Source organism: Varanus komodoensis, unplaced genomic scaffold (genome assembly GCF_004798865.1).
Source record: "Varanus komodoensis strain SLA01 unplaced genomic scaffold, ASM479886v1 scaffold7_1, whole genome shotgun sequence".
Classification (NCBI taxonomy): Eukaryota; Metazoa; Chordata; class Lepidosauria; order Squamata; family Varanidae; genus Varanus; species Varanus komodoensis.
In genome coordinates, this window is record NW_025336479.1 from 10,650,625 (window position 1) to 10,794,803 (window position 144,179).

A 144,179-nucleotide genomic window follows, 5' to 3' on the forward strand; every position below is an offset into this window, starting at 1 on the left:
CAATTAGGCTTTTTCAGGAGTGATTATTTCACCACATCTTTTAGTGTAGTGGCTAGATGTTAAAAAGCATAGGCAACAAACTAAAGCCCTGCAAAGTACCACAGATCAAAGACCAAGGGGCTGTGCAGTCAACCCTTAGCATCAAATTCTGGGAATTCTCAGTTATATTGGACTGAAACCACTGTGAAACAGTGTCTCCAAGTTTCCTATCCTCCAGATATTCTACAAGGATACAATGGTATTGTATACTGCTGAGAGATCCAACAGAACCAGCAGGGACACATTCTCCTGTCTGGATCCTTGTGTAGGCCATCTGTCAAGGCTATTTCTGTCACAAAACTGAGTGTGAATCCATCATTAAATAAAAGAATTAGAATGCAGTGTATATTGTAGGCATATACAATACTCAAATTCAAGATGCATTAATATTGTGACTGTATGAGACTGTTTCTTCCTAAATCATACACTGATCTTTGGTTACTATAAATTTTGTGGCTGCAGTTTTTTCTTCTTTCTCAGATGGTAAAAACTGAGAAACGTGTTTGGATAGCATAGGCTGTAGCTAGTGGTAGCACTCTTTCTCAGGCCCACTTTCTCTAATACTAGGTATATTTGCAATTTTGTTTGTATAAAACTAAGACATGGCTGCAGTCTTATGTGCATATACCTGCAGGTAAGGTATGTGCACAAACCTCTACAGACTTGCATGGATTTTACTTCCTAATAAGCATGCATAACTTTGGTTTGTATATTTTACAGACATACTGAATACTACAATTTTATATTCTAGCTGTGATATAAATGAAGTGTTTACATTGTTAAAGCTGTACAATCAGTGTATGTTAAGAATAAGTGCTAGGTGTGGCATTGAAGTAGAATGAAGCAAGCAAGCAAGCAAAGGAAGGAAGGAAGGAAGAAAATTATTGCATATATTCCAATTCTCACTGTCCAGTTTTTCCATGGCTTCAGTATTTCTGGAAATGTTACATATCTAATAGTTATTGCCACTGTTAAGGTCAGAATAGTGTAATATAAAGCTATGGTTGCATGGTCACATTACTCCTCCAAACTTACATGGAATTCCCCATTATCCTCCTCTACTGTCCATGATTAGGCATTCTCTTAACTAGATTAGCAATACTTAGGTGCAATCCTAATGAGGGTAGAGAAAATTGAGGTGAGGGAATTCCTGAAAGAAGAAGAGAGGGACAAGTAGCAGATGTTCCTGTGGCTTTCTCATGATTCCTAAACTCAGAATTCATAATCCAACCCGAAGTATATATTTTCTTCCAGAATTGTTCATGATTAACCCATTGTTAAACCATAATGCAGGGCTCACATGTAGCTCCCATGATTCAACAACAGCACATTATCAACTCATATTCTGGGTTGTTGTTATGTGCAAACCAGTTTCCTTAATCTGCAAGTGGTATTAACATTAGGAGCAATGATTGTTGCAAGCCATAGGTTTCACATAATACTGCGGCTTCTCACTTAGACCATGAGCAGTGCAGCAAGCATTTCTGCACATCAGCGCATTGCATAATATCAGTGGTGGTGGTTTAACAAAGTATAACTTTTTGTTAATTAAGTGAGATTTTCATTGTGGTTTATGTTCTGATTTAGCTATGCTTTAGTGGATACTCATGTAAGGTCTCATTAATGATACAGCTGAAAAATAGTTTGATCTGGATCTATCTAGAAAACCCTTATAACTAACATAGGTTTTGACATCTGTTTGATATCTTCTTTCTAGGCTATGGAAACTGGAACTCAGGCGCAAATAGAGGCAAGTACCATGGATCTTAATGGAGTATTAATACACATTTAACTAAACCATGTAATACTGAAATAATCAGATTTTCTACAGGTTCAGTGTATTTTCTTTTCATAACATCTGCTGCATGAGTCTTTTTCCATTGTTTAGATTTATGTTGCAATACCTGCCTCTGTCTGAGAGTAAAACCACTACAAATGTTTATGTATGACAGATCTTTGATAATCTGCATATTGAATATAGACAGCAGTTTATCACTTTCCTTTTCCTACATGCTATCTATAAGATAATAGTAACAAGTAATATTAACAGTCCAGTCCTATGCATATTTACTCAGAAGTGTCCTAATTACTTAACTGGGAGTTACAAGAAGGTGTACATTAGATTGAAACCAAATTCTGCTTGCTTTCCTAGCTGTTTTCTAAATATGAAAGAGGAGCAAAGCCTCTTAGATTGTAACAATTGTTTCACGAGAATTTATTCTTAGGATGTGATCCTGTGCACAGTTGGAAGTAAGCCCAACTGTGGGACTTACTTTCCAGTGAACATGCATAGGATTGCAGTGCTTTTTAATTATGAAATAGTTCAGATCATATGTTCATCTACATCTTTAGGAGACAGTACAAAAACAATGGAGTACATAAATAATGTAGAAGGCATGGTGAACCAGGTCTGAATTTGTTTGGAATATCTTCCAGATTAAACTGGACTTAAGTAATTTTGCTGAGTGTTCTGTAGTGAGATGACTTGAATGTGACCAGACCTGCTCACTTGATTAAATTTTATTTTACTGGCTGTGATGAATTTGCCTTTCCTTCCTTGTAAGTTTTAGTTCTTAATGAGTGTCCTTCGTTTTAGGCCTGGGTTAAGCTGAAACATGGTATCATACATCCTATTTTTTCTTGATTTATGTTCTTGTGCCAAGTGTGAAAGGGACTTGGGTGGCTATCAGTCCATTCAGTTGTGCATTGTATATGTTGGCAACTGTAGAATGTGGAAAGTATTGACTGCCCCCCGTGGAAATGTTGCCCACATCCTGAAAAGAAATGAATCAGTTCTCTAAGATCCAGTTAATTTACAGATGTATATCCCCATGCACATGATAAATTATTTAACATGCTTATTTATTATGTTTCTATATGTCCCAGTAATCAAAGTTTATGGGGTAGCTCATATAACAGAGCTTAAGACCATAGAATGAAATAATAAGGCAACCTAAGAACTTCAAGCATTTAAAACTGTGATCTAAAGTAAATATTAAATATTAAAAATGTAATAAAAGTGCTAAAATCTAAAGAAAACACAGATTGTTGTTGTTGTTCTTTTAATGAGGGTCTAAAAATCCTGGGAAAATTAGCACTTCTTTTCCTGATACCAGAAAGACCACAGCATAGGCACTAGGATAGCTTCTCTGTGGAGGGCATTTCATGGCTGAGAAAAGGCCCTCTGTTCAGTAGCTACTTATCTCAGTTTACAGGCATATCTGCAGAAGTGCCTCTCAAAATGATGTTTGCGTACAGAGAGGGGTGTGTGACTATATCTATCTATGAGACAATCCCTCATACCTGTTCCCAAGAAGTTTAGCGTTTTCAAGGTAAATAGCACCTTGATTTGGGCAAGAAATGGACCAGAAGCCACTGCAGATCACAAAGCCCTGATATAATATGATATCTCACTGCCCTAGTTGAAGCTGAAGCTTCTGGACTGTTTTCAAAAGCCGCTTAATGTGCAATGCATTGTACTGTATATACCGGCATATACCAACACTCAAACTCAATATAGTGATGCAAAAGTCATCAAGGGGGTGTCTTATATGCCAGGTGAAAGATTTTCATCCTATTAAATTAATCATCAGGATATTAAAAGATCAGGATAAGTATTAAAATAATAGTATTTACAAGATCATTTTTATTAATAATCATAAAATTCTTACTGGTATGTACCAATACCAAAGTAACCAAGTATACTGGATAATTTGCTTAGTCTTCCAAATTGAGGAGGTCTTCAATGGCATTTTCAGTTTAATTTTGTAGGTTATCAGTCTGGCTCCAGGAAACTATGTTCTTCATGTCTTTCATCGTCATCACTGTTCCAAAGGAGGTCATCTTCACTTCTGTCCATTATGTTAGATATTCTGCACTTAAATGATGTAATAACACTTTCCGCTTTAACTTTGTCCCACATGGTTATTGCAAAATTGCACAAAAGGTAGAGTGGTGGAGTGCTCATCAATCCTCCTTTAGTGAATGATTTCTCAGCAGACATCATCCTGTTATTCCAATCTTTATGCTTATCGTTTTAAAAAGGTTTATTTAAGAACACATCTAATGGCTGCAAGACTGAAGTCAATCCTCCTGGTATAACAGCCATTTTAGTTTTATTTTCTGCCAGTTCAGTTTTTGTAGCATCCATGTGTGACTACAAAACATATCCCATACTAGTAAACTAGTATTTTTCTGAAACATTCTTCCTGGTTGCTTGTTCCACATGTTATTAATTCACAGTTTGACTCCGTTCTCATTCATCAATCCGTCCTTTTTCATGAAAATGAATGAAAACTCCAGCAGGAAAATTGTGGGGTCTAGTCTTTGACCTGAACATAACCATCAGTTTTAACTTCCTGCCATCAGCCCTGAAAGACAATACCACTGTAAACCTATGTTTTTCATGTCCTGTAATTTCTCTTAGCATGATTTTGGAACCTAAGATTTCCATAGACGTCACTGCTTATCATGTCAAAGTTCATTGGAGTTTTGACCTTGTTCCAGTGTTTAAAATGCTAGTTTCATATTGTTGCCTTAAATAAATGTATAAAATTAATAACTTTATGATCAAGATCTGGTAGACGTTTCTGAGAAATTCTTGGTTTTTGCCTAGTTACAAGATTTTTTCTATTCCTGAACCGGCCACACTATCCAGAGGTTGACTTAAAATCCTTTTCTTTGCCTAGATTCAGTCTTGATCACTTTAGAGCATACAATCTGGTCATGCTTCTTGTTCTGATGTAACCTTGTTGCCTTTGTTCAAGCATCCATTCTGCAACTTGATACTCCAGTTTTGGCCAACATGTGACTCCACTTTTCATAGTACATTTATTCTTGAAAATTTTCCTTACTTTGTCTTCATTCTTTCTCCAGTCTCAGAACTATCTTCTCAGTAACATCAAACCTTCTAGCTACATTATAGTTATTAGACTGTTTTGCAATTTCAATAATCTTTAGGTTAAAACAAGCATCATATTTTCTTCCTTTGTGGAGATCCATAGTATAGGGTGAAAAAGAAAGTGTACAAAACTTTATCTAGACACAGATCGCATAGAGATGAGCCAAGGCATATAGAGGACAAACATGAGCTTGAGTGAAATTTGAGAGGTAAGGAGAATATTAGTAAGAATATGGTAATGTGATGTTGCAAGAGTCTAGGCTCTTCCAGCAGACAAATACCTGTACAGTGGTACCTCGGTTCACAAACGCCTCAGTTCACGACCAAATTGGGTCAGAAATAGAAATTTCAGAAAAATTATGCATCAGGTCGCGAACTCCGCATTGGGTGACAATCATGATCACACCCATCTTCCCTGCTTGGGTGCGATCATAGTTGTGCTGTGGGGGGAGATGGCCGCGATTGTGCCCGTCTTACCTGCCCAAGTGCGACCGCGATCGCGCCCATCTATGGACGCGCAATTATGACTGTGCTCGGGGGGGAGATGGCTGCGGTTGTGCTCATAGTGGGGGGGAGGTGGGTGGTTTTGGTGGGTGGGGGGGGGGGATGGCCGCAATCTTTGTTGTTCTTTGTTACTTTGTTGTTTTTTGTCACTTTGTTTCAATTTTTTATGATAAAAAATGGTTACAGAATGGATTAACCTTATTTACATTGAACGTTATGGGAAAATTTGACTTGGCTTACAATCAGTTTGGGTTGTGGAATGGATTAAGTTCGTGAGCCAAGGTACCACTGTATATACTTACATATAAGATCATCCCTCAAACCAGAAATACCAAAGGAAAAATTGGGGGTTATTTTATATACCTGAGATATGACAAATACCAGGAAAACATGTCAAAATATTGACCTTATCTTTTCTTACAGCACACAGGTATATATGGTAATAATCCAAACAACGATTACCACAGCACAGATAACTAGAATTAGGTTATCTCTGTCTAGATAGAGTTGCAGTTGATTTGGCAGCCTCAACTGATAAAAATGTTTCGTAGCACTAAGGCCACCTGTGCTCCCAAGAGCAATGGAGCACCATGGAGTGGTTTGCCATCAAATTTCAGTGTCATTTTTAAAAATCTGTGATGCCCTGCTGAGAGCAGCTCATGGGGAGCTGGCAGTCTCCCTCAATTGCTCACACTACCTTTAGGGGGAATATAACCCCTTTTGGAACAGATTGAACATCAGTTAGCTAAGTAGGTGAAACACTGACGGTAATTCTGTCTTGTGTGGATTGAATATCATTTTCTTGTTCCTTATGCAGTCCACTAGCACACCCAGGTCACCCATTACCACATTCAGAACAGCTACTCTCTCACCTTGAGTTGATGAAAAGGAGAGATCAACTTGCACATTGGTGACTCTTCAGTCAACTCTCCCACTGGTTTTATGTATATGTTGAATACAGCAGGAAATTAGAATGCTGTGGAACCCTGTTGCATATCTTCTAGGGACAGAAAAATATCTTTGCAATGCCAACTTCTAGAATTGACCATCCAAGTAGGAATGGAACCAGCAAATTGCAGTACCAAATCCACCTCAGATATGAAGGCTTCCATAGCTTATGGCAGGGGTGTCCAAACTTTTTGCAAGGAGGGCCAGATTTGGTGAGGTGAAAATGTGTGGGGGCCGACCATTCAGCCTGACATTCTTTGAACCATTAACATTAAATGCAAATGAACTATTTTATGAAAGACTAAACAAATAACTACACTAATGTGAAGGGTGATACTGAGATCTCGACTGCATTATATAGGCCAGGTCTGGCTCAAAAACAGTGGTTTTGATGCGCAAGATGTCACGCAGGTGAAAGTCACTTAGTTTTGTCCTCATGCGGTTCTTGTTCATAACCAAGAATGTCTTCTCGCACAAGTATGTCGAACCAAACAAGTTCAGCATTTTCTTAGCAAATGTTCGCATCTCTTGGAACCTGTCTTTATCCAGCTGGTAGTAAAAGTTGACAAGAGGGAGCTGTTGGTGCCAACTGCGACACTCGGCGTCACACTGCAGCTCAATGAGCTCCAGCTGCAGGTGGTCTGGAGCGTCATCAGGGTCCACAGAGAAAGGAGATGAAAAAAGCATGATCTCCTTTTCAATAGCTGCAAAATCCCGAAAGTGCTGTTGAAACTCCTCAGCCAGAGATGAGATGTCTGCTTCATACCTCCTTATTTGCGCACTCATATTATTCTGTGGAAAACTGGTCATTTTTTCCTGCGATGGGAAATGTGTGGTATTGGGCTGCGTTTGTGACAGGTGCCTTTGGAAAAGTAGCAGCTTGGTCCCAAAGGCTTTGATATGTGAGTACAGTTGGCTTACCACTGCATTTTGCCCCTGAAGGCTTGTGTTCAGCATGTTCAGATGTCGTGTTATGTTAACTAAAAATCCAAAATCAGCCAGCCAAACAGGATTAGATAGCTCTGGCATCGGTTGTTCCTTTTTTGCCAAGAATTGTCCGATTTCCTCCTTAAGAGAGTAGAAGCGCTGCAGTGCAGACCCCCAACTGAGCCATCTTACCTTGTTGTGATACACAACATCTCCGTATTCAGCCTGGATGTCGAATAGAAACTGTTGAAACTGGTGGTGGCACAGGACTTTGGAGCGAATATAATTAATAGCCTTCATCACTGGTTTCATAACATGATCATATTTCAGATGTTTGGCACAGAGAACTTGTTGGTGAATAATACAGTGGAGTTTTGTAGCTTTGCCTCCTTCTTCGCTGACTTTGTTACAGACTAGGGTTGATAATCCACTTCGCTCACCAGCCATGGCAGGTGCACCATCCATAATAATCCCAGTGACTTTATTCCACAGTAGTTTCATGTCATCTATGGCAGAACAAACAGAAACAAATCTGTTCCTCTTGTTTGGTCCTTAAGGCTCTGGAGGTCAAGTAGCTCTTCACTCACGTTCATGTCATTGTCCACTCCTCTCAAAAAAATCAATAACTGAGCGGTGTCAGATGCATCCGTGCTTTCGTCACAGGCTAACGAAAAAAGGTCAAACTCCACTCCTTTTGCCTGTAACTGTCTCTTAATATCAGATGAAATGTCTTCAGTTCTCCGTACCACAGTGTTACAAGCCGGGCAAACATTGGCAAACTCTTGCTGCTTCTCAGGACAAATTTTGTCCACCATTTTCATCACGCAGTCTTTAATAAATTCACCCTCAGTAAAAGGTTTGCAGTGCTTGGCAATCAGCGTTGCCACCTCGTAGCTCGCCTTTGTGGCATTTTCATTTGACTCACGGGCTCTTGTGAAAAAGCGCTGCTGTGCCGTTAAAGCAGCTTCCAGTTCCTTCAATTTTTCGCCGCGTTCGTTCCCAGTTAGCTTGTTGTAGTTAGCATGTTTCATCTGGTAGTGCCTCTTGATACTGAATTCCTTGAAAACAGCCACAATCTCTTGGCAAATTAGGCAGACACAGTTATTTCGTATTTCAGTGAAAAAATACTCCAATTTCCACTTGTCCTGGAAGCAGCGGCCCTTGCTGTCAACTTTCTTTTTTTTAGTTACAGTTGCCATTTTAGAAATGGGCACACAAGCCTTGTGTCGCAAGGGTCATGCACTGAGAGTGCTGACTCAGGTCTACTGCCATCTTCTGGTGAAATATAACCACCAGCCTTGAAGGAGCAGGAGGCAGCAGGGGACAGCTGCGGGAACCGCTGTGCAGTGAAGGGAAAAACGCCGGCCAGCGGGGATGAGTGACAGGCTGAGCCGGTGCAGAGAAGAGGCTGCAGGCTGCTTGAAATCTGAAAACGGGCCACAATTGGCCCCCGGGCTGGACTTTGGACATGCCTGGCTTATGGTATCAAAAGCTATTTTGATACCATTTTGACACCAAGAGAATTTACAGTGCTGCCCTTCCCCATCCCTTTCTCAGGAAAAGCTCATTCCACAAAGTGTCCTAGACAGTTTCCATTGTTAAAGAGTTTCCAGTCAAAGAGAAAGACTTGAAATCCAATTGAAATGAAGCTAGATAATCATTTGCATTCAAGTATGTCTGTACTTGGCTGGCAGTCACCCACTTAAGCACTTTGCCTTGTTAACATCTTGTGGGGCTTCTTCAGGATAGCTTTAATTACCACCTCTTTTGAAGGAAGTATCTTCTCCTTTAAAATTAACCCATACTGCCTTGTAGTATGAGTGACATCCATTCCCTGTTATTTATTTATGCATTTGTTACATTTAGATCCTGCTTTGTCTTCAACAGTCCAAGGCTACATTCGCGATCCTCTTTGCTTTTTATCCTCACAACAGCCCTGTAATGTAGGTTGGCCCAAAGTCATTCAGGGAGCTTCATGGCCAAGTATGGATTTGAACCTGGATCTTCATGGTCCCAGTACAAGTCTCTAACCACTACCAGTGGGCACATTTGAAAATCTGAGAACCAGATTTGGGCGCTACCATAAAATGTCTGTCCTGAGGATGTGGCTAGTCACACAATGACTGCTGGCATGACAAGTGGCTCACTAACTAAAAATGAGGTAAAGAAGTGTTTAGTGAGGGTAGAGATGGTAAGTAGTTTGATGGAACAGGGAAATAGCAAGGAAAAGAGGTAACAAGGAAAGAAAGGACAAGGCTAGAAAAGGAAAAACTATCCTAACTTCCTCAAATGTTTTTATTTAAAATGCATATATTTGAAGGTGGCAGGGAGTAGAAAGTTTTTTGGTCACTGTTGAAGATCCTGGTGAGGACCACACTACATTGAGCATCCCTGCAATATATATACTGTCTTTATATATTGCCTTTATATTGAATAAGTAATAGTGGCAGGGTGGATTTGATTTAAATCACAATTTAAAACACTAGTCACTAAGACTAGATTTAAATCATGGTTTTGCACGCATGCCTGCCTTACCCATATAGAGGAACTTCAATAAAATGTTCCCAAACTGGATTTCTTTTACAGCCTGCTGCCATTACAGGTTTTCTTCTCCAGAGAAAGAATAATATGATAAACCTTAGACTATACACAAAAAGAGTCAAAGGCTTGTGGAATATTCCGCTCAAAAACTTTCATTTTTGCTGCTTGCCTCCCCCTTCTCCCACTAGCTTCTTGTGCAGATCTATTCCACTCCCAACAATCTTCTTTTATTCATTGATTTTTTGAAACTTAGAACTTGAGAGGTAAGAGGTTGATTCTGTGTACATAGTTTTGCAAAGGAACAATGGGATTAAAGACTTTTTCTAAACACTGTATGTTTGTTTTATGATTTTTGCTGTAAAGAGGCATGTGATCTCTGCAGACACAAATTCACAGTTTTGAAAACTGAAAACTGAAAACCAAGCATCTTTGATAATATCTTCCAGGCAGAAAAATTGCCCAATAATCTTAAACCTCTAGAAGAGCATGACATTGCATGAATATACAACCTCATGCTACATAATTAAAAACACATCCATATTTCATGATGAATAACCTTTGGACAATAATCTATCTTAAATAGAAAACTATTTTAGATGGATTTTCCTCAAAAAACAATTTATTTTAAAAAATCCAATTTAAATCCAATTTAAATTTTTAAAAATTATTTTTTAAATCATTGGTTTTTATCCATTCTGCATAGTAGGCAAGGGTGATCTATTGTGCCCACAAACCTTATCTGAATCCTCCATCTCTGCACAACTTTACTGATGGAACTGCATTAAGGGTAGAGTCCTAGATTTGTTGCATATGTCCAGCATTATGTCAGAAATTTCTTGCAAACTTTCTCAGCATGCTGCCATTGTTTCCATCATTTCTGGCCCAGATTGCAGCAGGTTGCAAATTAATCAGAAAACGTGTGCTGAGTGACTGAAAAAAAAGTAGCAGTGGTGGAAAAGAACTTTTTGATACTCTCAGTGCTCTAGAATAATGAACTCTTAACTTATTCTTCACAATGAGTTTTCTTCATTCCCTCAGGTTGGGTGCATCCAAAGCACTGCCCAGGTGTAGTTGACATCACTGCTGAGGTCAGTTCTGCACTCTACAGAGTGACCAGGGCTTTGCCTGGAGTACCAGCTGTACTAGCAGGATATCTACCCAGAACCATTTGGAATCTGTCAACTTCTGTGGGTAGACCATTTTGGTTGGTCTCGTGCTCCTGCAAAGAGGAAATGCTAAGAGTTTAAACCTGGCCATGAAGGCTGCTACCTTGCCTTTCTCTAAGCAATCTTTAAAGACCTAAAGTGCACTGTTTCTGTTTTAGCCTCCTATGGTCTTGTCCCTACATTTGCCTATACTGCATCATGGCTACTACAGTAGGCAGTAGTACTGCTGCCATTGCTGTGTTGGCTAAAAAGGAGGATTGGCTTTAGCAGGAAATGTGCTATGCATTGCTGTCACATAGATAAGGACACTGATTTCTTAAGTTTACATTAGCAGGAGATACGGACAAAGCTTGTCCCAAACATTTTGCTGTTAGGCACAGCTACTGCATCCCAGTGAGAATATCCCTGGTGCTGAGAACTTTGTGTTAGATGCTCATGATTAACAATCTACACTTATTGGAAAACTCACTGACTGCTTTTCCTTTCAGGTTACGAGGACTATAGTTATGGATATGGATACGGTCAGGATAACTCTGGCAATTATGGGTATGGTATGGCCACTTCAAACTCTTGGGAAATGCCTAATTCAGATACAGACATGAACTTTAACGCATCCACTGGCACCAGTGCTGATGATGTAATGTCAAAATTTAACCACCGCTTAGATATGGTATCTCATCTAGAAACTGACACGATGCAAGGAGGACATTATGGCTCAGGTGGAGACAGGTGAGTGTAGAGATGAAGGTGAAAAGGTTCAGTAATAGTTATAGACCAGGCTAGTTTCTGTTTCTGAAAGGTGTGTCAATCAAATATTATTATGCTGCTTCCTAAGAGCTACTCCCTTTGTTCTCTGGCTAATAGACTTGCACTTTGTCTCTTTTCTATATTCTTGATTGCAGAAAACTGTTGAAGGGCAAGGAGAATTGGATAAGTTGCAATTTTTTTCTGCTTGAGGTTTGAAAATGAGATGTTTGCATATGATGTTGAACAAAGAAAACTTGTTCATGCTTCAATTGTTCTAAAATAAGAGTGGGTTTTTGAAGCTTTTGTATAGCTTGCGAGTGACCTATTCAGAGACATTTCCAAGTTCCTTTAAAATTAATGGGATGTAAGTTTAGGTGAACACCATGGCTTACATTTTTGAGGATTCACCCCAGCAACTTAAACAGGAAAAAGGAATAAATAAGGAATAGCATAGAAACTTAGTTCACAGTTCATCCCCCAAAGTAATTGGCAAATAGCTAAAGGCACAATCATATGCATGTTTGGACAGAAGAAAGGCCTACAATTCCCAGTGTTCCCAGTCATGGGTCTGCTTTGTACCAAGCATGCATAGGAGTGCACCTAAAGCCATTTTTCATATGGAAAGAAAAACAATTTGGATTGTTGAAGTAAGTTGAGCTGAATATATGCTATAGTAAGGATGTTTTTAAAAGACTTGAAGAAAGAACTGCATCACATTTTAATCTGTAGTTTAAGGGTTTTCTTTCAAAGCAATATTGATTTAGGTGCTTCATATTTTACATTTTAGAGTGGTTTATAGTTTTATAGGTTGTCAGTAAATTGTTCTGTAGGTACATTTCTAGAGGTTGAGTGAAGATTAGTTGAGTTGCATGTGCAGTTTCTATTTGGAGACATTTATATTAAGAAATGTCAAGCAATCACTTATATACAAACTTGTTTTGCTTAATTTCTCACAGTCCAGTGGAATAGTGATAAGTGAGATATAACATTCTATGTTGTGTTGATATTGGTCATATACTATTAAATGTAGGTTACAGTGTGCCAGGGCATTAAAAGAATAATAATCCTATTCAGTAGTTTACTATATCATGACATTGATTTAACTTGTGTCACTAACATAAAACTAATAGATAGAGGTAACTAGAGAAATCCCTATGAATTTACATCTGTTTTTGTAATGTATTCACCCTTTGCACTTATGGTATTTTGTAGTATATACACTCAAGAAACAATATTTCTTGCCTTTAGAAAGCAAATTGTTGTAGGTAGTTGTGCCACGGTTGAGAGAACAGAGACTTTTTGTTTTTAGATTTCAGCTTTCCTGTTCCAGAACAGTTTTTAAACTTAAATTGTAGTAGATACTGATCCAGGTCATTAAACATTGTAAAGGGGCAACCCTGTGCACACTTTGAAGTTAGAGAAATTCATTTCTGATTAAACATGCATCTGCTAAGTTTTAGTATTGTCATACTGGAGGAATATTAACCCAGCACTTAATTTTACTTGAATTCAATGTAACGAGCCCAGATGAGCATGGGAGATAACATATAGCAGGATTCTGAAATAGATCTCTGTTTTAGAAAACAGTATAGAAAGGACAGATAACAGCAGTGAGAGTTGTAGTATGCTGTAAATTGGTGTAAGGATTGTGGGTCTGGTAGATGGGATAATTAAGCTTGCCCTGATGCCTTTTAGAATGACACTTTCTGCTCTTGAGTTAGCTTTTGAAGTCTCCTCCTCAGCCATTGTTTCCTTTCCATGTCCTTGCTTTCAGATCCTTAACACAAAGCATGATCATTGATTTACACACTTGTGTCCAGTGCTGGTTTATTAAGTATAGCATAGCTTTGTTTTGGTTTGCCACAGCAACCAAAGCATCGTGCTATCCAGAATATTCCTATAATGTTGTCATCTCTGTCACAGAGTCTGTCTTGATTAATATGCAGACTCTTGAACATGAGAATGACTGGTTTTGCACAATCTCTATGGCTAAGCCATGATGAGCAGCAGCACCTGTAGGTGCCATACTAATTATTCAAGCCACATCTTGTCATGTTGTTCAGACTGGGAGACCATGGTTTGTAGGATGATTAAGCAGAATCCATGGCCTTTGTTAAGAGTTCTGCAAGGATTGTTTAATCCTCCCATAACCTATAGTCTCTATGTTCTGACAACACGACAAGCTGCAGTTTTGGCTTACATGTTCAAAACGGCCATTGGGAAACACTGTAACCCACCATTGCTTAAGCCGCAGTGGGTCATTTGATTGTGGGAACCAACCCAGTGTGTATAGCTTATGCCTAAAAGTCCTCTGCTGCATTTGAACACTTAGGAGATTGTGCTCATACAAAGCTGTCTTTTATAGAAGAAATATATTCAAGTTAACTTGTTTGTCTCAGCCATTCATAGTTGGCATGGAAGATGGGATTGTTAGGTCTTTTCATACTTTTTTTCTGCATAGAGATCATTACAGGCAAAAATGTCATGTGTAAAGAATCTCTTCCTACATATCCAGTAATCACTGCTAGTTTTCCTCTTAACAGATTTTTTTCTATCTTGGAATAATTGCTGTTACTGTCTACCATAGATGAATACCTAAAAAGACTGGGAAGTGAAGCAATAAAAAGCAAAGTTTAAAAAAAAAGTTTTAGCCCTCAAATTGAAGGCATGCTAGTCAATCTAATCAGAATGCTCTGCTCTTTCTGTGATTGACTGAGGCTAAACAGAATTACATATAGCCCTTATATGGATGGTATACCCTGTGGTATATTGCATAAAGTAAAATCTCTCATGCTGGGTTAAACTCAGCTGAGCTTTGCTTAAACTCAACTGTATCTAAAACAGTTCTGAGGTGGGATTTTTAAAAAAATGTTACCCTTTTCTACTGCCATTTCTTGGCAAACTCTTTCATGTGGTGCTCTATATGCTACTGACTGGATTCCTTGCTTGCTGTGCAATTCTTTCAGGTATGATACATATGAGTCCTACGACTCAAGGTCTTCACTGAACGACCGTGATCTGTACAGATCCGGCTATGATTACAGTGAGGCTGAACATGACACCGACAATGCCTATGAAGGCCACTATGACAACTCCTATGGGAGCCGCAGGGACCAGTACCACAACAGAGCACGTGACAACTTTGGCCACCGGGGTCAAAACTGGGCCAGAGACGGGCGAAATAACAGACCCATGGCATCTGCATATTCTGGGCGCATGGGCGGACAATGGAATGACCCGCCAATGCCAATGGGAGGACGGGGCCATGGCCCCAATAGGCCCCCATCCCTTTTCTCCCATAAACTATTTCCTGATTACAACATGTTCCAGGGAATGCGAGGTTTCTCTGGCAACATGCGCTTTGGAGGCGGCGGCATGAAACAACGAATGAGGAGAAACTGGAAAATGTGGGACGCAGATTTTAAAGTAAGTACCTATGTAATCTTCTCCCAGCTGCTTTCTGTCCCTTTTAAAGGGCACTATCCAACAAAAGACCCTGCCTGGAACCAAATGGAAAGGAGTCTTTGTAATTTAAATTGCTTTATTATAGGAAACATTTTCCGTCCTCTTTGGCATTTCCTTGGTACAGTATTTTTTAAGCTCCTCTAGGAATGTCTCATTGTATCCTGTAAGTTGCCTTGCGATCAACTACTGAAACATAGTCAAGGTTAGGAAGTATGATCTGGGATTGACTGGGAAGTTTTATATGAAAGAAATAATGTCTTAGAACAGCATGTCTGTAGCTATTGTTTAATCGAATATACAGAATTTAAAATGTGATAAAATGTAGATTTTTGGTTGGTGATGAGAAAATTTTTGGATTGCACATGCGGTTGAAAATAACTTTCTCTTTCAATCCATAGAAAAAAAGAATAAAGAATGAACCAACTGCTAATAAGAGGAAACAGACTAACAGTTCTGATGAGCCTGACAGTAAGACAGCAAAAACTGATGGCTCTGACAATTCAGACTCTGATAATGGTAAGAGCCTGCTGTTGAAGTCTACCTAGCCCAGCAGACAGCCTGTCTTCCTTCCACTGCACCTGTATTTGTCAATGTTAAACCATAATTTTTCACTAAATGTTTTAGTGATTTTGTAGTATGCATAGTCATTTAATATGCTGCTCTTTTCAGAAGAAGGTCCTGAAGGAGAAGCTGCTGAGAAGGGTTCTAAAAACGTGAGTCTCAATTCAGTCTTACTACACAGATGTATATTTCCGTTGAGAGAAATGGGTTGGAAACAGTGTTCTGCTGTGCTAACCCTGTCTAGAGAGAAACCACACTTTGCTTACTTTTTCCTTGGGTCAAAGAGTGAAAAGAAGAGGTTAGTGTGATTAGGCCTGAAGGAATAGTTAAGGGATACAGCTGCCTCAAGAGGTGGACACAGGCACATGCTGTATCCCACATCACAATAATTACAAATTATTGATAATTTGTTATTGCTGGGCAACATAGAGTCTATGGACACAATGTGCCCCCTGTGAACACACTACTCCTCCCACTTTTTATTTTAAATATATATATATTTTAAAAACTGGCACCTGGGAGTGCTTTAGCGAAATGAGAGTGAGCAGGTCACTTGTCCCTTATGAGCAGCGTGCTCTGTCATGGCAGACTTTTTATGGCCACGAACCAACTGCTAATAAGTTGGTTAAATTTCCAGAGGTGGCCATAGGACCAAAGGGTTGACAGGACCTGATTTACTGGCTTTCAAAAATGCTGTTTGAGACAACTGCCTCACTATGTTTCATGGTAGGTTTAGCTTGTGTGAGAAGTATGTTATATTCCCAGTTTATTGAATTAATTCAAAGTGTGAATCCACTATGTAATATATCCATTTACAAAGGTTTATTATTATGTACAGTATTGCATAGCTGACAGTAATTCTTGAGAAACTAATAAATTAAAGAATAATGAAGGAAAGGCCTTTGTTTGCTGTGGTTGAACAGCACATTTGAATGTTCTGTATATATTAAAGGAAGCACCTAAAATAATGGCAAGTATCTTTTAATTGATCCAACTAGTGAAAGGATGTCGATGTTGGTAGAGAAGGTGGCTTGTAACCGTAGAACTCTTAAACCTAATGGCTGACTTCAGCAATCAGAGACTTAGAATACAGTGAAGAGTTGCTGTGTTACCATCCAATTAGAACACATGTTGAAGAGGAGTGCTGACTGAAGAGCAACATTACTTACAATGTTGGTGCATGTGTGTTGCCCAACCATGGGCTAAAGGTTTGAGCAATCCCAAGAAACCAATATGCTAAATCCAGGTTTGCTTACAAGGGGACTTTATTGATGCTAAAGGCAAATTGTTACCTAGTTTTTTTAAAGGGCTTAGCAGCAAGTCACTTACAACGTTCAGTGTGTACTAGGTTGTAAGAAAGCTTCAGTCGCCTGGAATGGACAGTCCCCTTGAGGATATTAGTGTCCGAACAATACATAGAGGAAAACGGCCCACTTACAGAACTGTGAGAAAGGGGATGGCTGTTAAACAGGTGTTGTGACCTAAGTGATGTGAATTTATTTGTTTACCTCACTAGCAAGCTGAAATGTATACCACATGCAGCTCTGCATCATTGTACACTATGACATACGACGTTTCCCATCTTTGTTAGCATGCCACAAGACATAGCAGCGCAGGTTTCCCATCCTGGCCAGTTCTGATATTTCTACCTCATGTGCCAAAATGATAGGATGTAGTAACATAAGTGAATTTGTTATGCATACAACAAAGCATAAACTTAGTAGGTCCAATAAGGTGCATTCTCTCACAGCAGAGGACAGCTGCTGTCTGTCGTTTTACCATGTCTTCTCAGGGCCTTTGGAAAACAATGCCTAGTAAGCTAAGAAAGGTAACTGTAGGGCAGCGCTAGAGTCATGCTAAGCAAGACCTGTACAGTGGTACCTTGGCTCGTGAACTTAATCCATTCCATGACTCTGGTTGTGACCCAAATTTCCCCATAAGATTCAGTGCAAATAAGGTTAATCCATTCTGTAACGATTTTTTAAAGGAAATTTTATTAAAATTTTAAACTAATACTAAAAACATCAGTCATCACATACATCGGACTTACTGGGTCAGCCCCCTGCTACATATTTTTTAACATTCTATAATCATATTCAAATCAGTTTATAATAACTTAAAAACATCTCTAAATCTACGCCAAGTCCCGTTTCTCCAGCCAATCATAGAAAAAATCCCAAGTTTGATAGAAGTCAGTGTCTTCTTTCTACTTCAGTAATAAAGTCAATCTATCCATTTCTGCGCAGTCCAGAATCTTTCTTAGAATCAGTTCATTGGTGGGTAGCTCCACACTTTTCCAGTATTCAGCAAATGCAATCCTCGCCACTGCGATTAAATGTAACATCAAATACATTTCCTGTCTGTTAATATCTTCCAGTATGATGCCTAACAAGAATACTTCAGGTTTAAAAGCAAAAGGTTTTTGTAGTATTTCCTCCAGCCATTTATGTATTTTAATCCAATACTTTTTCACATTATCACAGGTCCATCACATATGATAAAAAGTACCCACTTTATGTTTACATATCCAACATCTATTTGACATATTTGGAAACATCTTTGCTAATTGACTTGGCGACAAATACCATCTATAGAACATTTTATATAAATTTTCTTTATACGAAGTTGCTAATGTTACCTTAATATTTCTCTCCCATAGCTTTTGCCACTTTATATCCAAAGTTTTGTGCCCATGTTACCATAGTTTCCTTAACCTGTTCCCCTTCCATTTTCCTGTCAATTAAAAAATCATATAATCTTTTAATAACTTTCTCATCTGTTTTAAGCATCACTTGATCAAATGCTGTTAAGCCTTTGTAAAACCCCCATACTTTACAATCTTTAGTATATCTCGATTGCATCTGCACCTTATACCACCAGGAGATATTAAATCCCTGTTCTTGTATTACTTGACCTAGTTTCAGGCCTCCATCCTTATCCATATCATCATATCTTATGATCCCTTCAAAGTTCAATGCATTTGGATATACAAAAGCTTCCATAGGTGAAAGCCATCGTGGTAGTTTATTATACACTTTTGACTTTAGCTTTTCCCACACTGACGTTAATGATCTTCTAATAAAATGACTCAGAAAAGACCCATGTGACTTAGCCTTCTCGTACCACATATGAGCATGCCGACCCATTTGCAAGTCATGACCTTCAAGATACAAAATTCTCTTATTTCGCAAAGTTATCCATTCTTTTAGCCAAGTTAGAACAGATGCTTGATAATACAACATCCAATCAGGAAGACCAAAACCCCCATTCCTTTTGGCTTCCTGAAGCATTTTTAATTTAATCCCTGTAACTATTTTTTTATCAGAAAAATTTGAAACAAAGTGATGAACAACAAAGTACTGTACAGTACAGTGGAGAACACTAACCTAGGTTGCAGGGAGATTATTGTTTTGAGGGAGAGTCCCCCTCCATAAGGACATTGGGAAGATCTCTTTCAGGAGTTTCTGCTTTTCTTTTGTCTCTTAGCTGCAGGATCAATTTTGGTGAAAAATCTGTCTATAGTCACTTGTTTTTTCCTGCACTGCATAACCCTCTGGAAATGAGAGACCATGTTATCATTCATCAGATTCAACACTCTGTATATTACAGTTACGTTGGGGTGGTGCTTCTCAAGGAAATCCTGGCATGGGCGCACTCCTGCAGGAAAGACGGGCACAATCTTGGCCATCTCTCTCATGTTCACGACCATCTCCCCACCCCCCGCAACCAGTACAATCACAGCCATCTCCCCACTCCCCCGAGTGGGGAGATGGCCATGATTGCAGTTGTGTTCATGCAGGGAAGACGTGTGTGATCACGGGTGCACTCCTGCAGGAAAGACAGCAGCACAGCACAGCTGCAATCACGCATGTGTTCCCTGCATGAATGCGACTGTGATTGTGGCCATCTCTCCACTCGTGGGGTGGGAAGATGGCCACGATCGTGCTGGTTGGGTTGGGGAGATAGCCGAGATTTTGCTCGTCTTTCCTGCAGGAGCGCGCCCATGATCACGCACGTCTTCCCTGCACAAACACAACTGCAATCGTGGCCATCTCCCCACTCGGGGGGGGGGGGGAATGGCTGTGATCTTGGTCGCCACCCAAAACAGAGTTCACTACCCAAGTCAAAATTCTCATGAAATTTTTGTTCGTGACCCAATTTGGTTGTGAACCAAGGCGTTTGTGAGCTGAGGTACCACTGTACTTTCAGAGGCAGAGACCAAGGTCTGGATTTTACAGCACAGACCGAATACAGTGTGATGAGTAGACTTTTTTTTTTTTTTTTTTTGCAAAAGATGCCTTTAAGGTAATGTTGAATGGGGGGTCAGGGATCACAATTCCAGAAAATCATTAGCACTTGCATTGGCACTCACCCTAGCTCTGTGCAGCTTATTAGGACTATCTAAGAGCTCCCTCCCTTTAGCATGAGAGCATAGTGTTTGCTCCTTATAGAACTGAGCAGTTACATTTCAGTCCAAAGTTAAATTGTATCAAATTCAGAATTAGTGCCAATTTTTTATTCTGAATTCTTATACGTTTGGAAGGCTTCTCAGAGCTTGAAATTAACGTTGAAGTTTCAGTATTACAAAGCTTTTTTTTTAGCAATTACAGGTGCCAAATGAAATGCTTAATGAAAATGAAAATGAATCATATAACCATACCCTACTATATTAGCATATTGAATAAAGTGCTATTTTGTGTTAGTGTTATGAAATATTGCAGGGTTTTTTTGTTAATCCCAAAACATCTTAGTAGATAGCAACAATCATGATTACTAGAGGTAAATTTATTTTCACACGTGCTGTGACCTTGCTCATAAGCAAATGCAGTTCTATGCTTCACTGTCCTTAATTATATTTTAGGAAGGAGAAGTGGAAGGTGGTGATGATGAAGAAAGAAAAGGAGACTCTGAGAAAGGCAAGTCTAAATGTGCATGTGTTTGGTTGCTGATAGCAAGAAAGCTGTTTTCACATGGATTGTGTGGAATATTGCACTAGATATCTATTTCTAGAGCCATTTTATCAGTTGCTAATAAATACCAAGTGACTAGTATTCCAGTGTGACATGGTGGTTAGAGTTTCGGACTGAGTGTCTAGGAAATCTGGTTTCTAGTCCCCACCTGGCCATGAAGCTCACTGAGTGTCTCTAGGCTAGTCACTCACTCTGAACACAACTTACTTCACAGGGTGGTTGTTGTGGAGATAAAACGGAGCTATATAAGCTGCCTTGGGTTCCCTACAAGAGGAACAAAGGTGGAATATAAATGGACAACAGCAGCAGGAGCAGGAAGCAGCTGCTTTGGATCTGACCTAACTGCCATTTCCTAAAAAGACCTGTATCATGAATATTCAATTACAGTGGTACCTCTGCTCATGAACACCTCAGTTCACGACCAAATCAGGTTGCTAACAGAAATTTAAAAAAAAATTGTCTCAAGTTGCAAACTCCGCATCGGGTGACGATTGTGCCTGTCTTCCCTGCATGGGCGCGATTTGGTCATGCTGACTGGGGGAGTGGGATAGATGGCCGTGATCTTTGTTGTTCTTTGTCACTTTGCTTCACATTTTGGTGAGTAAAAAAATAAATAATTACAGAATGGATTAACCTTATTTACATTGAACCTTGTGGGGAAATTTGACTTGGCTTACGACCAATTTGGGTCATGACCAGAGTTGTGGAACAGATTAAGTTTGTGGAGTCAAGGTACCACTGTAGTTAAATTTACCATTAACAGAATACTTTTAGAGACAAAGTTAGGAGGTTTGTGAAGTTATTTCCTAGACTATATTTTCTTTCCTTTTCTGAGATGAGATGGAAGTACTTTGAGCTAGTGATTTCCAGTACCAATGCATTTGTGTTCCTCTAGGATACACAGGAACATTGCTTATAGAGAATGAAAGTATTCTGAATTAATAAAACCAAGCCAAAAATCACTAACACTAACCGGAGCAGTCTCGTCTAGGACAATTGACTTCAATAGGATCCATAAGCAAGTCCCATTTTATTACATTTAGGAGCTCTGACAATTCAAGAAGAGATCAGTCAAATTAAGCGGAAATTGCAAGCTGGTAAGAAAACACAGGAGAGGCAAAAAAAAAGATACCGTGATCGGATGGTGGAAAGGTAAGCCTTTTCTCTGGAAGATGGGGGTGTATCAGTCGCTAGACCTCTTTTGGAATGAGGCAGTAGGTTTTTGTTCATTGCTGTTGAGTTACTGACTTGAATCCTGTGCAGTATCAGTGGGGTCACCGGTATGACTAGAATGAGGGGTTTAAAAATAGGAGGGCTGATAGTTCAAAAACTATGGTGTGAGAGTAGCTGATCCATGAAGGGTAAACTAGGACTTCAGATATTATGCACCTAGTATATTTTAGCTTCTCTTCTGCCTTAAAAACCAAATATAAGTCACCTTGAGTACATGAAGGAAAAGTTTTCATCTGCCTAAGAAACAGCAAGACCTCTTTGTTGAAGTTTCCTATTTTATTTGATGTGGCTTTACAGGATTCAGTTTGTATGTTCATTGTGCAAATATCGCACTTTCTATGAGGATGAGATGACCAATCATTTGGAGAGCAAATTTCACAAGGAGCACTTTACATTTGTTGGAACTAAACTGCCCCAGCAGACAGCTGATTTCCTTCAGGTGGGTTTTTTTTCCCCGTTTAAGAAGTAGCCTTGCAGTTTTCTTAAGAGATTAGTTGACAAAGCTAAATGGAATGCTGTTCTATATTTCCCATTCTCTCTGTGTTACTGGATTCAGGAGTATTATTTTGAGAGATGGGTATTGGTAAAAATGGCATCCATATCTCACAGTTATACCCTGCCCTTACTTACACTTTTTAGTACACTGCAGATCCAGACCATTAGGTGAAAATGCCTGACTCCAAAAGTAATTCAGTCATAAGAATATGCTATCATCCTTCGGAGTAGAATGCTCAGGGTGATCTTGAGATGGAGAATGAAATCAAAGAGGCCTCCCTTAAAGGTGATATTGTAATAATGGGTGACTTCAAGTACCCACACACTGACTTGATAAATGTATGTTCCAGTTTTGGCAGAGAGGGTAAATTTCTCAGTGTCTTAAATGACTGTGCCCTGGATCAGTTGTTTCATGGAAGCAGCTGTAGGGAAGGTAATCCTGGATTTAGTCCTATGTGGGTTGCCCAAGTCATAGTACAGGATGCAAATATTGAGCCAATAGGAAGAAGTGACCATGGTGATACCACATTTAATATATAATTAACTGGAAGACTGCTGAAGAGGCCAAACATAATTGAATTTGACTTCAAAGGAGGAAACTTTTCCAAAATGAGATAACTGGAAGAAACTGAAGAAGGGAATCAAGGATGTTAAATTGCTTCAAAGTGCTTGGAGATTACCCTGAAAACACTACAGTAGAGGCAAAAATAACGTGCATACCACAAGTGAGGAAAGGTAGCAAAAAGTCTACCATCTTGGAAATCACCAGCTTGGCTAACATATAGAGTTAAAAAAGCTATTAGGGAGAAGAAAGCTTTCTTCAAAAACTGGAAATCTTGCCCAGATGGGGGGAAAACAGTAGGGACCACAATCTTGTGTAAGGAACAAGTAAGCAGATATAAGAAAAACAAGGAAACGGTTTGAGGAATGTATTGGTAACAACAGCAAGACCAACAGTGTAGAATTCCTTAAAGCCACAAAAGTAGTCCCCCCATTGGATGATAATGGAATTAAAGGCACATGGGGAGGGGGCGATGAGATTGCAGAGAAGCTGAATCAAGTTTTTTCATCAGTCTTTATAGCAGAAGAGGCAAAAGCAGATACTTGTTCCAGAGTTTAAGTATTCTGGGAAGCAGTTGGAGGAATTAAGGTAGATAATAGTGACAAAAGATGAATATCTCCACCTTATTGACAAACTAAAAGTCAGTAAATCACCTTGTGTATATGATCCATTCTACAGCTCTCAAAGAACTCAAACATAAATTGTTGACCTCCTTCTTACCAAAATATTTACTATGTCCCTAAAATCAGCCTTTGTACAGAGGATGGGGGCATAGGGTCCTCCTATGAACCACTAAGTGGTTAAAAAAGAGAAGACAGAGAGTGAAAATAAATGGGCAAATTTTTTCTTCCAGTGGAGAGGTGTAACCAATGGAGTCCCAAAGGGACCAAATACTTTTCAACATATTAATGATCTGGAAATAGGAGTAAGTAGTGAAGTGGTCAAATTTGCTGATGACACCAAACTATTTATTTGCATAGTTTGATTATGTAAACTTCCCAGAGAGTCGTGTTGACTAATGGGTGGTATAGTAATTAATTGAAAGAATAAATAAATATTAGCATGGTTAATACCAAAAGGATCTCTCCAAGCTGGGAGAATGGGCATCAAAATGGCAACTGCAGTTCAATGTAAGCAAGTGTAAAGTAACGAATTATGGGACAAAAGAAATCTCAAAGTATAGGCTGATGGAATTTAAGCTAGCAGTGACTGAGCAAGAGAAGGATCTTGGAGTAGTGGTGGACAGCTTGATGAAAATGTTGGCCAAGTGCAGAGCTGCTATGAAAAAGGCAGACTTCCTGCTAGGCATAATTAGGAACAAAATAGGAAATAGAACTGCCAAGATCTTACTCCCCTTATACAAATCTTTGGTATGACCACCCTGGAATATTGTGTCTAGTTCTGGTCACCTCATATGAGCAAAGATATCATTGAATTGGAAAAAGTACAGAGAAGGGGCTGGAGCACATCCAAAGTACCTCCTTTCCAGTGCCCCAGGATTTTTCTTACCATCCAGAACTTACCCTTTTTTTCTGGACAGTAGGGCACACAGGAGCTGAGAATTTTTATTTTCTAAATGTCATTGGCCTTCTCAGAAATGGCATCGGAATCGGGCCCTTTACTTCACAGTATGCCTGCTTCTCAGTTACTTTGTTCTAAAGATTTAAAACTAATTTAAAAATCAGGAATGCAGGGAGCCTGGTGAACATAAAGTGATGCCAGTGGACTCCAAACTGAGTACCCTACTCCTAGTTTTTTAATTCTTAGAAAGAACTAGAAGGTATGAAAGGTCATGGACATGAAAATATGCTGGGTGGGCCGGAGAAAAAGAGGGGAAGACAGAACTTTGTAGGGTAATCTTAGCATATTCTGTATGTTGCACTTCACTAGAGTTACACCGAAACTTCATAACTTTTTTTGCAATGTAGGAATATGTTGCTAACAAAACAAAAAAGACAGAAGAACGTCGTAAAGCAATTGAAGATATTAATGCAGTTATACAACAAATCTACAAAGACCAAGATCTTACCCAAGGTATGTATTATCTTCCTGATGGTGGAGTGTTGAAGCTGTCTTCAGAGTTCTATTATGAAGTGATAAATGTTCTTGTTTTCTTGGCTAAAAATGTTCGTTGCTCATTCCAAAATAAGTTTCTTCTTTGCGGGAGAGAAAGATTGTGCTACATTGGCAGCGCTGCTAGGTGATAAGAAAATCAATTGCAGTATTTTGTCTACCTAGGACACTCATAGCATTGTATTACTAAATCCTCCCTGGGTATATGTGTGCACAAGCAGTCATGGAATGTATTGTAGAATAGGGATTCATTTTCAGAAAGTATTTCTTTAGTATAGGTGAGATACTTTACTGTTTTGCCACTGAGGGATGGAAACATACTACCTTATATTTCTATATTCTTGCCTTGTGTTAGTGACTTTCCATCACTTTTTACAATTCCATTCCATCAGTATACCTGCAGCCAGATTACTGACTGGTATCTCAAGAAGCTTGGGCAAGGTGGCATTTGCCCAGTCTTAGATGATCAAGCATTCTTTTGTGAGAAATGTAGGTAGCTATCAGGTAGTGCATGTTCTGGGATAGACTGTGATAAATGAAATTTCTTCCCTTTCACTAGACATAGGTATGGAGCATTTTGTTAAAAAGGTGGAGGCTGCTCACTGTGTTGCCTGTGACCTCTTCATCCCTATGCAGTATGGAATAATCCAGAAACATCTGAAGTCACTTGATCACAACCACAACCGCAGAGTGAGTGGATTTGCTGAACTTACTGTTGGCCAAGCCAACATGTTGGCAGGGCTGAATGATAACAAAATGACTAAACTTTTGAATGCACAAGCTAATACACAGCAACACAATTCCATCAGAATAGGCGCAGTATTCTTTTGCATAAAATATTTCATAGAGTGCTTGCATAAGAGGCTATATTACTTCTTTATTTTAGAAGATTTATATCCCATTCCACAGTATTGTTTCTCTCAGAGCACTGCTATAGCTAGTAATGGCATCTCATAATTTTTACAATTCATTGAGTGTTAATGCCACTCTAACCCCTTCTCCCTTTTGATTTTGTAAAATAGTTACTTAATTCCCTTGGTTTGTACTCTAGTTTTTATGATTCCATTTTGTTGAAATTCAGTACACTAAAGGTAAACAAATGTTTACATGTATTGGCCAATATGTGACAGATGTACTTTTGACAGACAGTGCTTGTAGTGAGCACATACCTTACATCTTAGTGGACAGTTGCAGAACTGTGCTCATGGTCACTACTCAGAATATGTCTCTTCTCTTTGCATTTCCCACCATTTTCTAGGCAATGTGTGGTGAGAACTCCATCAAGTATGATTTGGATGTTAACACTAGTGTGTACCAAGGAATAAGTTTCAGGGGTTGATAGGTCAAAATGCCAGCTTATTTCTCTTTCAGCTTCCCTCTCTTGCTTTAGGTTATACCATGGTACAAGTAGAAGTATCAATTGAAGGGCTTTTCTCCATTCTACTGCCTTCCTCTTAGATACACAATGGCCCAAATTGACTCACATTCCTAAGCAAAGATAAAAGTGGATAGTTCATCACCTCAATTTGTGAAATTATTTTTATTGTGGAAACATTCCTGATATCAGCCTTCTTCATTGGTATGTGTAAGAGAACTCATAAAATGTTAATGAATTCAGTACAGACCATGGTTTTTCTGTGTGTTTTATTTTGTAGGCCATGATGGAACAGTCGAAGAAATCATCACTAGTAGTTGCAAGAAGCATTCTTAATAATAAACTTATCAGCAAGAAATTGGAGAGGTATCTGAAGGTAAAGATCTATATCATTCTGCACCTGTGCCAGGAAGGCATAATTCCAGTCTCCCTGAGGGCCACTCTTACCTTTGTACTAACTCCAAAGGCTTGTATCACTGTGCAACCCATACAAATGTATTTGTGTTGCAGTGGTAACATTTTAATGCATTTCACATCGAAGCCCTTTTTCTTTCTCTTCATTTCTATAACTCACTCTGTATTTCTGTTAAACCTGCCTCCTCCTACACTGAATCCTCACTTGCTTGCTTATTCCCTTCTTCCTCACACTGCAGCTGCTCTCTTTCACCATCCACAGGATTTCTGTGCTCAAACATCTTTATCTTCATTGCTCGGTTAGGTTTGCTATATACTTCCATCTCTTCATTACCACATACTTCCTTCCTCTGTAGGTCTCTCTACACCTCATTCCTGTGTCCCCACCTCTTTATCTTCTTTCTAGGTTTGTTTGTGTCCCATTCTCTTCTCTGTACTCCAAAGTCATAGTTTTTGCTGACGTTAGAAATAAGCATTTATACCAGTGAAAGGGCCACAGATGTAGGCAAACATACAGCATGATTGGTCAGCTGCAGCATATTGGAAAAACTAATGTCATACCCACTTATTCAATTAAATCCAGGAAGGGGCAAAGCAATATAGACATAGTGATACAGCTGTTCTCTTCTCCTTCTGGGAGACCTCCAGTCCTTCGACTCTCTCTGCTAACCAGCGAATGGAAATAACAGCAGGGATTCCCCTGAGTGTGTTGCCTGTCCCCGCAATTGGGACCAGGGTGCTAAGTGCTCTGCAAGAACTGCATCTTCCTCAGTGGGGGAAAGTAGAGGGTGGGTGAAACTGCCCCAGCTTAGAGTCCTTCCATGTTGCACTTTGACTGGAAATTGTTTTGTCTACCTGGTTTTCATTGGATGTGGAAAGTCTGTGTACACAGAAGCTGGGGCCCTAGCCATGCAGGAGCAAAACTGCATCAGCCCTCTTTCCTCTTCCATTGAATGGGGTCTGAGTCAGCTCAACTTTGCTTTTTCCCCCACATGGGAAACACAAAGCCAGCACCTTTGCTGGCTGCACTATAGGCGGGAAAAGCCTCAGTGGAGCAAAGCAGCCTCTTCAACTGAATTGCCAGTTGAAGGACTTCCAGCCTGTGCTTTCACCTAATGATCCCAAACAGTTCCCCACTCAGTTTAGAAGCTCCTAGAAAGATGTAAAAAGTACCACAAACTCTTAGTAAAATGATATCCTATCAGGGTGGGAGAGATTTTTTTAAAAAATGTACCACACAATGAAGGCTGTTGATAGGATATATAATTCTCCTTTTACACACAGCCCTGTTTAAAAAAAACTTGGCCAAGCTATCTGGAATGGATGGGATGCCATAGTTCTAAAAAAAGAACCACTCTAGTTTTACTTGTATCTGAGGTTTTATTCTTTCCAGTGGTTTAAAAATAAGGAATGGGGATTGCCCTGTGTGGTATTATTTGTGTTTTCTTCTTCAGGCTGTATAACTTCAAGCAAGCAAGCAACTCATCTTAGTATGTTACACTATTCTTACAGTGGTAATGAACCAATGGACCTGGAACACTGATTTCATATGCCAGTTTAAACTTGCTTGTAAAGTTAAGTGGTTGCATAGTGTGAAGTGATGTTGCTGTCTGAAAAAGAAGTCTAATACTAGGTGCTATATGGTTTTGTCTTGTTTTGCAGGGTGAGAATCCTTTCACAGATGATCCTGAAGAGAAAGAGGAACATGAAGAAAGTGAGGCAGGAACAAGTGGAAACATGGAGGAAGGAGCAGGTGAAGGAAACAAAACTGAAGAAATAATTAAAAGTGAAGACAATGTGGCTGAGGAAAACCCAGTTGAAGAAGATAATGCAGAAAACAAAGGTGATGAAGGGGGAGAAGAACCACCAGGGCAGCTAGAAGAGTGGAACTTGAAAATGTCCCAGGAAGCCCTTGCTACTGAGCAGGAACAAGAACATGAAGATGAAGAAGATGAAGACGACGAAGATGAAGAAAGAAGAGGAACTGTACCTTCAGAGGAAATGGAACTACCTGATGAGTGAACTTTCAAATAAGGTTGACACATTTTGAGACTGCATTCAAACTTTTAAAACCATAACTGTATTTGTGACACTATATGGCACGCAGCTTTTGATTCTCATTGACTACACTTCACCTAGTTACAGCACTTAAAAACCTTTATCTGTAAAGTGTTTTTGGAAATAGCTTTTTTTAACCAAATCTTCATTGTATTAGCTAGGTTTTGTGCAGTACGATTTTTAAGTGGCTTTGTACTAGGAAACTACCTTTCTTTTTTCTTTCTTTTTTGGAGTAAATACTTAAACCCAAACTTTGTTAATCAGCTTGTACTATGCTACAACTGGGGGTGGGTGGGGGTAAATGTCCTCAAATGTTCTTCCCTTTTAATTTTGTATATAGTTGAAAATGTTTTTGTTCCCTAGCTAGCCTTGTCTGGAAATGTCAGCAGCAGAATTTTGGGTTCTAAATTCTGCAGAATTGGAGTAACTTCCATGCAACTGTAGCATTCTTTTATCTTTTTACTTTTCATAAACAAAGGTAATACTTGGGGTCAGCACAATAGTTTTGCAGTGCTTTTATTTAAGAATGATTGCTTCCAGTTGTTGGAGATAAAACACTATATTAGGACTTACCTCTGTGTGTGGTTTTCTGGAAGAAGCAGTAAAATGATTGATGGTCAGAGAACCCGAAAGAGGGATAAATATTATTTGCCCCTTCTTAAAAAGCAACTCAGCATTGCTCCAGTTGGGGTTTCTCCTGATGTTGCTTAAGGGATGTCATTGACCCTGCTTGCCTTAGATTGCTGTTCTGTAAAGAAAAGGCTATAGGAGCTCATATGAAATCTACAGATGAAGGTGTTTCAGAAATTACATTAAATATTCCCTTCAATGCAGCTCTTGGCAGTTGTCTTATTCTAAATCCTGCTTTAATTTACTTTAGGGAATCCAAACAAAGCTCCTCAAACAGTAATGTTGTATTTTAGCTCTACCCTCCCAAAAAGTGCTCACAAAACATTTGTGGTAAATTGCTACCAGTGTTCCTCACTTTCCATTTATTACCCTGTATGTATATATGTACATGCACTATTCTTACAGTGGTAATCAACCAATGGACCTGGAAAAAATTCATGAACATACTTCTGAATATGCATTAGGTGAGACAAGAGAAGCGTGAGTGAAAGAATAACTACAAACCAGGCTTTGAAGGTTTTGCTGCCCTAGCTCCTGTAGCACCTAGTATCTCATGAAAAAATATTGAAAGAACATGGGAAAAGACAGTGTATTGAATCAACAGAAATAGAAACATTGAAGGAGGTTTCAGAATATAGCTTACCCTGAAAATTTTGTAATGGTACAAGTGTTCTTAGTGTTATACAGAAAGTTGTAGATGCAACTGATACTTTTTATGAATGTGAAGGAGGGGACAAAAAATCCTATAGTTAAACCATAGTTATGTATCTTCAAAAGTTTTAGCTGTGGGAAAGAAGAAAAAAAATCTAGAATAGCTGCTAGACATTAGAGAAAGGTACATTGTCAGTAATTGCCACAGTTCGTATAATGACAGGTTGCTAGTACTTGAATTGTCAGTGCTGCCTTATTCCAACCGTCTTATGTCCGTGTCTGAAAAGATACAAGCATATGCTAGTAGTATAAATGTGGATAGCAAAAAAATGCCAACATACCTTACATCAGTTTGTGTAGTGCCTACCAAACTCCTAGCAAGTGGTGTTCTTCATAAAGCCTAAATATGTTCCTCAACAAAATATTTAGTAGCGTACTACGTATCCCCCCTTCATTATTGTACTACATTGTTAGCATGCTTGCTTGGGAATAAGTCACACTGAGCTCAGTAGAACTTACTTCTGAGTAAGCCTGCTTATGATTGCAGCCTCAGCATGAAGCTATACGCTATGAGGTTTCCAAATCCATATTTGTCTCATTACTGTAGAATAGCTGGAGACATTTTGCAAGTAGCAACTGGCACTTGTGAGGGATATTTAATACTTCTCTCAATTGCTGCTTCCCTCCTATAGTTCCTCCCCAGACCTGTTTCCTCCCCCTCCAAATGACAGGCCAGCTGTGGGGAAATCAGCCTTGGGGAAGAATTAGTGAATGAGGGAAAGATTCTTATCTGTAATGCCTTTTGCTCCTACAATTACATTACCACAGTGCAAACAGGTTTGGGTATGTATGCTTATTAGGGTTAAATAGTTCCTCCTAAGACCTTTCTGGAAGCTTAATCCGGTACAAGATCAATTGAAGTGCCACTGAGACCCATGGGAGTTCCTTTCTAGTTAACAGAGGCAAAAGATTGTGGTGACCTTATTTCCACTTAGAATTAACACTCAATTCATGAAGCTTCTGAATAAATAATGTGCAGCCAGGCTCCTAATTTTTGTATAAGAAATGGATTGAGCCCTTCTTCATGTACTAAGAGCTACATTAACCATCCACAATTGTTACTTTGCGGTGTTGAGCAACTGAATTATTGTTATTTGGGCTTTTGAAACGATAACCCAGAATTTTACAAGTACTTAACTGACATCTCTATTTTTGGGCCTTTTATTCTTCCAGCTGTGAACTTCTTTAGTTGCCTTAGAGCCTGATTGCTCTAAAAATAATGGAATTACAATGTATAGTAATTCAAAGCAATAAGCACCATCCTTTGTCACAGTTTCTAGCTTATTCTGTCCTCCAGAATTGCAGTTTCTATATCTGTGGAGTTTAAGTAGATCTCCAGGTCCAGATTCTAAATGTTTCTGTACATAGCTGAAAAAATAGTGTTTGGATTTTTCTGACATGTGTCAAGAAAAGCTTTGAGTAAAAAAATCTCCCTTCTATGCACTTCTTAAACGCATATGACAATTTATATCAACACATACTGAGTCTAAATGACAGCTGTCAATGGAATGAGGGTTATATACAGTAAGAAATAGATTTTTAAAAGTGTGGCTTAAGGCCAAAATCATTGTGCTTAACCTTTCTGCTTTTCTCCAACCTTTTCTGAGTAGCTGATAGCTTTGGAGGAAAGGGGTTAAACGTTCTTCCAGAGCTTCATTTGTCAGTTTCCAAGTAGCTGATAATAAGTAATAAAGGGAGATTTTAATCATCAATCTCCCCCATTTAAGGTTGACTTCTGTTAAATATTTTTGTAGTATTAATTGGGGTGCAGGACATCTGTAGCAGGGCAAGAAAGACAGTAGAGGTCCAGGACAAGAGAAATTTCTGTTGATATTATTTTGTGGCTAGAAGGGATATCCTAGGGAGGTGAAGGCAGAGGGAAATCATGGCACCAGTATTTTTCCTGCAGCTATATCCTTTTATCCAGAATGGACCTTCATGGGACAGAAGATCTGAGGAACAGGTTTTGTACCTACTGTGGAATGATCTTTTATTAAATATGATCCCCTATTTATATACTTCTTACTACACATTATTCTCCTGTTGAACACAGATATTATTGTTCATTGTTAGAAGGAAAATGGAGGAAGGTTGATCTGTCCTTTCAGGAAATCTAGCTTGGGAACTAAATTTCAAGGGTGGGGAGACCATGGGTTAAGAAGTATGCTAAGTATCCCATTTCTCTGTAGGAGATAAGTGTCATTTCCCTGCCAGTAACTTTCACCAATCTTTACTGTCATGATAGCCAAATATTTCTGACTCTGGAAGAGATTCACAGCAGGAAACATTTCAACATAAATGTTTTTGTCAAAAAAAAAAAAAAAACCTACCTGGTGCAATTCTCCTTTCTATGCCACTCTTAAAACACAGGAGCTGTCTTTGAGTCTGGGCCTGCCCCTCCTTTCAGTTTCTCCTCTTCAGTGTTGCCCATAATATATATACAAACCTCTGTTTCATACTCTTCAAATATTGTACAAATTAGCCTCCTGCTTGAATGTCATTAACTGTCTTGCTGTACCAAATGTTCATTTTGTACATCATTTGTTTTAAAAATCGTTATACTCTGTCATGAATTATAGTGTTCTGTCTATATAAAACTAGTCTAAATCAAGATGTGATTACTCAAGAGTGATTCAAAAAATGTCCAGAACATTTATTGTAACTTCAGCTTTTAGCTTTGTGTTTGCTGAATTTCGCAACACTTCGTAACGAGTTTGGAAAGCAGTGTTCACTTTCACTGAACTGCAGTGTTCAGTGTGAGTTCATTGCTTGGTAAAATGCCAGAAAAAAGGCCTATATCTACTGGATAGATGGACTATACAACTTGGCAATGAGTTTGCTTCTGTTTACTGACCTTGCTAGTTTCTGCACCATAAAACCAAGCTCTTCCTCTCTTTCTATGTCCTGTCAGCCGGGGAGACTTAGCTTCTTTCTGAGCAGGAAGCAAATGCATGTTCTAGCTCCTAGCACCACCTCCTCCAAACACCCAATTCTATTTCAAGTGAAATTTGTCCAGTTGTATTTGGAGGAGAACAAGGTTTATATTGGCGCTCTAATTACCACTGTGGCCTCCAATTTATTATCTACTGTTGAAGCAATTAACACAGCAAATCTAACCATCATGGGCTATGCATTATTGTGAGTAAATGTATGCAGTCAGGCTAGGGAGATGTAGATCATGGTCATGGGGCAAGTGTTATGTCAACATTTCTGTGACGAATGTGTCCCCTTATTGTATTTGTCCATATAATAAGTATCAGTTGGTCTGTTTATCTCTACTAAAACATAGTGAACTGACTTGCAAGGTTTTTCAGAGAGAGAAAGTTTTCTAAAGCTGTCACAAACAACAATGCAATTATCCTTGCTGTCATCATACAAAGTACATGTCTCTCATAATGAGCTCACTGATTGACACAAAGTACACTGGAACAAGGAGGATCCCCCACCTCAAACCCCAAAGAGAAATTCACTTTTGAGCAACTATGGTGAACAATTATGTCATCTTGTCACATGGTGGGAAAAATTATTTTCAGCATGGTTATGCTGTGCTATTTCATTATCTGTTGATACCTATATGATGTCAATAGCAATGTCCTAGTTCAAAGGGGAGGTATGGGTAACTGAGGCTTGAGTGCATCTGCAGAAGCAGAAGATTGAAGTGATTTATAAGATTCCCCAGATGACTGTAGAAGAGCTACAGCACTGGGTAAGATGAAGGGGGTGAAAGGAAGGAAAGCTAAATTAACTAATCAACTTAATGAAGATACAAAAAGGTGGAGGGGGCGGGTTTAGAACAATTAAAACATTTGAAAAAGTTCTTAACATTGGTAAAAGTGTAAATATTAAACAGGAAAGAGGCTTCAAGAAGAAGGCAGAGAAGATTTAAAAGATAAAGTAGTAAAATATATTAAAAACCTTCCTTCAGACTTTAGAAACACGTTGGAGGCTCTGGAAAGAATTTATGGAGTAGGTCCTAAACAAATACATAAGGGCCATCAGAATTTCATTATATGCAGTGAAATTAAGAACCTGCCATGCACTGAGTACTGTAGAAGATTTGTAGTATGAGAGATAAGATGGAAGTTTTCCAGGAGTTGCCAAATGATACTATTGGAAGACTGGATACAACATCTCACACACACACACACACACACACACACACACACACAGAGAGAGAGAGAGAGATGGAGAGAGAGAGAGAGAATTGGAAGATTATTAGAAGAAAGAATGCTTAGTGGATAGGTGGATGGATGGAAGTTTCTAAATCCTCAGACTAAAGATTATACTCCCCCCCCCAAAAAAAATAACCTGCTCATATCGTATATTTGTTTTATAATCACTCGCACCACTATTGTCTAGGATAGATTTTGTTCTCAGTTTAGTATCTGAACATGCTCAAATAAAAGTACAAAAGAGTCATGGCAATATAATAAATCCAGAATCTGGAGGCTAAGCATTAATTTGCTCATGAATCCACAAACTATTAGAAGAATCTAAAATGCTATTCAGTAAATGACACTGATAAAGCAAAGCCAACAGTATTATGGGACACTCTTAAAACATATTGGAGAGGGAATTTATAATAAAGGAAGAGAAAAAGGGGAATTTGCAGGAAAAATTATAATCAAGAATAAGGATAATACCAGAGAAACACAAGAAATCAGTCTCTGAAAATATTTACTGACATGACATTAACAAAAAATGAGAGGACTAAAATACCAAGCAAAGCCTAGGCAGCAAAGATTCAGTTAAAACAAAATTATTATGAATATGGAAATTAAAATTCCATGTTATCGATGTATGTATTAAAAAAGCTACTAAAAGTGGTGATTGTTATGTGACTCATAAATTTTTAAGAGTCACTACCATTTGGAGATAAAACATCTGAATTTTGGAGGTTAGTGAGAATATTACCTATTCCAAAATCAAGAAATGATGATATTCTTCAGGTTTCAGCCATCTTAAAAAATCAAGAGCCATTTAAAAAAATATATTTTAACCAAAAGATTTAATAACTTTGTTACAAAATATATTAATACAGATTAATATGGGTTTGTGCCAAGGAGACATATATCAGATACAATATGCAGTGTGAAATAATCTTTATAATGCTAAACTGAAGAAACAAAAATGTTCATACTTTGTTGCATTTAAAGCATTTGCTCATCTGGAATGGAAGTACAGTTCTGAACATACAGTACAACTATTTTCCCTATGAAAAATGATGAATCTAAGATATTTGTCACATAACATTATATGAAGGTGTATGATCAGTAATCAAGATTAATAGACTTGATTCTGAAAAATTTGAACTTCATATAAGGAAGGGCAATCATTTCTCCACATTAATATTTGCTCTAAGTATAGAGATACTTGCTACTTTTACAGAAAATACTAATATTATTGGAATGAAGATATGGAATGTGCAACATAGTCATTTGTATGTTTATCATCCAATTGAGAATATAAAAGTATTAAATATTAGAAAATTTCAACTGCCCTATAGGGTTAAAATTATTAGAATTTAATATGTATAAATATTACATAAGATGAAGAAAAAATGTAAAAGAAGCTAACTTAGATCCTTGTTATTTCAGTTTTAAATCTAGGAATCTGGTTAACAAGAAATATTCTTATATGAAACAAGAATCCTATTTGTAATTCTAGAAATGAAAAAGATATTGTATAATTTTAATTAATTTATCAGATAAGCATTCTATAGTACAAATTCATATATTACCAAAATGTTGTCCCTTGTTTCAAATTAATCCTTTGTGCCCTGCTGCTAATATAATAAATTTCTGGCACCCCTGAATGCTCCCTGCATGCAAAATTTACTGTACTGAATTCAGATTGTGTAAATTTTCCCTTGCTCAGAAAAAGGAGTTTAGTTGGGCATTTAGAACTAGAAGGAATAGCAACAAGGGAAGGAGGTAACTGAGTGATAAAAGAAAAGAGGCATGTTGCACATTTTACAGCTGCCCCATGTCATGACAGAAACAGACTGTGCCGATTCAGAGTGCACTGGAATACATTTGCAGCATGCATGCTGTTCTGTGCTGTCAAGTCACCTCTGACTTATGACGACCTTGTGAATGAAAGCCTTCCAAAATGTCCTGTTTAGCTGTTCTAAATTCAAGGCTGTGGCTTCCATTATGGAGTCGATCTGTCCCCCATTTGGTCTTCCTTTTCTTCCTCTCTCTTCTCCCTTCTCCTTTTCCTAGCACAATTGTCTTCTCCAGAGAGTTTGACTTTTCATGATGTGCCTAAAGCATGACAGCCTAATTTTTTGTCATTTGCCTTTCTAGTTCTGGTGTGATTGGTCCAGAGTATTCACCAAGTTCTCCTCCATGTTTTAAACACTTCAATTTTCTGTCTGCTTTCACTTTCCAGTTTTCACACCCATACATCATGATCTGGAATACAATAGCATGAATGATCTTGACCTTGTTCCCCAGTGGCACTTGATAATATCTTCTAGTTCCTTCATAGCTACCCTCCCAAGTCTCTGTCTTCTACTAATTTTTTGGCTACAGTCTTCATTGGGATTGATGACTATGCCAAGGTATTTAAAATCTTTGACAGTTTTGATCTCTCTATTTGTTAACACTAAAGTTCTGTAATTGTAATTGTTTTTAGTCATAATTGTTTCTTTAATGTTCAACTACAGTCCTGCTTTTGCACTTTCTTCTTTCACTTTCCTCAGCTGTCATTTCAATTCATTTCTGCTTTCTGCCAGGAAGTTGGTAAAATAAGCTTTTCTTAAATTATTGATGTGCCTTCCTCCACATTTCAATCCTTCCTCTGCTTCTAATTCAGCTTGCATTATATGTTGTGTATACAGACTGAACAGACAGGGAGATAAAATACACCTTTGCCTATATGAAATCATACTGTCTCTCCATATTCTGCATTGTCCATGACAGAGGTTATCCATCAGGACAATCAAGCACTGAGGAACACCCATTTCTTTCAGGATCATCCATAGCTTCTTGTGATCTACACAGTGAAAGGCTTCGCTTTAATATATAAAGCATGGACTGATCTTCTGAAAGTCTTTGGCTATTCCAGTACACAATGTACTGGAAGTAGTAACAGTATATCAAGTACCTCTTCCTTTTTGAAATCCAGTTTGAACATCAGACATTTTTTGCTCCAAAATTCTTTGTGAAACACCTTAAGCATCACTTTGCCTGCATTGGAAATTACTGCAATGGGTGTTGCACTCTTTTGCATCTCCCTTCTTGAGGATTAGAATACATATTAAATATTCCCAGTTTGTGGGCCATTGTTTTATTTCCTATATTTGTTGACATATTTTTCTTAGGATTTGAACTGGTTCAAACATCTCTGCAGCTTGGAATGGTTGAATGGGTAACCTATCTACTCCAGTTGCTTTTTTCCTTCCAATTGCTTTGAAAGCAGCTTTCACTTCCTTTTTGAAGGAGTCTGTTACCCTTTCATCTCTTCTCTACAGATTTTCCCGTTGGTCTTCTAGCATTCTTAATCTAGGTTTGAATTTCCCTTTGATTTCTTGGATCTTCTAATTTTCCTCTTCGGTTGTTTGCTTTTATTTCTTTGTGCTAGTCATTGTTTTATATCCATCCATCCATCGAAAAGTTCGATTCAAGATTCTCACTCTATTTCTTTCATCTTTTGCTTCTTGCCTGACCTTAGTAACTGCGTTTCTTCTGACATCCTTTTGTTACAGATTTTTTTTTGGCATTTCTCCACAATTGTTCAGTCTCGTTGTCAGTTACGTTGAGTAATGGCCAGTCTGTTGTTTACATGGACTTTAAATTTCCCTGGAATGTTATTTTGATTGTATTTTGACACTATGTCTCTGTGAGCCTTTTTGGCTTTGATCTGATTTTTGACTTGAAACAATCCAAAGGGAAACAGTAATATATAGGGCTTCAATTTGGTAAACTACTGTGATACCAAAAAACCGAATAACACATAGAAGAGTCGACTATTGTATTTCCGTGGCAGGAAAAAGTGCAGCAGGTCAAACAACTTGCAACAGTGCAGGGGTCGGACCTCACCCCCCCCCCCCACACACACACACACTTTGAACTGTGTTTTTGCGGGCGGAAGACCGCGAGAAAGTACGCGAGATTTTCAAAGCAGACCCTTGTGACTTCCGCAGGCGAAGACTGCATTCGTCCAGCTGCCACATGCGTTTCAAGGTGCAGAAGCTCTGATTTTTACAGCTTAGTGTCGCAACCAGAGCGAGCGCAGCTTGCTCGGCCGTTACTTCTCAATTTATTCCTACTGTCCTTGCCCCTCTCCTCCCTGGAGGACTCTCCCCACCGAAACAGTAACCGCACATCAACCCAGCGGGACAAGCAGCCCCGCTTCTCAGCCCCATCGCAAAGTCGTCACGTAACACCCACAACCGCCGATTTAGAAAGGGGAGGCGGGAAAAGAAGTCGTTTGTGGGAATTGGGCGGGGCTTTGGCACGGCGGCCAATAGCCGCTCGGGGTCGGCTGCAATAGCCAATTCGCGGCGGCTTATGACGCTCGCGCAGTCAGCGCATAGGCTGCTGAGCGTGGTGGCGAGTGGCGGCGAGGGAGGCCATGGATCAGGGCTACGGTGAGTGTCGGTTCTGGAGGCACCGGGCGAAGTGGGAACCCCGGAAAACGCGGGAAAGGCGTCGTGCCAGGCAGAGTTGCTATCTTCGTGCGGCCGCGGTTTACGCGGCCGCGGAGCCTTGGCCCACTGTCTTCATTCTCGCTGAGGCAGTGTTGCCGGTGATTGGATACCGAGCCTGTCCCTCATAGAATTTCGCCTGGTGAATGGAGAGATGGTTGGCAATTGGGGCGGAGTGCTTAATTTCTCGTTTCTGTAGGGAAGGCGGGACTAGGGCCTATTTCCAAAGACGCCACAAAATGGCGCCGGGGTAGTCTGTATCTTCCTTGTGAGCGAGTCCCCTTGCCCCGTCCCATCCCCAGTCCGCTACGGGACGTACCCGTCTTCTTGCACCGGTTGTGCTTTGCAGCCAGCGTCCAGGCTGACTTTATCGTACCTCCCGTACGCTAACTGCGTCCTGTTGACTCTAGTGTAATCCTTGGTTACCGAGAGTTCTTTCCGCATCTGCTGGGTTGGCAACCCTTCGCTCTCCCCTCCACCCCCGCTGTGAGACTCCTGCGTCTCTGACGCTATTGGAACAGGCATTCTTGTAAGGAAACTTTTTCCGGCATACAGATGAGGACGTAAAATATGCATTCATATAAAAAATAGGATTGCAAATAAGTGTGTACGGCTAAAATGGAAAGGAGAACAATTTTAGGTTGCTTGCAAGAAGAAGAAAGGAAGTAGCAGTGACTGATAACATACAAAGGGGGGAACATGGCAACGCTAATTTCTTGTCTTTTTTAAGATGAATGCGTGTTTGGTGTGTTGCTTTTAATTTTTAGGTCTATAGGAAGGGTAATTCTAGCACTATTCCTTGGGTTTTCTTTATGAATGGTAATTCTTTTCTAATTGAAAGCAGTTTCACTTTAGCAGCACCATCTCTTTGTTTTAATGAAGATTCAGTGTATCCAAGGTAGACTTAGGAAAAACCATGCTGGATCAGATCCAAGGTCCATCTTGGCCAGCACCCTGTACACGGTGGCAAATCGGTTACCAACAGGATCCCTCAAGTAGGATGGGTGCAAGACCTCCTCTTGTCCAAGCTTCTTAGCACTTGATGTATGCAGATATGCTACTTCTGGTAAAGGAGATAGCATGTAGCCAGCAAGACTAGTAGTTACACTTAGCTGCCTCGCTTATGAATCTGACCAATCCCATTCTAAAGTCATCCATTACCACTTCTCATGGCAGCAAATTCCATAGTTTATGCAATGTGAAGAAGTACTGCCTTTTATCTCTCCCAAATCTTCCACCAATATTAATGTTCTTTAATTCAGTCCCCAGTTTTGCTCTCAAAAGCATTCTGATTCTGAACTACAGGATTGCACAGAACAGATTGTAACAAGAACAGCAGTGGTGGCATTTTCTATTACACTGCACATGTTTAGTTGTTCCTTGCTGTCATGTGTGTCAGATGTGGTTCTGTTTGACTGCTTTAAGATGCAATTTTATATGTATTTAGACAAAAATTGTACAATTCCAAGCATCCCCCCCAGTATTGGATTTCTTTATATCTAAACATGCATAGGATTGTGCCACCTATCTGATGAATGTCAGCCTAGCTCCCTCTGAGGAAATGGGTTTATACCTGTTCATGTTTAAGGTGATAAAATACTTGGTTTGATGGTGATGGAAAAGGTTTTGGGATGTCATGTTAAAAAGTGGCTATTGTCACTTGTTACTTTCCATTTCTTTGTCACATATTACCTTTGCATGAAGTGTAATTAGTGGGGTTTTGCTACATGGTATTGTAGCATGTAACCGCACAGGGGTCCCAGGGTGCTATATTTTTTATTAATTCACACTTTACTGCTCTTTCTTCCTTACCTTGAATTATTACATTAAATAGGGAAAGGAGGTGCATTTGTGCCTTTCCTTTCTTGAAAGTGCTACCAGCTTTGATAAAAGAGGCTATATAAGTCCACTCCTGAAGAAAACCTTTTAGATCTGGAAAATGTGAGCAACTGCAGGCTGATTACTAACATTTCCTTTGGGGCAAGGTGCCACCTCCAATTATTCTCTCAAGAAACTGATTGTTTAGGCACATACTGATGGGGTTTTAGGCCTGGTTTAGTGTTTTTGCAACTGAGAGTGTTTTCCTTGCCTTGCCTCTGTTTTGCAGAGGTGGACTAGAAACTGCAACCCTGTTGCTTCTCCTGGACCTCTCAGCACCTTTAAATACACTTGACCACTTTGTCCTCCTGAATAGGTGGTCTGAGTTGGGTTTTGGTGAGGTGAGGCAGGTAGTTATTTGGGAGAGGGCATTTTTAGAGTAATGTCCTCCTCAAAAGGATTATTTGAAAATAACTTCTGGTCTTTTGGTGCCACATGAAAACTTTTTTCCCAGACCTATTAATTTTAATTCTTTATAGATAGCAATATTTTTTAGAGACCAAGACTTTCCAATGCTAAAATGTGTTTTATTTTGATAGTTTTATCAGCTGATAGCTTTTATAAGTATTTAAATAGTATGGTTTTATTTTTCAAATGACTCCTAGAACTTTTACTAGTGACCAAGACATATATTTAAGATCTTTCATTTATTTTAATATTTTAATATTTCAGAGATTTTTATCAGTAAAGTATATAACTTGATTTAAACATTAGATTCAAAGTAATTCAAAGCTTCAAAGTGTGTGTCCCCTTCTGTATTTTAAGCCTAAACATATCGTGCTTAGAGATCATTACTAGATACATTTAGTGTAAACTCTCTTCTGATTTGGTCACATACTCAAACAGTGTATGGAGTGGTTGCAAGACTGTGTAGGTTAACTCTACCCCCAGTCCTGGTACACTTAGCAGAATGAAAGGATGGGCTCTATATTCATACAGTTGATTGCACTATGTTTCTTCCTTGAGAATTCAGAACCTGTGTACTTAGAGCCTGGTCTCATTTTCAGGTAGCCTCTTTAGCTAGGTTGGGGCTAGACTCGCCCCACTGCCCTCCCTCCTTCTCCCTCCCGCCTTTTGAGCACTGAGGCAGAAGTCCTCCTTCGGGAGCCCTCCTTGAAAGAGGTTAGGAAGGTGATTACTCGGATGAGGGCCTTCTCTGCAGTGATGATTGTGGAATATGCTCCCCAGAGAGGTAAACCTGTCACCAGTGCTTTTTTCTTTTCAGTAACAGGCAAAACCCTTTTTATTCTGTTATTTCAATGTTTAATTGTGATTTAATTGTGAATTGCTGTGCCAGTTTTATCTGTGTTTGTTGTAAACCGTCCACAGACACTAGTAATGGGATGGTCTATAAAAGCTTTAAATAAATAAATAAATAAATTAAACTCCACAGTGTTGATGAAACACAAGAAAAGGGCTATAGTTTTTGGAGAGAAGTAAATTGCAACTTCTGAATTGCTTAGTTTATTGATATTGTATCCATTTGTTTATGCGACCTATTGTATTAAATAATGAATTTTTAGAAGCTGGACACTTTGCATGAATTAAATAGCAGAATTATCTTTCAAAACCCTAAAACTTGTGCATCCTGTACCCTTGCCAGGTAATTGTATTTTATTTTATTCAATTGTAATTGAATGCAAATGAATACAATACAATAAACTGGATGTTTAAAACTTGTTATTCTTTCAGATAAGTATAGCTTTCCTCACATTCCATTTCCTGGCCCCAACCTGGCCTCTTATGTTCAGGCACTAGAGAGTGAGAACAGGCTGAATGTACATAGGGTTTAAATTCTCAGTCAAGACCCCTGGCACAACCAGCTTCTAATCATAAACACACTTGTTCCCAAACATGACTTTATCTCTGTAATGTTTGAAATAGCCTAAATCATAATTAGGCACTGGTGTGGTTCCTGTATTTTCAGGTGAGGCAACAACACAGGCAAGTTTAGTTCTTTAACACTTTGGAAAACATACTTGTGTAATGGGAAGTTGGTTAACAGTGGGGCATCAGCTTTGCTATGTAATATTTTCCAGATGAATATAAAATGAGATTATTGTAAAACTGCATGAGTTGGGAGATCTAGGAATAAACAATTATTTATGGGCTGATATGCACAATATCCACATATCTGTTGAATATTGTGATATCACTATGGACTTTTAAAAGACTGTTTTAAAATAACACTACATTTGTTATTGCTTAATCTATGGGAAATTCATGACAAATTTATTATTTATTACATTTTTATACTGCCCCATAGCTGAAGCTGTCAGAGAGGTTTACATAGTCAATAAAATAAAAAGTTTAAAGCCGCTAAAACAGATGATACAAACAAATAAAAACAATGGCTCTATAACACCTGATAATCCTCCTCAAGTCCCTGGGTGGCTGAATAAGTACTTAAAAGCCTCAGAAAAGAGGGCCATCTTAACCTGGTGCTGAAAAGATGGCAGATTTGGCACCAGAGGGGCTGCAGTGGGGAGGTTATTCCATAAATAGTGTGATATCAGCAAGGCTGAATAAAACTGATTGTATAAATACGGTATGCCTGCTGAGTGCATGGAGAATCCCATGTAGATATTCTTCATGGTCTATTTAAAATAAGACCAGAGCTTTTTTACTCTTGGTTATAATATTCCAGTAATATCAGTTTGGATCCATGTGAGGCATTACTGAATAATCCTGATGGCTTCAATTTGACTGCAGAATATACTAGCTGATTTTTGTTAAAATTGCTTTTGCGTAGCATTAGAAATGAGTCATACTTTTACCTGTGATTTCAGGTAGCCTGTGAAAATGGTCAGTTCACTCAGGGTTTTTTTATCAATCACATATGTTTTTATTTTAGTAGTGTTAAGTCTCTTAGTGGGCCACCTTCCACTTCCTGATTTACTGTCTTTGATTTTTTACTTCATGCATGGAAAACTGCCATCTCAGCTCTTGGATGTGATGTTTTTTTCATCCACAAAAGTTTGTGCCCTTTAGCAAGGGCGAACAGTTTTGGAAGGTCCAAATTTTTTACTCTCTGTAACTGTCTTGCCAGAGCACTACAGAATGTAAGCAATCTAAATTTGGCCATTGGTTCACTTTGTAGCAATTACAGATGCCATTTCTTTTGTAAACTTTTTTTGGGATAGGGTGTTTAGGAGCCACCTGTGGCCTACCCTTGCTCTACAGAAAATGCACAGGAAAGTTTAAAGACATTGGTGATTCAAGAAGTCAAAGATTCAGGAGTCCAGTTGTACAGACTATTTGAGATTGCAATCATATGCACACAAATCTAGGAATAAGCTTTGCTGAATTCAGTGGGACTTGCTTCCAGGTAAACCAGGTAAATTGCTGGTACAATCACTAATGAAAAATCTGTTGAAAAGTAGAGTATATAAGATCAGACTTTTAAAGGGATACAGTCAGTTCACCTAGGCTATACCAGATGTGTTATATGCTATATCATGCTATATCAGATGTGTTTATAACATTCTAGGAATGAGATAACATTATCTGGAAGATGTAACTAGTCTGCAGAATGGGTCTTTTCCTCTAAACATATTACAAAAGTAAACAAACTGCTTTTTAAATGGATTTCTATGCTGTTGAGATTGTAAATCCCACTTATGATTCTCCTTTATTTTGTGTTACATAGCATTCAAACTAGCTCTATTGTTTGTGAGTAGCAAGGACCTCAGAAGCAGTGTAACTCTGAAAGGCTGAACAAAATATCTTAGAATTCCTGGGCCTGTGGGAAGTTATAACTGTTGGCCTGATAATTCTGTGCTGACTCATCAGTAACAAACTTTTAAGCTCATGCTTTCTGTAGTGTTGGAACCTGTTAGGAGGACAGAGACCATGTAGGAGACAAACTTCTAAATGGCTAAAGAAGTTATAAAACAGCTGTAGCTTAGGTAAAAATCCAATAACTTTTGTATTGAGAGAGAGAGAGATACAGAGCAGGACTAGAGAAATGAATAGAAATAAGCTGCAGAGATTTTACTTGCGTTAATGAGCTATTAAATATTATTTTAACAGGTTATGGCTCTTGGGGTACTGATACCAGCAATACTCAAGGTAAGGTGTGGTCCGACTTGCTGACAAGGTTTAAAAAATAAGTGGGGCTAATACTCTTAAAGAGTGTTGGTACAATACAAGGAAACATAAATCTGGAACATGAATAATGGTATTCCAAAAGTGCATTGAATTGCGGTTAAGTTTAAGTTCTGGAAAAAAATAGAGTACAATAATGGTCTTCGGGACTTTTAGAAATGAGTATGTAGTTATATAGAGCATCCCGTATTAATGAATTTGTATATGTCAAGTATAAATAAAGCATAGTTCTGACTTGTATAAAACTAAACTGGGTATCTTGATAATGGCACTTATATCACTGTAATTCTGATCTTTTATTGGTCTGGTTTCGTGTTGCATGAACTCTGGCTTACCATGAATGAACAAGTTGTGCTGATACATGTTGCTCTTGCTCAGCTCCTCCTGGCAGCAAGAGAGGCTAAACAAATCAGGGAAACTGTCTGTGGTTACTTTAGCATTAATATGAAAAAGAATTTCTGGCTTACTCTTCTCCTAACAAGCCAGAATCATAAGCTAAGAATTTTAACCAGTAATGTAGAAATCTCAAGAATTCTGACTTACTGTGACATGCAGAACAGCCCACTATATTGCTTTGAAAGAACTTATATGACAATCCTCAGGTGGTAACTACAGAAAAGGCAAGTATAAATGATATAACTTGCTTATATTGAAGTACTTGCTTGTGAAAATAAAGAGAAATAACCTTAGTTTTCTTGGCTGTATTAACAATACCATGATAGATATATTTAATGTAAAAAACCTTTTGTCTCCTTGTGTTCTACAAAGGCGCTTATGCCACAGATCCTGCAAGTTGGCAAGGTATGTATTTTGAGGTATTCTTGCCTCATTTGAAATTTTACTTTTCAGTGCAAAAATACAATGTTGAACACTGTACTAGGTTTTGTCAAATTAACCTGAAATTGCAGGGGCTTTCTAAATAAACTAGTAGCTGAATTTATATTGCCCCTTCTAATGCTGAACTAGGTTCCAGAGTGTCAACAATTTTGTAGCCAAATGGAGTCACTGGATAGCAAAAGAGAAAAGTGGAGTAACCCAGAGATTTGCAGAAATATAAACCTAACCTCCAGTAATAAAACCTAGAGGAGTAATCCTTCTTCCAAAAAGTCTACATGTTCAGTAGTTGCAGAAAGTTGAGTTAGTTGGAAAAGAAAACCAGTAGAATGGAAGTGTTTGTGGAAGAGGTAGCATGACCATGGCTACCTAAGAGGTTCAAAATGCCACTGATGAACTGATAGGTGAGCAAGAAAAACTAGTAAAAAAGGACAAGAAAATCAGAATGGGTAAAGAAGAGAATGGAAGGTAGATGGTTGTCTTTCTATCTGTTCCTCTGTTCCTCTTTCTTTTTTTCTCTTTCTCACCATTTTCTCCCTCATTTTTCTTTTCCTCTCTCCAAGGAATTGGAGGAACAGATGAGAAAAGAGGAGGAAGAGTCACATAATTAAAAAGCCCCATAAAGATTTAAAAACCCCCAAAGAGAACTATCTTTGTATAGATAGGTCACTTAAGGTTCATATTAAATAGCTGTTTTTAAATATTGCCAGCAATAGAAGTAAGAACTGCTCACAGAAATCAACTGAAATCCAAGGTTTTCATATTGTTGTAATTGAGTTGAAAAGGGGACAGATAAAGCAACATTCAAGAGGGACATGAAGCAAAATGTTACAAAGTGAGAGAAGGAGAAAGCTGGAGGCAAAAGCAAAGGAAAGGGGGGTATAAAAGCCTGAATGAGTGGCAGATGGAATCGGCAGAGAACTGGGTTAAAGAGCGAAGAGGTGACCTATAGCTTTCCTGGGGAAACCAAAATCATAGTCTATCGAGAAGACATACTTTCATCTTCATAAGAGGACTTTAAGGTTTTACTGCACAAAAGGAAAACTGCTTCTATTAATCTTGAACTAACAGACCTCTCAACCACAGACTTGGGTACAGCATGCGCTCCAGAGGTATGTTTTGGTTGTTAGGTGCCATTGAACCATTCCCAGCTTATGGCAACCCAGTGAATGAATATCCTCCAAAATGGCCTGTCCTTGTTGGCCGTACTGTAGCTTCAATGCTGTGGGCTCCTTTATAGAATCTTTCTACCTTATAGCTCATTCCCCCCCTCCTCCTTCTGCCTTCAACTTTCCCTAGCATTATTAACATTTTTTTGCATGGGCACTCTTGTAGTATACTATAAAATGTGTGACATAGTACTTTTTAAAAAATAATTTATATTGTGCCCATATTTCAAGGAACTGAGGTGGGTTAAATGGGCTTTTATGGAGGAAAAACACAATCATAATTAAAGAACCAAAAATGTTAATCGCTTATTTCAATATTATTAGAGCAGGCACATTATTGAAACAGTAACCCTCAACTAATTTTTATAGAAGTGGACAGTGGGAGCATAAGAAAGATTTATGTCTGACACTGTTTAGCAGCTTTGTATTTCTTTTTTTAATTTGGAGATGTTTTTCATCTGGTGGAAATGTGAAAACTCAAGACCTTGGACAGATTTGTTGATAATGTTACTTGCCCTTTTTCCCAGGATATGAAGGCTATGATTATTATGGTGCTCAAACTGGCAATTCTGCTACAGCCCCTGCTTACAACTATGATGCTTCTGCTGTTGCCGCAACCACTTGGGACACTTCAAAAACTACCAACATGTCAATGAGTACTGATATGGGCACTAGTATGCCAGTTGTCAATTACAATACTGGAGCAGTGGGCACAGAAAACTCCGACTCAATTATAGCAAAAATAAACCAGCGTCTGGATATGCTGTCAAAGGAAAGCAGTGGCGGTGCTGGGGAAAGCATGGAAGATCAGGGAAGGTGATTTCAGTTTCTTTGTCTACAATCCATTTTAGATTTCATTTGAACGTGAATTCTTAAAATGCTCGAACTGATAGGATAGTATGCATTTTTTGTATATACCGAATAGCTCAAAATAGTCATCTTGATTCACTGGAATGTATATTAGTAAAGTTTCAAATGGCTTTTTATTCATGCATAATAAGATACACTGTTATAATGATACTTTAAGACAAGGATCTCATATTTGTGCTTTTCTTTATATATTAAGTAATATAGCCTTTTCATCTGAACCAGCCAGTCTTATCTTTGCTACCTGAATTCTCATAGAAGATGGCATTCAGAATTTAAATATTCCTTTCATTTGGCAGCTTAGGAAGGAAAGCTTTATAACAGATTTCTTAAAGATTTCCTTCTTTTCTTGAAGGGTATATTGCTTCTAATTTCCAATACACTGAATATATGAAACTATCACTGAAAGTATGATCTTAAACAGAATCATGCCATTACTCTGTTTAGCCAAGTGTTATCAATCTGCCATATTGTCCCAGACTCTTGGGCAGGGGTCATTCCCAGCTCTGCTGCTTGAAATCCTTTTAACTGGAGATGCTAAGGGATCTTAAGCATGCAAATATGTACTCCACTTTTCAAAACCTATTGGCTGTTTGAGATAAGCTCTGGGATATAAATAAGCTCTGTCAAGTCTCTTTTCAGGCTACTAATTAAGCTCTCTAACTACTGACTGGATTCTTTGCTTGTGATGCAGCTCTTTCAGATTTGAGTCTTTTGAGTCCTATGATTCACGCGCCTCAGTGCCTGAGCGTGACCTGTACAGAACTAACTATGAATATAACGAAGTTGGATCTGATCGGAATGATTCATTTGGAAGTCACTATGATGCTGCTGGTAACCGCAGAGATCAACCCCGTAACAGAGGAAACAACTATGGCTTTGTTAGAGGGAGAGTCCAGAATCGAGGGCGTCCTAACACTTTCAGTCGCGACCGCTTCATGCCATCAAGTACAGAACGGCTATCTACACGATGGAATGAGATGAATTACATGGGTGGGAGGAATATGGGGGGGCCTGGGCCTAACAGGCTTCCATCACTCTTTTCCCAAGCACTCATGCCCGAGTATAGAGATTATGGCGACTATGGCGACTATGGTGACTACAGAGACTATGGCAACTATGAAGATTATGATTATGGCATGATGGGAATGCAGGGAATGGGAACTGGAAGGTTTCCTGGGAACATGCCTTATGGCTTCAACAGATCACGTGGCAGAGTAAGTTTAGCATGCTAACACTGGGAACTGTTACAGCTATATTAGCAGTTGCTCTTTGTAAATCAGATTATTAAGAGAGAAAAGATGCCCCAATCTTTTTATGTAGGTTATTGTTAAATGAAAAGCAGCATATTTTAGCTTTTGTTATAATAACTGAAAAATTAACTTGACGGGACAGTGTCAAGTGTTTCATTGAGACTGAGACTCACTGCATGAAAGAATGCTTATTTGTAAGGAGAGGAACATGCATGTTATTAGGCTATATCCTTCACTTAAGGAGATAAGTGTCAATCAGGGTTTTGTTAAAGAGTGCATTCATATCAGGAAACTTTGAAACATCCTGTGGTGAAGGATCCTGCTCCTGATAAACTGGTCAAGCATATCTTTTTCCATTTGTGTTTCTAGCCAAAGAGGAGAGCTTTCCGTGGTCGTCTAGGTGGGCGTTCAGATAATGAAGGTGGATTTCGCAAGCGGAAACAGTCCCAGAGTGGAGAAGAACCAGACAGCAAACAAGCAAAGACAGAAAGTGAAAGGGATGACTCTGACAATGGTAAAGGTTTTCTTTTATTCTGAGGAGTTAAGCAGGAATCCTAATAGGCTGTTTTCTCCTTTGCAAGGAACCCAGTATATTTGTTTTTCAATAAACTGACTTCCACTAAAGTGCTGGAGTAAAATGCAGTGCTTTGTAACCCTGTCAGTTACCAAAGAAATTTGTATCCTGAATCCACATGGTAAGATGGAGATGATATTCAAGCAAGTAACCTTCAGTTCTTCTTTGTGGTCTCTGGGCATCATTAGTATGGTCTCTTGCCTGCATCATAGCTTTGACAGGAATCCGTCTCCCACTTGGTGACCAGTATAGATAGGAAGAGTTCCTACCTGTGCCCTCAGTTGTTCTTTGACTGCCTTCTCTGGTGCCTCAAGAAGTTCTTTATGTATTTGTGAGCTTCAGTGCTTTTTCTCCTTCACTGTTTCTCCTCAAAAATTTCATTTTATATACCTGCTTTGCTTTTTTCAATCCGCAGTCTAGTTTTTCTGAACCATTACTCATTTATCCTTTCTTCAATATATATAAACCCCTTCATCTTCCTTCACAATTTTTCTCCAGCCCTGCTATATAACAATCTCTTGATTTCAATGCTGTTTCTTTCTGAAGGTAGTACTATGATAGAACATCACAGTTGTTTTAGTCTGCAACAAAGGAAAGTAGTTTTCCACAGTAGCTGAAAGATGTCTTGTGAATTTCACAGATGATGGCGAAGGAGAGGACAAATCGGGGGATGATGGAGATAAAGGTGTAAGTAACTTTTCCCAACACCTTTGTGTTAATCTATTTTTTATCCAGTGTGCCTTCTGGTTCATTGGTGACTAAATTGAAGTGGCTTTATCTTAGAGTGAAAATAGCTCATATAATAATTTAATTCCTTTCTGTCTTGTCTTTGAGGCTTTACATTAAAAAAAATGGGACCAGTGATCTGGTTCAGAGCTCACAACTACCTACATCTTGTATCCATGTTTACATCATGGATAGTTGTGAATGAGTGGGAGTGAAAGTGGTTCTGCTTCCTGCCCTGCTGCTGAGCTAAGAAACCTAATATCAGAACCCTGGAAATTGTGCATTGTTCAGGGAAAGACAACTGAGATTTGTAACCCAAGAACAATCTATGGGTTACAATTCTAGCTTTCCTTTCCCAAACAACCCAAAATACTTGGTTCCAATGTGGCAATTAGCAGTCCAGGTATGGGATGTACCTGGGATGTTTAGTTCTACCCAATCAAGTAGGATTGATCAGAAGGCAAGAAACAGTTCTGTTTACTCCTTGTACATTCACAGTAACCCAGGGTTAGAAAAATTGTTTTATTTTACTAGGATAAAAATAATTGGGGGAATCTTCAAGAGAAGATTTTGGGTGTATAGACAAAGCAGAGCAAGGGGAATTCTTGTTGGCTTGGCTTGTGTTGCATTAGACAGAACTCTTTTCTTAAACCATGATATTCTTCTAGTATTGTTTCCAATGCATTTAATTCATAAGAACTCCAATATAGTGAAAACTGAAAAGAAATTATCAGTGTTAACACCACAAAAAATAAACTAGTTGCTGTGTTCTTATATTGCAGTCCTGTCTTTAAGGTCTGTATGGTCTGGCAGTTGAAAGCTAATCCATGATGGGGACAAACTAGAAATTACTTGGTTAGTGAATCAAGAGTTCAAGTCTTAGGCATTTATGTGACATTCTATACACATGAAACATACTGTACTGTCCAAGTGGTAATGCATTTATTTAAACTAATGTGGTGGATTGGCATGTAACACTAAGCCACCCCTGTGAACAAGCCATGGGATGCCAGGGTACCTTGTTCACAAAACATAAACCACCCTGCAGGAAGAGGTCCAGACTCACGTGACACAAAGACCCATTGTAATTAGCTGTGCATGATGGATTGTCATATCATGCTCCTTTCTCATTCAGCCAAGTGACAAAATGATAATCAGAAATAGCATTAATGCAGTATTTTCCTAATGGAACCAAATATTGTACACACTGTAAAGTGGGATTGAGAAAGGCGCATATGAATTCTGAAACTTACTGATATCAATATCTTGATTGCCAAAATAACTTATGACCAAGCTTTCCAATTCCTTGAAATTTGGACTGCATATCTTACTTTTGATTTGCAACAACTTTCCAGTGTTGGTTGGGAGGAAATATAGGAAAGGTTTTAAAGAGCTAAAGATGTTTTGGTATTTGCCTTTCGTCAGAGTGCGAAACCTTTTTTGGACTGAGGGCTAAATTCCATTATGAGAAAGTTCTTGAGAGCCACATTCCATCTGTGAGCAGGGTCAAATGCAAAGTGCAGGTGATTATTACTGATTTAAGCTTATTCAGAGGTAAACTGACCCTGAGTAAATTCAGAGGTATACTGATATTTACCTGTCTAATCAGAAGGAATCAGCATTTTTGGGTAGCATGCCTACTCAGAAGTAAACATGAGTAGTATGTCTACTTGTAAGTAAGTGGTACAAAGCTGAGTAGTAAGTAGAACCATGCCCAGAAGTATGCATGTCTGATTCACTTAAGCAATTTCTTTTCCCCAGACCTTCCCCACCCCAACTCCAACTAGGGAAGAGTTCTTATCCCCAATCAGCTAATTAGAAATAGCTAATTAGTAGCTAGTTAAAATTAAGTGCCCTTCCCTGTGAGGAAAGGTGGCAAGGTCTGGGGAAGAAGTTGGTAGTCCTGATGGAGAACCCACATAGGAATTCACCACTCCTGCTTAAATAAACATAATTTTATACATTTAGGCTGTAAGTGAATCAACAGGATCCACTGCAGTCAGATGCCAATATTGTCTGAGTAAAACTTTTGCTGTTTGGAATTTTTGGAACTAATTAGCTAAAATAGTGAATATGTTGGATTGCTGATGTTGTAATACAGCATGTTTTCAGAAATTAGATGTAGTATTAATGGCTTGCTTGCTTTCTTTGCTTTCTTTTTTCAAAGGAGCATGAGGGAGGTAGTGAACCAAAAGGTAGGGTAAAACTCATTTTGTGAGTCTATATTCTCTTTCTTCACTTGGTTTAACCTAAAATTAACTTTAAATCAAAAGTTAATATCAGTTCTTTGGTGTACATTCATGTATCCTCTTCATTAGGATGTAAGTTCTTAATGAGTGACAGAGTATTTGCCTGAGTGGAACAATATGTTAATGACTGTTATCAGAAGGCTACTTAAGTGAAAATAAGATAGTGTGTACCTTGTAAGGGCACAAAAGTTGCCTTTCTCCATCAGACCCTGGTAATTGACTATTTTAATTTGGACTGTTAAGAGCAACTGACAAAAGGCTCTGGAAGCTCACAAAAAGGGTCTGAACATGAAAATAATCCAATATCCATCACTCTGCACTTAAGCTGAATCTCTTGTCATTCTCGTTAATCATTTCCCACTAATCAATCTGTATTTCCTGGGGTTTTTATCTAGTGCCATGCAAAAAGTGGAAAGGGTGCTCAATATCACCTAAGTATTTCATGCATATCTTGGAAGTATTTCTTCTCTGTGTGTTTGTGTTTGTGCTGAAACAATATTTGGTATTCTTTTGAGACTACAGTGTTGGGATTTTTTGGTTTTTGTTTCCATTTGTTGTATTCTTATCCTGTATTTCTTTTTAAGGTACTTAGAGAAATGTACACTTCCGGTCATCCATTAGCAAGACTAACTTGTCCAGGACAATGTAGTGAACTGCATAGCTGTGCAGGGATATGGATCCTAGATTTTCCTCTTCCCATTCTCCCAGCCCAACTTTGCTACATTGCACTATATTAGAACTGTTTGAGGGCTGATTTAATCACTGCAGCTCCTAGACAGAGGCTGTTGAAAAGCACTGTTACTCATAGTTCAGGTAGCGCTTTTTCCTTGTATGAGTTTTAACATTAATTTGTATCATGAGAGATGGCAAGATTATGAATGCATGCTGGTTTAGGAATACTGCAAGTCTCTTCCTTTAAATTACCCTTGGATATATCCTCCATCATATATCCTCCATCACTGACAGAGTGTTTTTTGGTGGGCTTCACATCACAGCTGTAAGTGACCCTGAGTAAAGCAGGTCAAAGAAAGAGAAAAGGTAGGATCAGAAGGTTAAATACTTCCATGTGAAGGCATCCTAAAGCAAATAAATGCACATTGGCTCTTAAAAATTGCATTAAACATGACTTTCTATAGCTACTGGTGATGGCTGTGGTGATGATGATGATGAAGAAACAAAACAAAGAAAAGAGAAGCAGAGGCAAAGGGATCGAATGCGTGACCGTGCTATGGACAGGTAACTAAACAGATTACAAGCAGTTTATGCCTATAAAAATACTTGATATTTAAAAAGATTATTTTAACTTCATTCCTGGTTCATAGATACGATTCCTATTTCTTAGGCTCCATATCATATCTACCTCTACACAACAGGAAAGAAATGGTAGATAATGACCCATGTCTGTAGGATTGTTAAGTTACCTAGGTTGTGCCTTTATTGTACTACTGTCTCCAAACTATAGTTTTGTCTGCAATAGGAGCTTTAGAACTCAAAGAGAATAATTACTCTTTCTTTGGAGAATTTCATTTCGTAATAGTGTTGATGCATTTTTTATATTCAAACAGTAATAACTTGAAAATGACACTGAAACTCAATTCCAAGAATGTGACAGCTATGACATTTACACACATTTAAGTGGCTTCAAGTCTCTTCCCAGAAAATAAGCTACTGAAAATGGGCTGTTAAGGGTTCCCCAGAACATTATCCTCTGGATATATAGGGCTGTACCTGGGACAGCCCCAGCCAGCATAGTCAATGGACATAGATTATGTGAGTTGTAGTACAAAGCATCTGAGAGCGCCACATTGGGGAAGGTGGACTTGCATTAGAGTTGATGTTTTATGTGAATCAGATCAATAATAACCCATTAAATGTACTAGCCATGGTGACTTGTCATGTCATCCATACTCAAAAGTGATTCCTGCCAAGTGTTGTGAGCTAGGGTTCCTCCCTTCTCACATTCAGAGTCATAGATTTTTCTTGCAAAGCATTCTTTATTGACCAAAGCATTTTCCAGATGCACAAACACCTGGAATGAATCTCTTGAGTGTGCACAGAGCAGTTCATTGAACCAATCTAGCATTCTTTTTCAGGAACTCCCCTTATGAGTGTGCCTGGCTCCCATCACTTTGTGAGGGGCCTTTTTAGAATGGGTACACCTCCTCTTATTTGGACCTCCCTGCTCTGCTGACAATGTGTCATGGGGAGAGGAGGTGTGTCTGAGAAACTTCCGTGCTCTGAGTCCCTGCTTACCAACTCTACATCTTTATTATTCCCAGAGACTGCCTGCCCTTTTTGGGAGCCTGGCCTTGAGATAAGTGTCTCTACTTTCTCATCTCAATGCCTGGGAATGGCACACATTCCCCAGTCCTCCCCCATGCCTCTTTTCCTCCTCCTCCTGATTCTGATCCTTCTGGAGACCAGCTAGCAGCTCTTGAAAAAGTGTACCCGAAGAAGCCATCTTTCTCACTCCCAAGTGGCTTATTTTTTGACGGTGAGCTACCCTGACAACCAATGACTTGCTGTAGGCATTGTTTGATATATGATGGGTTGTCTGTTGTCCAAACCCAGAAGAGCAGTTTCATCATCAGTTTTGGGGATTGGCTTGCAAGCAAAAACCACTGCCACTCCTTGTATTCTTGTCCTTACTGCTCTTCAGTGACAGACTCTGTCAATACCAAAGCATACCTTTGGTACAACCTCCACTAGTTCATCATCTTTAAAAAAAAGAAATCTGCCACAACAAATATATTCATAATTCATAAATATTATTTTCCAAAGTGCATTCTTATAGTTTCCCACTATGTACATGCTTTCTTGCATGTTTCAACTGTGGACAGAAGCCTAGAGAAGAAATAGGCAATATGAGGGGGAACCCAAAACCCCCCCTGAATTTATTACAAAAATGTGTATTTATTTTTACATGTTCTGACTGCAGTCACCTTCAAAGTGCTCTCCATTTGATGCAATACACCTATGAGACATTTTTCCATTGCTCAAGCAGGTTTTGAACTTGTCGATGTTGATGCCTTTTAGTGCTTCTACTGTTTTTTGTTTCACCTTTTCCACATTGGCAAAACGTTTCCCCTTGAGGACTTTTCCATCCAGGAAAACAAAAGTTGCACAGGGTGCGATTGGGTGAATAGGGAGGATAGGGCACGAGAGTCGTGCAGTTTCTGGTCAAATACTGCTGAACACTCAGCTGAACAAAATTTCACTGCCACATGTTGTTCGTGTAAATCAGCCATCACAAAATGGGCAAAGGTGTTGAAAGAGTCTCCCAAAAAAACCCCACTGAAGCCGAACACAGCCTCTTGCAACAACCCAGCTGGGTCCACCTATGCAGATGGGTTCCTAGACCACTCGCCTAACAGGAGAAGCCTGAACTACAAGGGGCCTGCCCTCTAGAAGATAATTCCTGGTGGGGGTCCCCCCCCCCATATATAATGAAATTGACAGGGCAAACAGATCAATTTGCAGACAGTTGCTAAGGACGAATTGCTGAGTTATTAATTAAGACACTTAAAAGGGGAGGGAGACAGTATCTATTGCTTAATAGTGCAATCCTCTAGTTAAATGTTGTACTGACAGTTCTTGGTGTGTTCTACCTTCCCAATGCCTCACCAAGTCATCTGCTAGTCTAGAAATACAAGATAATGATTCATTCCACCTTTTCACAGCCTTTTTGTGGGGAGGACTTAACTGATGTGGTTCCATTACTGTTCTCCCCTGCCCCCACAAAGAAAAAAGAGAAAAAATCCAACCCAACCTGGAAAAGGTAACTGAATTGGTTGTTGGCCACATTGCTCAAATCAGCCAATACGCAGTTTCATCAATTTCCATGTAGGTGACCCACTCAATTCACTGTTTCTTTTAACAACTGAAACAAAGAAATGGAGAAGACTTTTTTTTAGCTGGGGCCAAAAGGAGGAGAAACCCAATTAAATATATTTGAGGGCTCTTATAAGAAAAGCAGCAAAGGAAAAGGGGTAGATTTTGGAGCGGGGAATGGGGAGAGAAGAGAGATTCTGCCACGAAGGATAGTGGCATACCAGGTGGAGGACAAAGGGGGAAGAAGGAGATAAAAAAGATTCACACTGAGTAGCTTATTCACAGTGTGGTTTAGTATGTCACTTGAAGCCGCCCAATGCAAATGGTTTGGAGCTTCATGATTGAAAAGATGTATAGATTTTAAGAACAGTATTTTAAATTGCTGGTAGCCAAAGTTTGGTAAATAGACTTAAACCAAAACTGGCTTTACTTAATATTGTTGAGGACATCCTAGTCGGTATTCCCTATAGCAGATGTGTACACACACAGTTTCCCCCCTCCTCCAAAGGGAGAGACATTTCCATGAGCAAAGATGGAAAGGTTTAAATTTTGCCTGCTGGCTGAGATTTAGAGATTATAGGAGACTGCTTTTCCGAACATCAGTAGTCTCCAGTGACATCTGTTTTTCCATTACTTTTTCCTCCTATCTCTATTGGCAGTAGGAAAATGGTGATCTCTCTAGATATTTCTTGGATTGGGAGAAAAGCGATTTTCAAGATTTTCCCCATTTTTATCTGTGCAGAAAGAACAATGGGGATCTTCCATAAATTGTGCAAGAAAATGTAGTGGAGGTTCAGATGTGTTTTGTGATTATGCCTGTTTTTTAAAAATATGATATGGGCAAAGTTCTGTTGTGAGAGTGTAAGAATTGGTGCAACCTGGTGTTGTGCAACCACCATATCCAAATATCGATAGGCTCTGTGATATCTTTTTTTCTAGAGCAGCAGTAAGTGATCTTGAAATTTTTACTAATCTCTGGGTGAAACTACATTAGGACTACAGTTGTGAATGCATCAAACTGTATATTTTATTATAGCAGTCAGTACATTTCTGGTTTGAAATGGCAAGGGCATTGTGTTAATGGAAGATGGTTTCTTAGGCTTTGTAAGAATAGTTGAACCAATGCTATTTATATTTGTAGAAGAGTTGAAATTATAAGCAGTGGATTTGGAATAATGTAATAAAAATCAATCTAAATGTCTTCCTTCAGAATCCAGTTTGCTTGCTCTGTATGTAAATTCCGAAGCTTTGATGATGAAGAAATGGAAAAGCATCTGCAAAGCAAATTTCACAAAGAGGTTTTGCGCTACATTGGGACCAAACTCCCTGACAAGACTGTAGAATTCCTGCAGGTATGTTATCTGTAAATTTTATGAAAATCAGCACAACTACTAGGCAAAGTTAACTTCCTGTACAATAATTGGGATTATTATTGCCTAAAGAGTAACAAGTGGTACGAACAGTATATTCTCCTGTCAGACTTTTATTAGTGACTTGCATAACTGGAGGTTTTCTGTCTGCCATTCCACAGAAATATATTGTAAACAGAAATAAGAAGATTGGGAAGCGCCGACAAGAACTGACTGAGAAAGAGGGCACAAAACCAAAGCCAGACCCTTTCAAGGGTAAGTGGAACATTATCAAAAGGAGAAGGCTATCAGTGATTCCACAGTTACCACCATAAAGAGTACACAGTGCTACAGTATTCTTGAATTTCACAAAAGGTGTAATACTTGGGTAGTCTGTGACACAAGAAAAGCAAGTGATCATAGTTTATTTTTAGGAAGCTCTAAAGAGGCACCATGGAGGAAGGGGGTAAAATGTGTTACTGTTTGAGAAGGACAGCAGAGGTTGGACAGAATGGGGTAAGATATAGGCATCTCTTAACAGCTGCTTTGTATATTTTGCATAGATGTATTGCGCTTTTCATTAATTCAGGGCATTGTACAGAAGTTCATTCCATTTGATTAATAATCTTTATAGGACTGTTTTCTTGGAAGTTTCTAGTTCAAAAATTTCTGAAGAACTCATAGGACTGCATATTGACATTCCATCCATTTTCACAGGTCCAGGAGTGTGGTCTTCTAGTTATTTATTTAAACTAGAACTTTCATAAATCATCTTGAGGCTGTACAAGAAACAGGGTTGGATAGCACTGCAGGTTTCTACTGTTCTAGCAACTTTCCTTTAGCTAAGTTGCTTGTGACTGGACATCTGACTATGTTCCACTTGGTTCTATATATGAAACTTAACTCCCGGCGTTCTTGGCTATTAGTGGAAAATGGAGTTAGAACTGTTTATGTCAACTGTTGTGGACAATATCTAATCCTCATTAGTATTTTTCAGGAATTGGTCAGGAACACTTTTTTAAAAAGATCGAAGCAGCTCACTGTATTGCTTGTGACATGCTAATTCCTGCACAGCAGCATCTTCTTCAGAGACACCTGAGGTCGATTGATCATAACAGGAACCGCAGGGTAAGTAATATTTGTATCTTCTGGGTGGTGAAAATAATTCTAGACAATGACCATCTAACAGTGAAGTCCTTTGCATTTTTACTCAGAAATAAATCACATAAACTTCAGTGGATCTTACTTCTTAGAAATTATATTTAGGACAGCAGCTTTACTAATTCTTAGATTGATACTGCATACTGTATCCCCACATCCAGTCTGGCATTTGTCTCTTTATAGTTAAGTATTCATATATGAAGAAATTGTGAACTTGGTTGTTAAGAAATGCTCTCATCTCTGGGATAGAATAGTTGACTTAATCCAGGAGTTATTTCATTGTATAAAAAGAACAATTAAGTGTGATTTCTGGTTATCAATTATGGAGAAGCTCAACTTGTAGGATTGTTTCTACATCTTCTTATCCACACCAAAAATAAACATGGCAGAAAAGTCAGACATTTTAAAGGTAGGTACCACTCAACAGTTTTCTTTGAGCACTGAACTTTTAATCAGTGCCAGTAGTTTATGGGAATCAGCAGTCTGAGACCTAAACCCATACCATGTTTCATAAATAAGATAACTTATATGAGGTATAAGTAAAGTTCCTATACTTGTTTTCTGATACCTCGTGTTTTCTGAGAGGTTTCCTGCCACCATATAAGATTTTCTGCCTGTGCAAGTGCCAAGAATTTTTCCTCATTTTTCTTTGATAGAAAACACGAGTACTTAACATGGATGCTTTAATAATTGTACTTTCATGTTTCAGAGACACATGTATAACTTGCTTTGTTATTACAACTGAAATGTTGACACATTGAAGAAGAATGAGATCCAGTATAATATATGGGGGGAGTTTCTTCTTTGTTCATAAGCAATAGGGATTGATGCTTCCTCTATGAAATATTTATATGAATAAAATTGACTATATAAACAAGTACTATAGAAAACACTGTATCAGCTTTGTTTTTACTGATAGTGGAATACACTTCGATAGCATACAAAATCTATTGCTTCATGCAAGCATATTTCAGTTTTTATTCTAGATTCATTTTCTGTAAACACTTCTTCATTTTTATGATCATGCATTGGCCCTAGAATTGCCCTTTGTGAATGGAAGAGCTCTTTTAATTAATGAAAATACTGAGATCCAGCAGAGGCTTCTGCAGGAGGAAGGGAGGAAAGGTATTTTTGCCTAATTTTTGCCACCAGCAACTTCCCATTCTTCCAGAGGATTCCTTGGGGTACTTGTAGTTGCACCAGTAATAATCAAAGATTGCCTTCTTCTCCCCCCTCTTTTTCTTGTAGGTGTGTCCTCTGAATAGAGAACTCAAAAGAACTCTGGATCCACCCCCTCCCCCATGTAATTTGAAGACACACAGGCAAAAACTTTACCAAGAAGTCTGTGATGAGATTTTTATAGGTTACTTTTACTCCTAAGTATTCGCATTTTTTTAGGGCCATGAGCGCCAGTTGGCACTGGGATAATGCCTTGAGATAGGAAGAGAGGTAGTCAGGAATGTAGCATTCTGCATCAGATCCATGTTTTATTATGTATTTAATCATCATAATGACCTATATATCTACTTTTTTCAGATGGCAGCTGAACATTTCAAGAAGGCTAGTTTCCATGTAGCTAAAAGTGTCCTTAATAGCAAGCACATAGTGAAAATGCTAGAAAAGTACCTCAAGGTAAGTAAGCAGGGTGTTTGCTGCTGAATCCCATTTTTTCACAGAGCAAGAGAGCAGGAGCTCCAGCTTGTTCCTGAATGAGCATTGCACTAATAGTGTTGAGTGTGCTGCATGTGACCTTCACTTAAGATGGAGGGAAGCAAAGTTATTGCTTCACTTTCTTATGCATAGTCTGAGTCTAGAGTCATGTGTACCTTTGAGCAGTTCATCCAGGTGGTTAAATACTCACGCTTGCAGACTGTATATAAGAAATCTGTAGCTGTTTATATAGTGGGGAAAGCTCTGAATCTGACATATTTGCAGAAGAAATGTGATTGTCCTCAAGACTATTCTCTGGAAACAGTACAATAAAATACTCTGTTGAGTGGAGCATTGTCCTAACCTTAAGCATTGCTTGAAATTTAACTGATTGTTAAATGGATAAAGCATTGTGCTTTTGCTCTCAGCATGGGGTGGACTTTCTCTTGAGTGAAAAGGTAGGCTCTGCTTTGATTTCCCTAGCAAGTTGGCAGTTCTGTTTGTTTGTTTATAATCAACCTGGGAACAACATTTTGGTATCACAGCACTTAATGTTAGTCCCTGTTGTTTTGCCCAAATATTACTTGTGGGAGATGGTTAATATCAGCTGAGCTGACTACAACTTTTAGCGTGCATGAGGTGAGTCAGGGCCGCCAACATACTTGGGTGTTGCTGTGTAGGTCAAGCTAGGATTTTTCCCTGTTGAGAACTGAAAAGTAGGGGTGTAAGAAGCCCATGTCGGGAACAATGCCAGCCTAGATCAGCCTTTTCAGGTCGTATGGACACTTCAGTGTGACCATGAAGAGCTTGCTCATGTAGGATACATGGCCATGGGTAATTGGTGAGTTCTGCTTCTGAGAGGAAAGATTGCAACCATCTGACCAGGTGAAGATGAAAAGAAACAAGTTTGGCTGCTACTGTGCCCTGGGAATCCAGGAGCAACCCAAGATTCAACAGGACCATTTTGGGGCTCACATGCCTAATGGGAGAGCAGATCTTGCATCTACCGTCTCCTCTTATATGTCCCCCTGCTCCTCTGGCAACACTTTGGTCTTCTCCATTGACCATCTGCCAAGTACCTAGTCTCTGCTAGGCAGACACTAGCAAAACTGAGACTCCGCTCTCTGGGTCCAGTGAAAGACTTTGAGCTGAGAATATCAGCCTGTTGTTGGCACTGATGGCCTATATACTGAGGCTGTCTTCCCCTAGCGGCCTCTCATACACGTTGAACAAGAGGGGTGACAGAATGAACCCTGCGGTAGCTCACATGAGAGAGCCCTTGGGGCAGATGAGCAGTTGCCCAGTGCCACCCTCTGGGATCTCTCGGAGGAAAAAATGGATCCACTCAAGCGCAACTCCGTCTACCCCTGCTAGGGTCCGCAGGTGCCTCAGCAACACCTCATGATCAACAGTATCAAAGGCTGCCGACAGGTCTAACAGAATCAGCATGGACACCTGACCTTTGTCCATCATCAGGAGGAGATCTTCGACCCACCCAGCACAGTCTCCGTACCATACCCAGGTGCAAAACCAAGCTGAAAGGGGTGAAGGAAATCTGAGGATTCCAGGTAATGCCAGAGCTGCCCCATCAAAAAATCTTCTCAGCACCTTCCCCAAGAAAGGAAGGCTGAAGGCAGGGTGAGACTGTTGGCATCAAGATATGATTCTTGAACACTGGCCTGAAGCTTCCTCCCAAAAAGGATGCTGGCACCTTGCCCTTCCTGAGGAAGCTTGTGACAGTCTCCACCAGTTGGGGACTTTGAATTCGCCCCCTTTTTTTTACTAGCGATTAATGGACACATCCAAATCGCAGTGTAGAGCCTAGAGCTCTCTGAAACGCCGGAACATCAGTACATAAAGCTGATTGGCTGATTTTCAGCCAGAGAAGATGACACTACTTGTCTTTCATCTGCATGGATCACCTTTCATGGAGGCAGTTAGTCTGGTCTGAATTTGATCCAGCTGGGTCATAAAACAGAAATACTAAGTTTCCGGGTACAGAAATCCTTGACTGAGCTATCCAGCCTGGTGTGTGTGGGTGGGACTCCATGGATATAGGAAGAGGACCTCCTGTGCCTCATGAACATTTCAAAAATCATTACTAGCAGTTCATCAGATGATGGGCTAAATTTCTCCCCGAGGAATTCTTATGTTTGTTGAAGGTCAGTTATGCTTGAGTGATCTGCAGGCAGCCAAGAGTTGGGGAATAGCTTTAAACAGTCATCATACAGAACAGGTAGTTTGAGAGCCAGCAGAGCGGCACTGGTGTGTCTGCTGTTTTCATATGGATGCCTTTAAGAGAGAAGAGAAACCCCAGCCAGAGCTGAAACAGATCACTGTCCCTATCGTGGGCAGTGGTAAGTAAGCCCTTGTCCACAGCCTGAATAAAAATATTTTCTGAAGAAACAATTCCCAGGATAGTTACCATATAGATTTTTTTAAAATAAAGTTGTCTTGTTAATGCAATCACCAAAATGTGTGAGTACCCATCATTGGTTTATAGCAGTCTGTCAACATCTGGATTTTGCCAATACTGCAATAGGGTGGTGAGAGAACTGAATACATCTTAGCTGCTGAGATAACTGGGCATTTCCTGAAGGTGGCAGTTCCTGCCACTAACCTAAGTGCTCAAAGGGAAGTTGTGAAAAATAAACAGTCTTCTTAGGTCACAGGTACTGCATTTGATCAAGATTTATTTCATTTTCCTATTGTAGAATTTCCCCTCCCTGAAGCTACAATGGACATACTGCAACAAAAAATGTGTTCCATTTTCTTCTATGAGGCACAGATTTTGCCAGCTTTCAGATAGTGCCATAGGATTTAGGATGCTGGCAGGTAAAGAAGTGAAGCTATAACCAGTTTACTTAAGTAGTTTGAGGCAATAGAGGAATTGGTACTGCTTGGCTTTGAAGTGAGGGATGCTCAATTTTCAATCACTCAATTGCAACTTCTGCATTCTAGGTCTCAGGCTTTCTAAAAGAGATTCAGGTAATTCTGCAATGCTGATAATGTGCTTCCTCCCTTATCAGGGTGACGACCCATTTACAGATGAAAACATTGACCAAGATGTTGATGAATCTGAAGCCATAGAGGGGGCAGATTGTGAAACAGCTACTGAAAGTGCTACTGTAGAGCAGAAAGAGAATACTGAGGATGAAGTTGAAGCCACTGAAGTCAGTGAAACTTCTAAACCAGAAGGAGATGAGATTGCCTGCTCTACTGCAGGTTTTTCTAAAGATGAACCTGTAGAGGAGGAGGAGCAACAGGCAGAAGAGAGAACAGAGGCAGTAGGAATGACAGAAAAATGCTCTACCCTTCCTCAAGGAAATCCTGAAGAGAATGCAGCAGAAGAACAAGTGGAGGAACAACAGCATGTGGAGGCAGGAGAAGAGAAATCCTCTGAAATGGTAACAGCTGAAAACAATGATACCAAGGAGGAACCAGTTGTGGAAACAAGTCCAGAATTGCCACAGGCATTACCATATGAATGAATGTGTGAAGGTGATTTGTCCTGCTTACTTGTATAATCTCCCTTGTCCAATCATACATGTCTGTGCATTGCTTCAGTGCTGCCAATTTTGTTCTTATTTTAAAGGAAGAGATTTGATCATTCTGTTATGAAAGCAGTGTTGTGCTTTATTGTTGTGTAGAAAATGGAAATCTGCAAGTCTATTAAACTTAGGTTAGAGAGCTCAGCAAGCTCTAAACTGATATGTTATTGTATTTTAGAATGAATAGCACAATTTGAAAACAAAATTGTTGATCTTTCAGCTCCTATCTACTGTTCAGTTTTTAGTACTGAAGAAATACGACTTCATTTGGAAACTAAATTGACCTTCTTGTTCATGAGGGATATAGATAAGTCAAGTGTGTTTTTTTTCCTTACCTGTGACAATGTTTGCTAGTTTAAGTTCTTAGAGAAACGCATTTCCATGAGGACTGTTAAGTTCATTTATCCAGTTTGCAGTATTGCATGAAAAATAGGACCCACAACTATACTATTTTTAAATACCAAGTTGATTGTGTCACACTGGGCTCACTTCTGCTGGGTACTATTTCACATTTTCTGGATAGCAAACTCCAATTTGTATATTATGCTGGTGAAGAGACAAGGCTCAAAGGAGAAAAGTTATGGTATCTCAAGTCCCAATTTCTCCCTTCCCCCACATCACAGTTACAGGAATACCATTCAGAGTATAGATGAGTACTGCCTTTGGAGCAGCAGAGAGGAACAAAAGCCAGCAAAATAAGGATGCATTTGTTAGTGTTATGATTGATGCTCATAGCATAATGTTTTAAAGTGGTATGAACATACTATTTCTTACTTTGAATAGCTACAAAATCATTTATCTTAGCATTTGAATAAATTTCTGAAACTGCAAATGTGTATCTGGTGTTAATGTAATTGGCTCTAGATATGTACTATAGAATAATTTTGTTACAACATTATTCAAGATAGAAGAGCTGTAGACTCTCCAGGTATTAAGAATAGATCCTCTCCTTCACCCCAAATACCCAAGCCGTTACATAATACAAATTTTCTCTGTTAGGCAGGTGCAGTCATAGTAAAGAAAGACATGAATATATAACTGTAGTTTGTATTTCTATAACGAGCGTGTGTGTTTGTGGATGTGTGTTCTTTAAAAGTGCAAACCTATACATGCTTACGAGTGTCTTACAACTCCCAGCAAGTCAAGCTGTCTAAAGATGTTGAGAGTTAACTGGATCTGCAAATGAAAGGGGAGTCTTTGATTGTATATAAACATGATTATTCCCAGAATTTCCTGCTCTATCTTGTTTTGCAGGTATGTTGTTGTTAGTTCCAAAGTCACATCTGACCCATTGTGACCCCATGGATAACATTCCTCCAGGCCTTAAAAAAAACCTCTGTGTGCCATGGAAGTTGAATTCTGTTGTGCATATACAATTTTAAGCAGATGGATAATATTTGTGCTTCTTCTAGTTTTGGGGGTGGGGAGCAAAGAAGGATGAAAGCTATGGCCAACTCCTAGGAATTTTATATAAGGCACAGTCTTACAGTATTTCAACATTGTCTGGGATGGCATAGGATTATTCAGAGTCCCAGCTCAGTTCTGTCATCTTGGAGCTGAGATTCCACAAATTGATTCCCTGCCCTGTCCCCTTTGCAGCAAGTATGAAAAGAACCATGTTGGCTCCTCTGCTGAAGTCATAACTGGGCCTCAAAGGGGTCATATCCAGGGGTCACATAGGGGAGAAGGCTGTAGCCAAGGGCTTGGCATTGATTCTTACTGGCATCCAAGTCACCTCCTTTTCTGGCACTTTGTATAGATGGTCAAAAACATGTCTATATCAAATGTCTGATAACAACAGAGATGGCTGCCACTTTATCCCATTCTGGGCATAGGCTGCAGGTAAGCCTCCATCTTCAGAGACAACCTCCATCAAGGGTGTGGGGCATAGAACTGTGCCACTGGTCATTCTTTGGTTTCCATAGCTTCAGTGTTCTATTTGCAGTCCAAAGGATAGCCAACTCCCCCCCCCCCCACTTAAAGCCAAACTAGTGAGAAACAGAATTGTATTACCAATGTTGCAGTATTTTATAGTTCGGCTGCATTTGCGTGGACTCATATTTACAACCCTTCCCACAAATTACTGACTATACCTCACAGTTGCTACAACTTGTTGCTTTGGGGTGTGAATTTGAAGCATTTTTCCTTTTATAGCAGTACCTTCAGAATGGGCAGAGCAGTCTTTATAATTTACTCAGGTCTTGTGAAAAAAGGCACATAGCACAGCCATAAGGTCATACCACAAATACTCACAAACCTGATGAAAGCTATGGTACACAGACTGCTCAAGTTTGATTATGTTAGCTAAGGTATTTCTGGGAAAAATGGATCTGACATGCACTGCCTTCTAAATTACTTGCAACAGTTTGTTCTAAGTTGTATGTAGGGTGATGGTGCTGTGGAATATCTTATTAGGATTTTTCTTTGCATGTCATACAGGTTGTATTTTGACACTTGGTGTCATGTGCTCAGATTCAATCCCTGGCATCTCTGTTTAAAATACACCAGTAGTAGATGAATGCAGTCTTTGCCTTGGGAAAGAACTCAGCTGAGACTCAGGAAAGCTGCTGCACTTAAATTAGAATATAATGAGGTAGACAAATGCTCCAAGATGATAAATCATCATATATAAAAACATGTATAGTTGCTGCATGTGAAGTCCATTGTTAAGGTATTTTTATACATAGAGACGCAAATATTGGCTTCATTTTTGAGTACAAAAAGACTACAATAAATGCAGAAACTGTCTTCCATTGTAGAAGGCTATGGGGAAAAATCAGCCCCTAATCTGAAGTGGAAATAAATTAATGGGGATAGTATTTTAAATTGTGGGCTGTGGGACAGTGTTGCTGTCAGCTCAAACAAGGGTGTCTCAGTCTTGCTTCTCAGCCTCGATTACATATGCATCATGTGGGGATCAATTCATGCAACTTCCCATTGTTGCCTCTTAGGTTTGCTTAATATAGTGTTTGCAGAAATAAAAAGGGCAAGTCATTGTCAAAACAACTTGTGCTCTAAAGAGTCTGACCGGCCCCTGCCTATATACTATTGGAAAGCCTAAAGCAATTGCAGTGTAGCGGTCTGTCATGTTGGACTTGTTTCATTATGTTCCCTCCCGACTATCATTGCTTCCATTATGTACAATAGGAAATTGAAAGTTCTTTCAGTGTTTTACATCTTTTGAGCAGCCCTAATTGTACCCTAGATATTAATTTTAATTGCTTATTTACAGGATGTCCATACTGGTTGAAAATAAAAAATCCCCTCCCCCCCAGTTCCCTAAGAATGGGATGTTTCTTTGACCTTTTTTGTGATTCTCCACAATGACAGGCAAGCTTGTCTCATTGTACACCCTGTCTTTCCTTAAATCCTTAGGTCTGCTTTTAATTTTGATCAGCATAAATTTATTAAGCATAGTAAAATCATGTTTGCCCTAGAGTTGTATGCTAGGAAAAGAAGAGCAGGGTAACAGATCAGTCACCCTATCTTCATGTCTCTCTGTTCACAGCATAACCTTAAGCATGATCTCTGTCATCATTGTTAGACTCCTGTGACACATAGGCTCCACACAAGATGGCCCACACAGCCCCAGGTCTGGTTCTGCCATGATCTGCAAACTGTTTAATCACAGGGCAGCAAGCATATATGGTGAGCTACAATTTCTCAAGAAGTCACTCCATGTATGTGTTTATACTGAAAACTCTGCTACTGAAAATCACACACCACAAAAAGCAAAGTACCTGTTACCTTGATAGCACTGGTCATGTGAAATGTTCTTCCAATAAAAGAAATAAAAGGAGGCATAAGTGTGATAGTGGAAGGGATATCTGGGCTAGAGATGCCATTGGGGAAATGCCAATGTGCAATAGTTCATTTGCAAACAGGAACTACAGTTCATATGCAAAATGCAAATGCTTTCTCTCTACCTGTTGATGTCTTTCAGATGATTTTATGCTGTAATTCTGTAGTTGGGGTGGAATATGATACATGAATCATATACATGACCTTGAGGAAAAATACTGCTTTCCTAAAGAGCTAAATACTGGGGCTCAAATTTGGATGCTATGCCTTCATGTTTCATCTTACATGTATTGGGACTCACTTAAGGTTATTCAAGGAAGATAGTTTCCCGTGTTCAGTTTTGGGCTTTTTTTCATATCTCTGGGTTGAACCCTGCTACTAAAAGCAGGTGTTGGGTTCAGCCCTAATAAACTCTGCTGCAAATTAAATTCCCTAAAATGGTATTAATTGCATTATCCTCCCTCCAACAATAAAATATATGGACAAAAGTACTCTCACAATAGGGATGCAGGTGGCACAGAGGGTTAAACTGTTGAGCTTCTGGACTGTTCATTGGAAGGTTAGCAGTTCGAATCTGCACAGTGAGTGTCTACTGCTTTGTCTCAGCTCTTGCCTCTCCCAGCTCTTCTCTTCAGAATAGATAAATAGGTACCACTTCAGTGGGAAAGGTAACAGCGTTCTGTGCATGTCGGCATCTAGTCATGCTGGCCACATGACCACAGAAGTCTCTCTAGACAGTACTGGTTCTTTGGCTTACAAACTGAGATGAGCACTAGCCTCAGAGTCAGACACAACTAGCACATACGTGCGGGGGAACCTTAACCTTTATCTTACTGTCACAATAAGCATTATTATTAGAATCATAGAATAGTAAAATTGGAAGGGGCCATCAGGTTCAACCCCCTGTTTAGTGCAGGACTCCAAATTAAACCATTCCTCTCAGATGACCATCCAGCTGCATCTTAAAAGCCTCTACTGTGGGTGAGTCCATGACCTCCCTAGGAAATTCGTTCTATTGTACTGCTCTTAACAGGAAATTTTTCCTCATCTAGCTGGAATTTGACTTCCTGTAGTTTGAGTCCATTATTCTGTATCCTGCACTTTGGGATGATTGAGAAGAGATTCTGGCCTTCCTCTTTGTGACAGCCTTTCAAGTACTTGTAGAGTGCTATCATATCGCCCCTCAGTCTTCTCTTCTTGAGGCTAAACCTGCTCAGTTCTTTTGATCTCTGTTCACAGGGCTTTGTTTCCAGTCCCTCAATCTTCCTTGTTGCCCTCCTCTGAACCCTTTCCAGCTTGTCTGCATCTTTCTTAAACTGTGGTGACCAGAACTGAACACACTACTCCAGATGAGACTTAACCAGTGTTGAGTGAAATTATTACTATTTATTTCATTTCTCTTTAATACATAGGACTTGTTCCAATATGGATGGGTTGACCACCAAACATCTCCCTAGGTGCCTACTATACTCCTTAGCCCCACTGATTTTCATTTTTAATATTTAACCATTAAATTCTTTCTTGTAATTAGAGGCTGGCATTGTTCCTTTAGCATCATCTTTATTTCCAAGAATGCTTTTGAGCTCTGCATGAGCTGCAAAAGCATTCTTAGAAAATAAGGACAGGTAGTTGCTTCCCAGACCTATGTTTTAAAAAATGCTGAGCCACCCAGAAAGAAGAAAAAGGTAAGTTGAGGTGGCAGGAAGAGAACTCCAAATAGATAATGTTTTTTGTTTTGGTACCTTCTAAGGAGACTATGGAATGTCCAGGGCACAGGAGAACAAGTTTGGATCAGAAAATGTATTTATAATCTTTCCTTTTTCTGGCAAGGAACCCAAGGTGACTCATAATTCTCCTCCCCTTTCCCATTTTTATCATCACAGCAACCCTGTGAGGTAGTTTAGGTTGAGCTTGTCTGCATCTTTGAGCCAAAATCAACTAGTTGCATGGCTGAGTGGAAACTAGGACACTCCTGAGACCCAATCCAAAACTGTAACCAGTACTTCCCATTGACTCCTGATTGTGGGTGCAAAGCAGTGGTTTCATGTGCAAGAGATCAAACCCTGTTTCTACTTTATATTTCTTTTCTTTTAGCCTCAGCACTTGGACCATTGGGAAATATTTTTTTTGTAACTGGACACACCTACTTAGGCAGCCATTTTGTGAAACACTCATGACAGCACATTGAAGATTCTAAATGCTGGCCTAAACAGCGTGGAAATGCCTGCCATAGGGTGTGCTGTGAAGTTTGTTCTGCTTATGGTAATAAGAACAGTGGTGATATGCTTAGAATGGACCAAAAAAATCAATGGCACATGAAATACTTCCAGAAACTGAGTAGACATGATGGATAGTAGTATTGGGATTCTGTTGTTCCAGTAGGGTGCACACCCTTCTGCTACATTCGCATGAATATACGCATTCCCCTGTGCTTGGAGATGAACATACAAATAGAAAATGTGATACTACTTTTTAAAAACTTGTAGTAACTACATACCGTATTTTTCGCTCTATAAGATGCACCTGACCATAAGATGCACCTAGTTTTTAGAGGAGGAAAACAAGGAAAAAAATACTCTGAATCAAATGGTTTACTAAACTATTTAATAAACTATAACAGAATACAGTAATACCGTATTTCAACCTTGTAAAGTGAACAGCAGTCGACAGTGGCATTAAGAACCATCATCACTGTCATTAACAAAAGAAAGACTTTAAAGTTTGAGTACTCTTCTAGTTTTCATTGAACCCATAGAACTCATCATCACTAGAGTCAGAATTTATGAAGCTCTGTTGCTCACAATCACTGACATCACTTTCTTAGTAGTGGAATTATTGAAGGAATCCAGTTATACAAGAGCTGCTGCAGACAATTCAATAACAAATCTAAAAAAACCAGTAATGTCCACGCTGCCCTACTAGTAAATAATAGAAAAAAACTTCTGACAAAAAATGAGATATTGTACGGTAAATCAAACACACAGCGGACTAAGCAGCCTTTGAAGAATAAACTTTGTACACGAAGGTAATGCTGTTCAAATATCCACTGATCCTAAAAAAATGTGTCTGATCAACTAACAGATAACTGATCCATGGAAAGCTTCCTGATAATCACAGGCACATTCCCCATCACTTCCCCATGGGCTTCATTAAAAGACGGTTGCCATTTGAAAACACACACTGACCTGTGATTAACAGCTCTCACCTGCACCGGAGGAGGGGGGTGGAGCAGGGTGCGCCCAGCGGGTGCCGGCCAGGTGGTGCCACATGGTGCAGGCCGGCCGGCAGCGTCCTGGGTGTTGGGCACACACACATTCGCCCTATAAGACGCACAGACATTTCCCCTTTTGAGGGGGAAAAAGTGCGTCTTATAGAGCAAAAAATACAGTACATACTTATTCTGCATAAGACAGGACTCTGTAGTTGTCTTTTACAAAGTGGCCCAGATTCCACTTTGTAATTCCAGATTCCAGAGTATAATCCCCCAGACGTGCGCCCCTCTCCCCTCCCCAGGCCTAGTCCATTAAATCAGGCAACAGAAGAAACATCTCTGTTGTCAGTAGTCATCACTAGTAAAATGGTTTATGGTGTTGTCTGCGCAGCGCTGGGGTCATGGGATATGCTTAGATGTTCGGGTTTTCTTAGTAAGGCTTGCTGAGCAAAATAGGTGGAGAGAAGGGCACTGCTGAACTATGAGGTCTGAACTATGAGCCTCATCCTCCCTCTCATCCAACCCCCCTGTCCTTTCACCTTGGTCTGAAAAGTCAAGGATAAAGCAGGCATGGGTTTGTTGGTTTCATTTTTATCCTTCAAAGTGCTTCCGCCTTTGTGGCCCCTCGCCAGTTACGCCATCGCTGCTGCTGGTCGGAAGGGAACAAGTATGTATAGTCAAAGTCCTCTGAGCTAGGAGGTGAACAAAGGCTCCCCCTCCCGTTCCTCCTCTTCTTTCCGGTCTGCGTCCTGTTGGAAGAATACTGATTGAGCTGGGAGAACAAGGGCACAACTTATCACTCGGGCGATTTTGTTCTGCAGAGGGAGGCGGCTGGCGGCGCACTGGATAGACCAGAAGCTGGTCTTCGCCTCCTTCTCCGTGTGACTTCTTCGCAACCTTCTCCAACCTCGCAACCTCCAAATGTGCTGGGACCACAACGTCCATAATCCTTCAGGTTGCTATGATGGCTAGAGCAGCATGGGAGTTCAACGCCACCCGCCCAAAGGGCATCCAGGTTGGGGATCGCTGCTTTGCCACCTTTTAAAGATGCTGCAATTCCACTTGGGGTGTTTCCCCCACCGCTCGAGAGCCTCGCATCTTCTGTGCACCACAGTAACACACTTCCAGAGGTGGTGCTGGAGAAAGTGAAACACCACCGGGCACTCCGGCCTGAGCGGCAATTATTTTTATGATCAAGCACCAACGGCATGCTGGGGCAGACACGGTCAGTGCTGGGCTAACAGGCTGTAAGAGCCATGTGACACACACAAGTAGCCGCACACTTTTCTGGGCAAGCGCATAACTGTGTTGGCACAGTAACTGGGCGCTGATGTCTTTCTAGAGCAAGTGTGAATGCGGTGGGAGTAGGATTTCGATATCAGAGGTAGACGAGGGCGGGATGATGCTTTCTATCAAGTAGCAAGAGGCTTGCCTCCCCTATGAGAAGGGGAGGGGAGAACAGGACGAGGTTCCTCCAGTCTTAAGGGCAGAGACTCCTTTTTCCAACAACGCTACTTGGAGGCAGCAGGAATTCCTTTTTTCAAGCATCCTTCTAGGGCTGCAGCGCCTCAGCATCTTTCCTCCACTCTCGATTGTTAGGCTCTCCCTCTGCATGACACCGGGAAAGAAATTCCACCCGCTCGCTGTCCCAACACTTCTCGCTATAGGGGGCGTGGCCCTGAGATAAGGGAACCTGACTCGAGGCGTGGCTTCTGACGCGATGACGTAACGCGTTGCGCGGTGAGGTCAGTCTAGCGCCGCCGTTGCTGGTCCCGCTGCCCGTCGCTCTGTCTGCTTTGCTCGGCTCGCTGTAGTCTTTCACCCCCCTCTACGGAGTGCGGCGCGTTCCGTGAACCTTGGACATTGTAGGATTTGGTCTGATAGGAGCTTAGTGACAAATCGGCCTGGTCTGACTCTTCGCTTGGCTTCAGGTAAGAGCTGGGCCGGGTCGGGAGCGGTTGCGGGGGTTGGTATTCTCCTTGTTCAGTTACGTTGTCTTGCCGGCGTAACCCGCATTGCGTAATGTGACCGTTGCGTCAGGCGGATTACGCATTTTGCGCGGAGGCCTATTGCGCAAAGGTCTTAGGCGAACCTTTACGATCTATTCTGTCTGTTCGTGGGATTCTTCCTTGTGTTTCTTGCTACTGAAGGGCGCATCTTATTTCTTTTGTATTTGTGCATATTTCGTAGTTGGTGGCTAAGTTCTGCGCCGGCTTCTTGCGTAGGAGATGGCTCGCTATTTTGCACGGTTACGCGGATTGCGGTAGGTTTGTGGAAGGTTTTTGGTGGCTGCGGAGTTTGCGTAAGAGCGGCTTCTCTATTCCCTGTAGGGTACGTGATTGTCGTAAGTATGTCCGTGTCCTCAGCGCGTACCGCTATGAAACCGGCTTACATTGTAGGTGCACTCCTCACTTTCCTCGCGCATTCGGCCTGTTGACTCTTGGGGTATGCGCCTGTGCGGGTGTGAGAGAAAATAGCGGAGTGTCTCTGACTCCGGTGCGCGGGTGGCGCAGTGAGCGAGCCTGGGCGGGGCGGGTGCTGATGGTACTTCCTGCCGCCGCCATTTTGTCATCGAGCAGGAGGGGAAACGGTGGTAGCGGCCACGACTCCGGTAAGGAGGATGGCCGGCCGGCCGGCGGGCAAACAGGCACGAGGTAGCAGCAGTCAAGGAGGGGGTTGACTGACTCTTTCCTTCCTCGAAATAGAGTGCACCAGGCGACTCCGTTTCTTCGCGCCGTGCTCTGTCCTGCCTGCCAAAGGTTGCGGTTCCTCCAGGCCTGGCCGACCGCTGGTCCTGCCCTAGCGCCGCCCCCACTTTAGATATTTCAGCAGCAGCTCTGGTTGTACCTTGCCTCCCAGTGACTCCCTGTGAGTGGAGGCCTTGTTGTCTGGCATCTTGGCTCGAACTGGTACTTTTTAAAAAAAAAATTGGTTTCCGGCATTTCTTGTTTTGCAGTCTGATAAGAATGGGCTAAGGATGCGCGGCAAACGGTATTTTTCTTAGCAAGGCCGCAGTCGGCGGCTACATACCTAAGGGAAAAAAAAAAGCCCTGTGGAACTCACTTGTGATCAGATTCGGAGATCTGCTAGGATCTTAGCTGTTATTTTTAGGCTCCAGTTTGTTTCCTCTGAAGTATCGCTTAGGTGTTCAGCACATGGAACTACACTCTTCCTTTCTTTTCCATTGCCCTCAGGAAAGCCGCGTAGTTCTAACGTTCCATATAGTTCAGTAGAAACTAAGTTTAGGCAGAGATTATAATTCACTTACCTTTTTAGAAGAAGTTCCAGTAGAAACTGATCACCTAATTAAAAATCTTTGATATTCCTGAACTTTTAAAGGACATCATTCTTAGTAGATCTGCAGATGCCTGGTTGAAAAGAAGCTGGCATGTTGGTTTATAGCTTATCTTGTCACTTATTAAAACATTTGCAAAACTTAGGAAATTATTATGGAGGGTCACTTGCTAGAATTTGTATGTATGAGATTTTAATAAACTATGGGGTGGCTCTGACTTGTATAATGTTCATAATCATAACATTTATTATGTTGAGATAAAACCAATCATGCATTTTCATGGTTTCACTTTACCAAAAAGTTTGTCTTGTTGCAATTCTAGTTAGTTAGGTTTATATTAATTTTCCCAAGGTTTTTCATCAGTATTGCTAGTAGGTCTTTTGAACTAAATGTTAGACTGTAGTTCAAATCTTCAGTTTATAAATCATGTAGTTAAGTGACAATAGAATTGAACCTGAAAACAATGTATAGTTTGATAATTTAAATTTGGAGGCATTGTATTAATGCAGATGGATTTCCCTGGCTGTTGATATAGATTGTGTTTGCATGTAACCGTTACCCCATGTGCTCAAGTGAACATTCTGCCTTATGACAACTTCCAAAACATCCCAGGGACACACTATTCCTGTATTATGCAGCATAACATTCAAACCCAGGATTCTGGTTAGATGAGGGAGAAACAACATAGTGTTATCCCATAGTTTGTTGTTGACTTACATCTCCAACACATTTTGCATGTAACAATGAACTACAAATTAAACAACACATGTTTGATTGGAGCTGCACAGGAGCTCTTTCCCACCTTCCTGTTCATTGCCTCTGCTCTTACTTCAGTAAACTGCCCAGATGCTTAGTGTTCCTAGTTTGTCCATTATTATTCAGGAAGAAATTAATTAAAATTTTAAACCCTCATTTATTGTTCCCTTCTCAATGAGCCAGTGGGTATGTATTTCAAGATGAACAACCCCAACCCAGAAATGGGATATTCTTAGGTTGTTAGAGTAAAGTGGAATTGGCAAGTATATGGTTGACAGCTTGCCTGGCATTATTCTTGACTGACTACAGGTTGTTTATTCTCTAGTTAGTTATTACATGTGAATCAGGTCTCTAATTGGCATTTTTATCAGTAACCCAGCATTCTGAGCAGTATTACTGAACAATTCTGGAAATAAAGCAGAAACCGCAAATGGTCAAGTACACTTGCTTGCCCCCAGGCAGTCCAACTTTTAAACTACAAAAGGGTAGCTTACATAACAGTGTCTTGCACCAACCTGATCTGTTGAGATGTTTTCCTTGCAGCATTTTTTAACTTGTGGAGACATCATCATCTATAGGAAGATCAGAACTGGACAAGAATAGCTTGTGCCCTAAATTTCTGGAATGCTCTCTACTCCTAAACTTGTAATGGGACCACCCAGCTGGTGTGTTGTGCTTCTCAGTTCTCCTTTGTACCTTCCCCCACCTCCAACAGAAACTATGGTAGTAAAGGAATGAGTATAAATTAGATATTCAAACTAATTTGCTGCACCCAGTGGCACCTGCTGATCCTTCTGCATACTGCATTAGAGGACCAGCAGTTGCAGATTCCTTAACGATTTGCTAAAAGCAAATCTCCCTGCTTTCATGAAAAATATTGCAGTATGTTTGGATTGGCTAGTAGTTAAATCAGTGCTTGTGACATTAAAATCTGTTACCTAAATCCCATAGAGTCTGAGTATTCAAGAGGGACCACAGTAGAATGTCATCAGGAATAGAGCTGTTCTTACGGTTAGCCTGTACCTTGTTAGCCATGTGGTTTTTGCCTACAAGCTATTCTGCATGATTTTAGCAGAGTAGGAGGTAGTATTTTCTTGGTCATTTATTGTGCTTCATCTGAAAGCTTGTGCATGAGCCAGCTTTGCCTACAAAATGGTAGGAAAGAAATCATGTGCACTATCTTGCATGTTTCTGGTTATGTACACATGTTTAGGATTTACTCTGTTTTGTATTTTTCAGATGTGTATAAAGCCAAATACACTTCTGTCTTTCATACCTGGCAGTGTCTATGTTTTGTCTGTTGTCCTATATAGGATGGTGCAATGTGTAAAGCTGATTTGATACGAAGACTTTCTTCAGATGCATAGTGCAGTTTGAATTTGCAATTTTGACTTTATGCAAACACCCCATTGCAGTTTTCTATACTATCATGCTGACATTTGCTCAATTTAGTATTAACTGTTAGCACAGATTGTCTACATTCAGGCTGGCAGTGGTATAGTGATATAATTTCTGATATCCAGGTGGTGATGTGGTTGTATCTGTTAGGTCAACACTTAGTAGTTAGCATTTTAGTGATTTGTAGGAAGCATAAGTAGAGGGGGAAGCTAAGTACCTATATTGCACCTTTTCACATTGCTGTGACTTCTGATGCTGTAGCCTGTATTCAGGGCAGAGTTTTCTGCTAACTTACTCCCTGCTGTTGGTGTAGTTCTTTTTGGTCTGAAGCATACCCTTGCTTATTATGCGCCTTCTGTTTTGGTAGCACATTTAGTTGGTTCTGTAAGACTCTTCAGAAAACTGGGTATGTTTTTTTGATAGAAGGCATGGCTATATAGAAATGTAATAGTTTGGCATTCTTTGTGGAAACTTAGTGGTGAGGTTAGGAATTTGGATTTTTGTCTTTGAGCTTGTCAGAGTTTTGCTTTATGGTGTTTGTTTCCCTAAGAGGAACCATCTAAACCTTTTGATAATGGATACCTATTCTGAGCTTTCTTTTGAGGTATCCTCTTTTTATTCAACTCCCTACTTTCTGCTTCTTGCCTGGAGGGTTTTTCTTATGTGGTCAAGAAAGGAAACTTCTTTTTTCAACTTACAGTATTACAGATGTTTGGAATTGAATGAGTAAGGCACCTTTCCATCCATGGTTTATGAATAAATTCATTTTGTCCTGATCTGTTATCACTATCAAAAGTGAGACTGTTATTTCTCAGTATAGGCATTGACATTTTTTTCTCTTATATCCTTTCTCGGGGACTAAATTCTCTTTTCTTTTCAAAGCTCACCCTATGACTGTATGGAAAGTTCTAAACTTAAAAATACAGAATAATTCCCAAAACAACTGAGATTATTCTAAACAGACAGTGGGGACAAACATAAGCTATGTAAGGTGAGAGCTGGAAGTTCATGCAAGAATTCAACTGCCGTTTCCTTTTTTCACAAAATGAGTTTGGCTCCTGTGATTAGATTGCACATGTGAGCAGTTCTTTTTCCTTAAGTCAGCTGACTCTGTGGTTCATTATTAGGAGAATGCCATTCTTCAAATTCATCCCTTGCTAATGTATCCAATGTCTGCCAGTTCTTTAGTGCTAGCTTTGTGTGGTCATTACCTCTGTAAAAATCCAAAGCCGCCTGAGGAGGAAAAAAGACCTACCTATATGGCTTAATGAAAGTCTAAATACTTATAATGGGCTGGTTGTCTAACCTTGCAATGAGGAAACAACAAAAGGAAAAGGCATTTACAGGCAGTCCTCAAGTTATGAATGTCTAAGTTACAAACAACTTGTAGTTATGAACAAATTTAAAAAATTACGAGTATCATCATCGGGGGGGGGGCTCCAACACATAACCGTAGGGAGAGGAAGCAAAAGGGGAGAGAGGGAGGTCTCCAAAGCATGCTTTTTTGCCCTACCCATCCAAAGAGGGAGCTCTCTCCAGCATTTCCTTGCTGTAAAGAGGAGACACTGGTGAGTTTGGGTGGGTGAGGGCTAGAGATATTAGTAGTTTTCCACTTTAATGGGGGTCCTTTGCCCCTAACCCCTGCTAATGTGATGGGCCAACTATACATGGCATGACTTAAATACAAATTTAATTTAAAGACAAATGTTCATTTTCTCAGGAATGGAACTTATTCTTAACCCAGGGTCTATCTGTATAAGCCCCCAAAGAAGAGAAAATACACTTGCGTGCTAGGCATGCTTTTTCAGGCACATTTTGCAAAGTACTTAGCTAATCTTATTCTGTATGTGTAAAAAAAAAATCCAATACTACTTCTGTTTTATAAATGCTCAAATCAGATATAGTGTTGAAACAGCAATTCTGTTTTGCCTTGAGGGACTAGATTTTTCTTGATTAGAGCATCTTTCCAACATACTTTCTTACACTCATTAATCAAATGGTCTTTCCTAGTCTCTTATGCAGGATAAGCTCAAGACTAGGACATGGCTTGAATTCTGATGCATTCTTATTCATCAAGAGTTAATACCATAGTGTGAGTCAAAAAAATCATAGTTTTTCCCACAGAGTTCTCATGCTGTTCAAGATACTTCTGTTTCACAGACTGAGAGTAGGTTCTTGCAGGGACCTCTGCACATTAATTTATTACCAAAGCTATCTACATGCAAGTATGAACTGCTACCGAAGCCCAGACTGTGGATTACTGAATAAAGTGTAATGTTGAGATCACAGTTTCCTTTTTGGTCTCTGTAAATATCTGCCTTCACTGTACATGGAGATAACAGACCAGTTTGACACCAAAGGAGTTCGTATTTGTGTTTGTAGAATCTGTATTTAGTCTGCAGAAGTTGTTTATCTGAGACTCTATCAGGGAAACCTTGGTATGGAATTGGAGAAACATTACCTGAACCAGTATAATATATTTCAGAGTATATTTTCAGAGAACGCTCTTAGTTTTGGCAAGATTAATTAAGCACATTAAATCAGTTTCAGAGGAATTTGTTCAATGTTTTGTTGAAATGTAGTTTCATTCTTATTGATTCTTATTGTGCAAAGTATATAACTTGCATTTATGCTGCTTGAATAATAAATATGTAGACACCAGAAAGTAAATGCTTAATGACTTCCTGCAGTATACTGGACAGATCTGCTGTTATATTATTTGTATTCTATCTATTGGCAGTACTCAAGGCATCTTACAATACTGTTTGGGCATAAGGAGAATATTTTCAGGGCATATGTGATTGCATGTGTGTGTTACTGTTTATAACAACCTTGCCCTGCCTGCTAGCTATGGAAAGTGGGAATTGTGGTTCAACACATCTGGAGAACTCCAGATTAGTAAAGGCTGGTCTGTATAAAAGTGATCATTTCTGATTTGCAACAATTGGGATTTTCTGTGGTCTCTTTCCTGAGAATCCTTTATACTTGGTATTTAGGTTCTGATAAACACCTTTTTGTTTTATTGGTGTCTGTCACTGATGGATTTCACTTTCCTGCTTCCAGGATAAATAAGATATCAGTGTTAACATTTTTATTGTCTGCCTTTTTTCAGGTGAAGTAGTGCCAGTGTAAATTTAAAATTACAATGTTTCTCTCACTTATTTGCTATTTTTAGTCTAGTAAAATACTGTTTAAACAAGTATAACACCATCCTGTAATACAATGTTAATTTATACTCCTTTCCTTTTTATGATTGTAACTATGTTGAATTTAAAATTTTGGATGAGTCATTGCTGAGTCACTTCAGGTCACTTATCAGTGGTTAAGGATTCGAAAAGATTTTCTGGATTATAATTCATTGCAATTATAATACAGAAACGCAAACACTACAGCCTACTAGATATAAATTGTGTGAAATAAGAACAGACTCTGAAAAATAATGAGGTCTAATTTTAATATTTGTCACAATGTTTTAAGTTACGGTGCAGGAGTCTGATGCCCTCCATTCACAATGCTTTTTACAGAATTATACAGAAAATACAAGATTGTTGGCTTTGGTGCTGTTTGCAGAGAGCTGAAGAGCATATTTGATGCAGCATGCTATACACAGAACTGAGGCATAAATATAGAGGACTTTGAAAAGCATGACATGTAAAAACAATGCTTATGTTGTTTGCTGGTCTTGGAGTCCAGTTTGTATGTTATCAAGATATCTATTGAATTTTGACCTATTGATGGTCTCCAGCAGCAAGGTAGACCATTGCTTGATCTCATTTGGCTTTCTGCCACTACTTTCAGACTCTTCTCACTGACTCATCTGTACTCCTCCCTCACACACATGCTTTCTCTGCCTTCCTTTGTTCTGTTTTATTCAGATGTAGTCTATTCCTCTGGCCCTGTTAGAGTAAAGCTAATCAAATAGTATGCCTGTTACAGAACTTTATGCATAATGAACAAAGCCTTGTTTGATAGGGAGAACAGGTCCCAGCCTCCCCAAGTCCTGCACAGTGACTTCTTCCAGACAGTAGCTGTGCTGCTGGTTTATCTTTCTGTGTTTGTATTAATTTTTTACTCTTTGATTTCTCATCTATAGAGCATTTCAAAACCCTTTGCAGTTTGGGTGAGTTGAGTATATTAGGCGTTTAGAAGGGTCTGTGACAAAACATACAGGTTTTAAACACAAGGTTAATGCACTGGTTAATGGCCATTGACATCAAAAGGGCACTGAAAGCTTGGTGCCCTTGTCTCGTTTAAAGTAGTATATACTCAGACTGTTCTGGGCATTTGGAGGTTTTTTCCTTCAGCTGAAATGCCATTTGTTCCCCCAAAATACCATGCTAACATTTTTCATTTCATCTTTCTAACCATAACTCTATCCTGCACCAGTGAAGCTGGGAAAGATGAAATATTATAGGGTACAGATAGAATCTGTGACAGAATGTCAGGTGGAAGGAAAAGTGAAAGACCCCCCTTCCCTATTTTAGTCTTAAAAATAGTGTATGGTTTGGACTTTCTCATGGAATCAGTGATTTATGAAGGGTTAAGCTATTTAAATTTTAAAACATTTATACCCATCCATTTCTTCAAGGACTTGCAATTCAAGCTAGTGGTTTGGAATGTTAAAACTGTATGACTGCAAAAAGATTGCCGTCTGAACGAACACTTACTGAATGTGCTTCTGTAGGTGTCTGCAGCCTTGAAATCTGTATATTATCCTGTCAAAATCTTGTTTAACCCTGTGAAAAACCATCTTAAAGGAAATATTTTCTTTTAACAACTAACAAAACTTTGTGTTACTGTAAATGGGGTAGGATGCACCTTTCCTCTTTCCTAGGCACTCAAGAAAGAGTGGAAAATGTGGAGGACACTGAGAACTGTCAGGTCCACACTTTAAAGCTAGATGATCTTGCTGCAAAGGGGATGATATACTCACTACCCTGTTTCACTAGCAACTGTCTTTTTACAGCTTGCTGTTTGAAAAGTGTCATATGAGAAACAGCAACGAAATATCTATTTAATCAGCATTTGTGGCTAGGACCTACTGCAGTTTGAAAGCAGGTACTTATCACAGCACTGAGCATGCAAAACTTCTCATTTTTTATCACTGGCACCTGTACACTTCTGATTCAATGTGTACATTAAAAATCAAACAGTTCAACAGTATATTTCTAGCTGCTTAAAAATAAAAGTGGCAAAGTAGTGACAGTTACCTCAGTGTTTGGTGGGGATGTCAGTGAAGAGAGTACGAAACAGTGGGGAGAGAAATAAGTCATTGTAGTGAAAAAGAAATTGCAAGTGGTGTGGGTAGACTGAGCAAGTTACAATTGCTTCAGAGTGCTGCTTGAGCATTGGTGAAGTGGCTGTTGCTGGCAGTGGCCCAGGCAAGAGCAGCAAGGGGTTTTGCCATTTTTGTTGAGTATCTTTTTCACCACTTCCACAGTGGGACTGATCACCTGGGTTTGGATCCACTGTTGCTTCAACAACCCCTGAAACAAAGGACAGCTTGTCACTATGGCTTGTTACCTCAAAGCAAGTAATTCTGCAATAAATGGTTCAGGTTTGCATAATAAAATAACCCACAACAACTAATCTTTAATGGATTGCTGGAAATGCAGTCAGTGTGCCCCAAGTACCTTCAAAGCTGATCAGGGCTGGGCCTCTATGACATGGTAAAATGGTATAACCTAGGCAAGTCTTCTCCATTCCCCTAGCTTTGTTTTGAAACTTGCTCTAGCTGATTAAAATGAATAACTGAACCAGCTTTTTCCTACCGAGTTAGTGACTAATTTTCCTGTGTCTCCACAATTTTTGAATTTGAGCTTTTCTTTACAAAGAAGCAGGACAGACTTATTACCATGATCACCCTTGCATACTTTAGTTGAAGCCAATTGTGTACCTTTAGCATTCCATGTTCTCAGTGTCATATTTAATCTATTTAGATCTGGAAAATGTTAATTGTTTCCATTGTTCATACTTGATCTGAAATAAATAAAACACACTTTAAAACCACACTTATAATCTCACGCATATGCAGACTTTTACTGAAATAATTGTGAAAAGTTAATGAAATTGCATGCATTTTCTTTAAGAGAAAAAATTATTGAAAACAAATACCCTTATAAATTTTAACAACTCAGAACTGTGCATGATATGTGACATTCATTTACAATTTTATACTACTTCCTAATATATTTGCAGTTGATATCCATTCATTGTTACTCCTAAATTTATGAAAAATAGACAAAAATTAAAGCATTGGAGAAGTTCTGGGAAAATTCAGAAGAATGATTTGCTTCTATACTGGCTGTGGAAGCAGTGAAGCCCTTTCTTCTAGAGCTAATGCAGAATCCAGGCATTCTAGAGACAGAGGAACAGAGCAGTCCCTCTTGAGAGTTGTGGGAAAAAATCCCTTGAAAGCTAGCAACTTTGTAGAAGGGCTTAAGAAGGTTGACTTAACATGAAAGCTGCTTCAATCTTAGAAGCACTGTGCTGGGAGAATACACTCATTTGCAGGACATTAGCAGATATTTACTAACGAATTTTGGCAGACTGTGGGTTGGATCCATTAGCACCTTGCACAAACTAAACCAGCCCCACCAAATTCTTTTATTTACTGCATGCTACTCTAGAATAAGAAAGCTGCTCTAGAGGGTCCTCTGAAGATGAGACTGTGGATGAGAGGAATGAGCCATAGAATTAGAACCCCAAGGGTCTGGAATGGGTTTCCATGGAATGGGTGGTTGAAGCTCCATCAGTGAGGGTGGTTAAGGATAGGCTGAACATGTACATGGTAGGCATGTCATGAGCAGAGCCTGCTGGAGCCAAGGATCAGACTAGATGGCCCAGGAGACCCCTTCTGACTTGCTCTGTTTCTCTGTTTCTAATTTTCACTATGCAAACAGAATTCTGTTTGTCTTTTGATTTAATTCTTATGTAAGTTAGTATATCTGTTTAACAGGCCCTTTATTTGCAACTTCTGCAGATTATTGTTCTTAGTACTGTTATCTTTAATTTTTAAAAGCCTATTTAAAAACAGCTTACACTGTGTTATGAACTAGTGGACTTTTACAAGATGTATTAGCTTAGTCATAAATGTTGGCTATATTTCCCTAAATCAGCAGATGGATAGATAATTGATTCCCCGCCCCCCCCCACGACTTTCCAGTATCATATAATATGTTGGTACTGCTGTACATTAGAAAGGTTCTGTTTTGCACCTCTTTTTAAAGTTGCCGTATGTTTTAGTTAGATTTGAAAGTAGGGAATACATCTTCTCACTGTTTGCTTTAAAAATTTCTACTACTGTGGAATATTTAAATTAATTTTAATACTTTATTAAAATATCTTTTCAGGTATTTCAAAATGGTTCTTGTTTGGGAAAAAGGTGATCTATTAGCTCCCACTTTGATAATCACTTTTTAAAAGATAGTATATGGTTATCTGTAACTACACTTATAATTGTTGTTTTTTACTTTCACACTATAAAGAGATATCATATCTTGGAGCATCTGTGCTTTAACAAGCTGTTTATTAAGGAAGATTACTCAGAGCAGTGTATTCACTCTGTTGAGTGGGTAGCTGAAATAGTTTGATTGGTCAGCTGTTTCAGCTACTCCCTACCCTGTCAGGCTCTGCCCCTATTGTTGAAAATTCCAGGAGCTGAAGATCATGAAACAATTAGGCTTAACTACAGAAGATGGGAAAATCACATCAAGGCTGACAGAGTACACAGTACACAGATACACAGATGCTATAGCTAAAACATAAATCCAGAGCAGGTTTGTAGCTATATTAGTTTCAGTCTGCTGTTCTCAAGGGTGTGGCTAGGCTGTTTGGAGTTGTAAAGCTACTGTGGACCTGTGTGCCCACTTTGGCTGCTGAAGGTCCCCCATAAAAATCTTGGTCAGTTATTTGAACTATTGGTGCCCTGTGAGTGGGATTAAGATGCTCTCACCTACAGGGTGTTAAGATCATTGCTGTGAAAACAGCCTTTGTACTGGGATGATCCAGTCAACTCTGATCTTTGCTTTGAAGGATGGTTAGTGAGCCAATAGTGGCAATGGTGAGATATATGTCCCACTGAAAATATTAGGCAGGTTTGCATGAAATGGTCAGCTTGAACCCATAATAAGCTGTGGTATGTGCCAAATGCCATTTCAGCATGCAACTCATGATGTGGAGTTGTGTTCTGTTGCCCATAGTCTTGCTACTAATTGAAGGCTGCGCATCAAATAATCCATGATGTCCAAGTTTGCATGACACAGTGCAATTCCCAGTAGACCTGATCAGTTGTTGCATATTGAAAATGGTGGCCTCATGACATGCAGTTCGTCATGGGGTAAATATCTTCAATATGGGATGGCATGTCTCGAAAAGGAGTCCCTAGTTAAGGGCTATACAAAACTATTTGCTATTACCAAATTCAGGAAAAATATTTTTTTTAATAACAGATAGTGGGACTAGTGACTACAGAACCCCTAAACAGTAAGAACTAGCTTGTTTGCAAGCTGTTTTTGACCTTTTTAGCAAACTAATATGATCCCTCTTGGTGCCTCTGCACTGACAGCATTTTAAAAACATTTATTTCAACATCCACAGGAGATCACATTGGGACATATAACTGGGCCTTGAAACACTAACAGTTATCTATCCTTGCACTATCATGCTGCTGCCATCTTGGAAACATCTGGGTTACCTTGGATGCTGTAGCAGATGCACCTTTACTATGATCCAGAACCATAAGTGTTAAAACCTTCAGAAACAGTATATTTGTGCATGTGAGGTTCTAGATAGAAGCAGTACAGAATTATAGTAGTTGTCCTGGTTTACACAGCACAAACTCCTATTATATGTAGCTAACCACAGTGGGTTCTCATGTTGTCCAGTCCATGTCTAGCACAGGTGGCTTAAATTTTGCCACCATGCCATTCTGCCAAACCATGCTTGTTTCTGATAATAGCATACTGAAGCTAAGTTACCATGTTGTCCAAACCAAGGAGACCATTTTGTTGGTTGAAAAATGCACTGACTCTCTGGATAAAAAGAGCTAAAAAGACACTGCCACTCCACTTTTTGTGATTTCACTTCCCAAAATCTGCCTAGCAATATATTACATTGAAGCATCTGCTATCTCCCTGGGCAGCCTTCTTCCACACCTTGTGCAATCTTTTGTTGCTTTACTTGTTAGCAAAGTACAGGTTTTTGGCCATAGGAACGAGCTGTGTGTAAGCTGCTCAATTATTTTGTTAGCACTTATCCTGCCAGCTTCAACTGTGTCTTCCAAGCAACCCCTCCTCTCCCCACAGCAATGATTTCTAAACAGTTCACCTGTGTAGAAATCCTATGTTTGAGAAATATAACTTGAATAGTAGTTTGGCACTTCATATTATACAATCCCTGAACATTATGTTGTATGCAAAATCGTTGCACATTTCAGCAATGGCCAGGTACTGATACTAACAGCGTCCACTTGATGGTAAATTCTTCTCACTTTCAAAAGCAAATTCCTCTTAGGGCTTGGAGCCCTAACATGAAGCCTTCTTTTTAATGTTTTTTTCTCTGCAGAGAAACTGGTATTCAAGTAGTTGCTGCAGGTATTTTTAGCAGTTGCAGTTTTCAAAGTTTGCTTTCTAGAGTCATTTGCTCACCTTATGACATGATGGATCCTGCAGAGGATGTGGTCAGCAAATCCTCCTCACAAGATCCTTCTGCAAAAGCATTGTAAAAATTGGCATATAGTGCATCTGGGGTCCCAGCTGAGTTGGAGGGACAAAAATAATGTATGGCAATATGCATACATTTCTGAAGTAAGACCTAACTAGGCATATTCATAGATCTCTGGATAAGCCCCAAAGGGACAAAATTACCTCAGGAGCACTAGGCATGACAATATGTTCTTCCTGTTTTCTGCACAGATGTTACTGCAAGGTTACTCTTGCATTCCTGCAAAGTGCAAAAGTGCATGGGCTGAAGAAAAAGTTTAAGAAATCACAACTTACACCAAGGAAGCAGAAGCATGGTCATTGCACCCAGCCTTGGAAATGGTATACCTCTGCACTGAGTGAAGTGCCTCCTCCTCTGTAGGCTTCCCCAGAGAGGAGGTTAGAAGGAAGAGGCTGAAGACATGGCTGTTCTTGAAGTGCAGCTTCAGTCTGCATGGCAACTGAGACTAGCAGCCAAAGAGCCCAGAGGACTGAGTGAGGATGCAGTGAAGGAGGACCTGCTACTAGTCATTGCTCAACGGGCTGTGCTTTTCCTTAACAAGTATAAAACTGACCTGGTGCAATCTACAAGGGACTCGATCAATACCGCTGAAGCAGCAGGGAAGACTTTTCAAATGAATCAATGAGCAGAAACCTAAAATAAAGGCCAGCAAAGTTTTTCTGCAGGCTGTCTGGTCAACTTGGACAATAACTAATACAGACTCTGTGTTGGACAAATTGGTGCACAAAAGCATGGCAACCTCAGACCCCATATTTGACAGTGTGATGAGGAAGTGAACGCCAGCCATTGATAAGAGACTGTGCTTTGAAGTTTAACAGCAGCTCTTTGAGCAGCATAGCAAGGCCACCAGGAGAGAACATCTACATGCCGTGTTCTTGCATGCTATGGCAACATTTTCTTCCCATCCTTTCCTAGTCTTCTTCCATATGAATATGGCCGTGTCACTGGGCTCTATAGCAGATCATTCGCTCACCTTGTACTGTGTCATAGAACCTGCAGTATAATGCTTGGCACCATGGAAAGAAGTGAAGGAGACAGACCTTGTACCCTAGCGATGTCTGTGGATCAGTTATTGCCAGCCATGTTCTTCAGCTGAGACTTGGATGAAAGAAGAAATTAAGAATGAGAAAGGCTCCATTACTCAGTAATGCCCTTACTTTCTCCGTATTAACCTCCCACTTCTACTTTCCTCTGGCACATCATACCTCACAGCTTCGTTCCTCTGTTTTAATAAAAGCTAATAGAAGTGCATTGCCAAGCATGTTGTGAGGGACAAGGCTGGCAGCACACTGTTGTGCTGAAGGTATTCCATTGATACACAAGGCACAAAAGTGAAGGTTAAGGATGGTTCACTTACATTTCTGCAACCATGGATTTGGTGCTTTCAAGGGAAGGGTAGTTGCTTATTTAACTTTTAGGATCACCAGCTAGCACCAGTACGGTACTTCTGTATATTTACATCTGTTGTGGTATGAATGGGATGCTGTTTCTGTGTGTGAATGGAGAAGAGGAGGTTTGAATTGCAGTCATCCTTGGGTATTCAAAAATGTTGTTATCTTCGGTTTCTTTGTCTTTATTACCTTCTTTGCTCTGTGTTCTTCCTGGTAATTTTAATGGTTAACGCCATGGAGGTTCTGCTTTTGAGGGTAAGTACCTACTTTTTCCATAGGTACCTGCAGCAGAACAAACGCTGAACCAACAAATGCTTGGTTTATGAACCAAGATATATTTGCTGCAGTAGGTAGGCTGGAGACTTGTTTGGTTTTCAGACCTCAAGAGACCTCCCTCTTTTCCCACTTACCTAACTTTCAGTACTAAAGGTGCTTGCTTCCAACCCATTTTCTGTCTCAGTGGACTAAAATAATTAACTCAAGCCAAAGTGATGAATTCCCATACTCTGTTCTTGCCACCTCCTTCGGTTCAGCTCCTCTTTTCTGAGCAGTTGGTTCAATATGAGACATAGATGCTTTCACCTCTATCTATCTTGCATGGGATTTTATTTATTATATTTTAGCCCACCTTTTTATTACAAGAAACTCAAAGCAGCTCACATAATTATCCTCCTCTCAATCTTATCCCCACAAAAACAACCCTGTGAGGTAGGTTGGGATGAATGTCTGACTGGCCCAAAGTGGCCCAGTGAGCTCCATGGCTGAGTGGGGACTAGAACTCCTGAGTCCCAGTCCCACACATTGAGTTATGGCAGAATAGCATTTATTTTTGTGATGATTGACATTGCTCTAGAAGCCCTTACCACTTAAACAGTGAGCAGCATGAGGTCATCAAGCACCATTGTGCGTAACACCTGTGCTGCATTCCCTAATGGCTGCACTGCACCTGGATGCTGCAAGTACAGATGCAAGAGGGCGGAGGAGTGCTACTTTGTTTAGTTTTTCAGGCTGCATGTGGGATGGTTCAGCAGCCTGCTGTGCATGGAAGTATCTGCTTCTGTGGAAGACTATATCATGGCTGCTGCCAGATTTCACAGGGGCCATCACAGATGTTGGCTGTCAGTAGTCACTTTGACACAAAGAAGCTGTGTGCACATTAATTCTGGATGGGGGTGCTTGGAATGATGCCATATTCACAGAACTTTGCACATGTTTGAAATCATAGCATCATTAGTCAGACCTGTAATCCATTGTTTCAGACATTGTAATGTGAAAATTCATATCAGTTTTTTAAAATAAACTGTTTTGGGCTGACTTTGTATATACTTCCTTCCAGCATTGAGTGTCTTCCCTGAGCAGGGTGTCCATAAACTGGGGTCTCCTCAGACAGCAGGATCCTGGATTCCTTGCCTATATGTATTTTAGATTCTCCTAGATGGATTGGGGAGTTCTGCAACTTTAAATGCTTTTATAGCATTTTGGCATCTGTGGACTTTAAAAAACAATGGGCATTTGTGTAGGAGTTTTGGGGTGAGACCATGACAAGCCTGTCTTCTGGAACTCACATTTGACAGACAAGCCAGCTAAGGAGCAGATTGTTTATCTCACCCTGCCCACCCCCATGATAACCAGCCTTGTATCCTCTCTTTTCAGACAAGGCATTTGCACTTCAACCATGGTGTAATTGCACCATTCCAGCCTCTGAGGATGTACCTACAGAAAAGCTTTAACTAACGCATGTGCTCCTAGATGCAGAGGAAGAGCTTGTTCCAGATATGTTTGTTGCTTGCTGCATCTTGCACAATATTTGCAAGTCAAGGGAAGGATGTGATCATTTCAGACAAACCTGAGCTACCTAGACCAGAAGCTGGAAATAATACCATTGCCATCAGTGGACAGGCAAATGAGCTTCAGCAGCTTCCCTTGAATTTAGCATCCAAATGAGCATCTCAGGAGGAAGTTTCAGATATCCATTCAACTATTTCTGAATGGATCTGGACCCATTACACACGTGCTGTCACTTGGGGAAAATAACAACCGCAGAATTATTTTTCCCAACTTGCCTGTGTTGTAGTTGCTAGTATAAATGTAGCTTCTCTCTCAAATACAGCCCTGGAAATGCCTGTTGACACATAAGCACCCAATTTCCTATAATCGCATCCAGACCCACAAGGCAGTAGCCCAATTACATTTATTTCCTATACAGAACCAGCAGCCCACTTAGTTAGCACCCTGCATACAAGCAATGACTAATAGTGCCTTCCAAAGGAAAATGAAAGTTTTTAGCTGTTCATATTTCTCAATAAAACTCATACTTGGAATTGCTAAACATTGTGGTAGTCTTTGGGATGGGCTATTTAGTGGTTAATGGTTTGTTATCAGGTTATTTGCTGGGATGTTAAGCCCCTAAACAACCTACCACTTCAGGTTCACATGTCAGAGCAACCTGTGAATGAGCCAATTGTAAGTTGTTAATGGAAAATGGAACTAGTGAATGTGTTTCAGGTAGTGTGCTCATTCTCTCACAGTCCATGACTTATTTAACTCATTGGCTGTTATTTGCTGTTAGTGATGTTGCTTAATAGTATTTCTGTTTTTGTGAATCAACATGATTTTTCATCAGAATTATTTTTTTTATACATAGGCAGTTGTATTTGTCAGAATTGATTAGCATTTTTTCCTAGCTTCAGCTCTAGTCATTATACAACAAATGTTCCTTTGTAATTACATGCAGTCTCCAGATTACAAACAAATTCAATTCCTGAGAAAATGGAAATTAGTCTTTAAATCAAATTTATATCTAAGTTGGATCACATATAGTTGGCCCTCCACATTCGCTGGGGCTAGGGGCACATAATCCCTTTGAAAGTGGAAAAACTGAATATCTCTAGGCCCCTGCAAACTCACCCCCCCCCCCCAGAAATGTCAGAGAGATTTCCCTCTCTGAATGAGCTGGACAGGAAGGCATGCTTTGGAGGCCTCCCTCCCCCCCCCCTGTGGTGATACTTGGGAGGCCCTCCAGAGAGGCCTGTGCCTTGTTGAGAAATGCAGTATGGGGTAGAGGAGTGAGCAGCTGAATGGATGGCTCACTCAGTGTTTCATTCCTTGTAATCAGCAGCATCTATGTGTGCTGGTGGGGGTGGGTAGCGAGCAAAAAAGAGCCCTGTTGTGTGTTATGGGGATCTGTCATTGGGGTTTTGTACTCGTGTGGAGAATTGTTTTGCCCTCTGACTTTAGAGCTTCATGTAGAATGTCTCAGCTTAGTTTTCTTTAGGAAACCTTTGGGATTCTCAGTTGTCCACTTAATGCTGAACGTTGTATCGAAGGACTGACATTGAGAAGATGATGAAACACATAGCAATAGTCCTAGTATGGAAAACAAGTAGTACAATATTCAGTTTGCTAGTAAGCTTGAAGAATGTTAATACAAACAAGAATTTGCAAGAAACTGAATGCTTGAGTCTACTGTATGTTGGTAATATAATTTCTAGTGATTTTTGTAAGTCAGTGCTCAGTAATTGTAACTTGTACTTTCAAATAGTAGATGGCAAGAATGTCTTAAAACCTACAAATGTTGTAGTACCTTCTGGTAAGATCCTCACAGTTAGCATATTGTTCTATGAAGAATACGATGCAAATTTTAAATACAATTTTATTTTTAAATATTGGATTACATATGTGGGAGAAAATTGAGTAAAGGTTATTGGATTATGATCCTGTAGTGTTCCTTGGCTTTTCCTCTGCTTTGAGTTATTTACCTTTACCTTGGTACTGTCTCAAACTTGATGCATTGGCAAGTGTGGGTGATTAACATTACTTGATATTTTAAAAATAGTATTCTGAAAGTTGATCTTTGGGTTGTATGCATTTAGCTCTTAAAAATTTGTTTGCATAATAACAGTTTTAGGGAAGGCATGGGATAGTTTTGAATAGTTGAAAGTTGTGCGATTTCTGTTCTGATAAGATTTTAAAATGTATATGTCCTATTGAATTGGTTACATAATTTATAACATTGAATATTAAGCTTTTGAATGAATGGAGAAGCTACAGTTAATTAAAATTGTGAAGTAGTAAATCAAACACAGTCAGTTCACAGAATTAATTTTAAGCCATGGTTTGGTGCTGTGGGGGCAAGCTCTCTTTCCCTTGTGCAATCTGCTGAATAAACTGGTTTGCACATCACAGATTCACAGAGCATGCAAGGTATTTAAAAGTCTGGACAACTAAGAATAAATCTATACTTTGTTATTGGTTAATTCTGGGGTGTTGGTAATTAACTTGGGTTTGGGCATTAAAAGTGGAAGATGTGCAATAGAGGTAGCACACTAATCTCTGCTTGCCCACGTCCATTTCTGGGTTCAAATTTGGCTTTTACTGATAGATATTTAGGGTTCCTGCTAGTCATGCTCAGTATTCTAATATGTAAAGAGTTGTATATTATGTGAAGAAAATGCACATTTTTGACAGTTTGAGATTCCCCCCTCTCCCCAGAACCTTGCCTCTCTAGGCTTGTTCTGTAACACATGGGTTCTTTAAGACAATAATTGGGATTATGTGGGAGTGAACAAGAGTACTGTCTCCCACCTGCTTGTCCACTTCTGCTTTGCTTCCCCTTTGGTAAACTCCATCCCAGCCTGTTCCTCACAAATAGGAAAATATACTTAAAACTGTCTCCCTTTGCCTCTAGTTCCTCTTGGTTGTTTTACCTTCTAAGATGGTTCAGCTGTTTGTGGGACAACTTACTGAAGTTCTCCATAGGCAGACATAAAAAGGAACCTAAAATGTATAATGTGTAACTATGTTGGCTTGTAAAATTATGGGGATAGGTATATTAAACTTAAAAGTAAAATTTAGGCAATAATGGTTTAGTTAACTGTATTTGCTTTTAATAATGATACATGTAGAATAATAAGATACAGATCAAGAAAATCTTATTTTTACTTAGGATACTCTTAAATAGTGATAACAAGAAGGGGGTTCTTTTTATTTCTGCATTCCTTTTTCCTGTGGCTTTTGGAGGTTACCAGGCACCTGGGAAAATGGGGACCATCAGGACTTCCTTTTTTGGTAGTCTCCTGTTTCCTCTACTTTTGATCTGTTCAGTATTGCAGAGAGGAATAAATAAGATTTTTAAAAACTTGGTAGTTGCAGCCTATGCTATCGGAATAGAAACATTGGTTGCAGTTGTTGTCAGAAACTTCTGAATCATCTCAAACACAGTATTTTCGACATTGTTTACACTAGCCTTTCCCAGCCTGGTGTCCTCTTGATGTGGGAGATGACAGTTCCCATCACCCCACTGATAAGGCCAGTGGGCATGGGCATGTTGACTGGGGTTGATTAAAGTTGTAGTCCAGCACTTTAGGTGGGCACTAAGTTAATGAAGACATTTTTACACTGTAAGAAACAATGCTAGAAGTGAGGCAGGGTTGAGCAAGATGCTTGTTAGACAGAATTCACAAAGGATGGCTCTACCTATAGGTCTTAGCCGGGACAACTGACTACAGTCTTTATTGTTAGAGTGTTAAAATGCATGATGCTATACACAAAAAATGATTATTCAGTTCATGGTTAATGTATTCATGTCTGCTTGTAAACTTTCCAGCAGCATTAGTCTGGCTACTATTGGAAAAAATGAATCTTGAGTTTCACCTCATAAGATAGCTTTTGTGTTCAAACATGTTTAGAAAACAGTTTTTAAAAATGCAGGACATAAATAAGTTGTAATTGCATATGCTGAAATGGAAATATTTGGAACAGTATTTTTTCCTTTGGCATTCTAGTTTGATTCTCATTTAATATCTTCTTCTCTTACAGATTGATACTTTACTATTGTCAAAAATGGAGATTAGAAAGTAATAACCGGAGGAAAATAGAGAAAGATAAACTCTGCATTAAGGTAATGTGTCATATTTCCTTTTCACATAAGAAGGATATAGGAATATTAGGGTTTCTGGGAAGGAGGTTCTTTTGGAACTTCTGAGCATTATGATTTTATCTGGTTGAGACAAATTCTAGTGTAGGAAATGGGAGTGGACAAAGAATTTACACTGATTCTTTCTGCAGCCAACCCATGCTGTTCTAGAGAGTTCCCCCGGGTTCTTCTCAAGCAGCCTTTTCAGGCTGCAGGGAGAAGAAAGAATCAAGGAGAACCCCTCCCCCCTCCCCACTGCTTCAAACATCCTGTAAGTGGAATTTTGCTCACTGAAACTTAGTTCAAATCATTATTTTACAGTATAAGATTTGGATGCTAAATTTTAATTTTTTTTAATAGTCTTCAGTCTTGTGGCAGAGTCTTCGTACACAGCAGCATAGTTGGGAGATCTATATAGCTGGTGGGTTATTTTGCTGTATAGTTCAGTTTAGTTAAATTAATTGGAATAGAAAGGTAATCTTGTTTGAATGACATCCTCATTTGGTTGGTGTTGGGAACTCAGGCTTAAAATGAAGCTCTTTGGGTCCATGGGTTCATATAATACTGGGAAAAGAGCTCCCCAATTTTATCTGAATTACTGGAAGACTTGTGGTCAGTGGGGTGGGTCTTCTAGAATATTGTGAATTGTAACATTTTCTGGTAAAGCTTCTATGCAAACTAGGGCCGCTTGAATAGGAGGAGTTTCAGTTTGCATTAGAAAATGCTCTAATGTTCTAGGGGTGAGCAAGTGGTGGTCCTCCAGTTATATTGACCTAAAACTCATTATCCCTACCATTGGCTATATTTGATGGGAGTCTTGGACTGGGACTTGGGCTTCAGAGTAAAAGCAGTTGAATCTATGGAGATATGCAGAACTCAGCCTGGTCCAGTTTTATTGGATGAGTTTCAATGGTACAGTTTGAGGATTTTGAGTGGGTACTTGATCAAATTCGTGCAACCACATTTGCACTGGATTCTTATTTTTTATTCATTTATGAATTTGATTTTTATATTGCTCAATAGCCAAGACTTTCTGGGTGGTTAACAGGTTAAAAAAAAATGAGCATACCCATACAAGATGCAATTAACTGAAAACGCTCCTCACCCCTCCTGTCTTATAAAAGACAGCAAGAAAGGAATAATGGGCTGGGCCATGCAGTAGTAAATGCCTCTTTGGTGCCAAACTGTCTTATTCAGCAGCAGTGGTGAAACCACTTCTGAGGAAGAGCTCCCTTAACCCAGAAGATCTGAATAACTTTAGGCCAGTAGCAAATATTCCTTTCCTGGAAAAGGTAGTTGAGAGGGTGGTTGCCAATCAATTCCAGGAACTTTTGGATGAGACTGATTATCTGACTCCATTTCAGTTGTGGTTCAGGCCTGGTTTTTGCACAGAAACAGCCTGTGTTGTCCTGTATAATAACCTTTGCTGGAAGAGAAATAGAGTGCAGTCTTGTTGATACTTGTGGACCTTTCAGTGGCTTTTGATACCATTAACCATGGTATTCTTCTGGGGTGACTGAGTTGGTAGTGAGGGCACTGCATTGCAGTGGTTCTGTTCCTACTTGGAGGGCTGTCTTCAGAAGGTGGTGCTTGGGAAATACTGTTCAGCCCTCTGGATTGTCCAGCATGAAGTTCCTTAGGCATCTCTTCTGTCCCCCATGCTACTTAACAACTATGCTATTTAACAACTACATGAAATTGCCGAGTGGGGTTATTGGAATTTTGGGGTGTGTTGCTACCAGTATGGTGATGACATGCAGCTCTATAGTCTCTTTTTCAACAGCTGGTGAGGCTGTGGATTTGTCTTTAAAAAGTATTTGGCTGCAGCAATGGATTGGATGGGTGCTGATAAACTGAAATATAATACAAATGAGGCTGAGATGCTGTTGGTGGTGCTTTGATCAGATGGAGGGTGTTCAGCCTGTTCTAGATGGGGTTACACTGTCCCAGAGAAGCAGGTTCATAGCTTGGGGTGCTCTCTGAGCCATCTTTATAACTTGAGGCTCAGGTGGCTTCAGTGGTTCAGAGTGCTTTCTACCACTTTTGACTGTGGCCGTTAGTGCCCCTATTGGGACAGGGATAGCCTGGCTCAGTTGTCTGGTAGTTTCTAAATTAGATTAGTTCAGTGTATACTATGTAGAGCTACCCTCGAACATGGTTCAGAAGCTAATAACTGGATCCCACAGGTCCATACACATAAGACTGGTTCTGGCCCACTTGCATTGGTTGCCTGTATTCTTCTGGTCCCAATTCAAGGTGCTGGTTTTAATCTATAAAGCTTTACATTGCTTGGGACCTCAATACCTGTTGGAGCATCTTTCCCAGCCACAGTATATTTGGACACTATGCTCATTCTCTGAGTTCCAACTCTGAGGGAAACATGGAGGATAGCAACAAGGAGGGGCTTTCTCTGTGGTCCCCCCCTCCATCTATGGGATAAACACCCCACTGCAACCTGCCTGGCAGAGATTTGTCATCTTTTCTGTGCCAAGTTAGGTAGCCCTATTCTCCGAGGCCTTAAAAGACTTACTGAGCCACCAGGGGCTTGAGAGGGATTACCCATCACAGGTGCTTTGCAAAGTAATTCTTTCTTATTGTTGGGTTTAACTATTTTAAACTTTTAATGTTTTTTCTGACTTTATGGTATTTTATTGCTTTTTTATTGTCTGTTTTATAGATTGTTGCCCACCGCCCAGAGAGTTTTGGCTATGGAGTGGTATAGAAATTAAATTAATAATAATAATCACCATCGTCATCATCTGGTCACTTTTATTTTACATGTATTTAGTTAACAGCAAAGCTGGAAAAAGTACTCCCTATTAATTTGCCCCAGTACATAAATATTTGATTTGTGATTTAAGCTAAGCATCATTTTGATCAATTTTACACTTAAGAACCCATTAGTTTAAAAATTCATCTCTTCAGCTTTTACTCAGCAACCCACAATTTTTCTAGCATTGTTTGATATCAGAATTCAAACCACTGGGTTGCTTAAGGAGCTAAACAGCCTAGTAGCTAAACCATGGTTTGCTGTTGGGTTGCTCTCCCCCTCTCATTTTTAAACATATGGGTTGTCATTATAAGTGAACAGCCCCATTATATGACAGAATTTATTGATGATTTAAAGAGACTATTGTACATGAATTGAAGTTGATCAGATTTAAAGGGGGAAAGGTACTAAAAACTGTTGTGCACTTATTTTAGCAATGCAAAGTGCCATGCATTAAATACTAATAACCACTCATCTATTTCAGAAGAATTCAGCTTTCTTCCACTAAGGCTGTTGGTGCAGCATCAGTTTTTCCTCTTGTTTCTTACCTGTTTTGCATTTAAACCAATCACACACACCTTTCACATACTTGTTCAGCTGAAAAATGTTCATTACCAATTTGAAACTGCCAAGGTTTGCAGTTGGTATCCATTAATTTTTATTAATGAATTTATGACATGAAAAACTTTCTGAGGAGAAGTACAACACTGGTACATTGCCCATTTTGAAAATTTTTGAACTTGCATTGTTTGCTTTGTACAAAAATAAAAACATAAATTATGCAAATATATTTGCATGGATTTATTTATGAGTTTGATTATCCAATTGCCAAAGAATGTTGGATTATTTTTATTGGTGGGGTGAGGTCGACACAGGGGCATGGTAGGCAAAAGGACCAGGATGATGTTGACCATAGGGAAATCTTTTTGAACAGTGTGCTGAGGAATGCCATATTCTGCTTTGATAATAGAAATCCATTAAAATATTTCATGATAATTTGATAGATTTGTTGTTCAATTTAATATATTGTCAGTCTCTTCTAAAATATTCAGGAAAAACTAGGCAATCTATACCTGAACCAGTTAATGACTTTAGATGGTAACCAAAATGAAGAGCCACATCAAAAGTTTCAATATGATCCCTTCCAAAACAATAGAAGAATACTTTAAAACACTGAGAATCCATTTAACTCAATATAACTTCTGATATGCATCAATTTAGCTTAGTATGAAGAGTACATATTTATAATTGGTTGTACTTGTGTAAAGAGAAAGACAAAGAGAAAAGAAAATATTATTCAGCTACTGGTCCAAACCAATTTTCTTCCACAGAATACTGTGTGGCTGAATAGACTGGGATTGGAGGTCTACAACTCAGCATTCCTAGTGAAGAGTTCGTTATTTTTCATACAATATAGTGCTTAACTTGATTCGTATAACATGTTACTAACTGGACTATCATGGCACATTTTACTAAAATAGTATGATATAATTATGAAATTTAAGTATTCACTTTATTCTAAACAATTTAAAAGTAACTTAAAATTCTTGGGTTGTTGAACCCTAAATATTCAGTAGTGTTGAGTTTTGCATATCATGAAGCAACCTGTGATCAATAACCAGTTAAAGGTTATGTGTCCTATAACCTGGCACGTTGTGTGTTCACTGGTTACTTCATCTACAATTTGCCACTGTTACATGCAGGTGTGCTAGGTAGCTGAGTGCAATGGTAGGAACCAGAAATGTATTAAAAATGGGAGCTAGGATTCTAAAAGTTCCTGCTATGGACTGGATTCATTCTTTGTGTGGATTTCTGCTGCATTACTTGACTTCACCTAAATGAAGTTTATAAAATCTCTTCCTTTACCCTCATTTGTGTGAATATTCAGACAATGCTTAATGTTGAATGAAGATTATTTGTAATCTACTCCATGCAACATTGTTCCTGTAAATCTAGTGCAGAGAAGAAAAACGTGTGTTAACCCATATATAAGAAATTAATATGACATCTTAACTCTTATGGTAATGATTGGATTTTGGTTGAGTAATTAAGTGAATATTACTGAATTGTAATTTTTATCATGCTGGAATTTTTGTTGTTGAAATGTTAAATCTATTGCTGCCTTATGTGTAAAAGCTGTAATTAATTTTAAATATAATAAATAAAAGCTGCTTATGAAATATTTATAGTAACTTTTTTCTTGGTTTTAGTGAAAATTAACAAGAATTTTGGTTCTTTTCCCACTTTTGCTGACTCTTCATGTGTTCTAGAACAATTGATTTCATCTCCATTTCTAAATACGCCTTCTGATTGATGATTAGTTTATTCAGAAATCTGTAAATAAGGTGGTAAGAGATGATAGGGTGGTATATCTGTCTTTCTAACTCTCGCTGCTCATTTTCTTCAGATGCCTTGGGAATAGTTTGAGCAGTTTGCCTCATATTTTTACAATCTATCATGACTGCTGAACTATGGGGTGCCACAGATAGTAATACAGATAGGAAGTCATCAGGAGGTTTGGAGCAGAATGCCACCAGTACACTGATATCCACCACTTTTTCTTGGTGAGGTTTTCCAGGGTGGATTTTATTTAGTAAGTAGTAAATCTACTCTTACTAGTAAGAGTACATTTAAATCATGGTTTTCTACAGAATTTGTATGCATGTATGCCTTACCCATGGGTAGAGGAACTTCAATAAAATGTTCCCAAACTGGATATCTTTTGCAGCCTGCTGCCATTGCAGATTTTCTTCTCCAGGGAAAGAATAATATGATAAACCTTTAACCTATACACAAAAAGAGCCAAGGGCCTGTGGAGTATTATGCTCAAAAGGTGTCACTTTCATTTTTACTGCTTGCCCCTCCCTCCTCTCACTTAGCTTCTTGTGCAGATCTATTCCACTCCCAACAATCTTAAATTCATTGAGGTTTTTTTTTTTTAACTTAGCACTTAAGAGGTAAGGGGTTGATTCTGTGTACAAGGGTTTTTTCCTTTGATCCAGTATGTTTATTTTATAAGATTTTTGCTGTGAAGAGGCATGTGATCTCTGCAGGCAAAAATTCACAGTTTTGAAAATTATAAAACCAAACGTTTCTCATAATATCTTCTAGATAGAAAAATAGCCCAATAATCTTACAGAAACCTCTGGAAGAGCATGGTGTGAATGGATTAATAGAATTCATTTACCAAAACATTGCATGAATATACAGCCTCATGCTAGATAATTAAAAACTAATCCTTATTTCATGAAGAATAACCTTTGGACTATAATGTATCTTGAACAGGAAACTATCTTTAGATAGATTTTTCCTCAGAAAACATTTTATTTTTTAAAAAAATAAAACATTATTAAACACATTAAAAATCCAATTTAAAGCAAAAAAATCAATATAAATTTTAAAATCTGGGTTTTTTAATTTAAAAATGATTTTTATCCACCCTGGGTTGCGCACATTCTGAATTGATGCCTGTATGTGGTTACGGCTTGATTTGAGAGCTAATGAACAGAAACTGAAGCCTGGTAAGACCAGGACCCTGTAGTTCGGCAGTTCATAGGCCTGGAAATTGAGCTGTTTTCCTGTTTTGTATGGGGTTTCACTCTTTAAAGAAGCATCTGTGTAGTTTGGGAGTGTGCCTGATCCCTCTTTGTCACGGACCCTCACTGATCCAGAGCATTCTACTACCAGCTTCAGTTGGTACGCCAGATATGCTTGTTTCTAGAGGTAATCTAGCCATGGTAATCCATGCACTGGTAATCTCAGGATTAGACTACTACAATGCACTCTTATTTGATGCTGTCCTTGGTTCAGAAGCTGCAACTGATGTAGGATCTAGAATGCTTACTGGGACATCCTATATTTTCATAAGATCTGCGCTAAAAGAATTGTATTGGATTCTTATTAACTACCAATCCAGTATTCCAGTATCCATTATTTAACTCTGAAGCACTTAAACTAATTTCAGTGAGTTGGTTTAGGATTTCAGTATTTTACTTTTATAGATTATATTGTATTCATTTCCCTGATTGGATACATTTGTAGACATTCCTGTGCTGTTGCTTAAAAAAACTATAAGTAAAATGCCTTAAATATAGCAGTAAAATGGTCAGTAAACTAAGGGTCTCAAAGGAGACCAAGATTCTGCAAAGCCGTCTCTTTGGCTCAGTTCAGGGTGATGTTTGCTGTTCAGGGTGATGTCTGAAGTACTCTGCCAGAGGTTCATTAGCCAACTTTGTAAAGTGAAACCAATGGATGAGGTCCAGTGTTAAGTGATTTCTAAACAGGCTGCTGCTAACAAAAACTTTAGCAAGTCCTTGTAGATTCTTTTTTGCATACATTGTCATAAATATATGGTAGAGGAAATAGCAGATTGGCGCTAACAGTTCATGAAAAATAACTGAAATTATTCCAAAAAGCTGAGACTAGAACATAAAACCCTGGAACATTCCTGCTACAAGTGCATGGAAGATTCTGTAGTATTACAACTTCACCAACAGTTGTGGGGTAAAGAGGTGTACATGCAGTGTAATCTGAGTTGAGTGTAATGCCATCTCTGGATCACTTTAATCTCATTCTCTCTCAGTCTGGCAGAAATGGGGTGGAAGGAGAAACATGACCACAGTGCTCTCCAGCTTGCGTTTATTAGCGAAACTAAATCAGCCTCCCAGACACAAGCTATTCAAGTCCCTTGTGGTGATGCTTAGCATCATAATGTACAGTTCTGACAGGATTCCCTTCCTTAGCTCCCCTGACTGAATTAGATTTTTTATTTTAGAAAATTTGTAATATTTTAAGAATGTTTGTATATAAATATCCCTCCCTACTTAAAGCATCTTAGGTGTAGTATCAGCCCACACTGTATTTCAATGCAAGCTATCTTTCCAGGAGTGTATCCAGACATAATCTTTCAGACTTTGGGTTATTTCATTCTCCACCAGCCACTTGATGAAGTGCTACTAAGATGGCTTTAAGTTCTGGGATGGTTGTTGCTGAGTTCTGTAACATAGCCAATATATCATCAGCAAAAAGACTTTTAAAAGATGAGATTTGTCTTTGAATATTCACCTTGTGCAAATTAGAATTAGTTGCTTTATATTCCTAATACAATTACAAAAAGTAGGGGTGAAAGTGGACAGTCCTGCCTAGTCATATGTTCTAATGGGGGAAAATGGGAGTTCGTACCATTTGTTCATAGTACTGTCTGTAATACAGAATAAATCTATTCCACAAGATAGAAGAAACTACCCCCGAATTCTAGATTTGCCATGACCTGTTTAAGGAGCCTTCATTCAACCCTCCCAAATACCTCAAAAGCAGTGTAGTGGACCTCTTTTTAGTTGTACAGTGTAAATTAAATTCAGGATTCTTCAGGCATATTTAAGGTTATGTTAGTGTCACTCAAAGCCCTGAATATTTTAGGCTTGGTCTCTGCAGAAAACATTCCTTTATGTGTCTGCATATACAGGATGCTAGGAAGTTGGCTGCTTGGTGTGGGGCCATTTCAAGTTGTGGTGCCTCATTTTTGGAATCAGCTTCCCAGAGATAGGTGCCAGGTCCCTACCTTCAACATGTTTGAGCACCAAGCAAAGACTTTTTAAATTTTCTGAGTATTTTAATTGACAGCTTTGATTCTATTTTTTAATTCTAATTTTAAGTTAGTATTTTAATTTATGAATTTTAAAATTGCAATGGTATCATAAAATATAAAATGTGTTTGATCTGGCCACTGAATGAGTTCAACATGACTGCTGTCCCTGCTGATGAAGTTGACGGTTTTATTTATTGAATTTATTTATAATACCTTAAGGATTTTTAGGTTTTTGTTTCATTGGATTTTAAATTGCTTTAAACCATCCAGAGAGCCATGTGGTTATTGTGATAGTCTATAAAAGTTTAAAATAAACATGTACCCAGCCAGTTGTTAAGATAGTTGGAGGGGGCCTTTCTAGTTATTCCAATATTATAAGAATGTTTCCGTATTATACATCAGTCACAGGTTGTCTTGGAAGCAATGTGCATCACATGGAAAATTTTGCATCATTTGGCTTTCTGAAAACACCCTTGGCTTTCCCTGGCTTGTAATTAAATAAACCATGTTGTTAACTTTATTGCTCATTGTATTGCTTTATAATGTTGTAATGGAATGTTTAAAAATTGGATTTCATTCTTTTAATATTTATATGGAGATACCTTAAAAGATTTAAAATACTAGTGGTACAGAAAGAATGCATATAATAAACTGTAATGAAACACTTCAATATTTACTGATGTACTTTTAAATTATTTTCTTTGTACCTGGAAGTTAATATACAGCCAGTGCAAATAGATTCTCTATGCCTTTTTGACAACTAAAGGAATTAGATTTATCTGCCTACAGTTTTTCTCTCATTCTGTGCCCCATACGTACCTTATTGTATTAGACCAAAGGGCCATCTAGTTCACGATTCTATGACATTTTCTAGCTAGATGCCCAGTGATTTGTAGCAGATTATTCAAAATAGCAGCATCCTCTTCAGAGATTGTATGAAGACATTCAAGCCCAGACAGTATTGCTTAATCATGAGTAATTATACAACAAAGCAGAGTTAACAGAAGAACTAATTACAGCTTGCTTGTAGGTTCTAGGTTTGCATGTCACAGAATGCCCTTCATTTGGAGGTTGCATACTCAAAATGGTGGCACCACACATCCCAGGTAAATATACATTTTTAATATGCAACTTGTGATCACTGATTATTCCATGATGTGCAAACCTGGTTACACAGTTAATTAACAATCCACAGTTAATTAGTGATTTGCTGCCATTATGTGTGAACTGTGTGAGATCTTGTCCCAGTTCAAGTACAGCTACTACCTGAGACACAGTATCTGGGCTTAGAGAAAGAGATGGGGAGTGTCCAGGCCAGCTGTGGGTAACTGGACTTCCAGTGATTCACTTTGATCATGTTAGGCTAGTGACTAAGAGACCAGGTAGATACTGGAGACTGATAACAGCTAATCCTCTTCAGTTGAAAGACTCTACTTTGACAGAGGAGCCTGCTGATCAGCCAGTGACATCATTGTTGGAAGCAGAAAGTGTGCTTTGTAGGAGAAGGTGTTTCAGATGTCTCCTTGGGTCTGCTGTCAGCACAAGAGAAAGACTCAGTCAGCTTGAGGAACAGGTTTCCCTGTCAGGATGGTAGAATAGATAACCATAGAGACCACTGAATTCAGATCTGGAAAGTTTCTCAAAGCCTTTGTTGGAGACAATGGATCGCTGCCTTGGAAAGCCTCTGGCATCCTGTGGGAACTGTTGTACTTGGACCTATGGGTTGTTCCTATTCAAATGCCAGGAGGGAACAATAATGCTTACATATTTTACATTGAATCTGTCTTTGAAGTTCCTTCCATCAAGAATGTCTATCTTAAGTTTAATGACTGAGTGTTGTGGGAAGCTGAAGGGTTTTCTGGTCCATCTTTAATATTGCTATGTTTGATATCAGATCTATGTCCATTTATTCTTTGTATACAAACTAGCCTGTTTGTCCTATGTAGAATGTGGAAGGTCACTGCTGACAAGTAATGGCATATATGACATTGGAAGCTGAGCATTTATATGAATGCTTGATGTCGTTAATGCCAGAATAGAGCTGGGTTAGAGTAGGCAGGCATTCTTGTCTGTCACAGGCTCTGATTCCTTTACTTGCCTCTCTGCTGTGCGGTCTGCTGCTGATGGTTAGCTGTTTTAAATTGGGAGACTGTCAGTAATAAGAACAGGCCCATCCCCCGAAGCATTTGAGAAGGATGTGTAATTGTCATATGGATGATGAATCACTAATACGTTTGAGTGAATATTCGAGTGGTTTTACCTGGTAACTCTAAGCGGCAGCAAGTAGGTCTGCTTTAGGGGGCAGAGCTGTCCTTTAGTATAATGTTTGTGAATACTAGGAACTTAGTGATCTATATTTTCATTTTGTTGGGTGAACACTAAAGTCTGAGGAATACCTGACTTAAGTTGTAAACATCTGTTCAGTCAATTTGAAAGATAAATTTGTATTGTGGAGTTCTTCTGTAGATAGTATGTTCTGTGGCATATTCTGCATAAAAGCACCTAAGTATATGTAATGGTCAGTAGATTTTCAGTGTAAGGTTGTGCTAATATATCTATTATGTAGTTGTACACTTGTTGCTGATTGTCAAGACTGATTGAGAGGGTGAAAGTTGTATAAGTCCCTGTGAAACTTTGTCAAAGCCTTTGTCAGATTTTGTGTCATATGGTCTCATATGACCAGACATCTCAATTGTGATAATAGCAGTGGTCAAACAGTGGTGTACCTAGAGTTTCCTGGATTGTGTGTATTGAGTAACAAGTAGAAGAGGGTTGAAGATCCTAAGGCATGTCCATATAGACTTGACTATGTGAGAAATGCATTCATCAGGATTTATAGTTCCTGCTAAAACCAGATATGTGTAGAACCAAATCTATATGGCGACATCTTGGGAGGCTCGACCAGGCATTTTCTGTGTGCTACCTAATTCCTTATCTTTAAGGAATCATAACATTCTTCATTATCATTATTTCTCTCTGTTATGAACTTACAAGTATTCAGTTTTGTTAGACTGTTCTGTTACAGCTTCATGAAAGAATTTCTCTTTCCACATTCTATTATAAAATGATCAGTTAATCTTGTTTCCAAAAGTAGGATTGAGTGTGACACCTTCAGATATATTATGCATGGTAATATCCAGTGAAATGATAAATGTAGAATAGAGATGGTAGTGCTAGTTAATTTACTGGTCAGCTTCTCCATAGTCAGATAGTACCAGATACTAAATAAAAGTTAGAATGCCCTTTAGTAAGTGGCAGCCTACTTATTTGAATTCATAATAGGTCATTTGATAAATTCTTGTGTAGTAGCTGCTCCTGTTTCCCTTCTGCAATTGGCTATTGCTAACTGCAGTAGTCTCCGAACAGACACTCAAATACAGACCTTTGTATTCAATCATTATTTTAACAATTAATGCTTTTAAACGTTTTAGGGTTTTCCTCTTTCACAGTTGCATTTTCTATTTTTTCCTCCTTTTTTATGATGTGTTTTATATTGTTTTAATAATTAATGTTTTATATGGTAGTTTTATATTTATTGTAGTTTTATACTTTGTAAGCCATCCTGAGCACTTAAAGCAATAGGACAGGGTATAAATGTAATTAATTAATTAAAAAATAAATAGATAAATTCAGAAGAGCGTGAAACATGCAAATATGCAGTTCTTACAATGGCATGACTGTCAGCTAACCAGACTTTCACATCAGAGTAGTTTTTAGTTCTGTGTATAAGTATGTGTCTGTGAAAGATTTTGGTTCTGAATGCAACCAATGCATGCTGTGCTGCTTCACAGGTGGCAGGTAACTGTCACAGTAACCTTGTTATTATGTAACATTGAACCATGGGTTAGTGAGATGTGAGTGAACCTCTATGAAGCTGAAGCATTCAACTCATATATTCCTCCTGTGTTCAGTTCTGTTTGCCTGGCTTTTGGCTTGTTATGTACAAATCAGGAATTATGAGTTAGACTCTAAAAAACTCAACAATGAACCCTGAATTGCTAACCCAAACAAGCCCATGTTGTAAGTCAAGTCCCCTTCCATGGAATTACAACCTACTGTCTTAACCGAAACTGCGTCTCAGGAAAATGAGTTTTGAGGTCACTGCTGTTTTAGGTTGTAAGGGTTAAGTACGTGAAACCAGATTTCACTGTACAAAAAGATGGTGAAGCATGTTATTGTTTGCCAAACCCTGCCATACACTGCAGAAAATATATTTATTGTAATCAGTTGCTTCCCCACCCTTTTTTACTCCTCACATTTAAAATATTTGTCCTTTTTGCCAGTCCCACTTTGAGTGGATGATTGACATAGCTGTCTTCAGACTGGAGGAATAACAAATGTGATTCAGTATTAGCAAGTGTTAAGTGATACGCATTTGGGCAAAAAAATAATTTCAAATGTTACTGATGGGTCTGAATTGGTGCAGATGGACCAGAGAAGGGACCTTCTGGTTGTGGTGGTAGATAACTTGGTGTAAACTTTGACCCAGTGCATGGCTGCTATGAAAAAGGCAAGGTGAATTCCTTGTTGGCAATCTTTTGGGTGGAATTGTCGTAAAGCAGATCTTTTGTGCAAGCATACAGAATAGTGTGTACAGTTCTAGTCACTGCACCTCAACATGAATGTTACAATTCAAAAAGGTACAGGAAAGAGCAACCAAAATGAGAATCTCTCCGGTGAGAAAATGCTTTGACATTTGGGGCTGTTTAGCTTATGAAGGGGCTAGTAATGGGAGACATGTTAGCAGTCTATAAAATACACGTGATATGGAGCAAGTGTAAAAGGAGTAGCTTTTGTCCCTCTCTTATAATACTAGTGCTTGCGGTCATTCAGTATAATTTAGTATTTATTTATTTTATTACTTCTGTATTTATTTATGTGTTGTGAGCCGCCCCGAGGCTTTGTTGCGATGGGGCGGCATAGAAATGTTTTAAATAAATAAATACATGACAGATAAAAAAAAAAAACTTCTTCATATGGCAATAGGTAAAGTAGTGATGACCACAAAGTTGGATGAATTTACAAGTGGATTAGTCATATTCATGGGGGATAATTATATCAATGGCTACTAGTCAGGGTGGCTATATATTCCCTCCAGTAGCAGAGGCAGTATGTCTCTGTCTATTAGTTGTTGGACACTGCTACCCACATGTCTTGCTTTTGTGAGCTCCTCATAGACAACTGGTTGGCTATTGTTGGAACAGAATGATTGGCTCAATAGTCCTTTGGTCTGATTGAGTACAAGACATTGTTAAAGAAGAAGCAGAAATGTATCACCATGACAGCAGTGTTAATGACTAGCTTATTCCTTAATTTTCAGTTATCTGACTACTATCATGAAAGATGTACATAGGACCAACACAGAATCTGCTTTTTCTAAGAAATGAAGTAAGAAAGAAGCCTTACTATGAAGAAATCTTACTTCTTTCCCTAAGAAAGAAATATTACTATGGAGTAAGCCATGGAAGCAGTTTGTATTTGTGCTAAGTAAAGCAGTTCTGTACTTGTACCACTGGAGTCACTGCTTAGACTTTCTGCTAATATATTTTCAAGGGATTTACTTTGTCACTATGTGGACATGAAAGTAGAATTGTGCTAAATTTCTTATTCAGTCAAAGGGCTGATTCAAACTTAACAGACTTGATCAAAGAAATAATGGTTATTAGAGTAAGCACCATAACTGTGCACTGGTATAAAAAGTTATGGCCAAGCTAAGAAACTGATGACATTTCAGACTATAAATCAAGATCTGAACTCTGGATTGGATCCTGATTTTAAGTCCAAGAGTAAGCTGCGATTTCTCAGCTAGGAAACCAAATATGATTTTACAAACTCTGTTAGGGTTTTGTTCTTTGATGAGGGTACTACAATCTCTTTAGTAAGCCAAGATTTATGAACCGGTGATGGTTACATTTAAAGCGTTCCAAAGTCTTGCATGTTTACTAAAATCTTGGGTGAATGTCCCTATCAAGTTCCATAAAACAATTCTGTATTTTAATAATTAATGTAAAAATACTACTAATGTTTCATTACATTACATTTTCTTCTCCCAAAAGCAGTTGAAACTCATTAAGACTACGATCTTAATACCCTTTCTCGAGAAAATGTCTTAGTAGGAATGTAAGGGTCTTCACTGTAAACTGGTTTAACAAACCTAGGTAGTGTTTTAGTCTTCTGTCTGCTTTGTCTTTATTCAAAGGAAATTCATTTTATTTTTTTTAAAATAATTACATTTTTATCCACCTTGGGAAGCCTGTGTCTGTCATTCCCTCAGCAATCCTGTTGAGACTTTAGTTAACTTTTGCAATGAAAAGATGACGCAATTGACCCAGCTGCCAGATTCCCTTTTCCATTGAGCAAACTGCATAGACATAGAGGAAAAACTCATGATTCTGATCAAACACAAACAAGAACTTGTTATTGGTTCTACTGTGTGGTGGTGATAGAGAAGCAAAGAAATGGTTTTACTCTATCATTGCATACTTTCAGTGTTATCCAAGAGGTGTGGGGCCTTTTGAAATCTGGCCCTACTGTCAGCCTCTTCAGAAGCACTCTGTGACACATTTTCAAGACACTTTGAGGGTGGAAAGGAGGAGAGGAAATCAACCAATTGTAACTGACTTCACAATTAATGTAGCAACATTTGTGGAGATGCCCAGAGTACCATCTGATCCAGTGGTGTTGAATGACTTCCTATAGATGAAACTTGAAGGTGTAGGTAGGGTGCTTTGTTGAACTTGGCTGACCGCTTATATGCCAAAATCTTGCCTTTCATGGTTTGTTAAATCTAGCAGGGAGGAGTTGTTAGAAATGCCTTCTTGAAAGAGGAAGAGGTTCCAGTTGCTTCTAGTGAAAAGCCATAATTCTCCCACTCCTGAAGAGCCTAGACTAAATCCAGATGATGTTAACAGTTAATAGTTGGGGTGGGCAACCTTGCGAGTTCCACCGGGCATTTTCACACACTAGATTCAGCCACCACATAATGTTATACAGCACAAAACATTCACATATAGCTTGTTTGCAGGTTTATTTCTACCCTTTTAGCACTCTGTCACTCTAGCTACCTTATTTTTTAATTGCAGTTCCTGCAGTCCATAAAAGCATTCAGGGGATGTGACTGGGCCTATATGTAGGTTGTTCATCATTTCATTCAGATTTTAATTCTTATTGTGGAACAAAAACTGTTTTGTTTGCCTGGTAAAATTACCATTGTTTAGAGAAAGATAGGAGGAATATGAATGTGTTGTTTCCCTTGGATCTTGTGGCAGCTTTCAGTGTCATTCCCAGTTACATGGAGTAGAAAATATTCCAATTCTAAGTTTGTATGTACTAAGTTCATTAGTACAAATGAATGCATGCCTATTAATATTATTTATTATATTCAAGGTATTTTATACTGTTCTGTTAGGACAACTCTCTCAGAATGGTGTACAAAATATAATTTAAAAATATGCCAAGTAACAAGGCTCGCCTGTTATAAAACATCCAGATGACAATAAAATTTGACAGGTGTGTAGTCAAACAGTGAACAAAACAATACATAATAATACATATTCCACATGTACCAAAACAATTTAAAGGTCGACATAAAACCAAATAATATAATCAACAAATAAAATGGCAAGAAAATAGAAAGTTTTGACCTCGCAGCAAAACATATGTAATGTTGGTGCCAGATGTATCTCCCTGGGGAGCAGATTCCGCAGACGGCCTCCATAGCCAAGAAGGCCCTTCCCCTTGTAGACCCCCTCTTCCTTCGGGGTGGTTCACAGAGAAGGACTTCCATAGATGATCTAAGGGTCCAGGTAGGGGTGTATGGGAGAAGACACTCTTTAGATATCTAGGCTGTAAGCCATTTTAGGACTTTATCTGTTATAGCATAAGCACCTTAAAGCAGGATTTGACTTCAGTTGGTAACTAGTGCAGGTGATACAGCACCAGGCTAATATGTTCATTTCTATTTGTCCCTGTCAGCAGACAGACTGCCCTATTCTATACCAACAGAAGTTTCTGGACTATTTTCAAGGGCAGCCCCACTTAGAGCACATTACAGTAGACTAAACATGAGGTTACTAGGGCTTGGCTTATGATTGCTAGTTCTGCATGTCCAGATAGGGATGCATTTGGTAAATCAACCAAAATTGATGAAAGGCACTCCTGGCCACAGAGGCCACCTGAGACTCTAGGAACAACTCTGGACGCCCTGTCCTTATGGGGAGTGCAACCCTGCCCAGGACAGGGCAGATAGCACCCCCCTAGATCAGGGTTCCTCCCACCAATAGCACCTCCATCCTGTCTGGATTAAACTTCAATTTATTAGCCCTCATCCAGTCCATCACTCCACACAGACACTGGTTTGAGATTTCAACAGCCTCATCTGGATCAGATGTAAATGAGAGGTAGAGCTGAGTATCATCAGTGTACTGATGACATTTCAGCCCAAACCTCCATATGATCTCTTCTGGTAGTTTCATGTAGATGTTAAGTAGCATTGGGGATTGGATGCAATCCTGCAGCACTCCATGGTGTAAAAATCATGGGACCAAGGTACTGTCCCCCAGCAACACCTTCCTGAATTGGCCAGCCCAGTAGGAACAGAACCACTGCAAAGCAATGCTTCCAACTCCCAGCTCAGCCAGCCTATCCAGAAGGATGCCATGGTTGATGGTATCAAAAGCCACTGAGAGGTCCAGGAGAACTACCAGGGATGCACTCCCCCTGTCTTTCTCCCAGCAAAGGTTATCCCATATGGGTAACCAAGACATTTTCAGCCCCAAAATCAGGGCTGAAGACTGTCTGAAATATATCCAGATGATCCATTTCCTGCAAGAGTTCCTGGAGCTGCCCAGGCACCACACACTCAAGCACCTTGCCCAAGAAGGGAATGTTGGCCACAAGTCTATAATTGTTAATATCTTCTGGGTCCAGGCTTGCCTTCTTCAGGAGGGTTCTAATCACCACTTCTTTTAATGGAGACATGCCCAGCCCCTTCTTCAGAGAATCATTTACAATTGCCTGGCCCAGGTTCGTGTTGCTTCCTTGGCTTGGACAAGCAGCCATGAGGGGCAAGGGGCAAGAAATTGAAAATCAATATTAGGCAAGTTTGATAATTGTACAGTTTCAGCTTTTCATGAGGTTACCCCTAGCGTGTAAGCATGAGAATATGTTTGTGTTTGAGTTACATATATGTCTCAATGTGCAAAGGAATAAATAATAGACTGAAAATTGAATAAGACCTAAGAAGTTGGGAAGCTAGTGTGGTGTAGTGGTTTAGAGTGAGGGAACCAGGACTCGGGAGATGTGGGTTCTAGTCCCCACTTGGCCAAAGAGCCAACTGGATGACTTTTAGCCAGTCACAGATTCTCAGCCTAACCTACCTCACAGGGTTGTTGTTGTGGGGATAAGATTAAGAGCAGGAAGAAGAGAATGATGCAAGTCACTCTGAGTTCATTGTATGAAAAAGTGGGATATATAGCTACTAAATAAAATAATGCATTCAATCAAATTGTTTGTTGCCTTAACACTCCACTGCAAGTACTCCTAAGGTGAATGTGGGAAGATGTGCTTCCTCTGATTATTGCAAAGACCAGGTAAGAACATTAGATATGAAGCAATACAGTTTTGTTCTGCTTGGTGAAGACCTTTGTATTCATTAAGGTCTTCTTTTTAGCTTTAGGCTTCTTAGTAATTCTGAGATTGGTAATACCTCTGCTTTACACTGGGTTTGAATGTTATGCTAAAACAGAGAGAAATTCTGTTGGGACAGGGCAAACATGGCATCAATAACTAAATAATTGTGAGCTTGAAAGCAGTTGTACAAATATTACTACAGTATTAGTGGTGGTTGGAAGGAAAAGGGAAGAAACATACTGGATTCATTGTAGAAGTGACAAGCACATCAGATGTCATACTTTTTGAAGGAATGTTACACAACAGGAGATGAAGCATATTAATAAATTATACCCAAATTTATTCTCATGGTAACTATCATAAGTATTATGAAAATCTAAAGGAATGTGTTGACTTACTATTTTCCATTCTTAAGAGCATGGTGTGGTCTGCAGTATCCCTGGGTGGTTGATTAACTTGAGGTATTGCAACTAGCCCAGTAGGGTTTGTGCCTGAATAATGATTTGAATCTTTGCCAATCTGTTACACTGCACTAGTTTTTCAAGACAATGCTGAGTTCATTCTAACCTTGCTGTGGTATGACTACTTGTTGCTCCTACCAAATGAATTATTCAGGTGACTTCTCCCCTCTTGGCATCAAGCAGGGATGGTCAGCTTCTCTATTCTTGGACTGCTGTATCCATGTAATGATTAGAAATGTATTTCCTTCCACAACCCAGCCCCTTTCAAATTTTGTCTGTCTTCATATGATGATAAGTCAGCATCCTCATGTTTTCTTTCTTCTGAAATTCTGTGATGAAGGATCATATGGAGGTCAAAACACATTGGACTGAAAGACACTTTTTCCTCTTTCACTCCATTATGCTTTCATTTCTGTTTGTTTTGGGGGCTCCCTTTGTTTTTCTCATAATAAAGTTAGCCTCTCATAAAAGAAACAATGGAACAAAGATGCTTTTTTTGTGGAATCATTACATTAATATGCCCAACAAGAAAAATAACATTAAAAATATAGAATATTTCTTTTTTCTTTTCACAAGGAGTGAAACAACAGGAACAATTACCAAAATTCCATGGCTTTAAGGTCACTTCAACTAGTTCAGTTGTTGCCAGTTCAGAAATGGGGCTAAGCAGACCAAAATGAAAAATTGGAAGCATAACTTTGTTTCATAACATGATTTAAAGATCCAGAAAGAATGCAAAATGATACAGAAAAATGGAGAGCTGTTTATAAAAACTAATCAATACACAGTAAGATTTGAATATAGGGAGCTGTTATATAGCTGCTCACATAGCTTTTAGATTTGTGTTTCCTCTGGGAGGCCTGCCTTGTGTTTTGAGAACTAAAATGAATTGATGACACGCACAGCTTATAATTTCATCTCCTGGTCTTGCTGGGCAGGTGTGATAGAAAGGCTGTGGTGGTTACATCTGCCTTATGGGCCAGAGGTGCTTAATGCTACTTAATCCAACCTGCTTTTGGACCTCAGTTCCCATCAGCCTCAGTTAGCATGATTAGTGATAAGGAATGCCATGTAGGATTGTCCAAAAAATCTGAAGGTTATCAGGTTGCAGAAAGTTGGTTTAATGGCACTCTTTGTTGCTAGCTACATTTCCCTTAGCACATGGTCTTCACACTTGCCTCAGTGCTTACCCACTTAGGTCCAAGTTTTGACTTATTCTTAGATCATTGCTAATAATTAATATGCCTACTGGTTATTAGAAATGGTACTCCCTGATAATTTCTTCAAATGCACATTATTTAACATAACTTGCATCTTAGGTGACAGCCAGATAACTTTGAAATGTGAATTAGAATATTCTCTGTGGAGTTTTCTAGTCTTTAGCACCCTCTGTTGACTATCTTCATGTATTACATTGTTTTGGAAAATAAATGCAATTTCTAATAAAATATAATAAAACATAAAGGTTTTGAGGACTTTCTCAATATTTTCATATATTTTTGATTAAAGAACAATACAAAATTTTTGTTCATTATTGTTGCTTATGAAACTGCTGTCAAGCCTTTTTAAAATGTGATCAAGATGTTATACAAATACTCAGGTAGCAAATACTTTGAACTAAAGAGCATTGATACTTTAAAAGCAGTAACAATAATAAATCCTCAAAAACAATATCATTAAAAAACTGCTGAAATAAAAATCGTGTTGCTTCTGGTCTGAAATCTGATAGTGGTAGGTTCATATGTAACTTCTTAGGGCAGTTATTCCATTCTGTGCACTGTGACCTGGAAAGCCTTACTTCTAGTATCCATCCCACCTCCCCCTCACATGTCAAACAGTGTGGGATGCACAGAAGGACTTCTGAAGTGGAATAAATGGAATAAGCAATATTTTCATCTTGAGGACATGAAAACTGTATCCAACTTGGGTACGGAACCAGGTTATCACTGATTCTATTGCTCTAGTCTGCAACGAGGTTGGCCATTTGGCCTCTCTTCTACCGAACAACAATTGTTAGTGATCCCCTCTTGTGTTAGGAGTGCCACCAACTTTACACAGATGCTGGAGGAACTGGCATTTTACTTTTGCTACTGCTGTCCCATGACAGAATCAGTGATGGTATTTGTTCCATCACAGGAAAAGACACTGAATGGAAAGACTGAATTATCAACTACACTGCTATGAGGGACCTGGCTCCAAAACACTTTGGTTGCAAAGCTGGACCTTGGTTGCATGGGTACAAAGGTGTTTGTCCTTGGTTCTAGGCTCTTGCCACAGACTAGCCAGAAAGGCCAAGATGCATTGCTTATTGACCATACTACTGGAATTAGCCAGCTCATAGGGGGGGGGGGGGGGGGCGTTTGCAGTTTTTATAAGGCACAGAGCACATGTAGAGAAATAGAATGAGGTCACAGGACAGGTTGCTCCCTGTACAGAAGCTAGTTAGAAACTCCACATGTGCTTCACCAGAAGCTAGCTAAAGTGCTATCTGGATACACAAGGCAACAAACACGACAAGGTAGTTCAAGGGAGCAGAAGAACTGTGCCCCAGGAAACATGGGCTGAGCATCAGAATAGAACAAAATGCCAAGAAAGGAGCATGAGAATCAGAATTGAAAACCAGCTGAAATCACAGATACTGTCCATCTTATCCCACAATGTCAGAATTGAAAGAACACACTGGGAGAGGGACTGGGAGACTTGACATCAAAGTTACCTGCTCAAGCAAGTGGAGTCCATAAAAGGAGAAGGTGAGAGAAAGGGCATAAAAGAAATCCCCTAAGGCAAACAGAAGAGGAGGAGGAGGCAGGGGCAGGGAGGCATAGAATGAGAACAGCAGCTAGAGGTGATACAGCAAGTATGTAGGGAGAGCAGATGAGGTGGGGGCAGCAAACAGAGCCAAAGCACAGGTGGATGTGGGAGCAGAAGTGTCAGTGAAAGCTTGGAAGGGAGGTGGGATACTTAGATTATCTCTCACAGCTTCATTAAACAAAACATGCCATGCATACTTAGTGGACTAGTTATGAAAGGCCTTTGCTACAGCATCCTCAGCATTTCTCACAAATACTGCTGGGATAGCATTTTGCTGTGAAGGCTCCTGAAATACTTGCTCTGTGAGGGGTTGAGGACCAAGTTGGGTAACAAGCTACAGAAAGTTGTAGAGTCCCTGAGTGGCTGTGGGGAGTAATGTGACTAGCAAATGAACACCTAACCCTCCTCGGCTTGTTTTCAGCGTATGTAATAGTGATCTGTGACTTAGCCCAATGTCTCTGAATAGCTATCAGAACTTTATCACCTAAACCAGTTTTCTGGCAGAACATTCCATAACTTTGTGAAGATGATGATCATTAAAGCCTGAGGCCACTTTAGCCCTTATCATAGGAGAAAGGTGCTTCATCCCCTTAATCATTTGTATTGTCCACTACTTCAGCTCTCCCAGTTCTAAACAGTCCCTTTGAGATGACATAACCAGAAAGGTATCCACTATTCTGAATGTACTTACATCATACACTTATAAAAAAGGGCATGATGATGGCTTATATTTCATTTTTTCCTTAATCTAATATTGTGTTGGGGCTCCAAATGAAGCTGGTTTGGAATGCTAAAAATGTGCTAGGTGCCCACATACGTGTATATACACACTAGTAACACATTTCCACAATCCTGATGTAGATTACTTTGTCTCATGATTCGTGGTTCAGAAAGAGTGGTTTGTATCTCTGAGGGAGGAAGTGGAAAATAGAAGCCATGGAGAAATCATTGAGGGAGAATTCTGTGACAGGATGGTCAGGGCATACATGGAGAAGGGCACGTGCACATCAATCTGGCTTCAGATCTGTTTTTGTGAGAGGTGGTTTTGGTTGCCCTGGTTGCTGGTTTCTCCCTGCACAGGAGAAGTATTGCCCTATCAGTTCTCTTATCAGCTGCTGATTCCATCAGCCATGGTATTATACGACCAGGAATTGGAATCATTTAATCGTGGCTTTGGTCCTGCCTTTGAGATCAGTCTCATAAGGTAAAGGGTATTGGGAATTTTCTGCTTGGCCTTTCTGTGATGTCCTGCAAAATTCCTCATTTCTGTTACATTTACATAAAACTGCCGGGGGGTGTGGCATCTGAAGATCTATGGTATGTGGGTGACATACACAGCTCTATCCATCCTTTCCTTCTGATTCAAAGGAAGTATTTGATGACTTATTTATTTATTAGATTTATAGCCCACTTTTTTTTAAAGTGTTCCAAGTGGCATTACCTCATTCTTCTGCTGCTTTCAATCTTATCTCCACAACAACAACCCTGTGAGGTAGGCTGGGCTGAGAGTCTGTGACTGGCCCAAAGTCACCCACTTGTCTACGTGATTGAGTGGGGACTAGAACCCAGATCACTCAAGTCCCAGGCCTGTCCTCTTAACCACTGCACCACACTGGCTCTTGGTACTACACCACACAGACTTGAACCAACCTGAGGCAAAAACGGGGTTGTCCTCTTCCCCTTATTCCCTCTCAGTTGGAATCTCCTCCGGTGGTATTCCAGGGAACTTGGAGGATGAACCGAAAAGAGGCAATCACATATACCAGTGATAGCCACTTTAATGGACCCTTGGCTGTCATTAGTTGAGGCATAGGCAACCTTGGAAGAATGGCAAGGGGTTTGGGGTCCAAAACAAGCACCTTGGATGAAGTAATGGCTAGTTATCCATGATGAGTTGTTATGGCACTCACACCCAATGCTGCAGTGTTTATATGTCAGTGAGTGTCATTAAGAGCCAGCAAAAGTAGAAATACTTATCTGTATATCTCTTCTCAAGGGCATGAGCCTTGACAGAGCAAGGATTAATTTGCTGTTTTGGCTTGTTGGTTGGTTAGATCAAGAAGAGGAGGTACTTAAATCTGCTGGGCTCTATTTTAAAAACACCATCGCGTTCTACTTTGCTCTAAGTATTCTACCCTCTCCCTGTCTCAACTTTCAAAACTAGCCTCTTTCAAGCTTTGTGTAGCTTTATCTCTTGGTAGAACAGCTTCACACGGAAGCGGTAGAGCATGGGTCCTCAAACTACGGCCCGCGGTATGGTTCCGGCCCTCCATGGCCATCTATCTGGCCCGCACTGCTGTTCGCCGCCTGCGCAGGCACTTGCTGCGCAGGCGGGGAGGTGGTGGCTTGCTCACCTGGAGATGGTTTTGGACTCACTGGGAGATCTCCAAGTGAGTCACCGCCACGGGCACCCGATGCCACCTTGCGCCTGCCCAACAGCACCTCATCAGCCCGTGCCCCCAGGCACCCCCACCTCACCTGCCTGCGATGCTCACTGCAGCCTTTCAGCTGGCCCCTATTCAAAAAGTTTGATGACCCCTGCGGTAGAGCCACCAGGACCATATAAAACAAGGCCAAGGGCTGCATACCTGCTGCAGATTGTCCACCTCTGCTGTAAAGGCACAAGAGCTCTGTCAGAAAAATAGTTGGATACCCTTTTGAAAGCACAGGCTAACATAATGCTAAGTTGAGCTGCTACTTATAGTATAAATTACTAATACATCAGGTTGACAGAACAGATTCTCTGCCCATATGCGAGCACTGTGCATTACCAAAATTCCTAGGGGATTGAGATCCTCCAGTGTTTATTTGGGGAGAATGGGGAAGTCCTGTTGCACAAGTCAAAGTACACTCACTTAGCATGGGACAGAACCTTTGGTTCCTAGCTGATGAGAACTGATGAGAAAACAAAATATAAATGGTTGTAGCTGAGTTAAAAGTGGGTAGGAGAACTTTGCTGAGAGATCAAAACCATTTGATTCCTCACTTCTCTGAAGTGTTTCCATTCAAGCTGGTCAGTAAGAACCACTTTGTTACTTTTAAAAGATTTAGTATTGGTGCTTACATGTTTTTCGTTCCTTTCCTCATTTTTCCTTGTCATTTCATAACATTTTAGATTTTTAATATTTTTGTCTAAGTGGTTTTAGGAGTCTTTTCAGCTGAGGAGTGTGGTGAAAATAATGTAAATAATTTTTAAACTGCAGAAGATGTAGGAAAAATATTTAGTAATGATTGGAGAAGAGAAAGTCTAGATTAGATTAGGAGTCCACATCTTATTTGTAGCCATAAGTTATTCAGCTGTGTCAATCTCTTTGCCTTCGTATGCTTTCAAAAAGCAAAGAGGTGAAATAAGTTATGTATGACATACATGGAGACATCTTTTACTTTGTGCAAATTAAATCATGCAGTGATGTCCTTTTTGTTATATAAATAAGTGATTAACCATGTCTCAATCATGTTTAATATTGTTACTTTTGCTTTGCAGAGTACCTGGTGGAGAATGCAATGGGATCAATAGCATGTCTGCGGAGAGTGGCCCTGGGACAAGACTGAGAAATTTACCAGTAATGGGGGATGGTCTAGAAGCTACACAAATGTCTACAACACAGGCACAGGCCCAACCCCAACAAGGCAGTACTGTAGCCACTAACCCACCTCCACCAGAGACCTCAAATCCTAGCAAACCCAAGCGCATGACCAACCAGCTACAGTATCTGCTCAAAGTGGTGCTCAAGACATTATGGAAACACCAGTTTTCATGGCCTTTCCAACAGCCTGTGGATGCTGTCAAACTAAACCTCCCTGTAAGTACAGCCTGAAGGGAAGAAAAGTAAAGCAATGTATTCAGTCACTGACAATGTGAGAAAACAAGTGGTGGAATGGTTATGGAGGATAGGAGGGCCTGAGGGTCCAACCAAGGATCGAAAATAATGTACATGCTTTTCAATCTGGGGGTCAACAGGAGCATACAACTTTGTTAGGCTTGTGTGACATTATAACGAAGAAGGTTAACACAGTATAGCGTTCCTTCAGAAGTACTCAGAAGAGTAGGATAACAATGAGAAAGCATACCCAGGTACTGAAGTACTGGACAATATGAAGGGAGAGGGCAGCAGATATATCCATAGTAAAGTGAGATAAGTAAAGAAGGTGGATGGTATACCCTGTTGACTTGGTGAGGGAAAAGAATAAAGAATGGAAATGGAACAGTATATATTCAGAGGACTTGTTTTCACAGGTTTGTTTCTTAATACTGGAAGGTGGAGTGGGGAGGCTATTTAACATGTCCACTCATACTCTTCATTGCCAGTCCCAGTCATCTCTCTCTCATGTCTGTCTAATGTAGATCACACACCTCCTGGATTAGAGCTGTATGATTCTTAGCTCTAATAATACTTGTTCATCATTGGTATTAAATATATGTTTAATAGCTGTAACAGCTCTGTTAAGCTACCAAAAAGGTTTTAAATTCCCTATGGCAACACTTCAACTTATTTATTACTTGATTTACTTCATATCAAAACTAAGCAAGAGGTAGTTATACTTAGCTCATTTTGATGGGTATTAACCTCTCTTCCCCATTTAGGGTTAGGCTAGGGGTCTCACTCTCTCCCCTCTGTTTTTTAGTTCCTGTGCAGAGAGGAGTAAACGCCAAAATATAAGTGGCTGAATCAGGACCCTATATGGTGACTTGTGAGGAAAAAGGATCTGTTAACACTACATATGTAGTAGTTTAGTTTAACCCCTCAAATCATGGAGGGCCCAGTCCAGGGAGCTGAAGGTGGGAACAGTATAGTTTCTTCCAGTATCACCCACCTTGTATAAAATACTAACTGCATGAGTTCTTCCTACTTTGCTGTAATAAAAATATTTTAATTTGTGAATTGTGCTCAGGGATGTCTGGATTAATTTGATTGCTGTCATTTTTGTCTGATCCTAGACAATTGAATAACGCTATTGGAACAATTCATTCAACATGAAAATGGGAAATTGAGTAACATGAGTTATCACTCATTATATTAAGACACTTGGTGGGCTATTTAGCATACCAAGATCTCATGATGCGTTGGGACTGGAGATAATTGCACTTCTGAGTTTGCTGATTTTTATACTAGATGGTTCTGACTCTGGAGTTGTCTTTAAACAGTTTGTGTTGCTTGCTGGTGCAGCATTGTGGGCTCCTTTTTAAGAATTGTAATGCTTCGTTTGCCTACCATTTTTCCTTACCTTGTCCATCTGAATCTACATGCTGTACTGAGCAGCATTGCTGTACAGATGGCTTCTGTACAAGGGCTGTTGAAAATTCCATCCAGCCATGCTGATGCAAGCAGAAATAATATGGTCAGAGGACTGGGCATTTCTGGACCCAAAATAAGTCTGTGTTTTCAAGGGTCAGAAGACACACGCTGATGCTGTGTCTTAGTACACTGATAAGCAGTTTATGGGCTATGAGTTCTGCCCTTGAACAGAATGCTTAAAATGGAGACATTTTTATTAGCTTCATTGTAGAATAATAATGTTTAAGCACACCTACATTTTTAAATAGCCCTAGAAAAGAGTTTTTGGTAGGAGGAACAAGACACCAAGAAAGGAATATGTCTGAGTTCTGATGAGTGGTCAGCAAATGAGGTAGTAGATGGAACCATAGTCCTGTAAGTACATTCTGTAGCATGCATAACATACTGTATCAGACAAGCTGGGAAGCAACCAAAAGTGGAGATAGGTTCCTTTGTTTTGTGAGCAGGCATTCTAATTTATAAATTCTGTGATAACTTTTGGGTAACGTTCTTGGTAAAAAAAAAAAAAAAAAAAGGAATTTCTTGAATCTGCCTCACTTTAAGATTATGATAGAATGGCAGTAGGTCGGCCCAAAAGAGAAGCTGTCCTTAATAGTGCCACAAAACAGCAAGAAGAACATGAGTAGCTTTCTGTTGTTAAAGACTGTCATTAGGAAAGATTATCAACCAACTAATTTAACTCCTGGTTTAGGGGAAAAAACTATTTGGACTGTAGTACAGCCTGAAACTGGAGTATTTCCTAAAGCTGGGGGCAGGGGTGGGAGATGTTGCTATAAAAGGCTTACTCAGTGCAGATTCCACATTTTGTTTGTGTATAGAGCTGTCTGTTTAATCAAATGCTGGTTTCTTATCCACAATGTTCTTGAACTTTATAATCTGAAATTTGTCTTGTTTTTTTCCTTTCTGTAAAATGTTGTGGTAAATCCAAAATGACTGAGGAAGGGACATCCAACCTAAATGGGGATATGAAACTTTGATCAAACCTTCCCGTGCCATATTCCCCCAGTGGAAATCCCTTCCATTGAACTTGGTATTAGCTACAGAGGGGCAGGACGCATCTTTTGTATAAATTGTGGAGGAGAAGTTTACTCTCCAGGCACCTCATATGCAAACTTTTCCCACTGCAGCTGATCTAGACCTTAAAAAGCTGAGCAGTTTCAAAGTTTAGGACATCTGGCAAATTAGGAAAGGCGAGTATAACTTTCTGTAACATAATTCAATTAAAATGTTGGACTAGAGAATGGATGAAGAAAAGAGTTAAATGCAGGGATTATAGAAAATGTGAAGATAGGATTTTAGAAAAGGGAAAACAAGTGAATATGCAGCTGAAAGGGATGGTGAGTAAAATTTATAAGAGAACAGGATCAGTATGATTCACTTAAATCAACATTGGAAACAGGCTTGAGAAAGAACATGAGTAATGAAGATTTGAAAAATATTTGGATAAAGAGGATATTAAAATGTATGTCAGTAAGAATAAAGGAATTAATAACATTGTATGGAAGTGGTACCTAATTCCAGTGAAGTTGAACTGTATAGATAACAAATAGTCCAATTTATGTTGGAGAGGTGGTTGTGAAGTTGGTATATATTTTCATATGTGGTGGGAATACAACTATATAATGACATTTTAGAGAGAAGTTTTTAAAGGGTGTAGCAAAAATGAATATAGACGTATGCCCTGAGATTGCATTACTGTCAATGTTTTAGAAAAAACGAAGGAGCTGGAATAGTAAAGAAATAATACCAATAGTATTTAAATGAGAAAAGGGCATATAAAGAAAAATAATTATATTTGAGAGGGCATATTTATTTAGTATGTCTTTTAAAACGGGAAAGGATTTGAGCTGTTAAAAGAATCATTACGCGCTGGTGACTTCCTGCCTTGGCTTCTGTAACGCGCTTTACGTGGGGCTTCCCTTGAAGACAATCCGGATACTTTAGTTGGTTCAAAATAGAGCTGCTAGGCTGCTGACGGGGACGGGGCGTTATGTTCACATGACTCCAGTTCTCCGTCAGCTTCACTGGCTTCCCATTGAAGTCCGGGCCCAATTCAAGGTGTTGGTGATGACCTATAAAGCCCTAAACGGCTTGGGACCTGGTTACCTGAAGGAGCACTTACATCCATATATGCCTGACCGCCTCTTGAGATCTGCGGGAGAGGCCCTTCTCCGGGAACCCTCCGTGAAAGAAACTAGGAGGGTAGGTACTCGGAGGAGGGCTTTCTCTGTGGTGGCGCCCAATCTATGGAATGTGCTCCCCAGAGAGGTCCGCCTGGCGCCGTCGTTATTTGTTTTTCGGCGCCAGGTGAAGACCTTTTTATTTAAATGTCATTTTAATTGTTAACAATATTTACTTATTTATCTGGCCAGGGCGACTTCTTTTCTTTTCATTTATAACTTTTCTAACTCCTTTTATATCGTTTATATTTTTTATTTATTTTATATAATTAATTTTAATTTTATATTGTTATTTTTGTATTGTATTGTATTGTATTGTGTTGTAAGCCACCCCGAGGCTTCGGCAAGGGGCGGCATAGAAATGTTCTAATAATAATAATAATAATAATAATAATAATAATAATAACAACAACAACAACAACAACAACAACAACAACAACAACAACAGATTTGGAAGGGGATTATGTCCTGAAATGTTTGAATGAGGCCTTTTTTTATCAGTAACAAGTATCCTTGAGCCTGATGGTGAGGGGCACAGTATTGTAAGAATTATTTTAATTGTATGTGTAGTAGCTTTATATGTTTTTATTCTAAATGTAGTGTCATTTTGGTTGCATTTTAGATTAAAAATTAATTTTTAAAATAATTAAAAGAACATCTTGCAAGACAATTTTCGGGGGAAGCAATATTATTTTTCCTGCAGATTAATAAGGCACTGTTATTCTTGTCTTTGTTATTGTAGGATAACTGATTATTTTGTTCCTTGTTTCATTTGAATGCGTTAGGTCTAAGATTATTTTCTAAAAATTGTACCAAAATATGTTGTCCTTTTAGAAACTAGAGTTCAGTCAGATAGATTCTTCAAGATTTGCTCTCTGGAAAGGTTTTATGCAATACACTTAATGATGCCTTCAGATGCCATACTTAATCAATCTTCTTTCCCACAGGATTATTATAAAATTATTAAAACTCCTATGGACATGGGAACAATAAAGAAACGCTTGGAGAATAACTACTACTGGAATGCTCAAGAATGTATCCAGGACTTCAATACAATGTTTACAAATTGTTACATCTACAATAAGGTGTGTTTTCTTTATACATTTGTCCCTTGCTCCTGACATGCAGGTACCTGCTTGACAGCTTTCTCTGACTTGTTTCCACCTTAGGCCACTGCTGGCCGTATCCTGGGCCTGTGCAGCAGAAACCTTCATTTCTACTTTCTGTAATTGGTCTAACTGGGCACCCCTGCCCTCAGTCAGATTGTAAAAAGGAGATAATTCTCTCTTATGAACATAGGAACATGTTCACAAACTCTGGTTGGGGAGGAGTACAATAATTTAACATGTTATGCGTGTGTGTTACTTTAATTGTTGGTAAGTTTCAGAAGAACTGGAGGGGGTTAAAGGGGGATGAGGGAGGGAGGTGATTGGTTGGTGTCTGAGAGTGTGTGGACAGAGCTTGGAGGTGTGTGAAGAGAGGAAAATAGATACTTTCAGTCTATCAGCAGGTAACAGTTGGAGCTGTGGCAGAATCTGAAGAGACAGCCTTCCCATTAGAATCCCAGCTAGTGGTGTGGAAGGCATTTCAGGATTCATAAGGAAAGGGAAGGAAGTAGGATACTTGGAGGACATATTACTGCCTAAGGAGAGGCAAAACCAAACACTGTTGCATACTACAAGGGTGTGAGAGAGAAGCTGGCAAAAACCTAAGTGCAGAAGGGAAAGCTTAAACTGAGATAAATAGAATAAAGTCTGATCAAAGTACATTTAGAGGAAAAAGGAGTGTTTGTGAAGGGAAAGCGTGAGATACCTCAACCAGAAGTTGTTACTATACGCTAAGGAAATAAGTACTCAACAGCTTGAAACAAGTATGCTTATTGCGCAAATAAAGTTTTACTGTTAACTCAGAGTCATAGGCTGCTTGAATATCTGTCATCCTCAGTACCACATAGTCCAACAAAGCAGCGTTGCAGCTTGGGCACAATACTGTGGGAGAAGTTAGTTAATAAGATTGGAATCAAATTCCTGTCAGCAGTGTTACAAACCCCAGAGAAAGAGAGGGAAATATCAAGAAAATCAAAGACACTCTGTATCCAAACAAATTATAGGAGAGTATTCGTGACAGGAAGTTTTCTTCTTCAGCAGTCAAAAACTGCCTGTTAACTTCCCTTCATAGCAAATAGCTTTGATTTTTAAAGGTTGCTTCTGTTACATTGAAGTAAGCACATGTACCCCTAAAGCCCCTTCTTTTCTGCAGTCATTAGTGTAAATCTCATGGCAAAGCAGTAAAATGGAGGGGGAAAACTGAACAAAATTTGCACATGGTTAGCATTATTTCTTCTTCCACCACCTTACAAGAGATTTGCACATAGTTAGCTTTATGCTTTTCACCTCTGGGGAGATGTGTACAAATTGAACTTTTAAAAAACTTTCAGGAGGATATTTGCAACTTCATGAAGTACAATACCTACTGTACTTTAGTTGTTATGCTTTGGTGAATCTACACAAATCTTTCTGAGAGTAAAAGAAAACAATAAAGTTTCATTTGTGCAAATCTCCTCAAAAGTTGGAAAAAATAAATATGACCAAATCTAGGAAGTTGAGGAGGGGAATCTATGAAATAAAATTTATTCAGTTAATTATTGCATATGCACTCATCAGCAGAGGAAGCTGCTATGGTTGTGTTGGAAAAGTCCATGGAATACATTTTGGTAGTGAGCAAGAAGAGACAAGCCACAGCAGCTCTCAGAGTGCCTCATTCCCTGTCAAATGTAACTTGACCAAATAACCAACCCATGCAAACTTATTTCCAGGATAGTTTATTGTGATGTGTGAACTGCCCTGTGATTAGTTGTATGCCGTGTATTTCTCCTTTCTGAGCAATAACTGAAATATTTTTTATTTAAATCTACTGAGCAAATATGATTTGGAAGACATACAATTCAAAGTGACTACAGTGGTACCTCGGCTCACAAATGCCTCAGTTCACGACCAAATTGGATTGCAAACACAAATTTCATAAAAGTTTTGACTCAGGTTGTGAACTCCGCATTGGGTGGTGACTGTGATCACAGCCACCCCCCCCCCCCGAGTGGGGAGATGGCCGTGATCGTGCTGGGGGTGAGGGGAAATGGCCAAGATCGCGCCCATCTTTCCTGCAGGAATGTGCCCATGATTGCCCATCTTTCTGCGATCTCAGCCATCTCCACCCACCCCAGGACGATCGTGCCCGTCTCCCCCCCACACACACAGCATGCTGGGATGATGGGTGCAATCGCGGTCGTGCTGGGGGCACGCAGGGAGATTGCCGCACTTGTGCTCGGGGTAGGGGGGGAGATGACCGCAATCTTCATTGTTGTTTGTCACTTTGCTTCACATTTTTCTGATTAAAAAAAAAAAAGTTACAGAACAGATTAACCTTATTTACATTGAACCTTGTGGGGAAATTTAACTTGGCTCACGACCAATTTGGGTCACAACCAGAGTCCTGGGACGGATTAAGTTTGTGAGCCAAGGTACCACTGTATACTGAACAGTGCATAGGAAAGGATGCAGTAAAAAGCAACTCGAGGTCTTAAGCTTCTAATGGAGGCACAGCTTCCATTTAAAAATGCTTGATGATGTGTTAAAAACTCAGAATGGTTTCCTAAATTCATATGGACAGATGTTTAAAGTCAGCAAATAATGCATCATCCTCATCATATAATGATATGTCATATAATAAGCCTCCAACACATTTGTGAAACTTTTAAGTGCAAATGGCAAGTAACTTATTGTGCTGTGTTGCCAGTCTCACAGGTCCAAAAAAGTTGTGACTTGTGATTCTACATACATGCTGGTATCTCCAAATATTGATAACAAGTTGGTTTTCTGTTTTGTTCAGCCAGGGGATGATATTGTTTTAATGGCAGAAGCATTAGAGAAACTTTTTCTGCAGAAAATCTCTGAAATGACCCAGGAAGAAACTGAAATTGTTATAGTCCAGACAAAAGGAAGAGGACGTGGTAGGAAGGAAGCAGGTACTGATACTTGATTTACTATTTGTGTTTCTGGATGGTTATGACAGCAGCGGTGGCTGCTGCTGTTATATTTATACCCTGCCTTTTTTCCTGCAAGGAACCCACGGTAGCTTAGATCATCCTTCTCTCCGTGTTATCCTGTGAGGTGGGTTAGGCTGAGAGTTAGTGATTCTCACCCAGTGAATGTCATGGCCGAGTGGGGACCAGAACCTGGATTCCTCAAGTCCCAGTCCTACAGCTAACACTGCATTTTCTATCTAATTTTGAACTAGAAAAATGCTTGCTTGCTATCATTACATATGTGTATAGAAAGCATATATTTGAAAAGACTGCTTTGAGGTAGCGTACAGGTTTCTATCACCTGATGGCCTAATTTATCCACAGAGGCAGTTGCATTGTGTAAGCACAGATTTTTCATGGTGCCTGCAAGCTCCTGGCCTGCTGTGGCTTTTCCTTTCATATGAACTCAGGCAGCCGGGGTTGTTTGACGGTTATACAATGTACTCATTGTGTAACCCTTTCCTTTTCTTCATGCCTGTTGAACAGCAAATCCACAACAAATTCAGGAACAAGAAGGAAAACCCAGTCTCCTAACATTTTTTACAGATTTGTTTTAAAAATAAATTTTTGAAGTGGGCAGGGAGTGGAGAGTTTTATGGGCACCATTGGAGTTCCCCCATGAGTGCTTTCCTGAGGTGGAGTAATTTGAAGCAGCACAGGTGAGTGTGAAGAGAATGTTCTGTCTTGGATTTGTTACAAACTTGCTTCAAAACCTAGAGTCCAGATTGAAGCAAAGTTTTCTTTATTGAAAGGGTGCAATGATGGAACCAGGGGATGCATAAAGGAATTTGTAAAATGAAATAGATGTTCAAAAGCTTTCTTACTATGCTACATTAAAACTTTTTAAGACAAATACTCAGGGATTTAGGGGCTTACCTGTGTAGACAGAATCACCAATTCATCAAAGCAAGTAACAAAGGAATAATGGGATCTCAGTCCAGTTTTATAATGCTTATCCAGAGGGCAGGGCTCCATGGCAGAATAAAAGGGGCTGCATTTATTTATTTTATTTATTTATTAAAACATTTTTATGCCGCCCCATTCGCCAAAGCCTCGGGGCGGCTTACAACAATAGATAAAACCAATAAGTTAAAATATACATATAAAATAATCGTAATAATTTAAAACACACATTATAAAATAAGCCGCCCTGGCCAGATAAAATTCAGTAGTATTATCATTTAAAATGTTGCTTAAATAAAAAGGTCTTTGCCTGGCGCCGAAAAACAAATAATGACGGCGCCAGGCGGACCTCTCTGGGGAGCGCATTCCATAACTTAGGCCCCACATCTGAGAAAGCCCTCCTCCGAGTAGCCACCCTCCTAATTTCTCTCACGGAGGGCTCCCGGAGAAGGGCCTCTCCCGCCGATCTCAGGGGGCGACTGGGCATATATGGATGTAAGCGCTCCTTCAGGTAACCAGGACCCAAGCCGTTTAGGGCTTTATAGGTCATTACCAACACCTTGAATTGGGCCCGGACTTCAATGGGGAGCCAGTGAAGCTGACGGAGAACTGGAGTCATGTGAACATAACGTCCAGTCCCCGTCAGCAGCCTGGCAGCTCTATTCTGAACCAATTGAAGTATCCGGACCATCTTCAAGGGTAGCCCCATGTAGAGCATGTTACAGAAGTCAAGACGGGAAGTCACCAGCGCATGAGTCACTGTTGCAAGGCAGTCGTACTCCAGGTAGGGACGCAGCTGATGAATCAGCCGAAGCTGGAGGAAAGCGCTCCTCGCCACTGTTGTTACCTGAGCTTCGAGTGAAAGCTCCAGGTCGAGCAGCACTCCCAAGCTGCGGACCTTGTCCCTAGGAGGGAGTGCAACCCCGTTCAGGACAAGGTTCAATTCACCTTCTCCGAAGCCTGAACCGCCAACCAACAGGACTTCCGTCTTGTCTGGATTGAGCTTCAGTTTATTGGCCCTCATCCAGCCCATTACCTCGGCCAGGCACCGGTTCAGTACAGCCACTGCCTCACCTGGATTGGTGGAAAACGAGAGGTAGAGCTGGGTATCATCAGCATACTGATGGTTCTGCAGCCCACACCTCCTGATGACCTCTCCCAGTGGTTTCATGTAGATGTTAACAGTAAAGGGGACAAAATGGACCCCTGCGGTACTCCATGGCAAAGCTGCCATGGCACAGAGCCATAGTCCCCCAACACCACCTTCTGGAATCGGTCGTTGAGATAGGAGCGGAACCACCGCAAGGCGGTGCCTCCGACCCGCAATCCCGCCAGCCTATCCAGAAGGATACCATGGTCGATGGTATCGAAAGCCGCTGAGAGGTCCAGGAGAAACAACAGGGACGCACTCCCCTTGTCCTTCTCCCTGCACAGGTCATCGTACAGGGCGACCAAGGCAGATTCAGTACCGTACCCGGGTCTGAAGCCGGACTGAAATGGGTCCAGATAATCAGTTTCATCCAAGAGTGCTTGGAGTTGTCCCGCCACCACTCGCTCTAACACCTTCCCAGAAATGGGATGTTGGCCACTGGTCTATAATTAGTGGCCATCCCTGGATCCAGTGACGCCTTCTTCAGGACTGGTCGGACTACCGCCTCCTTTAAAGGGGCAGGCACCCAACCCTCCCTCAGAGAAGCATTAACCACTTCCAAGATCCAGGTTCCAATCCCGTGCTTGGAATCTTTTATTAACCAAGACGGGCAAGGGTCCAGAAGGCAAGTGGTAGGACGTACTTGTCCAAGCACCTTGTCCACATCATCGGGCCGCAATAACTGAAATTCATCCAATAATTCTGGACCAGACGGTAGCGTTGGTGTCTCCCTTAAAACCTCTGAGTCAATAGTGGAATCCAGCTCGTGACGAATCTGAGCGATTTTCTCCCTGAAATGCCCGGCAAAGTCGTCACAGTGGGCCTTTGAGGGTGGAATCAGCTCTTCCTTCGGACCTGGACGAACCAGGCCTTGCACCACTCGAAAGAGCTCCGCCGGACGGCATTGTGAGGAGGCAATGGAAGCGGAGAAGAATCTCTTCTTCGCCACCCTCACCGCCACAGCATAGGCCCGATAATGGGCTCTTAAGTGTGTTCGGTCAGATTCATCCCGTGATTTCCTCCACCTACGCTCTAGTCGTCTCCCAACCTGCTTCATCGCCCTCAATTCTGGGGTATACCAAGGGGAAGAGCGGGCTCTGCCCGGTGGGAGAGGACGCTTAGGAGCGATCGTGTCTACAGCCCTGGTCATCGCCCCATTCCACAGTTCAACCAGAGCCTCGACAGGAGCACCCGTCTAGCCAGGAAGGTGCTCTTCTCTTCTTTGGGATTGAGGAGATGGAGTTAGAAAAGTGTTGATTAAAAAAGACAATTTCTCTAGAAATCTCTGGCAATTTTAATGCATCAAAAGTCTTTCTGTTGCAAATCTGGAAATCTAATCAAAGGGAAGCATAGCATGCTAGCATACTTGACTGAGGATGCTTTAGTTTTAAAGAGACAGACACTTGGATGACAGACCCATTCAGCAGCCTCTCATAATAGTAGAGGCAACCTGAATCTCTGTCATGTGTTGAATGTTGCAGGATAAAAATGTGTTTTCTATTTAACTTCTGCTTTAAAAATAAATTACTGCTTATAATGATTTATATGAATATTCTAGGTGCTACTTCTGTGTACTGTCACTTCTCTGACATCTTTGCTAATTTGCTAATAATGGATTAAGTAATGCAGGCTTCTCTAACATTCCCTGCAGTTGTTTTGAGCTGCAACTTTCATCCTCCTGAACCGGGTGATGATGGAATTTGTAGTTCAAAATAATTTGTTCATGTTGGGCAAAGCTGAACTATTGTTTGTTTCCAGAAACCTAAACCCTACTTTGTCTATTGCTTTGAAAAGATGGGAGGTAGCTGTAATTGTAAAGATAATAAAATTGGACAAAGGAGAAGAGAACATTCTTTCTTTTCAGATAAGCTGTTTTCCTCTATTAGATATTGGAATAAACCATGGGCTCTTTCATTACTGGATAAGTTGTTGAGAGATTGTTTTTGTAATAGAACAATCCCTTACACGTACAGCTCACCAGGGGAAGAAAATCTATACATTTCAGATTATATAACATCAGTGTTAAACAGTGTTGCCATGAAACTCTGTTTTTGTATACATAAAGGCTTGATATGCAGAATGTGACCTTGTCTCTTTCTGACAGTTACATCCAAGGCAGGCGTATCAACGGTACAGAATGCAACTCAAGCATCATCCCCACCACAGACCCAGACGCCACAGCCGAATCCTCAGCCCGTGCAAACAACTCATTCCTTCCCTTCTATGACCCCTGACCTCATTGTCCAGACGCCAGTAATGACAGTGGTGCCTTCCCAACCTCCTGCACCACCGCCTCCCCCTCCCCCTCCCCCTCCTCAAGCTTCTGCTCCCCAGCCCATTCAGACACACCCACCAATAATCCCGACAGCCGCACAGCCCATGAAGGTGAGTAAACTAGATACTGTTTAGTTTCATAATGGCAAGTATCAATCCCAGATAAACTGGTGAAAATATATACAGCCATGATCAGGCATTTGCTTAAGGTGTATTCCTCCTAACAGCTGTTGCACTGCCTTCTTGGACAATTCTGTCTGTTTTAGTTTAAAATAAATGTGCTTGTGATGATCTGACAGTGGGTTAGTGGGCATAATCATGCTACTTTTGGGAGTTGGTCCATGTTAAGCTTGCACAATCACCAACAATTTCAGGGAGGATTCCTTAGTCTGAGGAGGGGCTTCAGTTTCCCCACTACCCAGCAATCCTGGCACTGCTGAGATTGCTGCTTTTTCTTTGCTGATTTTGGAAAACGTTGGTGGGATGGACAAGTTTTAACCTCCCCATTTCAGCAAGTAGGGACAAGTGTTCTAAGTATGTGTGTGCGATGCAGCACCACATGCAAGCTGTAAGAGACAGAAAGGTTGCCTACCTGTGCTTTAGTTAAAATGTGAACAAGAGGAAGCCCACAAACAAGGCACTGAACCCTTCCTTCTCTTGTGAAAATGGCAGTGTTCCTTAGATGCAAACAAACAGTTTGCTGTACATTAAAAAGTTGTGCTGTAGTTCTTGTCTTTAATGTACAGGAATAGCAGTGATCTCATATTATAAATAGTCTTACATAACTCTTGTACATCATTTAAAAATGATTTTAGGAAGTAAAGGCTAGGTAGCAATATATTAATTTGCTATAGTTCATCTTCTAAAAGAAAATATTTCCTAATCCAGTCTTTTTAGGAAAAACACCAAAAAATCAGTATAGAAAACAGAAAGAAGTTTTTCCAGGTGTTTTCCTGGGCTATCACATCTTTCATTAAAAGCATATACATGCTAAGAAAGGAAGCTGCTTTTGTTGAGGATGTACATGTTTATCTCGTGTAAACTGTGAAGGAACCCTGAACTGCTGTGGAAATAGAGTGGGTGCAATTTCCTTGTCTGCTGTCCTCCTAAGACATCTTTTTAAAAGGTTTTTCAGAGGAATATATAATAGAGCACATCCACCTTATCAGGAAGGTCATGTTGTGCCATCATACAAGCCTTATGAACTTGGTAGAAAGTAGACTCATCTGTTCATAGAAAGCATCACAAAGCTTCACACAATATATATGTAATGTAGCACCAAACCATGGGTTAACCACTGGGCTCTTTAGCCCCTAAATGATGCAGTGGCCGAGTTTAAGCAATCACACTCAACAACCTATAATGGAGTTGATTGTGGGTTGCTGAATAAAAGCAGAGGAAGTGATTGTGTGAGATGGTATGGGAGCTGCAGGTTGAAGGAGGAATCTGCAAAAACAACAGTAACAACCCATCTCTTTCCTCCAGTGGGGAGCTTCCTTTGGATCCTTTTTTTCTCTACCAATGGGGGGGGGGGTACTCCAAATTCAGCCCATGTTGATGAAGTTTATTTTAGTATGTTTAAACTGTTCCACATGTACTACTCCCACACAGATAAGGTCAGTGGTATATAGATTAACTTTTTAAAAATAATCCTTAACACTACCTTGTAACACTACCTTGTAAGGTCAGGCAAGACTTAAATTAGAGACTTTAGCATTTCACTGTTGGCTCCTACACAGCATTATACCAATTTTTAAAATGTTTTATAAGATTGATATTTGGTAAATGACTTTGGTAACTTATATACACTTGGCCTTCATAAAGTGAAGGGTACATGAAGTCTTTGTGACTGTAGTTTCTCCTTGTGTGAAGTGTGGTGTTCCTTATGACATGTCCATAGTACAATGTGCCAGTAAAAGAACAGATGTCTACATAGTGTCTGTTTGCTTTTGCAGACAAAAAAAGGTGTAAAGAGGAAAGCAGACACTACAACTCCAACAACAATAGACCCTGTTCATGAATCCTCCTCACTGCCCACCGAACCCAAGTCCGTCAAAGGAGGTCAACGAAGGGAAAGCCGACCTGTAAAACCTCTGAAGAAGGAGGTGCCAGACTCTCAACAGCATGTACTGGAGAAAAGTAGCAGTAACAAAGTATCAGAACAATTAAAGTATTGTAGTGGGATAATAAAAGAAATGTTTGCAAAGAAGCATGCTGCATACGCATGGCCCTTCTACAAGCCTGTGGATGTAGAAGCACTTGGGCTACATGATTATCGTGATATCATTAAGCATCCTATGGATCTGAGCACAATTAAAGTAAGTGCAGTTTTATATTGTATTTTGCTGTCTTGCATGCAAGCATATACTCAAAATTTGTTCTCAAGTTGCTAGCCTTGTGTTTACTATTAACAAGAATATTATGAATATTTTCAGTTAATTAGTCAACTATATATCTAGCATGGAGTTTGCGAAAGTACAGCAAAGCAGTTACTTTACAAAATAGAGTGGTATTTTTCTCCAAAACTTTGCCTGCTAGTTGGTATCCTCTCTTGTAGAATGTTAAGGACTGTCATTCATTTACAACAGAGGTAGAGGACTTTTTTGGGAGGTCTCTAGAAGACCCTCAACAGCAAAACAGCCCCAGCCAAGGTACCCTCTTGGGGGAGCATTTCAGCAGCTGACACCTCAGCCAGGGCCTGCCTTCATGGAGCATAGGCTTTCCTGGAAGGGATCTATTTAATGGAGTTGGGATCCACTGGGATCTGGTGCCAGTATGAGGAACATGCCTAGGTCTGTGCTTCTGTTAGAGCAGCTTTGCCTGCCTCATGCCTTTTTCCTTAATGTGTTGCTTGCTCTACCAAGGAGAAACAGAATGCAGGGGAATTACTACAGGTACCTACAATCACTGATTGAAAATAATGACCAATGACAGAATGGAAGTAATAACAGGGATTCTGCTCCCTGCTAGCCTTCATCAGACAGGTTGAGAGAGACGAACTTTCCTTGAGGCCTTTGCTCCTGAAGACCAAAATTGGTCTGCAGACTAGAGGTTCCCCATCTCTGATTTATAGTATGCATTATGCATAGGGATGCTACATTAATTTTCCACATTGTACATTGGTGTAGATTTTCTGCTGCTGTAGATAAATATGCCAGGCAGTCCTTATAGCAATCAATATTTGATTTGATTTGTATCAGGAATGGAAAATATCTTGATAATGGGATGTGAAAACTCTTTTGCATACTCCTTAGAGAGAGAAAAACAGATGCTGTTGGATTTACAAACCTTACATGAACTTTGTAATTTGGTTACAGAGACTCCAAAAATGGCAATAATACTGATAAGTTTTCCCTCCACTTTTATAGCGGGTCCAAGTACCACCCCTACTGCAGGCATTAAATTGACATGGGATTTTAAAGCAACCTTTATATTTGCATATATATCGTGGAGGATTTCTCAGATTTTCAGGCTTTACATATTATCTACAATGTGCTCTTAAACCTGAACTTTCCATGATCAGTAGCTGGAAATGCAGATGAGGGTTCCGGCAAGTAGGGATAGAAGTGAAAGGAAAGTAAGCCCAGATGCATGCAGATATTGTTTGAAGATTGGAAACAGACACATTCTGTACATCCTTGGTTTTGAAGAAAGCAACCCTCTGCAGAATTGAAAAAACCCTGCAATCACTGACCCCATTCAAAGAGAGATTAGGAGCTCTGCTCAAGCAAGCCAGTAGCATCAGGTGTTTTATCATAAGCCACTTCATAACTTTCCCAAGTTTGAAAAACTGTAACAGTGTATAGGGGAGTTCAAGGCAGGACCTACATTCCTTAAGAAGGACTATTTCTGCTGGAAAAAAATGTATCTACAGGAAAGAATTTTGAAGCAGTCTTCTTTCTGTGTGACATTGTAGTTATCACTGTCTCTGGATTCATTCTCTGTATCTGTAAAAACTGAAACAGAAATGATGTAGCCCACAGGGTGTTTGGAAGCATGAAATGGAAATAAGACACTGTTGCAAGGATTATCTTTTTAGGTCAGTGGGTGCATTTAGCAATTTGAGGAACTCCTGGGCACCACTATAAAACAAGTGTCCTTCAGCTTAAAGAATCAGACTGGAGCCATCTGCCATCTACATTTCCTAAGAATATCTCTGAGCCCTTCCTGTGGCCCAGAGCTATTAATGGGAAAGAAAGATGGAGGCAACTTAGCAGCCTTCACTTTGAATTGAAGCAATCCCAGCTGCTGGTAATTAGTATTTGTTGTTTTAAAAAATAGGTACATACAGGTAGGGGTATGACCACTCAGCAATCACCAAAAAGAGATGTACAATGGTGCAGTGGGTACCATATTACCTATCCCTGATCTGTTGTGCTTTTAGTAATGAACAGTCCATAATCCGCCCATTTTGTGGCCCCCATATAGCAGAAATGCCATCATGCTCTGGATTGCTTTCTAGACTCCTTGACAGGCCAGACAGAGTTTATTGTAGAGTTTACAGTGATGGTGCATGTGTCCAAAAATAAATTATTCCTTACCCCATATTAAATTATTGCAGATTTTCTTTCTGCAATACTTAAAAACACTCAGGGGAGCAGTTGACAGGAAATGCCTCTGAAGAAGGGCCACTTCCTCCAGAATATTTTGCAGTAGCTGCCATGCACACATGCCCAGAACATAAGATGTAATTAAATTCCGGAATACTAGTTTAATTGTTCTAAATTCTTTTCTTGTTGTCCTTGCACTATTAATGGCAGCATTATTTTACAATTGTAGTCCAAACTGGAGAATCGGGACTATCGAGATGCTCAGGAATTTGCAGCTGATGTCCGATTGATGTTTTCTAATTGTTACAAATACAACCCTCCTGACCATGAAGTGGTTGCTATGGCACGGAAACTGCAGGTATTTATTTATTTATTTATTTATTTATTTATTTATTTATTTTTCAGAACTGCCTTTTTCCTACAAAGGGCTCAAGGCAGCTTACATCATTCTTCTCCTCCATCTTATCCTCACAACAACAACCCTGTGAGGTAGGTTGGGCTGAGAGTCTGTGACTGGCCCAAAGTCACTCGGTTGGCTCCATGGCTGAGCAGGGACTAGAACCCAGATCGTCTGAGTCCCAGTCCCACGCTCTTAACCACTACACCACACTGGCCCTTCTGGTATATAAAAGATGTATTCTGGTATATAAAAGATGGTATATAAAAGATATATTCAAAAAACCTTACTGCTTTACATTTATACATTTTTAAAGTTCAAAAACTAATTTTGAAAACAAATTATTCATTGTAAGATTAAGTGTATGGTTTAATTTTCCTAGATAAGATTTTTCTCTTTATAATTTACATTTCTATTAAGTCTGCTTTTGACAGCGCTTGCCTTGGTTGATAAAGGGTAACCTTGTTGATTGTCCTGGTCCATGGTATCCTTCTGGATTGCCTCTCTCAGTTTGGAATTGGGGATAGCATGGGTAGCTGTGCTTCTTCGAGCATGATAGGTTTCTGAACATGGAGCTACAGGACTGTTATGCATGTTGATTATTGTATTCTCCCCAGGATGTGTTTGAAATGCGCTTTGCAAAAATGCCAGATGAACCTGAAGAACCTGTGATTCCAGCTTCCTCACCAGTAGTGGTACAGCCCCCACCCAAAGTGCCCCCACCTTCATCCAGTGATAGCAGCAGTGACAGCTCCTCTGATAGTGACAGTTCATCAGATGATTCTGAAGAGGAGCGAGCTCAGAGGCTAGCAGAGCTCCAGGAACAGGTAAAACTTTTAAGTATCCTCTTGGGACTCCAACTCCTATCCAGTTACCTGCTTAGCTCTGGCTTCCAGGCTTGGGGTCACCTTTCTGCATAGCAACTGCATATATAGTCTGGGTCTCCTAGTCCACATTGTACTACCTAAGTAGTCCACTGTTGTACTGTCTAAAATTTGGGTGGGACTTAAGCAAAGACAGGGAAGCCACCATAGGTCCAAAGATCTCAAGTCCAAAGCAAGTATATGGTGCTTTTGGTGGGCAAAGTGAATGTGGCTTTCCACCCTCACTCTTATAATTTTACTTGAAAGTTTAGATAGGGCTTACTTTCCCACAAGATCCTCCTGCATGTACTTTTGAACAGCTAGGCCAAGAATGGTAATTTCTTGCCACCTGCCTGGCTGGGTAAAGACATTGCGACAGCAGCATCCAAGCCTCTTCATCACCTGCCATGCCTTTTCTTCTGTAAAGGAAGAAAGGTCAGCAAGGAAAGGTGCTGATTCCAGTTTTTACCCCATGTGACTGGACACTGTGGGCTTCTTGGCCATGCAGCTGCCAAGAAAACAAGTCTCAGCTATCCACCTAGCTTTGAAGCTAAGAAAGGAAGCTGGAAAAGGGGCTGGTAGCTCATCATGCTCACTAGAGGCTTCTCTGTACTCTCCATGGTGAGTGGAATTGTTCAGGGCTTTGAGTCATTCTCTTTACACCATCCATCCTGTGTTAGGGTGAGGAGAGGTGAACTCCCGACTAAGAATCAAGTGTACACCACATATAACTGGAATAGTCTGTGCTTCCTCCTTTTTGTATGCTGATTGGTGAAGGAAGGAGCGAAAGAACCACCCTGCTCTACTGTGCCAGTCTGTGCTCCCCCCAGCATGTAGAGAGTTAAGGAAATAATATACCACCCTCTCTTTCTCAGTAGGCAGTAGTACTGATGCAGGCATGATTTTTTTCTCTCACACATTGAGCATATGTGCGCTCGCGCGCTCTCCCTCTCCCTCTCCCTCTCCCTCTCTCACACACACACACACGTTCTCTCTTTCCTTGAAAAAGTAATTAGATAGGCATCAGAAACAGACAGTAGTGGTCATCTCAAAAAGGCAGGTGGAGAGAATAAAGAATGCTGATAAAGATAAACAAGAAAATTATATTGATCCATGTCTCTGCTCCTTAGCTTAAAGCAGTGCATGAGCAGTTGGCTGCCTTGTCCCAGCCACAACAGAACAAACCAAAGAAAAAGGAGAAGGACAAGAAAGAAAAGAAAAAAGAGAAGCACAAAAAGAAGGAAGAAGTAGAAGAGAGTAAGAAAAATAAAACCAAGGATCCACCACCTAAGAAGGTCAAAAAGAATAATGGCAGTAGCAGTAATTCAAGGTCAGCCCCGTTTGCATTACTTACTCTTTAGTTTCTGTTTGATTTGTTTGGATTGAGAAATAATGTCAGAGGTATGGCAGAACCTCCATTACTTCAGGTACCTGAAACCTCTAATTGAACTGGTGTTACTTTCAATCATGTAATATTTCAATAGCATGAGTTTAATTAAATGGTGCCACCTTTCTTTTGAATGAATAATTCTATAATTGTAGGAGTCTTCTGGGCTTTTGGAGTAACTGTTATTAGTATTTTTGATTTAGAAAATTGCTCTCCTTATACAAAACCTTAGTTGATCAGTTTCCACAGCAGAATGATGAGCAATGTAAGAAAGTCTTAGTGCCAGTGAAATCAGTTGCAGTAGTAAACTATGTGGCTCCTAAGATATTAAAGTTTTGTCCATGCTTTGTCAAAGATTTGATAACATAGGAATCTTCAGATCCTAGACTAGGTTGCTGTGTTGAGCGGTTACAGTTATGATGTGTATTCCATGTTTTTTGTCATTTGTTTGCCCAAATAGGATCATTCTCTTACTGAATCTTCATAAAGCTTGTGTCTTAAGCCTATCTCCATAGATACCTGGTTCATAGAGAAATTGTACATTCTTCTGTACTAGCTTCTGGAATTTTGCCAAATGTGTACATTCAGGTTGAAATAGACTCAGAATTGAAATGGGTGCTGCTGGAGAGTTGTGCATAAAAATATAATACCTGATGGTAAATTATTTTGAACAAAATTGGTTAGCTTAAAAAAGATTTGTTGAGCTGTGTTGCAGAAAGATAGGACAAGGAGCAGATGGAATTAGTCAAGGAGCAGATTTGGCCCCTTGAATAGTTCTTTGTGGTCTCAGTGCAGTCTCAGATACAGGGTTCTATGTCTGTGTAGAGCCAACTGCATGACACTCTATAGCTCTAGCCAAGGAGCTGGGTTTCCTTTTAAGGATCTGCACCTTCAAAAGAAGAGGTGAGTGCCTTTCTGTTCTTCTTTTTAAATTCTACAACAGCAACAGCTTAGTTAGCCCTTTCTGTGGTGTTAATTCCCCACAATGAACTTCTTTAGATAAGGAGTTTTGTTTTATTCAGTATTCATAATATAATTGCCATGACTCCACTGGCGATTGCCACTTTTTATTGAGATGGCTCTTTCAGCATTTTTGTATGTATAGGTCCCAGTAGACATATTTTAAAAGTACCACTTTTAGAGGGGAAAGGGCCCTGCAATTGAGGAGAATGATCAGTGATGAATCAAAGAAGAGCAAAGAAACACACCAAACAGCACCAGACCTTATGGTGGTGGATGTATCCAATCTAGTTTGTTCCCAGCCAACTTATTCTGTATACCCCTGCCTTACTCTGGTGAACCTAGTATTCAAATGGTGGAACAAATGTTGCATTTTCCAAGAACATGTCTCCAGGCTACAGTCTTGACTCAGATAGCCAAGTGGAAGTTATGTGTCTTAGCCCTGCAAGCTCCTCCCATTTGTCTCTGTTTCATGTTACATCATCAGTCCATTCTTACATGCACCAGAAGCACAGGAATCAAATAGAGAAATGGGGGTTTTGGTTGTTGGGAGTTTCTTCTTGAGGAGAGAGTTCCCTTTTGGATTCTTATTCATACAGAAGCACTCAGTGGGAAGATTGTGAAGCACAACTGTGGCAGATATACCAGTGCTTCCTTGTTTTTCACAGAAACATGTATTCTGCACTGCTTTCACTCTGTATCTTTTTTACTTGTGCCTTGATAGACAGGATGGTTGTAATGCCCTCCATCTTTTCCAGAACTATTTGCAAGGGACTTTGCTGCCTGAGACAAAATGAGAAATGGAACTCTTTGGTAATCAAAACTAGTTAGCTTATTTTGGTACTTGTGGCAACCCCCTCCCCCCCACCAAAAGTGCATCCCCCATGTCCTGGCAGTAACATTAGTATAATATTAAGCTAGATAAGTAACAGTTTTCCTTTCCTTTAATGACATCATTGATTAGGTATCTAAGGCAACTCTACATACTTGGTGACTAATAAATAATGAGTAACGTATGTCCATAAGTTGACAGCAGTTTTGACTGCTTCAGGCCAGAAACCTATGCACACTTGCCAAACAGAGCATGCAGAGTATGGGCTGCTGTCAGCATGAGCCTATCAGTGATTGCTCAGAAGTAATTGCCATTGCAGTAATCACTGATTCTTACTCCGAAATAAGAATGCATAACATGGCAGCCTTCATGGGAAGGATTATAGTCGCACTGGGAAATGTGGGAGTACAAACAAGTTGCAGTAAACTGGGACTTACTCCTGCAGCAACATGCATGGACTGAGCCTCTTATTTATTTAGAACAGGACTTTGCAACATGCCACCCCTTGCCAGATCCACACGTGAGAAAAATAAGTGATGTTTATAGCAGCTGTGAGGTGATAAAAGGACTACATTTACACTTTGTGGTGCTCTGTAGAACTGTGGAACAGTCTGATGTCAAGTTTTTGCAGCAAACTGCTGTGGTGGTGTTTTTTTTGGAAGGATACCCCACTGAGTGCTGTGTGTGCAAGAACAGAAATGCCCCACAAGCTATTTCAGTTACACAACCCTGATTTATAAGATGATTCCCATTACCTATAACAAGAATCCAACTTGTTCCTCTTCTTTCTGAACCCATGAATAGCTCTTGGATTAGAGTTGCCCAGTCATTTGTCACAGAAAATTTTCAGAGTTTCCTTAAATCTCATAGTATCTGCTCTGCCAAGTAGGCAGTACGAACAAATTGAGAAGGAAGAGACAAAGAGTAAGAATTTATTTTTAATTATAGTAGAGTTTCCCTCTCAGATTTTTTTCCTTTCAGGGGACAATATTTCAGTGTAAAACCAAAGAAAGAGAAATATTACTATTAAATTTAGCAGTTTCAAAATAGCCTTGCATACCCGTGGATTATCTTCAGGCAGGATAACATGTTCCTTGGATAGAACTATTTTAAGAGAATTTATTGTGTGACTGCATGGATTGATCATTCAAGCACAGATCAATTAGAGATAAACAACTTGAATTTCTTCTTTGTAGGGATTTTTTTTAGTTTAGGTAATGCAGTAATGCACTTAAAAAGATGTTGACTCTGTATTAGGTATGTCAGGAATTGTGCCTTGGATAACAAGATTAAATTGGGACCGCATAAATACACTTCTTTAGTAAGGATGTACTTGCTAACTATCATAGAACTGATGACTCCAAGTCCAGCTTAAATTGTTTTTTCATTAGTTCTATCTGAATATCATGGCATTGTCTGGGCGTATTGGCATTAATGCAGGGCATCCTGAGAGTAGATTGTGCCCATGAAGGAGCAGCAGTTTGTTTATTTTACTGCAGCTTAGTTTTGTTTTCCTATGTGCTCTTGTACAAGTTCCTTTTTCCTATTTTTGAGTAATTGGTGAATGTGGTCTGGCATGGGAAATTTGCCATTTAGAAACTATAGGAGTCCCCAGTTGCTCTCTTTGTCTTGAAAATGAGTAATTGGATTGTGATCACTAATTTTCTTACTCAGAGTAATTTAGCTGTCTAATGTACTGTGGTTCCTTTAACAGTGTGCTCTCTTTTACAGGGATAACAGAGCATCCTCTTCTTTATTCTACTTGTCCTTTCAGCTGTGTTGTTGAGTTACTGAAACAATAGTATTTAGCACTTATATAGCACTTTTGTGTTTCCAGTAGATTGCACATATATTATTTCTGTAATCTTTACTGCACCTCTGTAAGCTAGTCAAGTACTACTCTTCCCAGATTGCATATGAAAGCTTGTCTGAAGTCATCTAGTAAGTTTTGACAGGTACAATTTCAAGTTTAAATTTGCTGAATTACTCCTCAGATTGTTAGATAATCAGTTACAGCCTCAGACTACAGTAGACACTGCTAAGAAAAATTTAAGTATCGTTAACATGTCTTAAAATAATATATTATCTGTATCATTTTGCTTCTTAAAATAATTCATTATAATTGTTCTTTAAAGTAGTAAGAAGGAGCCTGTGACTGTGAAGAACACGAAGCCACCTCCTGCTTATGAGTCTGAGGAGGAGGAGAAATGTAAGCCAATGTCTTACGAGGAAAAAAGACAATTGAGCCTGGACATTAACAAACTCCCTGGTGAGAAACTAGGCCGGGTTGTCCATATCATCCAGTCAAGAGAACCCTCACTCAAAAACTCCAATCCTGATGAGATTGAAATTGACTTTGAGACATTAAAGGCATCCACATTGCGGGAGCTGGAGAGATACGTAACGTCTTGTTTACGAAAAAAGAGGAAACCTCAAGGTACCTTTCAAGCTCAGAACAGTTGATTCACATTCCAATGATGTTTATTAAGTCAATTACCACTGTGTAGAAAAGGAGAAACCTGTTAGCATTCAAACACTGTGAACTCATAGAAGGAAAAAGAGTCTCTTATTTTGGAGATAAAGCCTTTTGAGCAAATGATGGATTAGGCTAATAACAAAGGAGCAGATATGTTAGATGTTATCATTGGACTTTATCTTACTAGTCTTTGGTACAGGCCATTGGATCATTGTGTTCCTCTGGTTAAGACTACATTACACATATTTTCTTCAGACAGCTTCAAACCTCTCATTTTAGTTGTGCATTTATATCTGTTATAGTTTATTTTAACTGCTTTGTAAAACCTCACATTTTCTATTTATTGTGAAACTGCTCATCTCAGATAGATACAGCTTTTTTAGGTACAAGAATGTTTCTAAGATAAGTAGGTGATATCTTAAAAAACAATTAAACTCTCTGTTAGATTATTTTTGAAGTTTTAAAGGGTGTTAGCAACAATTCTCTGCTTTTTTATAAACATTATTTCAAAGAAGACTAAAGGTTTCTGAAAGAGATACACAGCAGCAAATGAAAAGATTTCAAAGTGGCTGTCACCAAGAGGTGGGGCACCAAAATGCCAAAGTTATTAACTAATATTATTTGGACAAGTTTGAAAGCTTTACTGGACTAACTATACATCCCTTTAATTCTTTGTTATTATAAGGCAAACTCTACATGCCTTTGTTGAAAGTTTGAGAAAAGAAGCAGAATAGCAATTTTTCACTGCCCTTCTGAAAGTAAAATTCAACCAAATTAAAGCATATCAGTATGCAGAAAAATGCCAGGTGGGGAAAACTGGTAGTTCACAGTATTTAACATGCGTATCACAAAACACAAGAATGGGTTCTGGGTTAGGCTCTTGTCCAATGATGATATTGTGCTATTATTTTGTTGCAGCAGAGAAAGTGGATGTAATTGCTGGTTCCTCTAAAATGAAGGGGTTCTCCTCCTCAGAGTCTGAGAGCACCAGTGAGTCCAGCTCTACCGACAGTGAAGATTCAGAAACAGGTTAGATGCAGATTATTTAAAGACAGTCCTATACCTGTTTCCTGTATAAATAAATATGTTTTTAGTACTGGCTTGGTCTTTTTAATCTTTCTAAATTTGTAATTAAAACAGTATATACAGTTTATATATGTGAAGCTTTCCCAGTTTGGATCCAACAATATAATGAGAATGTGCAACTTAATTGTTATGAAGTTCATTGAACTATATTGTAAATTGATGGAGCCACTTTATAATTGTGCCAAGATACTATTTTATTTGTCTGATGGCCTGAATTTGCAGACTAAGAACATTATGTTTTCTAAACTAGCTTCTTGTCTTATTGAGAAGATATACTTTTATTAAGGAATAAAGCTAGTTCACCAGAAAGTGGCAATAGTGTGTGTGTGTGTGTGTGTGTGTGTGTTTGTGTGTGTGTGTGTGTAAAAAATGTCATTTTTGGGAAGAAATTAGACTAAACTCAGGGCAGAAATGTTCTGAGAAGTCCTTTGGTTATTTTAAATAAACTTTTTCATATGCGGGGAGGGGGCAGGAAAGCATATTAACTTTGAACTCTTTTAGAGGTTTCATATAATTTAAAGTGCAAGTACAAAATGTTTCTTTAAAATAGTATATTGGCCTTCACTTGCATTTTTTGGGTTAAAATTGCTTATTTGGTACTCCCCATCTGATCCAAACATAGTGTTAGAGTCTTTATGGTGCACTTAAAGTATTTTTTAAGATTAATAAATAAGTCTTGTCAATATGGCAGTATAAAATTGTGCACTCTTTCATCACTTTCTTAGTCTGTTACTCTAATGTAGATATTCTTGTGTAACATTTAAGAGTCCATAAGTAGCTCTTTCTTTGGCCAAATGTTAAAGTTTTATTCATTAAATCAATGT

The 144,179-nt window shown here is 39.6% G+C and overlaps 3 protein-coding genes across 6 annotated transcripts in view; all 3 read left to right on the forward strand.

Annotated features, from left to right (window-relative positions):
* Positions 1–1,734: 1,734 nt before the first annotated feature.
* Positions 1,735–32,930, forward strand: AKAP8L (A-kinase anchoring protein 8 like; the record flags this gene model as incomplete). Its single annotated transcript, XM_044453638.1, has 12 exons — positions 1,735–1,789; positions 11,514–11,754; positions 14,739–15,198; positions 15,636–15,753; positions 15,907–15,950; positions 20,660–20,714; positions 21,812–21,920; positions 22,299–22,440; positions 24,987–25,092; positions 25,691–25,821; positions 26,787–26,882; positions 28,583–32,930. Coding segments are annotated over 12 exons (1,917 nt in total), but the record flags the coding sequence as incomplete, so codon positions are not given.
* A 5,886-nt stretch (positions 32,931–38,816) lies between these two features.
* Positions 38,817–65,003, forward strand: AKAP8 (A-kinase anchoring protein 8). 4 transcript variants are annotated; one of them, XR_006416941.1, is made up of 15 exons: positions 38,817–38,915; positions 44,883–44,921; positions 45,726–45,758; positions 47,488–47,776; positions 48,522–49,044; positions 49,450–49,594; positions 50,295–50,341; positions 52,548–52,575; positions 53,766–53,865; positions 57,671–57,812; positions 57,992–58,085; positions 58,807–58,937; positions 60,507–60,602; positions 61,995–62,188; positions 63,650–63,786. XR_006416941.1 is itself a non-coding variant. In XM_044453602.1 (15 exons), the coding sequence occupies exons 5-15, from the start codon at positions 47,607–47,609 to the stop codon at positions 64,109–64,111; spliced, it is 1,938 nt and encodes a 645-aa protein (XP_044309537.1). In that variant the 5' UTR covers positions 38,865–38,915; positions 43,994–44,187; positions 44,883–44,921; positions 45,726–45,758; positions 47,488–47,606; the 3' UTR covers positions 64,112–65,003. The 4 variants fall into 4 exon arrangements, 3 of the variants coding, with proteins under 3 accessions (XP_044309535.1, XP_044309536.1, XP_044309537.1); XM_044453602.1 differs by lacking the exon at positions 61,995–62,188 and adding an exon at positions 43,994–44,187 and having other exon boundaries at positions 38,865–38,915; positions 63,650–65,003; XM_044453600.1 differs by lacking the exon at positions 61,995–62,188 and having other exon boundaries at positions 63,650–65,003.
* Positions 65,004–72,904: 7,901 nt separating this feature from the next.
* Positions 72,905–144,179, forward strand: part of BRD4 (bromodomain containing 4) — a 110,261-nt gene continuing 38,986 nt past the window's right edge. The window contains exons 1-13 of the mRNA XM_044454086.1: positions 72,905–73,114; positions 93,564–93,645; positions 103,048–103,123; positions 118,404–118,722; positions 123,344–123,481; positions 126,282–126,417; positions 130,635–130,915; positions 132,760–133,122; positions 135,584–135,712; positions 136,369–136,578; positions 137,745–137,944; positions 141,932–142,230; positions 143,188–143,298. Coding sequence (XP_044310021.1) covers positions 103,071–103,123; positions 118,404–118,722; positions 123,344–123,481; positions 126,282–126,417; positions 130,635–130,915; positions 132,760–133,122; positions 135,584–135,712; positions 136,369–136,578; positions 137,745–137,944; positions 141,932–142,230; positions 143,188–143,298 — 2,239 coding nt within the window. The 5' untranslated portion in view covers positions 72,905–73,114; positions 93,564–93,645; positions 103,048–103,070. The remainder of the gene's footprint in view (positions 73,115–93,563; positions 93,646–103,047; positions 103,124–118,403; positions 118,723–123,343; positions 123,482–126,281; positions 126,418–130,634; positions 130,916–132,759; positions 133,123–135,583; positions 135,713–136,368; positions 136,579–137,744; positions 137,945–141,931; positions 142,231–143,187; positions 143,299–144,179) is intronic.

What these genes read in the sequence shown, in the direction of transcription:
- AKAP8 (XM_044453600.1), top strand. An exon ending in TCAACAGATCACGTGGCAGA is followed by an intron (nt 49,045 to 49,449) that starts GTAAGTTTAGCA and finishes TTGTGTTTCTAG; the next exon opens with CCAAAGAGGAGAGCTTTCCG. An exon ending in CGTGACCGTGCTATGGACAG is followed by an intron (nt 53,866 to 57,670) that starts GTAACTAAACAG and finishes GTCTTCCTTCAG; the next exon opens with AATCCAGTTTGCTTGCTCTG.